General features: G+C 38.7%; 2 protein-coding genes across 3 annotated transcripts; one reads left to right on the forward strand and one right to left on the reverse strand.

Moving 5' to 3' along the window:
* Positions 1-2096: 2096 nt before the first annotated feature.
* LAMP1 (lysosomal associated membrane protein 1) lies at positions 2097-28504 on the forward strand. The gene is made up of 9 exons (XM_001374095.5): positions 2097-2990; positions 12248-12366; positions 13389-13611; positions 13740-13895; positions 23060-23274; positions 24802-24924; positions 26653-26719; positions 26847-27017; positions 27453-28504. The coding sequence occupies exons 1-9, from the start codon at positions 2936-2938 to the stop codon at positions 27590-27592; spliced, it is 1269 nt and encodes a 422-aa protein (XP_001374132.1). The 5' UTR covers positions 2097-2935; the 3' UTR covers positions 27593-28504.
* Positions 28505-37351: 8847 nt separating this feature from the next.
* On the reverse strand, positions 37352-104340 carry GRTP1 (growth hormone regulated TBC protein 1). 2 transcript variants are annotated; one of them, XM_056807436.1, is made up of 8 exons: positions 104262-104340; positions 100672-100823; positions 78159-78317; positions 72652-72776; positions 65720-65816; positions 51801-51973; positions 51493-51678; positions 37352-37764 (listed from the first exon to the last, which is right to left on the reverse strand). In XM_056807436.1, the coding sequence occupies exons 3-8, from the start codon at positions 78262-78264 to the stop codon at positions 37675-37677; spliced, it is 777 nt and encodes a 258-aa protein (XP_056663414.1). In that variant the 5' UTR covers positions 78265-78317; positions 100672-100823; positions 104262-104340; the 3' UTR covers positions 37352-37674. The 2 variants fall into 2 exon arrangements, with proteins under 2 accessions (XP_056663414.1, XP_007501309.1); XM_007501247.3 differs by lacking the exon at positions 104262-104340 and adding an exon at positions 102390-103300.
* Between the last annotated feature and the right edge of the window lie 39839 nt (positions 104341-144179).

Raw genomic sequence — 144179 nt, forward strand, 5'->3', positions numbered from 1 at the left:
TTTACCCTTACCGTTTTCCTTCAAAGCTCAGCTCAAGTACCACTTCCTACATGCTTGGATGGCTTGATTACCTGTTACTAGTATTTCAATTACTCTACATTATTTTTATGTGTGCATTAACTTACATGTGTATTTATTGTTTTCCCCTGTCAACATGGAATCTAGAAACCCCAAACTTGTAACCTAGTAAGATCTGCTGAACCCTAAGTTTTAGGACTAGCTTATAAATTGAAGACCCCAAAGCTTTTACTTGTTCCCTGGTTCCCTTGAGAATCCACCCTAAAGGGAATCTCAGGCTAGCACTTTCAGACTGAATGAATAATGGACCCCAAGCCTAGTGACTCTTTAGCACAATAGGCATCAGGTCAGTCTCATAAGATGAAGGTCTCAAATTTGATCCTTGAAAGGAGGGTGTGATACAGAGGGAGAGGCTTCTGGAGACAAGATCTTACTAGGCTACAAGTTTGGAGTTTCTAGATTCCCCCAAAAGGATATAAACTATTTGAAGATAGGCACTTTTATTTTTGCCTCAATATCCACAATACATGACACATAGTAAACATTTATTGAATGAATATGAAGGCTGATAGTCCTTGACCTTAAAAATTTACATCCTAATAGGACAGACAACATAGAGATGACATGTTTAGGTCAGGGATTAAAAAATCAACTTTATAAATTCAAATTTCATTGAATAATTTGTGGTTTTAATTGCTTAAGATAGGAAGGATCAATTAACCTGTCAAGAGTCACACACCTAGAGGTGAGACTTGAACATAAGTCTTCCTGGATCTGAAATAAACTGCATATGCAGGGAATATGGTTTACTTAATCCTTCCAATTCTCTCTCCCTATATCTCTCTTACAAGGCAAGACTGAATACAATAAGTAATGAGTAAATACTGTGAGGAAGACCACAATCTTTCTAGTGATCTAAGTTTAAAACCTCAGTATAATCAATAGTGAAGAAGCCAGTTTCACTGGATCCAAGATTATGTGGCTAAACATAATTTATAAGACTAGAAAGGTGGGAGAGTGAGGTGAAAGGTGAGAGAATAAACTTCAATGGTACTCTATTCCTTCTAGGTTCAAATATAAACTCATTTTGCATTTAAAGCTCTTCAGAAGCTAGTATCAAATAATCTCTCCTTTGTTTTATGTTATTCCCTTTTTACAAACATGATGGTTCAGCTATACTAGCCTCGTTACTGTTCTTCATGGATGACACTCCATCTTCTCTGTCTCTGCCCTTGCACATATGCTGCCTTCATATTCTTGCTCCTCACCTTTGACTCTTGGAATCCTTATTTCTTTCAAGGTTTAGTTCAAGTTCCTCCTTGTACAGGGAATCTTTCCTGATGTCTACCCTCCACAGATTACCCTTTCTCTTTTGAATATACTTGTATGTATGTAACTGTCTCTGGTATATATATAGAAATTTGTTTTGTTTTGTTTTTTGTTTTCTAAGGCAGAAGAGCAGTAAGGGCTAGGCAGTAGGGGTAAGTGTCTTTCGTCCAGAGTCATACAGCTAGGAAGTGTCTGAAATCACATTTGAACACAAGGCCTCCTGACTACAGGCCTGGAAACTCTTCACTGAGACACCTAGTTGTTTTGCAGGGGCTAAATGTTTTTACCCTAGACTCCAGTTCACAACTAGCCACATTGGCCTCCTTGTAGTTCGTCATATTAAGGTTTCCCTAGCTGGTGACTTCTGAATTGTCTAAAAAACTACAAAATAAACAGGTGCCTCTTCAACCCTTAAAACCCTAGCGTTGGTGAGCCTCTCCGCAAGCAGGGTCAGCTCTGCGATCCCTAAACCACTGAGGTAGGGTAATGATCCCACCAGTAAGTAATTGGACCCTGTTTCAGTAGCAAGATTACATAAGGAAGGGCAGCCTTTAGTAAATTAGTCATCTTCTATTTAACTAGCTTATTAGTGAAAATAGTGCTATCCTATCAAAGTTTCCACTTCCCGGTCCACCTCCTTTTTCCCCATTAGAACTGTCCCTTTCTTCAACTCTTCCCCTTTTCCTTCTTCCTTCACTTACTTTCCCTTTTACTGCTCTGACTCTCCGCCCCCAAACAGAAGCTGAGACTTCTGTGACCAGACTGCCTCCCGGAAGATTAAGCTGGTGGACGTCCTCCGCCGACGAACGCCGAGGCTCGCAGGAAAAGATGCCCTCCCTTCCAGCTTCCCAATTCTAGAGCCACGAAGTCAACTGAGATCACCCCCGTGCCGGGAATGCAAAGCTCCGCAGGCCCCAAGATACACCCATCCCGGAATTCAGCCTAGCCCTTCCCCACCTTCACCCCAGGGGAAAGAAGGGAACCGGAACGGAACAAAAATATATTGTAACGCAGGAAGCCTCGGGCAGGAATAACGGCGATAGGGTTGGAGCTCCAAGCTTTAAAGTACACGCGAACCTGGTCTCGGCCACAGATCACGTTATCTCGCGAGAGTTCTCCACCCCACCCCCACTTCCTCGCCTTCTCCGCAGGGGCTCACGTGACAACGTGGGGGGATGGGGGGGCGGTCTCGCTGCGGCGGTCACATGATCGGCAAAGCTGTCCACCGGGGTCTCCTTGAGCTGCGGTTGCCTGAGCGGCAGGGGTTTCTTTCGCTGGCTGGGACGTCGGTTGCCCCGCTCCACCCCTAACCTTCCCCCCCCAACACCTTCCTTCCTCCCTTGTTTCTTCCTCCATCCACTACTTCCCTTCTACCCTCCCGCCACTGCGCCCCTCCTTGGCGGTTAGCAGGTCGGGGTGCCCCTCGCCACCACCACCACAGCCGCCGTCGTTTTTGTCGCCACCAACCGCCGCCCGGCTCATTTCCCGAGCGCGTCCCGCGCCCCAGTCTGCTCAGCGCGCGCCCCCCACCCTCACCCTAGGTCCGTCAGTCCGCCCGTCCGTCAGTCAGTCCCTCCTTCCTGCTCCCATGGCTGAACCCGGCGGCGCCCGGACGCCCCAGCGGCTGCTCCTGCTGCTTCTCGGTAAGATGGAGGCGGCGGGGAGGGGCACGGGCCTCTACGAGAGAGAGGACCGGCGCCGGTCGGGGGTGGGGGGGCGCGGTATAGAGATGGAGGCCCCTGCACCCGGCCTGTCTTCTCCCTCTGGCCTGCAGGCCGGCGGTGGCCTTGTCAGGGTCTGCGGGAGCTGGAGGTGGGGTGCAACTTCAGCCACAAGAAGGTTGGGGAGGGGGGGGTCACCGAGGAAAGGGCCTTAAAGCGTAGACGGATGTTTCTGTGACTGGAGTCTCCCCCAACGGCGATAGATAACCAGGCCTCGGAAGCTTGAGGAGAGGGGTACAGACTGGAGCCTTAGGGTTCGCCTCTGCAAACCACCCACGAAGAACGTTTTAAGTTGAGGGTTAAAACTAATGCGAAACTTTTTAAAGTCCTTGGCTCGTATTTTGTCTATGGATTGGTCACTGGTTTTAAGGTAGTTGAATTTGCTGACTTGGTCAGCCGGACCAAGAGAAAACGAAAATGTGTGGGCCTGTGCTTACTGACTGTAAGAAGTTCAGCTCTTGCCTAAGAAATCAGCCTTGCTTGTTGTGACTCAAGTTAATGCTGTGGCTTTCCCCACGGAGAGGCCCTGGAAGTGATTCCCAGGGCCTCTTGGAATTGGCCCCTTGATTTCGCAACACCACCTCCTCCCTTTCCCTTTCTTCTGTTCTTAAAATTCGAATGAATTCAAATTAATCTTGACTTGAGAGTTTTTGAGATTTCCTATCTAGCCTTGAGATACAATGGGTTCTGAAAATCAAAATTAGGAGTTCTATATGGTAACCTGCGTGGTGTGCTCTTTTGCTTCTCTGCTAGAGGCAGCTTCCCATAATGGCTTTGCAATCCTGAGGCCCTGGCTTCTGATCTTCTGACACTAGCTGTCCTTTGGTCAAGTCACTTAAGTCTTTTTGATCCTGAGTTCCTTCCTCTGTAAAATTGGGATAGTACTTTTCACTGCTTGCTTCTGTGGACTGTGGAGAAAAAGCACTATATAAATAAATGAGTTGTCTTATTGACTTAGATGTGATAGCTTTAAACAATTTGTGCAAGCTCCCCTAAACCTTAATAAAAATCTTTAGAACTTGTTGGGAAACACTGAGTAGAGAATGGAATCAGGTAATTATATTTATAATTTAACTAAATCAGGAATACATATAAAACATACTTTAAACAAAACATGAAGAGACTGTGCCATAAACACCTGTTAACGTATCTGTGTGTGGTGGTCTTTTTTATCCACTTTGACATTACTTTAAGTTCTCAGATGTAAGAACAAATCAGTGATTAGAATGTGTTTGGTTGTTTTTTTGCAGGGTGGAATGTATGTATATGTGTGCATGTTAACACATAAGAAATATACCTTAAACTATCTCCTATTTGGATCAGAAATCACCACCAAGTATACGCATGTTAATCCTGTTACCTGTTGAGTAAAATAACTTAATTTTGAATCTTAGAGCTATGGAGATGATGACCTTGTTCCAGTAGTAAACTTGAAACCTTTTCATGTGACCAGTGAACCTTGCCATCCTGTGTAATTAGTTACAAGTGGAGTTGTTTGAACAAGTCAGCTATTTTGTTATATTACAAATACAGAACCTGCTGTATTTTATTAGAAATGCTTACAAGCATTATAACTCATTCTTATTTATTTTCAAAACTAACTACAAGAAGATGGGAGAAAAGGCTTTTTCTTGCTCATATAGTAATGACTTATTTCCTTGGCTGAATTCAGAAGTAAGATTATTAGTTCAGTGTATTAATACCTAGAACCCATACAGCCTCTTGAAAGGTAGAGGACTAGGTTAGAGCACAGATCAGCAAATATGCGTTTTCCAAGTTATTTATGAAACGTTTATCTGGTATGTCTCAAAAAAGGATAGCATATTTATTTCCAAATACAGACCATAAATTAAAATAATATAGGTTGAATTGCTGTTTGCTTCATTACACTTTCAGCAAGAAGGATGAAAAAATCTTATTTTCACACCCATTTTTTAAATTTAATTTTTAAAAATAAAATTAATTTGATTTAAATGAAATGCAGCCTAGCAGAAAGCAAAGCTTATTTAGGCTATGTTAAAAGTAAAAAAAAAAATATTCTTCCCCTGACTACAGTAATCACTTCTAATCTAAGACCATTCTTTGGATGAATTACACCAATTGTGGCCCTTTCTTAAATGAAAGAGAACGCCTACTCTTCTATCTTAGGTTTACCATGCCTTCATTGGTTTTTCAGTTTTTGCATTTTTCCTTTTGTGCATTTGCTTATTATGCATTCACAGTATGCATTGCATTGTACCTGATGCTTGGATAAGCTTAAAAATTATATAAGCACTTATTTTCAGTTGGAAGACTTTAGCCAATTTAAATAATTTAAAAAAGAATTTTCATTTTCTTTTTTAAAAAAGAATTTTCTTTAAAATGATTGGATTTTTTCTCCCTTTGTCTTGAGGGAAATCAAATGGGCTGGACCATCTTGCTAGGGTACGTTTTTATTTAAATTTAAATCAAAAAGCAAGGAGAGTTGAATCCATTTTTCTGTTAAAAATACAATCTTAGAAGTTTGAGCTGAAGTGCCTATGATCTTCAGAATTGTGTAGGTGTGGATTTCATTTTTATACTGTACCCAAAGGAAATATTTTTGTGAAGGTTAGGAGCACAATCACTAACAATAGATTTATTTAAATATATTTCTCAGACTTGTTCTTCCTCAAATCCATTCACAAAACAAGCAATTACATAATTTCAGATATTTTACTTATTTGCAATGGGTGGTTTTGGGAAAGCCACCCAAAACCAAAATAGGTGATTGCAGCTAATTCAGCATATTTAAAATTGAAGTATTAAGTTAACTTAATATCTAACTTCTCTTCCTGTTGATTCATAGATTCATTTTCCTGCCTTTTGGTTTCTAAACAGTTTCTTAGTTTATCATAAAAGATACACTTAACAGGAAAAGGAGTGAGTGGTTGAGAGATTGATTATATCCTGAGAGGAAAAGATCCAGCAGGCCTATGAAAAAATAACAAGCTTATAGAAAGGCCAAAGTTAAATTGGATAGATGTTTCAAGGAGTATTCCTCAAGAGACAATTTTACAGTTGGGAAGAAATAACTACACCAAAATTATGTATTCATTATGGTTTAAAGGAGGAGAGTAACTTTTCTAAATCTAATAAAGCTATTAAATTTTGTTAGAAGAATATTACTGGGGGCCACTGGGTGGATTAGTGGATTAATAATCAGACTAGAGACAGGAGCTCCTAGGTTCAAATGTGGCCTCATACTTCCTAGCTATGTTACCCTGGGCAAGTCACTTAACCCCCGTTGCCTAGCCCTTGCCACTCTTCTGCCTTAGAACCAATACACAGTATTGATTCCACGACAGAAGGTATGAGTTTTAAAAAAGAATATTACCAGTGGCAGGTAGATAGCACAATAGAGTGCCAGACCTTGAGTCAAGAGGAGCTGGGTTCAAATTTGGACTCAGACACTTAGTAATGTGACCTTGGGCAAATCCTAATCTCATTGGCACTCTTCTATCTTAAAATCGATAGTAAGCCAGAAGGTAGGGATTTTGTTCCTTGAGTGACATTTTTAAAATTGCCTTAGCAAGCTTTCTGAAATAATTCATAATCTTTTAGAGATTTTATTGTGGGAAAGAGATTTGTATCACTTAAGTTAAGGATAAATGCTTGTATAAAGTATTGGCAGTATTGACGAGAAATATACATAGTGTGATATGAATTTGTTTATTTTTTAGAAAGATTATATGTACATGGTTAATAGATGTGATAACCTTTCTTCCATGCTAACCTCACAAATCTGTGAGGTTAAATGTGTATACACAAGCATTCTAACAACATTTAGATATCCCAGAGTTTGGGAATTGAGTGTTTCTTTCAGGAGCTGTAAAGGATGAGATAGAGCTCATCCCAGTCCCCATCTCTCATTTTACAGTTGAGAAAACATATTTGTAGAGATTTAAGTGATTTATCTAAGGTGACACTGGAAGGGTACTTTTAGAACATTGACCAAAACCCAGGTCTTCTGCTTCCCTTGTTCTTTATTGATTTTTATAGCAACATTTCTGCCAGGTAACTTTTCCCATCTCTCTTGGTTTCAGGCATTCTAATTGTGATTGTATTCTAAGCAAGAAGTTCTTGTTTCGAATCAAATTATAATAGGAAGAACAGCCTATCCTAGTTTAAATAAAGAGGATTAAGTATTATTGCACAATGGGACTTTTGCAATCACAGACAACTAGATAAGAAATCCTTCCTTTTGGGTCTGTTCTAGAATGACCTTTTAATGTTCCTTCTCTGATGTTTTGTCAATATGTAGTAATTGATGAAAATAGAATGGTTATTTCATCTTGGGACTAACATTTAGTATTTGGAGATTCTGGAAGGAAATGGGCTATCTGGAATCTATATAAAGGTATCCAGATTTAAGAGAGCATATCTGACCTACAAAACAAGGAATGCTGAGGGCATGTTCTGGTTTTGTCTCAATATATTACCTCAATATCCCCTGCCTAAAGTACAACAGTATGTAGTAAGTACTCAATTGATTTTTCTCTGCATATAGAGGATCCCTCAAGCCACTGTCACTCAGAGCATGCTTTAAATTTAGGTACTCTTCTGCTAAGATTGGTTACAGTAATTTTAGGGGGAGAAGGAAGGAACTAAGCATTTATATAGTACCTACTATGTGCCAGACACTGTTAAATGCTTTTATACAAATATTTCATTTGATTCTCTTAGCAAGCTTGTAGGTAGGTGCTGTTTTTATTCTCATTTTATAATTTAGGAAACTGAGGTAAACAAACTGGTTAAGTGACTTTGCTCATGATTATAAAATTAGTAAGCATTTTAGGCTGGATTTTAATTCGTGGCTTCACCAACTGTCTCCATATTCTAGAGCCCAGAGAGACCTTAAATATAATCTTATCCCATAGCTTATTTGAGCTGTGGTTCTAGAAAAATCGGATTTTCAAGGAATTGTCATTAGCACTCAAGCTTATTTAATTTGGGAACAACCAACCCCTCTGAACTCTTGAGATCACTATTTAAGCACCATTATTATAGTATATGTATTGTGACACAAAGACCACCTCATACTGAGACAAAGAAATCAGTACTATGTTTATCAGGCAGGGAAATGTGGAATGCAATACAATAATACATTTAAATTCCAGCTTCACTCCCTTTGTTGTTGTTTTTTTTAAACCCTTACCTTCTGTCTGGAGTCAATATTGGTTCCAAGCCAGAAGAGTGGTCAGGGCTAGGCAATGGGGGTTAAGTGACTTGCCCAGGGTCACACAGCTGGGACGTGTCTGAGGCCAGATTTGAACCCAGGACCTCCGTCTCTATGCCGTCTCTCAATCCACTGAGCTACCTAGCTGCCCCCAAACTCCCTTTTAAAGACTGAAATTAGAACTCTTTAACCAGTCTAAAAGTAAAGCTATCTAAGAGAATTCTCATGCATTTGGACTTTTGGCCCCAGGCCACTCACTGTTGAACTTCAGAGTAAATAAAGCTTATCAGGCATTTATTAAGCACCTCCTGCATGCCAAGTACCCTCCTAGGTGCTGGGATACAAAAACAAGAGTGAAAAAGTTGCTGCTCTCAGAAAGACCTCAGAATTTATCTTAGGGTAACAACTTGAAGGAAAGAATGTGCTTACCAAGCAGTTGGGATACAAAGAGAAAAGCAGAGACAGTTTCAGTTCTCAAGAATTTCAATTCTAAATGGGGAAGACAACAGACATAGGTTTCAAGTCAGATGCCAAACAGCCATAGCTCAGTGCATATACATCTCTAATGTCATTGCCAATCATAAAATCATTATTTCTGATATTGAACCTTTTGATAGTTTCAAGGTTTTTAATGAGACTTTTCTGAGTCTTCAGTAGCTGTTAAATGCATCACCTGTGCTTTGGGCATGGGGCTGGGAGGCTGCCACTTCCAGGGCTCTTGGGCTGTAGCTTGTGGGACCCTTCTCTACAGTGGTTGCTTCCTTCAGTGATGACAACCATGGTCTGTAGTGTAGGACATGTGATTTCTACAACAGTCCTTTTCTGAAGCCCCTTTGCATGTCTCCATCCAGGTGATTTGAGGGGATGTGTTTGACTTGGTTAGTACATCTGGGTTTTCACCACAGCCAGGGACACTTGGGTGGAGATGGAAGTGCTTTCAAAAGAGAGATAGGTAAGTTTGAAGAGAAGTTCAATGGGAGGAGGCTTCATTTAGAAGGTGGCTTTTGAACTGCCTTAAACGAGGGAATCCAAAGAGTGGGGGGTGGGGGGGGGTACATTGCAGGTGCAGCTGAGAGAACTTAGAAAAGGAAGTGGATTTCCTGGTTGGTAGTCCAGCAAAGGAGACCAGGCATGTTGAGAAGGAGAAACGAGAGCAGTGTCATGAAAATACCTGGAAAGGAGAGGAGTAGCATAGAGGTGGATAAAGTTTTCTGTGTCAGATGCTGTGGAGAAGTTGATAAGGAAGAGGATTGAGGAAAAGGCCATTTAGGGTTATCAGTTGAAATCATTAATGAAATGGCTAGAGGGGGCAGATTGAAATGATGATGAGGTCAGAAGACAGGAAGGGTGAGAGATGCTTAAGAATGAAATGAAGAAGACCCAACAGGAAAAAATTCCAGTGAGGAAGAAAAATGGATTTTTTTTTTTTAAGACTGATTTGGATGCACATAAAACTTACCAGGAACAGAAGATAACCAGAAGAGAAGGTGTATTTGAACCTCTGAAAAATAGTTTGAGGAATGGTTAAACCTCAAAGGAGCTGAGATGTTTAAAAATGGGATAACTTAAACAGAAAGAACTTGTTTCTGTTCTTTCTTTAAAAGAGAATGAACTTTACCCTAGAAATGACAAAAGAAACTTGTAACAAATCACTTTGTTAATTACTCTTGATGAATTATTACTCTTGATAACTGAGCATTGCCTAGATAAACTATTTTTTCATTTTTGAAAGGACTGGCAGATATGATTTTGCAACATTCAGTGACATTTGGATCATGGAAAATAGGAGCCAACATGAGATTAGAGAAAGGCAAATATTGTTTATGTTTTCAAAAAAGGGAGGAATACAGAGCTTACAAACTATGGACCAATGAGCAAGACTTCACTTATCACCTGAAAGAGAAGTGGTAATTACAAAAAGGGAGCATGGCTTCCTTAAGAAAAGTCACACTTGGGGGCAGCTGGGTAGCTCAGTGGATGGAGAGCCAGGCCTAGAGATGGGAGGTCCTAGGTTCAAATTTGGCCTCAGACACTTCCCAGCTGTGTGACCCTGGGCAAGTCACTTGACCCCCATTGCCTAGCCCTTACCACTCTTCTGCCTTGAAGCCAATACCCAGTATTGACTCCAAGACAGAAGGTAAGGGTTTAAAAAAAAAAAAGTCACACTTGCCAACACAGAGACCCCATTTCTGTTTTTGACAAGATTACTGAAACTAGTAGATATAGGGATTGCTACGGATATAGTTTATATATGGATTTTAGTAAAACTTTCTTAAAGAATGTTTTATTTTATTTTTTCCTCAATTGCATGTAAAGATAATTTTTAACATTTTTAAAAATATTTTTGAGTTCCAAATTTCCTCCCTCCTCCTCTTCCTCCTTCTTTGATGAGTATAGCACTTCGATATAGATTATACACATGTGAGATTCATGCAAAACATTTTCTACATTAGCAATGCTGCAAAAGAGAACATAGACTCCAAAAAAAAGAAAAATAAAGGAAGTTTAAAAGTATGTTTCAATCTACATTTAAATTTCAAGAGTTCTTTTTCTAAAGGTGGGTAGCATTTTTCCTGTATCGCTGCATTGCTCAGAATAGCAAAGTCATTCATAATTCATTTGGACCATACCATGTTACTATATTGATTTTAATAAAACTTTTGATAAAGTGTTGTGTACTATTGTGGAGAACACATGGGTTACATAATCATAGATAGATTAAAAACTGATTGGTATTCTTGTTAAGTCATTTCAATACTTTCTGACTCCATTTGGGATTTTCTTGGCAAAGATATTGAAGTGGTTTGCCCATTTCCTTCTCCAACTCATTTTATAGATGAGGAAGTGAGGCAAACAAGGTAAAGTAGCTTGCCCAGAGGCTCACAGCTAGTAAGTGCCTAAGTCCAGATTTGAATTTAGGAAGATGAGTCTTCCTGATTTCAAGCCCAGTGGGCTACCTCTTTGCCCATCTGATTGGCATTCTAGACTTAGAAAAACAGTAAATTATTCAATGTTATCATGGCAGGAGGTCTTCCCAGGATCTGGGATTGGAAAGAAAGTAGTTTAACCATTTTATTAATGGTTGAGAGAAAGGCTGTGATGTGATGCTCCTCAAATTTTTTTAAACTACAAAAACTGGAGGGATGGCTAAGAGGCTTGATGACAGAATATCTTGACAGGATAGAAGCTGGGCCTTAATCTAATAAGTGAAAGATGAAATTCAGCAGGGATAAATGTCAAGTTGTGTACATTAGTAGTTATTTAAAATCCACCAGTTTAAAAGTCCGCCAATAAAAACTGAGAGAGGTGTGGGTTGGCAGCAGTTCTGAAAAGGATCTGATGTTTTAGTGAACTGCAAGCTTAATATGAGCCAGCCAGGGTGATTTTGCAATCTTGGGCTACAGTAAGAGGGACATAACTTCCAAGAATAGGGAGGTGATCATCTTATTGTACTGAGCCCTTGTCTGACTTCATCTGGAGTACTGTGTTCAGTTCTCAATATCATAATTTTTTAAAAAAATACTGATAAATTAGTGTCCAAAGGGAAGGCAGGTAGCATGGTGAAAACCCTGACTGAGTTTATGATAAGAGGATCAGTAGAAAGAACTGGGCCCATATTTGAGAAAATTTGGGAAGGACGTTATAACTGTGTTCTAGTATCTAAAAATCCCTCCTGCTCTTTCTATTCCTTTCATTTTTTTGTGTTCCAGTATTTCAGGAGCTGTCAAGTGAGGGAGGGATTAAACTAGTTTTATTTGCCCCTAAGGTCAGAACTCAGATTAGAGGTAAAAGAAAGGTTATCTTTTATGTATAAACTGGATCAGGTGACAGCTAACATTTCTTCCAGCTCTCAAATTCTATGATTTGTGATTGTCTGGAAAAAAAAGAAACAGCAAAAAACTAGGGTTTGAAATGACCTGTTTTCAAAAAGGTAATTTTTATTTAATTATCAGTTCTTGATTTCCTCCCCCATTGTCAACAGGACTCATACATGTTGCATCTTCAATATTTGTGGTGAAAAATGGCACTGGAACTGCCTGCATAATGGCTAACTTCTCTGCTACCTTTTCAATGAACTACACCACTAAGAGTGGTCTTGAGGTAAGTAATCACTCAAGAAACATTGAATTTCATCTTGTGTTTTTAACCTTCGCTAGAGCCAGGTTTTACATTCAGTTCTCTCTTGTCTTATCAGCTCTTATTGACACTATTATTCTTACTCTTAAAGCAATTTTTCCTTGACTAAAATTATTATTTTTTTTTTAACCCTTACCTTCTATCTTGGAATCAATACTGTGCTTTAATTCCAAGGCAGAAGAAGAGTGGTAAGGACTAGGCAATGGGGTTTAAGGGACTTGCCCAGGGTCACACAGCTAGGAAGGGTCTGAGGTCAGATTTGAACCCAGGTACTCCTGTCTCTGGACCTGACTCTCAATCCACAGAGCTACCTCCTTGACTAAAATTAAAGTGTTCTCGAATGTGAAATTTTAAAAAATATTTTCTTCCTTGCCCTGGGGAAGAGTTTAATTGGGATGTAGCTCTCTATTTGAAAGAGGTTCTTCTTTAGGCTGATGCTTTGATGAGTGTCTGCTCTGCACTTTCTGGGTATTCTCATTTCAGTGAAAAAAGTTAGTTGTAAAAAAATAAATTGGCACCTGATCTACATTTTAAATCTTATTCACTATTCTCTAAATATCAGTAATTGAAAATGACACAGATTGTTATTGGCAGGTAACATTGGGATTTTTTAATGTTTTTATTTATTTGGTAAAATGGTATTCCTTTTAATATGTCAAGGCCTATGATTTAAAACTTAAAATGGTTAACCATTTTATATCATGTTTTTGCTACGTGTTTCATTTTGAATATTTTTGACTTGGAATCTTTCAAAAAGAGATACTGTGGCCAACAAAGAGCCAGCCTTAGAAATCGGAGAAACCTGGGTTCAAGTCTCCCACTCTGACTTATCCCTCTGTGTGTTGGGCAAGTGCTGGATCTTATACTGGTGTAGAAGGCAGTTCCCTTAGGAGTGAGCTCTTCCCAACAAATCACAGGTACAGATGATACCTGTGTATCACTTAAACTTTATTTTAAACAGTTTCGATGTGATTGTCTTTTTGTAGAGTACAACTTTTCGTCTTCCACAAAATGCATCGGTAATGAACAGCAGCAGTTGTGGTAAAGAGAATACTTCAAATCCCATCCTAGAGATTGGTTTTGGAGGAGGACATACTTTGACTATGAATTTCTCCAGCACTACACAGAGTTACCAAGTTGAACTCTTAAGTTTCTCCTATAACTTGTCAGATGCAACTTTGTTCCCTAATGCAAGTAAAGGATCCGAAGGTAAAGATAAATATATTTGACCAGCTAATGGAGAAAATTTTGGGAGGGAACTGTTAGGAACTTTTTCAGCATTTTTATATATATGTATATATACACATACATATGCACATTTTTTTGTCATTATACAGAATCGAGTGTGAAATCCAAAACTGATATTCAGGCAGACATACATAAAAAATACAGATGTGTGAGCAGTAACCGGATAACTATGAGTAATGTAACAATTGTCCTTAGTGATGTCACCATTCAGGCATACCTTTCAAATAATACTTTCAGCAAGGAAGGTAAGTGCTTTTAATTACTCAAAACTACTGGTATAATTTATTTTATTTGCAATGACTAAACATTACTATGGCTATATTGCCCTATGTCTGGGTAAAATAATTAATGGATAAACATCCATATTACCAGAGAGTAAGTTGGCGGACTGCACTGTTTAAGAAGACCAATCTGATAGACCACCCTTTACTTTCAGCTAAATTGGCCATTCAAATTGGGGTGGGTGCATGTTGATTAAAAGAGGTAAAATACTGAGGAATTTGCATCATCTCCTTGGTTTCTATTTGGGCCATTCTAAATTTGTGTATTGGGTAACATTTTGTACCTCTTGTTCCAAGCTGTTAATTTCCTTCCCAGATCTTTCATAGCTCTTACTTTTTTGTGTTTTTTTTCCTTTAGCCCTCTCATTTGATTTATTTTTAATCATTTTTAACTCTTGCTTCATCTCTTTTAGGAACTAGTGAATTTGTTGGCTTAAGCTGTGTATTTCGTTGAGGCTTTGCTTATAGATTCTCTTCTTTGGGGCTTGTATTTTCAGTATCTGTGTCACCATTAATAGATCTTAATTGTGGGATTCTTTTTTTCTCTGTATTCCTCCAACCTCCTTCCTAACTTAAGTATTTATGTTAGGGCTGGACTCTGACCTTCTGGGGGGAAGGTCTGAACTGGTTCTATTACTGCTTTCTTGGGATATTGAGTGTAATATTATTCCAGGAAATCAGGTTAGGAACCTGCAGTTTTCCCAAGGTGATCTAATAATCCAGGACAAAATCTGATCCTTATCCTCCTGGTCTGAGCTCTGCAAGTTTCTTACCTGGAATGGGTTGTGAGCAACAGTCTTTGGAGTTTCAGTAGACTGCTATTGGACTCAGTACTCTCAGGCAGCTAGAAAGTTCTGCAGGTTCAGAGTGACAGAATTTCAGGTTCTCCCCACCTTACCACCATCACTGCTGATTCTATATCATGTCTACAGGAAGTATGTAATGACAGGAAGTGGCTCTCAGGATATGTAGTTCTTTTTTAGGGTAACAGATTTTCAATTATACACTTTGCTCCCAGGGTTATAGACTAGCTCCTTGCTCAGAGCACAGCCTACTGCCTGATACTATTAGTCCTCATCCTAGAATGCCACCCTAAAGGCACAAGTCCCTTCCTCAGTGTGCCCTGAATCTCCGGTCCAGAACTCAGTAGTGTGCAGTAGGATTAACTGCCACTTGGCACTATTCCTACATAAGTTTATTCCCCTCTATTCTGAATTTGGGACTTCTTCTTGCTTGGTACACAGTCTTCCTGCTAGATTCCATCCCTGACATCAGTCAGTGGCTCTCCCAAAGTTCACTTCTATCAAAAAATGACCCACTGTGATTCTTCTTTTTTCTTGGCTTTCCCAATCAGAATTACGTCTACTGCATTTTGTAGATCTGTTTGGCTATGTATCTTCTAGCCCATCTTGGTTTCCGTTACTTTGTGAAAGCAAGCAGGGCCTGTTTAGCCATCTAGTCTAACCCATCCCTGAAAAAAAAATCTAAAGCATATCTGTTAAGTTTATTTGAAGATCTTCTCTTGGGGGTAAGAGGTGGAACTACTGATATCTTAAGGCAACTCTTTCCTCTTTTGGGTCATGCTTAAGGGTTAGTTTATTTTTATATCAAACATAAACTTAGGTTTTTTTTTTAACTTTTATCCATTACTCATTAGAGGCAAAACAGAACAAATCTAATCTTATCTTTCATATGTGACAGCCTCTTAAGCACCTTTGAAGACAACTGTTGGGTTTTTTGCATCTCTCTCTCTCCTCCCCATCCTTCTTTCCAGTCTAAATATCTCTAGTTTCTTTAAGTGATTCTGATAAGGCATGAACTTCAAGCCATTCTTCTTTGAGATTGCCCTATCTTGAAGCTTATCAGTGTCCATTCCACAATGTAGTTCTGTAGGGAACAGAACTATATGCAAGACTCTTGACATGACCTGACTAGGGTATAGTACTGTGTCTATTACCCTATATTCTTGTTAGCTATGCTTTATTGTAGCCTAGTAGCACACCTAACTTAAAGCTTAGTCAACTTAAATCTCTAGGCTCTGTGAGTTGAGCTACCCAATCAGTTAAGAATCCATCTAATTATAACACCTAGTCCATATCTCCATGTTTGCTACATAAATAGCATGAGGTTTGATCAAACTGTATTTTTTATTATCTGTGTTGGCATTGTTCATGTCCTTTTTAGGCTATAGAACATAATTTCCTTAGAATCATACCATGAGAGTTTCAGGGGACCTTAAAGGTAATCTAGTCCAATCCTCTGATTTTGCAGAGTTGGAAACTTCACTCTTGAAAGTGAACAGAGTGGGGCAGCTAAAGTGGCTCAGTGGATAAAGTGCCAGGTTTGGAGGTGGGAGATACTGGGTTCAAATCTGGCTCAGTCACTTCTTGGCTGTGTGATCCTGGTCAAATCACTTAACCCCAATTGCCTAATCCTTACTACTCTTCTGTCTTGGAACCAAGACTTAGTATCAATTCTAAGATGTAAGATAAAGGTTTAAAAAAAAAAGAATGGATTTGGCTAAAGGATAATCCTTTACAAGATATAAAATTACAAAGCCCAGATGCAAACCCAAATCCTTTTATTCTAGAATCCAGTATGTTTCTACTTTACCAGGCTGTCTCCTAATGAGGGCAAGGTCTGTGTTTGTCTTTCCCCCCAGATCTTGGAACCAGTACCCAGTATATAGTAGGTGCTTAATAACTTTCTGAACATAAGAATAAAATATTTTTTGAAATCTAGGTCAAATAAACCCACAACATTTCTCTTATTACTAATTTAGGAACCCTTTCAAAAGGAAATAAAATTAGTTAGCAATTTCTGTTTATGAAGATACTCTGTGCTGGCTGTTTGTGATCACTTATTTCCTTTTTGAGATTTTTATTAGCTGTTCCTTTGAAAATGAATTCTAGAGTATTAGAAATTAAGGCAAACATTTTGGCTTAGAGTTTGCCAATATTGAGCTCTTCTCCCCTAAACCCAGCACCCCACTCCCAAAAGTGAGACATTTGCTTTTTTCTAGTTCTGCTTTCAGTTTTCAAACAGTGGCTTGGTCACAGCTGGCAGTTCTTAGAGTACCCCAGGATACTGTTTGTCTGGGTGAGGTGATTTAATTCTCCATTGAGAGCAGCCAAGTTTTCTCTTATCTCTACATTTAAATGGGGTACAAGCTTCCTAGGAGCCATTTTTGTTCTGTTATTTTCAGACTAAATCGTTTTCTCCTTGGCAGCATAAGAAATGAGAGACTTTGCTTTGCCTCTATTCAGAGGCACCAACCATCATGCTCTTTCTTATCATTTCATTGTTCCTTCTTTACTCACAGGTGGGGAAACTGGTCATTTAAATTGTTCTTGTTTTCTACATACTTTGCTCTCCAACACTTCATATAAGTCTTCTCAGATTTTACAGTACAGTAATATCCCATTATGCATTCAAGTGCTACAGTGGACAGAACCAACTGATGGTCATCCTCTTTCCCATTTTTGATCACTGTTTTAATATTTTTGCATATTTTTTTCTCTTGGGAATATCTGTACAGTAGTGCTATCACCAGGGTCAAAGGAAATGCATAATGTTTTTCTATTTCTTAACTGGTATTAAGTAATTTCAGCTGCTACTGCTTTATAATATAGCTTGATTTCTGAAATGCTGTTTCAATACCATTGATTCCTATCTTTTTTCCAATATTTCCCTTAATATTTTGTATCTTTTGTTCCTCCAAATGCATTTTATTATTCATCTTGCTCTGTAAAATACCCCTTTGGTAGCTTCTATAACAGTTGATTTTTTAAAAGCCTTTACCTTCTGTCTTGGAATCAGTACTGTGTATTGGTTCTAAGGCAGAAGAGTGGTAAGGGCTAGGCAGTGGGGGTTAAGTGACTTGCCCAGGGTCACACAGCTAGGAAGTGTCTGAGGCCATGTTTGAACGCAGGACCTCCTGTCTCTGAGCCTGGCTCTCAATCCATTGAGCTACCTAACTGCCCACAACAGTTGATTTCTTAGTCATTTTAAAAACAAAAGTCAGCCCCCAATCTATTAGGGTTCAAAAACTTCATTTTTGTTAAGTTAGTTTTTGGATACATTTTCCCAGAGACAATCATGGTAAACTAATAAGATTGCTTCATGTCAGTGGAATTTTATTTTTGGCTTTTCACAAAATATATTTTTTATGTCCTTGTTAATTTATAAGCTCAGTGATGATATAGTTAGTTGTATTCAGAGCTGGTTGACTATTCAAAGAATACAGATTAATGGGACAGAGTCAACCTGGAGAGAGATGTCTAGTATTTTGTAGCAATATGGTGACCCAGTTTTGTTTTAATATTCTTATTGATTTGGGTGAAGTGATGAGCCCTACTTTCAAATTTTTGTGGATTACAAAGACTGCAATCAAGTTAACTAAATTCTATCATCTGCCTCACAAGATTTCTGTGGAGAAAGTACGATCAACTTTAAATTATTAAACAAGATTCACAAAGATCTTTTGTGGACTAGAATGGATGGTGTACTGAAACCAACAAATTGAAATATAATAGGCTTAAATGTAAAGTCTTGTTCTTGTTTGAAAAAGCAGCTACAAAAAAAAACAACCAGTGGGGGAGGGGGGTCTAAGATATTTAGTAAACATGAGTCCTGACTGCCAAGAAAACCATTGTAAGATCAAGCTTTGTTTATAAATACCTAGTGTCCAAAGCAAGTGAAGAAGTTATTTCAGTGTATACTGTGCTGGTCAGACCACATCTGGAATATTGTGGTCAGTTCTGTGAGTGCATTTTTAAGTAGTTATCAATAAAACTATGATGTTCCCAGAGGAGGACTACTAAGATAAGGGCTCCAAAGCTTTGGTCAGGAATAGATTCATCGTTAGTATTGACAGACTGACTAGCTAACAAAAACTTACTTAAATATTCTTAACCTTAACAATGATTCAAGTCTGAATTTTTGGTCATGGGAACCAAAAGGATCAAGACTTCTCCTTTTAGAGAAATGAAAATTATAAACAAATTTTGAAATAGATGGATTTTTTCCCTTCTCAGAATCTGTCTTACAGTTCATAGAACTAGATGGGATCTTGAAGGTTATATAGTGTAGCCTCCTTCATTTTACCTATGAAGAAGCTGAGGCCCAGAAAGGAAGTGACATGCACAAGATGAAACAACTAGTAAGTGGCAGAACTGAAATTTGAAATCTTTTGATTTCTATGCCCTTTCCTACAACTTTCATTTTAGATTGATCCTGTCCCTTTCCTAACTCCCCCTAAGGCTTCATGCTCAAAAATGGCCTGTATCCTTTCCTTCCTTTTCGTTCTGAATTCCATTTGAGCAGCTTGTGGATGAGAAAAACTGGAATCCAGGGAACTATATTCTCTCATCTGATAGATTACTATGGCTACTATAAGGAAAAATTAATCTAAAAAAGAAACAACACAAACCAAATCTCAGGAATATGATAACTTATAGCCTCCTTAGTCTTTGTCTTACAGAAGCATTTGCGTTTTTAAAGAGTTAATATTTGCCAATCCAAGGTTCAGTTCCAAGGTAGAAGAGTGGTATGGTCTACACAATTGGGGTTATATGACTTGCCCAGGGTCCCACTGCTAGGAAGTGTCTGTGAGGCCAGATTTGAACCCAGGACTTCTCATCTCTGGTTTAAGATACTACTCTACAAAGTGAAATGCCTAGTGTTGAGGTCTAACCGTGTTGTTCTCCATCCTTTCCATGTCACCCTCACTCCCCCAGTAAAGTCATTTAGCATCTTGTTACCTCTAAGATCAAATATAAACTTCTTCATTTGGATTTTAAAGCCTGTTCCAATCTGGCCGTGTCCTGCCTTGCTGGTCTTTATACTGTCCAGCTTCGGTGGTCTTCTTGTTCCCAGACTTTCTGTACATTTGCTCTTGTCCCCATAGCTGAAATTTCTTTGTTCTCATCTCTGCTTCCTGGTTTCTTTCCTGACTCAAGTCAAGCCCCACCTTCTTCAGGATACCTTCCTCTGTGGTCTCCTACTTCCCATTTTCCCTGGATAGATCCTGGATGAACCTATTTACTTTTACTGTCTCTCTCCATTAGAATGCAAGTTCCTTAAGCAGGGACTGAGTTTTTCCATTTCTTTGCATTCTAGTGCTCAGCACTGAGCAGGCCTATAGAGGTCTGTAGTGAGGGCCTAGCGTTGGAACCAGTACAGTTTTGATTTTATGACAAAAGGTAGGAGGTTTTTAAAACTTAAAAAACAAACTACTTGGTGATTAAATCCAATATGACTCCCACATCAATAACTAACCAATTATTTCCTCTCAGGAAATAGTTTAATTTTTGTGACTATCATTTTGTGCAAACCATGTTTAAAGCCTTTTTTTGATCCAGAAGAAAATATTTATATGACACACTGACATGAAGCTTCTCAATACTTTTTAAATTTTTGACCTTTTATACTTTAAAACCTGAACCGTCATTTCTGACATTTACTGACATCTCCCTATACATTCTTTTTATTTATTTACATTTTCCCTTTCCTTGCACTAGAGAAGACATCATTTGACAGATGTTGATACATACATGTATATGTAAAAGCATGTCATGCATATGCCTGTATATCAGTTCTTCCCCTTGAGGTAGACATTCAAAGTTAATTCTTCAAACAGTATTGCTGTTGCTGTACACAATGTTATCTTGGTTCCGCTCATGTTATTCTTCATACTTTCACATAGGTCTTGTTTTGACATGTTTTTAAAAATTAACCTGTTCATCATCTCTCACCACAAAGTAGTATTCCATCCCAGTCAATATGCCGCACCTTGTTCAGTCATCCCCCAATTGATAGGCATCCCTTCAGTTTCCAATTTTTTGCCACTACAAAGAGAGCTGCTATAAATATTTTAGAAAATATAGGTTCTTTTTCCTTAATTGCCTTGCCTCCTTCATGTGTATTCATCTTGCCAGTTACTTCTCTTGAAAACATTAGTGAATAAATTAGTTTTTTTTTATGTTTAATGACACAACAAAAAATGAGTCACTAAATATCCCATGAAATCAATTCTGACGACTCCTCCAAAGAAAGCCCAAGAAACCACACTTTCAGTTAGTGGCAACTTTTCTTTCTTCTTTTGTTTATCACAAAAATAGCAGTATTGAGTTGTTCTGATCTTCCAGTGGCATCAGTTCTGTGATCACTCTACACAGATCGTACAATTAAGAGTTATAAAGAATAGGCTGACTCAATGACCAATAAAGAATGCTGACCCTGAAATCAGAAAAAACTGAGTTCAGATCCATCCTGATACATTTTCTAACTGTGTTGACTTTGAGCAACATACTTCTGCCTGCCTTAGTTTTCTCAACTGTAAAATGGGGATAGTAATGTAGTCACTTCTTTCTCAGGTGGTTGTATCAAATGAGATAATATTTGTAAAATGTATAAAACTTAAGGTAGGCACTTAATAACCCTGGTAGCTCTAGTCCTTCCTTCTGGTTTCTACTTATGTTTTTATTTCTATTGTACTGCTGTGTAGATCTGTTTTACTAATGTTATCTAGACTCTTATTTGTAGGATAAGACTGTGTCCAAAAAAAGAAGGTCTCAAAATTACTATTCAAATCCATTGCCTCTCTTTTAGAAGATGGGAAGCATGTTTCTTCTCCAGTCTTCTGAAATTCCCAAGTCTTTCAAAATTGTCTTTACACTATTGTTATTGCCATATAAATTATTCTCTTAATTTTGCTCATTTTGCATCAGTTGATCCAAATCTTGCCATGTTTCTCTGAAACCATCCCCTTCATCATTTCTTACAGTAAAATAATCTTCCATCACGGGGGCAGTTGGGTAGCTCAGTGAATTGAGAGCCTGGCCTAGAGACGGGAGATCCTGGGTTCAAATCTGGCCTTAGACACTTCCCAGCTGTGTGACCCTGGGCAAGTCACTTAACCCCCACTGCCAACCCTTACCACTCTTCTGCCTTGGAACCAATACATAGTATTGATTTCCAGATGGAAGGTAAGGGTTAAAAAAAAAATCTTCCATCACTTATATAGACCAACCATAATTTGTTCAGTCATTCCTCAATTGATGGGTACCCCCTCAGTTTCCAAATCTTTGCCATTACAAAAAGAGCTGCTATATATTTTTGTAAATATGGATCCTCCTCTTTCTTGGATCTCTTTTGAAGTATAGATCTATAGTATGACTGGGGAAAACGGCACACAAGAGTTTAATCGCTTATCTGTCTCCCCGTTGACTTTAGTCATCTTTGCCAGTTCACAAAATGTGTGATGAGACAGAGCTACTGACTGGTTTCCTCCTTATTAACATGCTCTGCACTAAATTCTCATGCCCAATTGAAAGAAAAAGTTGGGAGGATAAAGTGAATAAAGACATTTGGTTAATAGCTGCAATTTGCAACTCAGTAATAACTTGAACAATTTAAAGCAGTCATAAGATGGTGTTTTCTTTGGATAATTCTGAAAATTTATTGACTAGATTTTATTTTTAAAGAACATTATGATCATGTTAAATTAATAGTGCTATGCGAGTTGAATATGTTGTATTTTAGATAGGTTAAAATATGAATATTATTCTATCTAGAAAAGCCAAGTATCTACCATTCTGGTTCCTTATTAGCCAAGATTTTAATTCTCCTTAGTGTCAAGTTGTTTCCCCTAGTTTTTTCAAGTCAAGCCACCTTTTGTGAACTATTCAGATCTTTAAGGACAAATGTTGCCATTTCTAATAGCAGTGTTTAAGCAGAAAAGCAATTTTTTCTTCATGTTCAAATAGGATGTTTTAAAATTTTATATAAGAGAATATAGTGCTACTAAAACAGAATAAAAGGATATGGGTTTAAACTATAGCAAAATGAAGCTTATTTGTATGAAAGAACTCTTGGGTTTGTAGTATTTAATACTACCAAATGTTGGTTAACAAGGAAAACTGGAATTTTGCTCTTAAGAGCTCTTTAAAATTTTTTTGTGTGAAGATGGTTTTTTAGATGTGTGCTTGTCTTTATCTCTTGTGGTCTCTTCTAAAGAGATCAAAGTTTATCCTTATTTAAAATCTCTAGGTTTTATGAAAGCTAACAGCTATAAGAACCAAGAACTTTCATTCCTTCCCTTCATCACATTCAAACCTTTCCTCCAGAAACTCGTTGCAGTCAAGATACACCTTCCCCATCACCAGTGCCTACTACACACCCAACAACCATACCTGTACCAACACCAACACCTACCAGACCTCCTACTCCAGCAGAAATTCCACCTATTTTTAAGTATAATGTATCTGACGCAAATGGAACCTGTCTACTTGCCAGCATGGGTTTACAGCTGAACATCACCTATGCTAAAAAAGACAATTCGGTATGTTGTGCTTTTTTAAAATGTTTCATATATGACATCTTTAACATGGTTGGGTTTTGTTGTTGTGTGTTGTTTTGCATAAAGAAGGCTGGATTTTATAAAATTTTAGTAATTCTTTCCTAGGTTTCAAGTCTATAAGGTTTATTGTTTTTTCTAATCTTACTGCTTTTTTAGGCCACCTTTATTTTCAAACATACACATGAGAAGCAATCCTTTTTGACAAAAACTTAAAAGGAGGGGGAAAGGATAGCCAAACCAATAACAGTATGTGCAATATTCTAGAGCTATAGGTTTGTCCTTTCTGTCCCGTTACACACACGCACGCACACACACTCACTCACTCCACTTCCCTTCCTGTGCAAAGAAAGAAGTGTTTTCTGGATTCTTTTCCCGAGTTACAAGCTTTGTTTTCATTGAATGTCAATACCTTACTTCAGCATAGTATTGAATACTTAAGTGAAAAATTGAGTTTGCCCAGACATTGGTCATCAAGAACTTATTTAAATGACTCATCTTTTTGCTTCTCTAGTCAAGTAAATTGTGTGTGTCTTAATTTTTCATTCTGGATTATGATGGTCTAGAACTGAGCATGGTTTAGGAGATATCAACTATGACATTGTTTAGTCAGACCTCCTGATGCTTCATTCTTCCATATCATTAAGCAACATTTTTGCAATAATCAACACAGCAGTAGAGGGTGATTCTGTGGGGGAGAACCCAGAGATCTACATATTTATGTGCTTTTAACATTTTTAATAGGTTCACTTTCTAATGCATTCTTCTTGCTGTTTTTTTTTTTTAAGAGAGAATCTTATACTGTCCTTGTTAACAGCATAAGATTATTTTGATTTTTAGAGAGTAAAATGGAGTGTCAAATATAGTACAATGATACTCAAATATAAATAAACAGTAAAAATGAGAAAGGGGAATTGGGAGCACATAATCTGTCAGGAACAAGGAATGGGAGAGGAAATAGTTATGGTTTTATATTGTATTAATATTAATTACACATGTTAAATATACGTGTTTGTAATATCCATATGTGGTTAACATTTGTTGAACTAAATTATGATTGCTAAGTAGGGCCAATGCACAAGAGCACTTGAACAGCATTTCAGAAGCACAGCCAAAACAGTTTGGCAAAACCTCAGTATATGATCATTTATTTGATCCATCAATCTGTATCCATCAGTCTGTCATTATAGATCAGAGTTGAAATGATGGTTTTCAGAGTTGTTCAACTTCCAACCAAATTAACTAATGCCTAAAAACCAGAGTAAAAGTATGTTTTTCAACTTCATGCCATGCCTACCCCTGTGTACTGTTGTGACTTTGCTCAGAGTCTTCCATTAATTTAAAAAAAGTAATTTCTATAGCATTAACTGCATTTGTTACTAGAGGAAGGCAAGAAGGAAAAGTTGTTTTTTTGTTTTGTTTTGTTTTTGGAAATAAATAGTTTGAGAAGAATTGTTGAGAAATTTTTCTACAAATGGTCTATGGAATAATATCTAACTTTTTTCCTATTAGAGTGCTAGAATAATATGGAATATCAACCCAAACAAGACTGTTGCAGGTGGGAGCTGTAGTCCTCAAGTAGCAATCCTGGAGCTGCAAACTGAAAATTCTACACTTGCCTTCAGTTTTGGAATGGTAATAATATTCACTTGGGGGAGGGGGAAAATAGGGGGCCTTCAAAGATGATAACTATACTGGCTTCAATTTAGTCGATCTTAATGTGTTTTACGTCTTAACCAAAAAGCAAGAATCACTTTGATAGGTGACTGCATATGAAGTGTCACAAAGTCCCCAAATGGCTCAGAGGAAAAGAGAAGAACTGACAGGTTTGGCCTTGGCTTCAAAAGGTACAATTTAAGAGGAGAAAGTCAGTCTTTCAGCATTGTCATGTTGGAATTAAGCGAGGACCGTGACCCCTGAAATTCATAAACCTATTGCTACAAAGCAGCAGTGTCAGACTCAGACTCTACATAAGGATTCCTGGTGGCTGCCCTTTCTAGATAATTTTTCTAGTCACTGGCAGAAAAGTAAAATAATTTAAGATTTTTAAGGATCTTATATGGTGCACAGTCTCCTGGAGGCCTGCAGTTTCAAAACTCTTTATAACTAATACAAAAGCTGTTTTCATGTCTAAAATGGTAAATATTAATAGATATGATCAACATAAACACAAGCTCTTTGGGATCCTCAGTACTTTTAAGAGAAAGTAAGAGAACAAAGAGTTTGATAATCCCTGGCACAGACCGTCATTCCTATTTCTTTGAGCCCCATCTTTTCAGGCTCTCACCACCACTTACCTGAATATTGAAATAGTCTTTTCATTTATACGTCTGCTTCTCTCTGAAACCTCGTTGTCCACACTCCTGTGTAAGGAACTTCAGTTGTTCCCTATTGATTTCAGGCTAAAACACAAAACCCTCTGTTCCAGTCTTGGCTCTTGAGCCTGATTTTTGCATTGTTCCTCTCTGTGTTCTGCATGTTCCAGCTAAACTGGCTCTTGTGCTGTTCTATGTATGCATCTCTGTGCCTTTGCAAACATTGTCCCTTATGCCTGAAATGAAATTAGCCCCTGCCCACCTCGATGTGAGTCTTCCTGGTTCCTTTCAAAGCAGTTCCTTACACACGGTCTTTTATATCCCCAATTAACCAATAGATCATTCTTTCCCCAATAAAATGTGAGTTCCTAAGGGGCTAGGAATTGTTTTCTTTGTATCTTTTAACTTCTTGAATTGAGTTGACGGTATGGATTATTTTCCTCTAATAAGTTTAAGAATCATTTAGAAATGAGAAAGGGTAAGAACAGGCATTCTGACATAAAGCTGCCAGATAGGGGTTCACTTCCCACCTTTCACATGTACTGGCTTTGTGACCTTAAACCAGTTGCTTACTCAAGGCAAGTTTAAAGCAAGTTGTGGTAGCTAAGTGGCCCACTGGATAGAGAGCCAGGCCTGGAGATTGGTGGTTCTGGGGTCAAATATGCCCTCCAACTTTCTTAGTGCTGACCTGGACTAGTCACTTAATCCCATTGGGCTTAGTCCTTTCCTTTCTTCTGCCTTGGAACTGAACTGAAACTTCGTCTTTATTCTAAGACAGAAGGTAAGGGCTTTAACACACACACACACACACACACACACACACACACACACACACACACACACACACACACACACACACACGATGCAGAGAGGGTGTTTCTTTGAGTGGGAAGCAAGTTGTCACTAAAGCAGATGAAACCCCAGATGGTGGGGCAATGAATCTTTTCATTCCCTTATATGTGTTTCTTTTCTCTTGATCAAAATTATTATTCTATGATCAAACTTGGTAATGCGTATAATATTTAAAGTCATCTTTTTTTTTTTTAAGAATGCAACTACCAGCAAATTTTTCTTACGAGAGATTCGCTTCCATAAATTTTTTCCTGATGCTAAAGGTAAGAGTTTTGCCCTTTTTTACATTTGATCATAAGCAACTTAGGCTTTTCTTGGTATTTATCAGGATTATATTTGACTTTTTAAGAACTCTATCTATCTATTTGTGTGTGTATATGATAATTACAGACCCCGCTTTTGGAGCTGTCAATAGTTCATTGAAGGAGCTGCAAGCCACTGTAGGGAATTCTTACAAGTGTAATGCAGAAGAAAATGTTCACGTCACAGATGGGTTTTCAGTCAACATTTTCAGAGTTCGGGTCCAGGCTTTCAAGGTGGAAGGAGACAAATTTGGATCAGGTAAGTAAAACCTGTTTAAAATATTTACAGGTCTTTAGGCATCTCCTGGAAAGCTTTTAAGTTACCTTACCAGGATAAGAGCCCTCCTGATTTTATCTCTTCTTTATTGATTCCTTCCTTTCCCAAATCTGAAATCTATTTGGGGGGCGTGTATGGTGTGTTATTCTTTCTATGATAACATGCTCTAGAAAAGCATAGAGAGTTTTGAGTAGCTCCTAAGTTACTAAATAGTTATAAACAGTGTAATCACCTTAAGAAATATGACTTTAGTGTTGGGAGGAAATAAAGTGGAAAAAATTTATTTAGTCTACTTTTGTTTTGCTAGGTTTGTAGAGTGCTGTCCTGTAAGAGCTAGCTTTTCTTTTTTTTTTAAAGTGATCTTTTGGGGGGGGAATCTAATTTAATTCTCTGGTGTCTGTTTGCTTTTTATCCTAGTGGAGGAATGTCTTCTGGATGAGAACAACATGCTGATCCCCATCGCCGTTGGTGGAGCCCTGGCTGGACTGGTCCTCATTGTTTTGATCGCTTATCTTATTGGAAGAAAGAGAAGTCATGCTGGATATCAGACAATTTAATGATTGCACTAATTATCCACCACTATAGATCAAAAGTAGTTGCAAGAAGCCTATGGTTCATTTCCCTGAGCTTAAATTGGTATTGAAAGGGAGGCACACTTTCTTGCAAACTGTCGTCCCCTCTCTTCTTCCCCCAAAGTCTGCTTTATCAAATGTGAAGTCCATCTTGCAACATTTACTATGCACAAAAGAGTATCTTCTGAAATGATGGTGTTAATTTTGCTAACTTGGTTAAATATTTTGCTAACTGGTTAAAGATTAATATTTACCAAAGTAGATGTGTAAGCTAAGGTTAAGAGCGCTTTTCTAAATTGGCATTGACTCCATTATCATTTAACTTTTTAAGACTGGTGTTCATTTATTTCATTCTTTACTTCCGATTTAAGCCTCATAAAGGGAAAAACTTCAGTCTTACTACTTATAACTGCCCTGTGATGTAAGTTAGCAAATTGTTATGCTTGATACACTTAATTCAAATAACAACTAAGAAATCAAAACCTTAAAGTACTACAGAAGGCAGGGCTCTGAAACTCTTTAAATTAAGCTTTAAAAACCAGAAAATGCCTGGCTTGTGCAGAGGGTGAAAAATGCAATATTCAGACCTTATAGAAATTCAATTGGACAAAATATTTCTTTGGTATTTTTAATGCTCTGCCACTTAAAAGAGATGGTACTTTTTTAAAAAATAAAATGGGTGTTATTTTTATTTACATTTTTTGTAAAGTGAATTTCAGTCTTCTGTTTGAAGTTCCAGGGTGATCCTATTTCTGCACACGTGTACAATATAGATTTCACTCTGCTGATTTATCTGCTTAAAGCTTGGTTGGGGTTGTACACTTTAAGGATCAGTTCATATGTATGCATTGCCTGTAACAATGCTAATAAAAAATTCTTTTTCTTTGTTTGTCTGGACCTTGTACTCCTATCACCTGACCTAAAGCACCTATTACTTGTTCCCTAAATAGGTGGGTCAGTGGGATGATGTTTGCCCTGTGTTTTTTTAGTTACTAGGCTGATTAATTAATTAGCTCAGTGTTTGGGAAGATTGCTTTGACACGCAAATGAATTACGGCTGACATTGAGGCTGTGGGATGACAGCGGGCCCTACTTTCCAAGCTCCATCTTAGTCCGTACTTGATATCAGTTCTTAACACTGTGGCTTCAGGACCCCTGCCCCAAAAGGTTTTGTATGCATATACCGTGTAGGAGATTCAAGTGTTTTAGTAACAGGGTGAAAGTCTTTTAACCTTGCGTTTGCCAGCCTTCACTTTGTTTTGTGTTTTAAAACCTTTACCTTCTAGCTTAGAATTAGTACTAACAAAGTCAGTGGGTGGGTAAGGGCTTCGCTTTGGGGGTTAAGTGACTTGTCCAAGGTCACACAACTCGAAAGTGTCAGACCAGCTTTGAAGCCAGCACTTGCCTTGTCCTATCCCCTGAGCCATTTAACCTGGAACCCTCCCTCCTTATAAACATGGTCAGGTGTCTCTCAGACTTGGAAAATCTCCGGACTGCCAGCCCTTCAGCCCCTTGTACAGATATCCGGATCATCTCCCCCTCTCCCAGCATTCCCCAGCTTCTCTCCAAGGATCTGGCTCCGGCCTTTCTTAAGCCTTTCACACTGCCGGGTGTACGCGGGACCCTCTGTTTTTCTGGCTCGTTTGTTAGCCCGCCTTCCATGCCTCGCACCCTGACCTTGTGACCCTCGAGCTGTTCGGGCACACACACAGCTGGTACATCAGTTTGCTCGAGTCTGCCCTTTCCTGGGGGACTCGTGGCGACTACCCAGAGTGACCTGGGGTCGGTGATAGCGCGTCTGAGGTCGTCTCTGCAGAGCCGCTGTGTTTGTTTCCTCGGGTTCCGTATCCTTCCCCGAAGCCAGCGCCTTTAAGGCTCTAGTTCGCGCTCAGGACCCCCTGCCTAGCTACCGAAGCCCGCAGACTCCCCTCCGGGCCCATCCGTCTGCTGGCCGCCTCACCATTGCTTTTGCACAGCCTGGACCCAGTCAGGGACGGGCTTTCTTCTCTGCTTCCCTACTTTTAAGCGTCTTCCGCGTCCAGTGAGCTCGGTTTCCTGGTTCCCCTTGTTCCTGCTTTCCAGCTTCGGATCCCGGCCTGTGGAACAGTTTTGCCATGAAGAGTCGGAGTTCCTCGGGGAGGGATCGCCTTCCCTTTGTACCTTCCCGCGGCCGCGGCTCCTCCAAGTCCTTCATGTGGCCAGGAAGGCTGATAGCATCCCGCTCTTCTGAGGCTGGGGACCAGGAGAGACTACATTTCCCACAATCCCCCTCGCCCTTTTCCTGTCCTGCGTGGGGTTAATTTGGCATTCAGTTTCGGTTTTGAGGACTGCTCGCCGGGCTCTGCCGGGGAGGTTAATGAATAGCACTAAAATCATGCTAACCTCTACACTCTTCTGGTTCATCCTGGGCGCCGTGTTCTCGAATAGTCCAGACTGCCCTGGCCAGGAATCCGAAGCCTGGGGTCCCACAGAAAGGACGGTCAAAGGCACTCCAGATCACAGGGCAGGGACGGGGCCTCGGGTTCACCTCTGCAAGGAGCTCAATTTAGGCTCACTCTCTGGGGGAAATGAACCCTGAGGGCACGATGAGCCACCTTGAAATGAGGCAGGTTCCTCCTGGCTGGAGCTAAGCCAACGCTGTGGGGTCACTTTCGGGTTTGGGATTTTTAATTTTTTGATTAAAATTTTTTACCACTTTTTATTATTAAATTTTTATTTTTATGATCTCGCAACACACTTCCATATTGGTGTCCCTGCTGTAAGAGCAAACTCACAGAACCAAAACCCGCGAATAAACCCTAAATGCACCGAAGGACTTGAGCAGGTCTTTCTCTGGAGCTGGAGAACTCCCCAGGATGTCTTTCAGGATTATCCCAGATCACTGCGTCGCTGAGAGAAGCCCCAGTTTTCACAGATAATCTTCGTCTGCAATTGTTATTGTGTACGAGGTCCTCCTGCTTTTATCTCACTCTGCGTCAGATCCTGAGATCTTTCCAGCTTTTTCTGAAATCATCCTGCATGTCATTTCTTGTAGCGCCAGAGTATTCCATGTAGGACCACTTTTTAGGCTGATGTAGCCGGGCTCTTTTTCTCCAGGTGGGTTGGACTAAAGCAGTGATGCCAAACCTTTCAGAGAGAGTGCTGGACCCCACCCCCACTCAATCCCCCAGACTGTGCAGTGCCCCTCCCCCCACCAAATGCCCCATGTTTTCTGCCCCACCCAGGGGGAGGTGGGAAAAGATGTCATTAAGCATGGTGGAAAGGAGGGAAGCAGCTCAGCCAAGGCCTTTTTAGTGCGTGCCCACAGAGAGTGTTCTGTATGCCATCTTTGGCATCCGTACCATAGGTTCACCATCACTGGACTAGAGGATCTCTGAAGTTCCTTCCAATCCTGCCACACTTCTGTTTTAAGGCACCCTCGAGCTAAGATTTTAAGTCCTTCATGCCTTCATGACTCCTGAGTTTTCCAAACAGGTTTTCACTTCGCTCTCCCAAGTTATACTTCTCCCCCTCTCCCCTACCCCCAGTTTGTCTACACTCTCCCCTCAACCTTTACACTTCAGTGCTTTCTTTTGTGTTTGGAATGCAGTTCCCCACTCCTGGCTGTCAAAACACTTTATTTTCCTTCAAAACAAATTATGTTTCCTGGTTGAAGATGAGTCAGTAGATGAGTGACCGTGAGGAAAGGGAAGCACAAAAGTAGGCATCTAGCAGTGAAAGCTGAAAGAGACCTAGAAGAGCAGAAAGATTTTTTTTGTAAAAATATACATTAGCCTATTTGTAGGCAATTCAACCAACATTTTAGATGACTAGCATGTGCATGCTTGGTGCTAAGTACGCACTACAGATAGAAAAAAATCTGTCCCTGGCATCAAGGAACTTGAGAATCTATTGGGAAAGAAACCAATGGATAGTGATTGAAAAAGAGAGGAAAGAACTGTTGAGCGGGGCAAGATCCTAAGGGAAAAGAGATAGAATTGAAAGACAAGTAGTGGGGTTGGCTTTGGACACTTCTTCCTTAAACTGGGGCAAATAGAGCACATGCTAGATCATTCTTAAAATTTTTTCAAGTAAATTTTTAATTTAAAAAAATTTTATAATTATATTTTATTTTCCTAATTATATATAATAACAATTTTCAACATACATTTTCTGAAATTATAAGATCCAGATTATCTACCTTCTCCCCCTGACTCCCTCCCAGGGATGTTTAGCAATTTGACCTGGATTATATATGTATTATCATGCAAAACACTTTCATATTGGCCATTGCTATAAGAGAATACTCCTATCAAACCAAAACCCCCAAATAAAAATAGATAGCTTAATGTGAAAAATGGAAGGTTTTGATCTGCATTCTGATTCCAACAGTTATCTAGAGATGAAGAGCGTTCTTTGTCATAAATCCTTCAGAATTGTCCTAGATATTGTATTACTGAGAGTAGTTAAGTCTATTAACATTGATCATGCCACAATATTGCTGTTAGTGTGTATTCTCCTGGTTCTGCTTATTTCACTCTGCATCAGTTCATACAGATCTTTCCAGCTTTTTCTGAAATCACCCAGCTCACTATTTCCTATAGTACAACAGTATTCCATCACTGTCCTATACTAGTTTGTTCAGCTGTTCCCCAATGGATGGACATCCTCTTGATTTTCAATTCTTTGTCACCACAAAAAGAGCTGCTATAAATATTTTTGTACAAGTAGGTCCTCCCCCCCCTTTTTTTTTATCATCTCTCTGATAAAATAACAATCCAATATTGTTATTTTAGAATCAAAAGATTCAGGCACAATTCCAAATTGCCACCAAAATGATTAGATCACTTCACAACTCCACCAGCAATGCATTAGTATCCCAATTTTGCTACATCCCCTTCAACATTTATCACTTTCCTTAACTATCATATTGGATAGATACAAGGTGGTACCTCAGTTGTTTTAATTTGCATTTCTCTAATCAAGAGGGATTTAGAACATTTTTCATATGATTACTAATAGCTTTGACTTTATCTAAAAATTGCTTGTTCTTATTTTTTGATAATTTATTTGTCAATTAGGAAATGACTTGTATTCTTATAAATTGACTTAGTTATCTTTATGTTTGAGAAATTAGACTTTCATAAGAGAAATTTCCTATAAAACCTTTCCCCCCAGTTTGTTGTTTTCTTTCTAATCTGGGTTACATTGGTTGTGTTTGCACAAAATCTTTTAAATTTAATATAGGCAAAATTATTCATTTTACCTCTTGAAATGTTCTCTATTTCTTATTTGTTCTTAAATTCTCTTCTGCATAGATCTGACAGGTAAACAATTCTCTATTCACCTAATTTAACTTTGGCATCATTCTTTATGTCTAACTCACATACCCATTTTTACCTTAACTTAGAATTGGGTGAGAAATATTGGTTTATATCTAGTTTCTGCCATCTGTTTTTGTTTTCTCTGCAGTTTTTATCAAATAGTGAGCTTTTATCCCAAAAGCCAGAATCTTTGAGTTTACCAATATTATATTGCCACTCATTTACCCCTGAATATTGTGTATCCAATCTGTTCCATTGATCTTAGACAATACTAGAGTGTTTTGATGATTACTGCTTTATAGTACAATTTGAGATTTGATGCTGGTAGGCCACCTTCCTTCACATTTTTTTCCATTAATTATCTTATTCTTGATCTATTGTTCTTCCAGATGAATTTTATTCTTATTTTTTTTCTAGTTTGATTAGTATAGCCCTGAATGGGTAAATTAATTTAGGTAGATTTGATAATTTTTAATATATTAGGCTTGGCCTATCCATGAGCAAATATTTTTCCAATTGTTTAGTTCTGACTTTATTTGTGCGAGAAGCGTTTTGTAATTGAATTCATATAATTCCTGTGTTTGTAGGTTCCCAGGTATTTCATATTTTCTAGAATTATTTTGTATAGAATTTCTCTATCTCTTGCTGCTGAACTTTGTTGGTAATATATAGAAATGATGATGATTTATGTGGGTTTATTTTGTATCCTGCAACGTTGCTAATGTTATTAATTATTTCAGCTAATTTTTTAGTTGATTCTCTAGAATTTTCTTAAGTATACCATCATATCATCTGCAGTGTTTAGTTTCCTCATTGTCTACTTTCATTCCTTCAATTTCTTGTTCTAATTGCTAAAGCTAGCATATCTAGTAAAATATTAAATAAGAATGGTGATAATGGGCATCTCTGCTTCATTCCTGAGCTTATTGGGAAGGCTTCTAACTTATCCCCATTGTAGATGTACTTGCTGATGGTTTTAGATAAGACACTGCTCAACATTCTTAAGGAATGACCCATTTATTACTGTACTTTCTAGTGTTTTCAATAGGAATGGGTGTTGTATTTTATCAAAGGCTTTTTTCTGCATCTATTGAAATAATCACGTGATTTCTGTTACTTTGGTTATTGATATGGCCAGTTATGCTGGTAGTTTCCCTAATATTTAACCAGCCCTGCATTCCTGGTATAAATCCCAACTGGTCATAGTAAATGATCCTTGTGATATATTGTTATTGCCTCCTTGTTAGTATTTTATTTAAAAATTTTGCATCTATATTAATAAAATTTGCCTATAATTTTCTTTCTCTGTTTTTGTTCTTCCTGGTTTTAGTATTAGCACCATATATTGTATGATAAAAAAGAATTTGGTAGAACTCCTCCTTTGCTCGTTTTCCCAAATAAGTTTATATAGTACTGGGATTAATTGTTCTTTAAATGTTTGATAGAATTCACTTGTAAATCCCTCTGTCTCTAGGGATTTTTTCTTAGGCAGTTCACTGATGGCTCGTTCAATTTCTTTTTTCTGAGATGGGATTATTTAAGTATTTGATTTCCCTTTTTTGTTAATCTGGGCAATTTATATTTTTGTAAATATTGATCCATTTTGCTTAAATTGTCAGATTTATTGGCATATTATTTGGGCAAAATAGCTCCTGATAATTGCTTTAATTTCTTCTTCATTGGTGAATTCACCCTTTTCATTTTTGATACTGGCAATTGATTTTCTTCTTTCCTTTTTAAATCAAATTAACCAATGCTCTATCTATTTTATTTCTTTTTTTTATGAAACCAACTACCACTCTTATTTATTAGTTTAAAGGTTTTCTTATTTTCAATTTTATCAATTTATTCTTTGATTTTTAGGATTTCCAATTTAGTATTTAATTGGAGATTTTTAATTTGTTCTCTTCCTAGTTTTTTTAGTTAAAGGCCCAATTTGTTTATCCATTTTATTGATGTATGTGTTTAGAGAAATACATTTCCCCCTAAATATTGCTTTGGCTATATTCCATAAATTTTGATATGTTGTCTCCTTATTGGCATTCTCTTTAATGAAATTGATTGTTTTTACTCATCATTTTTTGACTTATCTTTTTTTAGAATTACTTTCCAATTAATTTTTGTTTTGTCTTTCCATGGACCTTTGTTGATTATATGCTGTGTATACATATATATATATATATAAATATATAAAATATTATTGATTATATTTTGATTACATCTGAAAAGGGTGCATTGATTATTTCTGCTTTTCTGCATTTGGTTGTAATAGCTTTTATCCCCTAATAATATATAGCAACTTTTCATGTAAGTGCCATGTACTACTGAAAAGAAGGTACATTCCTGTCTAATCTATTAAGTCTAATTATTCTAAAATTTCACTCATTTCCTTCACTTCTTTATTTTTGGTTCAATTTCTTCTCTTTTAATTTTATGAACAAGACTAATAAAATAGTGAGGTCTGGAATAGGAAATTGTGTGAGTTTATATTTTATTGGTAAAATAGGGAGTGTTCTAATATATTGAGGGACAAGAATATGGAACTGAGAATTTCTGGAGAAAAGTTTCAGGCAACTACATAGCTATGACAATCAATCATGGAAGAATTTTTAAAATACTATGTAAAAGAGAGGGCTAATCTGAGATCAGGCCACATGAATGTGTGATGGACACCTTTGGGTGCCTTTTCCTACATAGCATTCATCAACTTAGCAGGTTCTAAGAAGGCAGATGGGAGAATTATTCCATGTTTGAAGACTGGTCAGTGTGAACACTAAAACAGGAGACAAGGGATATGACAGGTTAACAACAGTGATGTGGTCATGCCTGATAGAGGAATGTAGGCTTACAAAAGCAGGGAAGGATGGAAGTGACACAAGTCTCTTGGTGTGAGAATAAAGAACAGGTTAGAAGTGAGGCAGAATCAACACAACCAGTGTGATTTGGGAGATACTGGTTTACATTTTGCAACCAGAACTGGAAAGGGGTGGCCAAGGAAGCTTTGATATCAGGAGGAAGACAGGTTGCAGTGAATGCAAGAAAATGAGAGGAAGGGGCAGCTAGGTCAGTGGATTGAGAAAACAGGCCTAAAGATAGGATGTCCTGGGTTCAAATTTGGATTCAGACATGTAGTGGGGTGACCCTGGGGAAGTCACTTTCAACTGCCATTGTCTAGCGCATACCATATTGATTTTAAGACAGAAGGTAAGGGTGGAAAGAAAGGAAGGGAGGGAGGGAGAGAGAGAATAAAAACTAGTTTGTTGTTCATGGAGCAATCATTCCAGAGAACGTAATGGAAGCTGTAGAGTGGGATATTAAGAGGGTTGAGTTAAGGAGAAGAGGAATAAGGAATACCTCAGAGACATTGTAGGTTCCTTTCCAGACCTCCACAATTAAGTGAATATCACAATAAAGCAAGCCATATGAATTTTTTGGTTTCCCAGTGCATATAAGTTACATTTATCCTAGTGTAGTCTGTTAAGTATACAATACTATATCTAAAAATGCCAAAGTACATACTTTCATTAAAAAATACTTTATTGCTTTTTTAAAAAGGCCTGGAAGACTTAAGCAATTATGGTTAGAGAGGGGAATTCTAAGAGTTCAAGACTATGGAGGTAGAAGAGTTTGTGTAATGGGAAGATCCAGCTCTGAACGCTAAACTCTAGGTCTCTAGGAGCGGTGGCAGTTTGGGATAGAAGGTCAGGGAGTTTAGAGGCACATCAGTGGGAACACTGCAGTCCCCAAATAAGAGGGCACAGGTTGAGGTAGCTTAAGGAACACTGAGTCAAGTAATGGACTTGAGGTAAAGGGTGATGTTAGGAGATGCCACCAATAAGGATGTAGACTAACTATCCTCGGAGGAGTGGAGGTTACTGAATGGTGGCAGCTGATGTTGCAAGGAGAGAGAGGAGAGCAAAGGTATGCTGAAGGTTGTTGGCCAAGTGCATTGGTCTGAGTGAAGCAGCCAGTCTTGGAAAGAGGGGTCAACGATGCTTCACTCCTCAGCTAGAGCACCCTTGGCCCCTTGGGGGCACCCATCCTACTAGCGGGTTAACTTTTATCTTTTAAGAGCTAGGGTGAAGTAGAGGATCTGAGCAACTAACCAAACTGTTCACCCATACGTGTAGTTCATGGTTTATTCCTCAAAGTTCATCACCACAGCTGTCTACCCACCATCAAAAAAGGATGGCAAGGCTACTAGAGGGCAGGTAGGGTGGCTCTGTGGTTAGAGAGCCAGTCCTGGAGATGGGAGATGTTGGGTTCAAATTTGGTTTCAGATACTTCCTAGCTCTATGATCCTGGGCAAGTCACTTAACCTCCATTGCCTAGCTCTTAATTTGGAACCTGAGACCTTCTGGGATCTGGCTCTCCATCCACTGAGCCACTTTTGCCCTCCTGGATCAAAATCTGGTTGTGCTCAGTCAAAGAAAGAACTATATGGGTTGACATACTTTATTTAGGTATAAATACTTATACAACATGTACAGATAATTTAATTTTACATTATTGTTATTAATGCCCCAGATAAAAATATTTCTCTTCTGAAATCAACGTGTAGCTCACATTCAAAGTGAAAACAATGACATGATTTTGAATCACTTTAAAAAAATCAGATTATCAAAATTCAGTGAGACAGTGTAAAAGTTTATACCCACACACAGGAGAAAAGCAGTGAAAACTTGGTCACGTCCACTGTGGAAGAGACAGTTCTCTCAGCCAGCGCCAGTGCAGGAGGAATGTGGAGTGGAGGAGATGGTTGGTTTATCCCTGAGCAAGTAGCTTAGCTCTACAGCTCTTTCGAAGCTTGGTGATGGTAGCCATTGACAAACTTCCAGGTTCCGTAAATATTTTCTGGAACAGAGAAAATTAGGAAATGGTTTGTAGGTTCTTAACTTACCAGCATTACTGAGCGAAGGATTATGGAAAGGGAAGACTGAAAGACGACGAGAAGGCTTGGGTGGGTTGACATCAGTCGCACTGATAGTGGGAATACGTATACTGCACCAGCAAGATCATACAACTCCTTCTCCGTTCTCATGCCTGTTTGCTAAGTTGAAATAAATGAACAATCAAAATAGACTAAGTGGTTCCAATGAACAGGACTTTCAATGGTTTTTAAATATAATGAAAACCTGGGCATGAGACCATGTACTTATAACTCATTTAATGAAGACAAAACCTTTTTTCTTGCTTCCCTACACATTTCTCCTTTGCTTCCATTAGTAGAATTCCTCCCCCAAATAGAAAATCAGCTTCTTGAGGGAAGAGATTATTTCATTTAAAAACAAAAATTTTATTTAATAATTAAAATTTTAAAATGAATAACATGGAAATGGATTTGAGTTATTATTTATATATATATATATATATATATATATATATGTATGTATGTATAACCCAGTGGAATTGCTTGTCAATGCTGGGAGCAGAGAGGAATGAAGGGAGGGGAAAAATGAACCATGGAAAAGTTTTAAAAATAAAAAACAAACAATTTTCTATCTCTCACCCACCCTATACTCCCAGAGCACATAGAAGTGCTTAAGTGTTTATTGGAGGAATTAATGAACTCTTCAGATCTAATGCATTAGTAGTAGCACAAAAATAGATATAATTAAATCTTACAAAAAGTATCCTCTTCATTCAAAATACTTTAGTTGTAAAACCATTAATATTGATAATTGTACTATATGTTGTTGACTTGATATTGTAGGAAGATGGCAACATGTTGGACCTAGAGGAGCAGGGATCCACCACAAACATCCCCCATTAAACCTCCAAATATAATCTAGAAGGAATGAAAAAGAGAACAAAAGAGAAATAGCCCCATTTCAATATCTTGCCCAGAATCCCACAAAAAGAGGGTGCAGTTAGATGGCTCAGTGGATGGTGATAGGAGGTATGGGTTCAAATCTGACCTCAGAAATTTCCCAACTGTGTGACCCTGGGCAAGTCACTTAACCCCCATTGCCTTCTCCCTCAGAACTAATAGACAGTATTGATTCTAAGAAAGAAGTTAGGGGCTTAAAAAAAAAAATAGTCCTGCAGAGTGCTCATGTAGTCAGATCTACAACAAGAGACGGGGCCAGGGCTAAAGCCAGGAAGCCTTTGTGTCTACAGCAAGAAGGCAGCAATAAAAAAGCAAAATATCTGGGGTCTTGCTGGAGACTCACTATTGGAGTAATCAGAAATGTTGATTGGAGCCTTTCAGGGTCACAGCAAAAGATGGAGCCATTCTAGATTCAGGATGATGCAAAAAGGAGATGGAGAAGGGGCCAAAGCAAAAAAGCCAAGTAAAGTAAGTTGGAGACTGAACCTCAAACCCAGGAATTCTCGCAGAAGGTTGGTCCCAGTGAAAGAGAAAACATAGTTAATGGAAAGGACTTAGATGGATTGGAAATGGAAAAAACCCAACAAGGAACCTCCCAGGGCCAGTGAAGCACAATCCTTGCAATTGTAAAAAAAAGAAATTTATTGAGGGTAGGAAATGCTAAATAAGGTCCTAATCTACCCAGCTCTAACTCTTACCACCAATCTACACCTCTCTCCCCTTGCAGGGATGCCCTTCTGGTCTTCTCAAGCCCCTTTTATTTACTCCCTGATCTTATCTAAACCCCCAAAAGCTATCTGACTGCCTATATACCACATATTGTCTTTAAAAGGCTGAGGATGCAGGAGTCACAGAGGCACTGAGTCCTTACCTAAAGCCTGGATTGGCTTCCATGGGAGCCCCAAAGTCCTAGGTGACAAAACCCTTGGGTTTACCTTAACTAAATTGTTTCTGACAGGCTGATCCTTGTACTTCAGGAAAAGGTAGGTCTCCTCCAAGGCAGCTCTCCAACCCAGGAATTCCTAATCCTTCCACAAGATTAGTCTTTTCCCAGGGAATGCCAGAGCAAAGATCCTCCTTACCAGCTTAGGAGAGACCCTTAAACCCAGTAAACTCTCAAAATCCTCCTCCCCTTCCAGAATCTTCTCCCAGGATTTATGTCTACATTCTCCTCCTTTCCTCTTAAAGACATTCCATGCATTTTTCTCTGTCCCTTATCACTTATCCTTACACCAGGCTTAGCGAAGTACCACAGAGCAGGGCTTGCCCACAACAGGCAAGAGTAGAGCAATAAAGCATTTCTAAAGCACTTTCTAGGAGGAAGAACAGGCTATGTCTATAGTGGTGCAGAGAAGAGACAGCCAGGAAATGGTGTACAAGACTGGTTCCTAGCCAGATAAGAGTTGTGGGGACTTAGAGACTGAGTATAGAGTTGTGTTCTGTGGAAAATAAATTGGTGGCCAGAGTGTATGTAGGTGGTATGATTGGGAAGATGGCTGGGAAGTCTATGGGAGGGAGTAGATATAATAGCATAATGCCTCCATCTACAGAGGAAGAAGATATGAGCAAACAAAAGAAAATGATTCCACAATGAAGAAATATTATGAATTGAGAGAAGCCTGAGAAATAAAATGGGAGGAAGGGAGAGAGGAGCTCCAAATAAGCCCAAAGAGAGCCTCAGAGAAAACAATATTCTAATAGTCCCTGGGACCATTAGAGACTCTGGTAGAAATGAAGTTAGAGTTAGAGATAAAAAATGTAATGTTAAATGAAATAAGCAGGCAAGAAAAAATGGCAAATAGAATGAATAGCTTAGAAAAGAAAGTGGTCATTTTTACCCAAGAATTGGTCTCCCTATAAACTAGAATGACCTAAACAGAAAGTAGTATTTTTTCTTCTTTCAAATTTCAAATTCAAATTCTTTCAAATCTTATTTATTTTTTTAAATTAAAATTTTTCTAATAGAATTAGAATATTTTTCTAATCAAATTTCTAATCAAATAAATCTAAATAAAATTGATTTAGAATATTTTTCCATGGTTCCATGATTCATGTTCTCTCCTTCCCTTCTTCTCTCCCCACTCCTGAAGTTGACGAGCAATTCCACTGTGTTATACATGTATTACTGCTCAAAACCCATTTCCATATTAATCATATACCCACAGAACCACGTGATAAGTCATATGTATTTCTTCTGTGAGAAAGCAGTCATTTTGTGAGAAAACAAAACCCCTAAAAATTGGGGGAAAAAAATAGAAATGGCATACTATCAAAAACAGCCAACCTGGCAATAATCTAAGAATCTCAAAATCATGATGCTTCCCCTTCCTCAAAAAGGCCAAAATTCCATATTTCAAGAAATAATAATCGTTATTAGCACTAGCCTTCACACAGTATTTTAAAGATGACGGAGCACTTTATTGCTGATTCTCCTCACAGCAAACTTGTAAGGTAGGTGTTATTACTAGATCCCCATTTTAGAGATGGGGAACGAAGGGTTAGAAGTTGAGTGACTTGTCAAAAGAAAAATCACATGGCTACTGAGTGTCTTGGTCCAGATTCAAACTCAAGCCCAGCACTCTAACCACCCTATCCCCTAGCTTGCCCCACCAAGGAAAAGATGCCAGAGGACAAGATGCAAACAGAAACAATGCACTAGCCATCTCCTGAAAGAAATCCAAAAATGAAAGGAAAAGCGGACAATTGACATTTCTCTTTTAGGGCATGAAAAGTTAAAGCAATGCTGAAATTGAAAGAGCTGACAGAAAGTGGGGTGCTGTGCTGTGTACTCCGTGGCACCAGCAAACCCCTATCTATAAAAACACAGAAGGGGCATTGTTTTTCACCAAACCTGTTCTTCAGATTTTTAAAACTACAAGCTGTGCATAACAAGAACCACATCCTGCTCGTGCCAGAGTGATGAAAAAGATTAGATGCAAAAGTAAATCAGAAGGGGGAAAGTATAGATATGGGAGAAGGAGGGGTGGTTGGAGGAAACAGAATGACAGACAGGTGATAGTTGGGGGATTAGATAGAAAGATCTAGGTAGCTATTGTGAGTTTTCTATGGGCCAGGCATTTATGCTATGCAGGAGTTGCAAAATGGCACCATTTCAGAGATGAATGGGACTTCCATGGCTACCTGCTCCAATCCACATCCCAAAAGACTATCTTGCTAACATTGCACATCTGACAAGTGGTCATCCAGCCTTTCCTTTTTAAAAAAAAATTTCATTATTATTTTTTTTTATCCCTTACCTTCTGTCTTAGAATTGACATTGAGTATCCATTCCAAGACAGAAGAGTGGTGAGGACTAGGCAGTGGGGTTTAAGTGACTTTCCCAGGGTCACACAGCTAGGTAGTGTCTGAGAGCAGATTTGAACCCTGGACCTCCCCTCTCTAGGTCTAGTTCTCTATCCACTGAGCCACCCAGCTACTCCCATCCAGTCCATAATTGAAGACTTTCAATGAGGGACAGCTCATTTCTTCCTAAGGAATCCCATTCTACTTGTAGATGGCTCATAATTACTATGCTATTATTTCAAAAAATAAAACCTGAATTTGCTTCTTTGTAACTTTTCCCTACCACTCCTAATTCTGTCCTTTGAGAACAAGCAAGACAAATATAAAACCCTCTTCCCCATGGCAGTCCTTCAAATTTGTGAAGATTGCGCTTACGTCCTGCCTCCTCCTGACTCCATCTTCACTCATAAACCCAGACTAAAACTAAAACCAAATAAACTCAGTTGAACCTCATATAAAATTAACACGAGGCTCTTCATCATTTTAGATGACCTACTTTGGACTCTTTAGCTCCTCTGGTATCCATCTTAAAATATGGTTCCCAGAACTGAACACAGTCATTGTAGTCACACAACCCTAATGGGTATGACCACCCCCTTATTCCTGGATCCTGCGTCTGCTTCTCTTGACAATCCAAATGGGTCAAATGACGTGAACTTATCAAGAACAGCTCGGTGCTCCTTATTTATCCTGAGTATCAACTTACTGTTAGCCATTTTGTTCTGCTCTTTCCAGGCTAAAGATCATTATCATCAGCAGAGAAAACCGAATAAAATAAGGATTGAACAACCTTTCCTTCTCTCTAGCCCCAAGGACATCAGGGTCCTACTATAGCAAGAATTTTCTTTCCTCCTTCACAGCTGAAGTGTCACCTTCTGAATGAAGCCTTTTCTAGTCCTTTTTTTAAAAAACCCTTACCTATAATACTATGTATTGGTTCCAAGGCAGAAGAGCGGTAAGGATTAGGCAATGGGGGTCAATGAACCTGCCCAGGGACACACAGCAAGGAAATGTCTGAGGTCATATTTGAACCCAGGATCTCCCATCTCTAGGCTTGGTTCTCAATCCACTGAGCCACACAGCTGCCCCCCTCTAGTCCTTAATCTTAGTGCCTCCTCTCTGAGACTATTCTCAACTGATCATATATAAAATTATAATTTATAATTTACAATTAAAATAATAAAATTACAAATAAATGTAATTACACATTTATTTGTTTGAAATAGCAAAAATCCATCTTCTTCCCTACCCCTCCCAATTGAGAACAAAAGAAAACTCTTAACAAACATGTATAATCAATCAAAAATGTCCACATTGGCCATATTAAAACAACAACAACAACAACAATCTGTTATATGAGGTACTCAGTCTTTCACCTCTCTATCAGGAAGTAGATAAACTTTACCATTCATTCTCTGGAGTCATGGTTGGTTGTTATGCTGGTAAGAATTTCTAATTCTTTCAAAATTGTTTGCTTTTACAATAGTATTGTCATTGTATAAATTGTCCTCACAGTCTTCCCAGGTTTCTCTGATGCCATCTCATTTATCCTTTCAGCACAATAACATTCCATCACATTTCTATACCATAACTTATTCATTTATTCTTCAATTAATGGACAGCCCCTCAGATTCCCCTTCCTTGCTACTTCAAAAAAGAGTTATCCATTTTTGGGGTACATTCTTACAATTTGTTTTGCTTAGGACTAATCCCTCCCTTAATCAACCCTTCCTCTAATTCACCTCCTTTCTTCCCTTTCTATTCCATTTCCCTCATTGAATGAAAAATAGTTCTATATCCAACTGTGTGTGTGAATTCTTACTTCCTTTAAGCAGTTCAAATGAGAGTCTGAAATGTCAGCTGCTCCTCCCACCACTTCCTCATTGTTGATATAGATGTCCACCTGAGCACCTTGATTATGAAAGATAATTTTCCCTAAGTTTCCTTTCCCTTCTTCCTCTTTCTATTCTTTTCTTAAGATTATCAAGACAAAATAAAAACATCTTTCATAAGATTATCAAAATAAAATGCCTAGGTCATCTCCATTTAGATTCCCTCTAATGATCCTAATTACAGGATTTAGCAGGTTCACATGTTTGTATTACTCCTCCATATTAGAATGAAAGAAATTGATCCTTAGTCCTTTATCATTATTCATGTTCAGCTTTTCAATGATTCTCTTAATTCCTGTGTTTGAACTTCAGAGTTTCTACGTAGCTCTGGTCTTTTCATCAGGAATGCTTGGAAGTCTTCTGTTTCACTGAAGGTTCATTCCACCCCTCACCTCCAGCATTATACTGTTTTACTGGCTTAGTTATTCTTGGTTGAAAGGCTACATACTGTATTCCAAGTTTTCCAGTTCTTCATAGTAGTTGTGGCTACTAAATCTTGTGTTTTCCTGATTGTGTGTCCATGATATTTGAATTCTTTCTTTCTGGCTGCTTGCAGTAATTTTTCTTTGATTTAGAAATTCTAGATTTTGGTTATGATGTTCTTGGGAGATGTTCATTCAATTTCATTTCATTTTCTCTCAGAAGGTGACCAGTGGATTCTTTCATTTTTTACTTTGCCCTCCTATTCTGAGAAATCTCCCCAGTTTTCTTTAAGGTTTCTTGAACTATGATGTTTAGGCTCTATTTTTGTAGTCTATCAATTCTTAATTTGTTCCTCTTTATCTGTTTTCCAGATCAATTGTTTTTGCAGTGAGATACTTTACATATTTTATTTTTTCATTCTCTTGACTTTGTTTTGATATTTTTTGTTGCTTCATGGAATCATTGATTTATATTTGGTTCATTATAATTTTCATGGAATTTGTTGCTTGGGTCTTTTGCCAAGCTGTTGTTCCCTTTCCAATTCTTTATTTCATAGCTCTCATTTGTTTTTCGTTTTTTTTCCTTAAAGCATTTATAAAATTTTAAAACTTTTTAAATCCTTGCTTGATCACTTCCAGGAATTCTAGTTGAGTTTGTGCTTAAGTTGTGTTTTCTTCTGAGGCTTTGCTTGTATATGTTTTGGAGTTGTTTTCTTCTGGTTTATGTTTTGAATTTCTCACCATCATAATAGCTGTTTATGATGAGTTAAAATTTTTTTTTCTTTATGTCAGCCAAACTAGTCTGCTGTACTTTTTAAAAGTTGAATTTTATTTTATTTTCAATTGCATGTAGAAACAATTTTTGGCAATTGTTTTCTGATGTTTTCTCCCTTCCTCCTTCCAGTAAATAGTCAGACACAGATTATATCAGTATTTTGTGCTGCATTCCTAAGAGGGAATATCTACTCTGGTCCTGTTGTGACTTTCTTAGTGTATTGAATATAGTATTATTCTAGGATCTTTGTAACAAGCTGGGGACCTGCAAGCTTTCAGTGCTCCCAAAGTGGTCTAATTGAGGGCAAAATCTGACTGCTGTCCCCCTGATCTGAGCTCTGCAAGTTCCTGACCTGGATTTCAAATCTTAGTGACAGCAGACAACAGCTGGACTCACAGCTCCTATCAACCAGCTGGAAATCTCTGTTGGTTTGGAGAGACAGAATTATATATTTCTCTTTGACCTGGAATTTCTGCTTTGACTATTCTTTTGCAGGCTAGACAAGGCTAGCTACTAGAATTGATACTCCACTCTGCTGCTGGGGTCTGAGGCACACAGTGGCCGATTATTTCTGAACTTCCTCTTTTCTAGTGATCTTTCCCAGGATGTCCTTCTCTGTCCCTCTCAGCCCCCTGCCCAAGAGTTTCATGGAAGAGAGCTCAGCTGTACTGCTTCCTATCCCAAATATATATATTGCCTAGATGTAGTTGCTTGTCTATTTTGTGCCACATTAGACAGTGAGCTCGAAAGCAGAGGTCGTATTTTGCTTTTCTTTGTATCTCTAGCAATGGGGCAATAATGAGCTCTTAATAAATTCTTGCTGACTAACATTGTAATGGTCCATTAACCACTCTGAGGAGCAATCTCAGCCCTTCTTTGATCCCCTTCTTTTATACAGTTTAAAGCAACAATATCTTTCTCAGTCATCATTCTTTACTGGCCACAGTTCATTCTAAGTTCTCTCTTCACACTACTCTTATAGGAATAATAAAATGTATTGAAGTCCTTAATTATAATTTATAGATGGAAAAATATTGCATATGACTCCATATAATTATAAGTCTAGGCAACACTAGTGTCAGAGGCTTCCTCCTGACATGAAGGACTCTTATAAACTTTGGAACTATCTATTTCTCTGCCTGTTGCCCTGACAACAGTGGAACCTGCAAACTTCTGTCTCTGGCAATCCACCAAGGGGAGCCTCCAGCTTCTCTTACAAGCACCCAGGTTAACAAAGCTTCCAACACAGAATAATTACCATCAGTGAAGCACACAGAAAAGACTTTTACTCAACCCCATCGACAAGAGTCAACTGGACCTATCCTCCTATGGGCCACTATCCTTCCAGAAACCTGTACAGTCTCCATGATGTATGGTTCTGTCCCTGGCAGGAGCCCCAATTCCAAAAGACCAGACTTTGCTCTTACATAGTCATTCTGTCTTCCAAAGTCCTTTTGTCTGTTCCTCTCCAAATTCCCAGGTGGGTCTTTGCCAACACCTCTCTTCCGGTTCCCTTGTAGCTCCTGGTAAGTCACATAGGTCTGATAAGGTTCACTTAGTGCCCCTGCTGCCTTCAGTGAAATTTTCTTCTAGCAAATAGTATTTATTCTTTTGTTTTCTCTTTAGGCAACTAGCTCTTGATTATCTGATTCATGGAATGAAGATCACATTCTGAAATCTCTTTCATGCTTCCATGTGAGATTTCCCCTAGCCTTTTGAAATTTTCTGGCTTTTCTTTTCTATTCTTATCTCTTTTTCCCCCTTAGCCTTCAGGTTCTACAGCCCCCTCTTCATACACATGGTTTCTTTAAGTAGCTGAGAGAACTCTTCTTTCCCATTCTGGGTATAATAATTCACTCATGGTACATCTGTCCCACTTGCTTCCTCTAGACATTGGGCTCTGCACCTCCTTTTTGTATCAGCATCTCTGAATAAGACTTAGGGCTTAAAAGAGTAGTTTTATTTTCTGTTTTCCTCCAACACAGATAGGTTATTCAAATGTCCCCAGGACTTCTTCCTGAAAGATTTCCAAAAGGGAAGGGGAAATGGAGGACTCTGTTTGCATCAATGTTCATTAAGGAGATTGGTCTGTAGTTTTCTTTCTCTGATTTTCATCTGCCTGACTTTGGAATTAGTACCTTATTTGTGTCATAAAAAGAATTTGGTAGAACTCCTTCTTTTCTTATTTTGTCAAATAATTTATACAGTATTGGGATTAGTTGTTCTTTAAATGTTTGATAGAATTCACTTGTGAATCCATCTGGCCCTGGGGATTTTTTCTTGGGAAATTTCTTTTGGATCTTATGTTTGTTAAAAGAGAATTCTGTTAAGGATGAAAAATTGTGACTTTATCATATCTACACTATCTATGATTTAAATTTTAACCAGTAACTGCTGGCAAACTAATGAAATTATAAATATGTTCTTAAAATGAACCAATATTTAAACAATTTAGGCATGTATGTATTTTTCTTTAACTTTGGCATTGAATCTTCCAGTTCTCTCTCTCTCTGTCTCTCTCTCTCCCCCCTTACCTTGAGTCTTAGAATCAATACTGTATATTGCTCCCAAGACAGAAGAGTGGTAAGGGGTAGGCAATGGGGGTCAAGTGACTTGCCCAGGGTCACACAACAAGGAAGTGGCTGAGGTCACATTTGAACCTAGGACCTCCCATCTTTAGGCCTGGCTCTCAATCCACTGAGCCACCCAGCTGCCTCCTGTGCTATATTTCTTGCACTAATTCCCTCCTCTAATTCCTCATTATGGCATGCAGATGACCCTGGGTTCCAAAGGCTACACAATCAGAGCCCAAGCTCTAGCAGAGCCTAACGTAGGCTGGCAAAACTTTGAGCAGGGGTCCACAGATGGCCTGATGTCTGTAGCTTAAAAACTAGCTTACCTAAATTCAAATTATCTACCAAGTTATAGTGGGATAGTGAGTTGCTTTAATGGTAAGGGTAAGAGTACAACGAAATTATGCACCTTTGTAGTAAGTGCTTATTTATTCACTCAGAGGAAGAAGGATTTCTAGACTCTTGCTTATTTCATTTTGCATCAGTTCATATAAAGTCTTCCCAAGTTTCTCTGTATTCTCCATATTCATTATTCCACTACATCCATGTACCTCAAATTATTTTATCATTTTCCAACTGATAGCAATCTAATTTGTTTCTAGTCACTTGCTATTACCAAAAAAGCTACAATAAACATTTTTGTGTATTTAGGACCTTTCTTTGTATCTTTAGCCTCCTTGAGGAATAAGCTAAGCAGTAAGATCTCTTGGTCAGAGGGTAGAAATATTTTAGTCCCTTTCTTAGTATAATTCCATATTGCTTTCCAGAATGACTGAACGAATTCACAGCTTTATCAATAAGATATTAGCGTGCCCATCTTTTCATAGCCTTTCCAACATTAACTAACTTCATCTCTTACTAGACTTTTTTCTTAAATTCTCATGTCTAATATTCTTCAGAGAAACCTAATGGTTTTGAACAATATTAATTCCTACTACATTTTGCATTAGAGGCCAAAATTAAAGACAAAAACTAACGGTAGTTGGTACAGAAGAGAAAGTGCCAGGCTTGGAGCCAGGAAGACACAGCTTCCTGAGTTTAAATCTGGCCTCAGACACTTACTGGCTGTGTGACCGTAGGCAGGTCACTTAACCCTGTTTGCCTCAGTTTCTTTATCTGTAAAATGAGATGGAAAAAGAAATAAGAAACTACTCTAGTATCACTGCCAAGAAAACCTCAAATAAGGTCATGAAGAATGGGATGTGACTGAGAAGTGACTGAACAGCACAAGGGGGACAATCCTACTAAAACTAAAGCCACGGGGAAAGCTGAATGTATTTGCTACCAGGGAGACACAGAGTCCCTCCCTCCTGTTAAGTTTTCCTTGCCTAGCAGGATGAAAGCCAGCTCTTAAGGCAACTAAAAAGACTGGTGGCATACAGTACTGCCTCGTCACTCTGCCGGCAGAAATGGCAGGAACTGAAACTTCCATTGGGTCTCCACCATTTTCTCATCCCCCCAATGCAAACTGGTGTATATTTGTCATCTTAGTTTTCTCTTTTGTGAAGTTACAAAGTTTGTGTCAGCCATCTGGAAGCCAAAATTAACCCGAGAACACTTACATAAGCCCCCTAGAGGACTTGGAACCTGTACTAACTTACTCTAAATAGCCCTTTAATAGACCTTGCAGCTGACAGCGTGCTAAGGTTTGCATCTTACTTTAACAACCACTCGGGTCTCCACACCCTACAGGAGGAGTAGCTGTATTCTCTTTTGCTCATCCCATCAGCATTGGGATATATCTTTTAAATAGCAATAGCATTTCTGTAAGATTGCCTCTTGCACTTGTGTAGGAGTTCCAAGACCCAAGAAATCCTGCATCCTTGAACTAGCATAGTATTTCTCTCTCTTAAACACATCTTTAAGAAGCCACTAAGACTTTTTCTTTTCTTCAAGAAGGAATCCAATCTTCCCTTAGACAGAAGTGTCCTGAATAGGGTTGGATTACTCCAAAGAATCAGGCCAGGAAGATTTCCATGACACCCGGTCCCTAGACAGAATTTCCAGTCCCAGTTTCAACTGCTCCACTCTTTCTCCCAGCTCCCTCCCTCCCTTTGATCTTATTGATTTGGTTTCTTAAACTGACTGTACTGCATCTATAATGGTATACTTAGCAATCCTATGAACTCTCAATTTTCCATAAGAAACAGGGCAAAATTAAATCCACTGAAGTCTAGTCAGCAATTTCAATTAGCATCCCTTTTGGACTCCCCAAGACTTTTGAGAGATACAATAAAATAAATAGGCTTTCATTTTAGCTTTCTCTCCATAGTATCCCTTCCCCTCCCACCACCTCCATCCTTTACATTAGGGAGCTCTCATACTTTTTCATGAAGCAGGTATGAAGAAAACTGTAAAATCCACCCTTGGGATGGATCCAAGATGGCGGAGCAGAGGAGGCACTCAGCCTGGGCTCTCCCAGAATTCCCCTCTAAACAAGGTTAAAATAATGCCTCAAATCGAATTCTAGAGCAACAGGACCCACAAAAGGTCAGGGCTGGTCAGAGAGAGAGAGCTAGGCCATGAGAGCAGAGTCTGGGCTGGAGCAGATGGCAGGCACCAGCAAAAATAGGACTAGAAAGGAGAGACAGAAGCAGCAACAATTGCAGAAGCTCTCCAGCCAGCATCAGTAAGGCGACAAGGTAACTGGTCAAAAAGAGGTTGCAGGGCCTCTTTTGCTAGCCCTCAATGCAGGACCAGACTATGCTTGGGCACTTCCGGGTCATAGTTCAAACACTGGAGGGAAAAGAAGCCCAGAGGGCCCTTCCTGGGTCAAGATCAGCGTGCAGACCAGGAGAGGAGTGACTATGCCTCTCCCTAGATCACACCACCTTGAAAGCAATGCCATCTTCCAACCCCCAAGTACTAGCTCTGAAAACAGCAGTGCAGAAAAATCCTGAAGCCTGAGACCATGTTCCCCCAGGTTGTGGTTTTAAAAGATCACTCTATTACAAATAGGAATAATATGGAAATAGGTTTTGAGTAATAATATATGTATAACCCAGTGGAATTGCTTGTCAGCTCTGGAAAGGGGGAAGGAAGAGGGGAGGGAGAGAACAGGAATCATGTAACAATGGAAAAACACCGTAAAAATAAATAAATAAAATGACATGTAGAAACAAAAATAAAGTCAAAAAATAAATAAAAATAAAAAGAACCCCCCCAAATATTAATTAATCCTTTAATTTAAAATAACAAATATACCTGGTCAAACCAAATTCTTGTATTGCCCCTATAAAATAATTTTTTTTGTCTCATTTGTCTCTATGCAATCTTTGAGAAAGTGGGTAGCCTATTTCATCATGGGTCCTACAAAATTATGGCTGGTAATTGAGTTACTCAGAGTTGCTGTTTGTCTTTATAATGCAATCATATGATATAATATAATTATATGATAACATAATATGATAATTTTCATATACGTCACCAGTTTTATCTAAAGCCCTCAAAGCCATGCTGATGAGCAGTAAATTAGCCAAGCAGCAGAATGAGGAGAAGCAAAGTTCTACATATCTCATCATTTAGACAGTGGGTGGTCCCTGAATTTATAAAACATTGATCAACACAAGTGTAGAGTAATTTACAATATCATTTTTAGCAGCTGAGGGGGCAGCAAACTTTTAAATATATAAAAACCATTCTTTCACTTGTGAGCCAAATAAAAACAGGCTGGTGGGCTGCATTTGACCTGTGAACTGTAGGCAAACCCATTTCTGGTCTATTGCAAAGGATATCTACCTTTTCCTTTTAGGTCAAGCAGGAAACAAACAAACAAACAAAAGCTTACCTGCATGAATGTATGACATTCTGTGACAAATGTCCCTTTTGTGACCTGCTTAAATTGTTCACATATATCTGGGAAATTAGTGGCTTCCAAAATAGAGGCTTGGTGTTGCTTAATTAATGTTAAGGCCACACGAAAGATAATTTTTGAACCCTCATAGAATAAACAATCCCAAATTCGGAGTACCGTCTGTAGAAAAACAAAATTGGAAAAGCATACTACTTACTTGCATGCCAAAAGATTTATGTACACATTTGAAGGTTTAAAAAGTGCGAAGGGAATGTCATAGAGAAATGTACTTAAGTCCTTACCTCCACTGGGAGTATATCAATAAATAAACAGATAAACCAACGGGAGACTACTAAGGTCCACATGACATTATGGCGATCCATTAAATTTGCCACAGCTGGAATCTTCATCTTCACAAGCTCACCAAGAACTTCCTGATCTGTTTTCAGACCCATCATTGCAGGACTATAGTAATCTTTTATGGAGAGAATATAAGGATAGAAAAATAATAACAACATGTCATTAAATCTCATATATTCTTTTTTTTAAAAAACCTTTACCTTCCATCTTAGAATCAATACTATGCTTTAGTTCCAAGACAGAAGAATGGTAAGGGGGAGGGGGGGGAAGTGACTTGCCCAGGGTCACACAACTAGGAAATATCTGACATATTCTTTTTTTAAAAGCCATCCACTTTATCATAAAAATCACAGGATTAGAGAGTTGAAAGGCAACTTACAAAACCAGTTCATACAACTCCCTCTCCTTCACAGATGAGAAAGCTAAAGCTTGGAAAAATTAAAGTACCTTGACCATGGCAGAGCTGGGATTAAAACCCAGACTTGGTGTCCAGTGCCCTTTGGGATCACCATGGCTGCCATTTTCCTCTGCTAACTTTAATGCATCCCCCTTGTTCATTTAATTAAAAAAAAAAACTAGCACCCTGAGGCACACAATCAAAATGAAGAAGATAAAATTAAAGGAAGAAATGTATGAAGGACTCTTATTTCACTCTCCACAAAAATCTAACTCGCTCATGGGCTTGAAGCCAAATAACAACTTTAATAAATACTTCTTGAAACGACCACTGTGGGGAGCACGGGCGCTTCAAAAGAAAGCATGCTCTCAGCCATTCACCCACTGCCCTGTCCTGTTTATCCCATACCTACTAGCTGCAGCTGCTGTTTCCTTTCTTCTTAATAGAAGGGCTGGAAACAGGCATGAATTTTCTGAACAATGGGCAATTCATTCTAGCTGTAAATTTGGGGGAATCAGCAACTTGCTTTCACCAGAGCAAGCAGGCAATTTACTAGGGCAGTTTTCAGAGGGAGCTTCCGGGGGAGCCTCCAAAACACTGCAACCCAACTTAAAATCCAGGAGGTAGAGATACTAAGGAAATGACTTTGGTGACTGGTCTGAAGCATTAGTACTTTGCTTGTGTTCCTATCTAAGGTGGTCACTGGTTACATGGGCTACCCTGAAAGGTGATCTCTCCCTACTAGAGGAGAAAACAAAAGTGTTTTAGAATATCTCTATCTTTTCGTTTGATAGAGAAGATGGAGAGTTTCTAGAGAGGATGAAAGAAATGTTAGAAAGAACACAGGAAATCAAAAGATTACAAAGAATTGAATCCAGGACCTCTCATCTCTGGGCTTGGCTCTCTTAGCCACCGATCTTTCCCCTCCCATATATTATTTTTTTTTAAACTCCTACCAAGTGGTAAGTGAGTAGAAGAACATGACAGAAGAGTAGAAAGCTCCAGTACTAGAGAAACAGATTATAGGTCCTTCCCAAAGAGGATGAATTTAGACCTGAAGAAATAGCATTCTATTTTCCAAAGACAAGAAAGAAAAGATTCCCAGCAAGGAAGCTCTGGCTGTTGAGAATCGATTATTAAATTCTTGAGTGTCTGCAATCACACCTTGGAAATAAGCAAAAACTACAAATGAGGGTTTGACACCTCATTCGGTTGATTGTTTCGACTTAAGAAAGTGATGGAGAAAATGTTAATAACATAGACTAAACTCAAAGGCTGGTCCTATGCAAATTCCAGAGAGTAACCAAGAAGACACCGCCATTTTACAGATGAGGAAACTAAACATTTTGAGTGGGGACGCAGGCAAGTATGTTAGAGGTGGGACTTGAGCCCATCAAACCAACTGATCTGATGTCCAGTTTGCTTTCTATCTCAGCACACTAGATCGTTTTAAAATGATATATTCTCAACTGAGCCCTCATCAAGGCAAGACAATTCTTTTGTACCTCTCTAAAGGATTTACTACTCCACCTACCACTGGGTCTTTCCAAAACCTTTTTGACCCTTCTTGAACCATCCCACGGCTTCCCTCTCAGGTGAGAACCTTGCCTTATATTTCAGTGAAAAAACTGAGGCTATTAGCCAAGAACTCTCTCATCCTCTCCTCTTCTCACATCACTCCGATGTTTTCTGCTGCTGTCTCTTGTCTTGAATGAAAAAGTGGACCAGTTCCTTGTCAAGGCTAGTCCTATTTGCACAAGCAATCCCATTCCCCTCCAACTTTTCCAGCAGTGTTCCTTCTACTACCTTTACTATCTTAACTCTTCTTTTTTTAAAAAATATTATTAATTTATATCTCTCTATTTCCCCCCTCTCCCTCCCCCATTAGACTGTAAGTTCCTTGGTGGCAGGGGCTGTTTTTTTGCCTTTTTCAGTATCCCCATTGCTTAGCACAGTGTCCAGCACAAAGTAAATACCTCATAAAAGTTTATGACTCAACTGGAACAAGGAATTGGCTTGAGAGAAGGTATGAGATAACCGTAGGCTCCAAGCCAATTCTCAGGAAAGAACTAGAAAGTTCAAGAGGCCCCTTGGCTGGGATTCTCCAGGATGAAGAATAGGCAATAGGCTCTGAGACTTTATTTTTCATGTACTATATTAAATCTTATATCAGAGCCCTGAGTAGAAAGACCTCAATTATTATATATATTGTGTATAATTTAATATAAATTATTTTAATAGTATATATAATTATAATATAATTAAATATATTTTATGTAATTTATATTTTATATTTATTTTTATATTTATATACAATTTATAACTATACTAATATAATGTATACTATATAAAATATAATTATGTTTAAATAAGATTACTATATTTTTGTTTTATTTAATTTTAACCAATTTTGTATAATTATTTAATATTAATCATATTTAATAATTTCATATTAATTATATTATACACAATACATAATTATATATTCATATATATTAGGGACAATTACTGCATATTTCTGCATCTGGGATCTGGGTCAGAGATTTTTAACCAGTCATCTGCTTTTTGCATTTTCCTTTTCCTTAGAAATTTCAAAGAATGGGGGCAGCTGGGTGGCTCAGTGGATTGAGAGCCAGGACTAGAGCCGGGAGGTCCTAGGTTCAAATCTGTCCTCAGACACTTCCCAGCTGTGTGACCCTGGGCAAGTCACTTGACCCCCATTGCCTAACCCTTAACACTCTTCTGCCTTGGAGCCAATGCACAATATAGACTCCAAGATGAAAGGTGAGGGTTTAAAAAAAAAATTCCACAGAATGCATTTCCTTTGGACAGAATTCAGTTAATAAACAACAAGGACAAGGATTCTTTTCCTGTGGAAGGGTTTGGCATCACAAGGGAATGGGGAGGGGTGGATAGTTTGATGGACCACCTCTCAGTTAGGAATTCACCAATTAGATGGCATGGGCTATTCAAGGGACAGGCTAAATAATGAGCACGTAAAATTCCATTTATTGAGTTGCCCAACCCAAGATTGGAGTGCCTGGTCATTCAAATAGGCCACTGACCTATGTGCCACTTTATCCATTACGATGTTGGCCTGACCAATAAACTGACATAATCACAAAAACTTATTTCCTTACCCAAAAATCAGTCAAGATAATTTTAATCATAACAAGGTTATGGTGAAGAGAAAGGAAGTGGCTCTTCACTGATGCTCTGGCTTTAGCAAGGGCCTTTTCCTAGACATTCCTAGGCAAGCTAGCCAAGGACTATGGAGAAGGGACAGCAACTGGCTCCTTTAATTCTTCAAAATGTCCCAATGGCAAAATCCCAAGTTCTGGGTATACAAAGAAAAGCAAAAGACAAAAAACAAAACAAAAAATTAATCTCTGCCATCCAGGAGCTTAGAGGACTACATGCAAACAACTGCATAATAACAAGAGATAAATAAGATGAAATGGAGGTAATATCCAAGGGAGGGAAGGCACCCCTTAAAAAGAGATCAGGAATGGGGAAGTCCTGGTTTCAAATTTGACCTCAGATACTTTCCAGCTGTGTGATTCTGAGCAAGTCACTTAACTCCCATTGCCTAGCCTTCACCACTCTTCTTCCTTGGAACCTAATACTTAGTATTGATTCCAAGATGGAAGGTAATCTTTTAAAAACTGATTCCAAATAATCAAATTATTTATTAATATTAATTTAAATATTTTTCTATGTTCTATATAATATACTCTAAATATTTATCATATATTCAAACAACTATTAAAAGTAAATATTAATATAATTCTAAAGCATTGCCTTGATGAAAATAATTTAACTAATTAAAATATTTTTAAAAAATAAAATGAAGATTTGTAGAAAACCAAGAGATGGAGGTAAGAAGGGAGAGCAACCTAGGAATGGAGAACGGCCATCAGGGAGATGTAGGTGTCTTGTGTAAGAATTGCAAGGAGGATAGTGTCTCTGGATCACAGAATAAGGAGAAAAGAATGGAAAGATAGGAAGGAGCATGTCCTAGAAATGCACCTGCTGTCCTTTTGTCAGGTGTACATCAAAATTGCATTAAAGAGACCAAGAGAATGAATGAAGGTCAGCTCTGGAAGAGAGAGGAACTCAATTTCAAAAGTCATATCTTTCTCTGGGAAAGAATTCTCATTTAGGGACAGCTCCTGATGGTTGGAAGTCCTTTTCTCCCATTCATAGGGGGCTCTAGAAGTTGCCCTTATTCATGATGAATCTGTAGAGTTGGTACTTTGACTCCTCCCCTTGACCCCCAGGTGGACACTGCTATTGGGGATGATAATAGGATAATGATCATATAAAGTACAAATCTAATTAACTAGCACCACATCAAATCTTAATTCTATTTGTCCTCTGGCTATAGATAGCACATTTTCAATGATCTATACTAGATTTTTTCTTTTTCTCTTTCTCCTTCCTTCCTTCCTTCCTTCCTTCCTTCCTTCCTTCCTTCCTTCCTTCCTTCCTTCCTTCCTTCCTTCCTTCCTTCCTTTCTCTCTTTCTCCCCCTTTACCTTCCATCTTAAAATCAATACTGTGTATTGGTTCCAAGGCAGAAGTGCGGTAAATGCTAGGCAATGGGAATTCAGTGAGTCACCCAGCTGGAAAGTGTCTGGGGCCATATTTGATCCCAGAACCTCCCATCTCTAGGCCTGGCTCTCAATCCACTAAGCCACATAGCTCCCCCCACGTACTGGATTTTCTATAGAAAAGGCTACCACCCACTTGGTTCCCTGACCTTTTTCCTGTACCTGCACCAGGTCAAATTTTCCTACCTTTTTTTTGGCCTCATCAAACCATGACTTGATTTCTCTGTCTTCAGCACATCCTTTTAGGGGATGGATCAGCTGATGCTATTGACTGTTTGTCTATTTGGGAAGAGATTCTGAAGCCTGTGGCAAATTCCATCATGAAATATGACGGCGGAAAAGGGCTAAGCCAGGCAGGCTCCCCTGCCTCTGTTTTCACGGTATAACACCGCCTTGCCGTTGGGGATGGGGATGGCAACGGTCTTAGCAGCACTTCTTCCCCTTTTTTGCTGGAGTCATGACTACAGACTTGAACCCTACGAGCAAGGTCTCTGACACCAAAAACAGCGCAGGACGGAACTGGCTTCCCGCGGGGCGGCACAATACCCGGATTCGCTGAAAGAATGGACAGACTAATCCTGCCCTGACCTTGCTCTCAGTTACAGAGAGCCTAAGAAGAGCTTCCAAAGATAAAGGCTCTCCATCAGAAGCTGCTCTGCGCTTCCTCGCCAGGCTCCGGGGATGGGAGCTCAGATTTGGCCTCAGACACTTCCCAGCTGTGTGACCCTGGCCAAGTCACTCCACCTCCACGGCCCGGCCCTCACCGCTCTTCTGCCTTGCAGCTGATGCTCAGTATGGATTCCAAGAGGGAAGGGAAGAGTTTGAAAAAGTCGCCTCTCCCAAATCTGAAGTCGTCCTGCCAAGAAATGACAAGCCGGGTTTGGACATCCCATGAAGTGTTACCCGGAAACGTTTTTTCCTGCTCTCACAAAACATCAACAACAAAAGCATGAAAACAGCCTGGCACCAAGCAGGTGTTAATTTCATCCACTTGCTGACTCCCCCTCCCCCATTCATGAAGGCCGCTATGTCATTCACATGTCTGGGGATAATCTAATTAACAGCCATTTCTTCCGGTTCCGCCTTCACTCTGGAAACAGACAGAATTCTTTGACATTCCCTCCCTCTTACAGAGAAGACGTTCAAAGCTCACAGCCCAAGCCACGCTTGTGACTTATTAATGAAGCCTCTGACAAAACAGAACCTCCTGACACACGGAAATGAGCTCCTAGAAAGCAGGTGCTGCTTTTGCAGCCCCAACATACCAAAGGGAGGAGGCAGAGCCTTTTTTTTTTCCTTTTCTTGGTTTTAGTCATTTTTAGCCTTGTCTGATTCAAGACCCCACTTGGGATGCTCTTGGCACAACTTCTGCCCCAGTTTGCCACTTCCTTCTCCGGCTCATTTTACAGAGGAAAAAAGGGTCAAGTGCCTTGTCCCGGGTCACACAGCTAGGCTGTATCTGAGACCAGATTTGAACCTAGTACCTCCCATCTCTACACCTGGCTCTCCATCCACTGAGCCACTCAGCCGCCTCCAAAGGCACATCTCTTTTAACTGATTTATATTGATTTATTGATTGATTGAACTGATTTATATTAATCATGTGTAGCCTTAAGAGGAATCAAGACTTCAGTATAGGGGTAGCTCCAGATTTGGAGTCAGAAGAACCTGGGTTCAAATCTTATCTCGGATGTTGCCTTACTAGGTGACCCTGGGCAAGTCACTTAACCTTAATTGCCTAGCCCTTGCCACGCTTCTGTCTTACAATTGATACTAAGACAGAAGCTAAGGGTTTAAAAAAACAACACGCTTCAAGCAGAACCCATATTTGAATTTTTACAATTATCTTTTAAAACGAACTACAACTAGTTTTCTTTACAATTTTGATTTGCTCTTTTCATGCTATTCCCTAAAATCAGAATCGTTTCCCTAAGCCAGAACTAAATATTATTGTTCTCCGTACACAGTGAAGGCTTCCTAACTGTTGCCTGATGGGTTTTTATTTAGGCCACACTGTTCCCTTTTGATGCCCATGTAGAAAGCACAATTTATCAAGTACATGCATCTAAATGGAAGTGCTGATTGTGTTAAGTTTAATTATGAATCATCAATGACCGAGTGTACAACCCAGGGAACTTGCTTGTCAGCTCTGGGAGGGGGGCAAGAAGAAGGGAGAGAAAGAAAATGAGTCATGCAAACATGGAAAATTAAATAAATAAATAAATAAATAAATAAATAAAAATTAAAACATTTAATCATCGGTGCTCCTGGCGCTCCACAAGACTGTGCACTAAGAACCCCAAAATCAGAGGAGGATAGAATCTGCTACATGAGTTCAAGATTAAAACAATCTATGAACAAGGAGAGATCTCAGTCAACTAGTTGTTCAGTAAGAATTCACTGTGAAGTAAATAAAGGATGATAAATGGACATTTACATGATAGTTACATGTTCTAGATAATAATCTAAGTTATAACAATATAACATTGATTCAATTAATTATGTATCAAACATAATGATTTTAATCTTTTATATTAGTTATTTATTATGTCAAATTTGTTTATTAGACATAGTCATTATAAATAAATGATATATAATAAATAATATACTTTTATTTATTACAGATAGATTATGTTATTTTATTTATGCCATCATTTCTTTATTATCCATATTATTTATTACAAATAATAAAATAAATGATAGATATAAAAGAAACTCTCCAAGCTTTTGTTGAATGCATAGGTGCCAGGCTCGATAGCAAGACAGACTGCCTCACCTTTCAGAGTTGACAGTTGAACAGAGAAACCATTAAAGGATATATGGCAATCTCGAGGCAAGTTCTAAACAGTGCTGGACAGATAAGTAACGTAGGAACTGAAAGAATGGGGAAATGACCACAGATAGCCCTGGCCCCATAAAGATGCATTGAAAAAATGATGATTTAAAACAAACTTTAAAGTTTTGGGAGAGGGATTGCTGGGTGGCTCAGTGGATAGAGCTGGAGGGAGGAGGACCTGGATTCAAATCTAGCTTTCAATCCTTTCTAATCTGTTTGCCTGGCCGTTGCCCTACTGTCTGAAGAGTCGTGATGGCACAGAAAGTAAGGGCTTAAAAAACAAAACAAAGCAAAAGGATCTGAGAGGATTTGGTGAGACCGTGGAATTTCCATCCTCTCTTCCTGTCCACTTACGGTTCCCATCTTTTTCTGCTGCTTCTATTTCTTCATTATTAAATAACATTAACTGCTCTATTCCTATCATTCAGCTATAATTCCTATCACAATGACTCTGCTGTCTCAGATCTGGGACTAAAAAAGAAAAAAAAGCTTCGATATGCTCTTATTTGATTCAATGTAAAAAGTATTAGTAGGTACCTACAGTGTACGCGGCAGACAAAAATGAAAGAATTACCCTGTTCTCATTCTTTTATTCTATAGTAGGGATACAACATTCACACAAATAAATAACTAAATGGTCATTTGAGGAGGGAGAGAACACAAAGCATCCATTACTTAGAATTACCTTGTATTGTATATATTTGTACATATTTTATAGTTATAGATAATCAAAACCTGTGTGCCTCAGTTTCCTCATCTGTCAAATGAGTTGGAGAAGGAAATGGGAAACCACTCCAGTTTCTTTGCCAAGAAAATCCAAAATGGTGTCATCAAGTTGGACATAACTGAAAATGACCAAGCCAGTATAAAAGACATACGAGGAGAATACAAAGTAATTTTATGGGTGGAAGGACAGGACTAGCAACTGGGCATCAGGATGGGTGCCACGTAAGAGGGGGCACCTGAGCTGTGTTTCAAAGGCAATTAGAGATTCTAAGAAAGAGGGATACCTGGGGAAGAGTCTGTGCATGCTCTGTAGAGGATGAATTGGGAAGCATCAAGCCTGGAAGCGAGGGGGATCTATATAACACAGGAGAGAGGTGATAGAAGTTTTGATTAAGGTAGAAGAGATGAGAATAAAGAAGAGAGAACTGCAGACTAAGTTACTTTGTGGGATCAGCTTCATCACTTTACCAAATAACCAAGTCAAGTCAACAAGCATTTTTTTTAAAACCCTGACTTTCTGTCTTAGTATTAACTCTAAGACACAAGAGCAGCAAAGGCTAAGCAATGGGGGTTAAGTGACTTGCTCAGAGTCACACAGCCAGGAAGTGTCTGAGGCCAGATTTGAACCCAGGTCCTCTGGACTCTAGGACTGACTCCTAGTCCATTGAACTCTATGTGGTGGAGATAAATATTGAAGCAAAAAGAAAGGGAGTCTTTGCTCTCATGGACTTCAGACTTATTCCTTTCGAAAGTAAGAAGACAACACAGAAAATGAATTGGGGGAGGAAGGAACCCATACAGGGTATGGTGGCAAAGACCAGAGAATGAAAGATGGCTATTCTAGTCTGTCTTTCTTTCCTTTCTAACTTTCTTCCTTTTCTCTCTCTCTTTTCCTTTTGTCCTCTCTTCCTTCTATTTTTCCATCCTTCCTTCCTTCCTTCCTTCCTTCCTTCCTTCCTTTCTTCCTTCCTTCCTTCCTTCCTTCCTTTTCTCTCTCTCTCTCTCTGTTTCTCTCTCTCTCTCCCTCTTCCTCTCTCTCTCTCTCTCTCCCTCTCCGTCTCTCCCTCTCTCTCTCTCTCTCTCTCTCCCTCTCTCTCTCTCTCTCCCTCTTCCTCTCTCTCTCTCCCTCTCTCTCTCTCTCTCCCTCTTCCTCTCTCTCTCTCTCTCTCTTCCTCTCTCTCTCTCTCTCCCTCTCCATCTCTCTCTCTCCCCTTCTCTCCCTCTCTCTCTCTCCCTCTCCCCCTCTCTCCCTCTCTCTCTCTCTCTCTCTCCCTTTCAGTTTTTATTATCATGCAAAACACTTCCATACTGGTCATTGTCATAAGAGCACACTCATACAGAACCAAAACCCCAGAATAAAACCAAAAACACAGTGATGTGAAAGATGACTCCAACAGTTCTTTCTCTGGAACAGGATAATGTTCCTGGGCTTTCTTAAAATTGGAAGTTCTCAGGGCAGCTGGGGTGGCTCAGTAGATAGAGCCAGACCCAGAGATGGGAGAAGCTGGGTTCAAATGTGACCTCAAACTCTTCCTAGCTGTGTGTCCCTAGACAAGTCACTTAACCCCAGTGGCCAATGCCTGTCCAGTTTTCTGCCTTGGAACCGATATTGAGTATTGATTCTAAGACAGAAGGTAAGAGTTGAAAAAAAAGAATTGTATAATGTTTAGTCTGGAGAAGAGGAGACTGAAGGGGAGCATGACAGCTGTCTGAAGAGCCAACATGATTATGAACTAGCTTTGTTTGGCCCCAGAGGGTGGAACCAAGAGCAACAGGAAAAGCTGCAAAGAAGCAGATTTAGGTTTGATAATGAGGAAAGATTTCCCAACAGTCATTAGCACACTGGACTGTACCGCCTTGGAAGATAAAAGGTGTCCCCCTCCACCGGTGATCTTCTAGCCCGGATAGCCACTTGCCCAAAGTTACAGACGAAATACTTTTCTGAGTTCAGCCTTCGAGGACATTTCCAACCTCAAATTCGATGATTCTGAGTTATTCTCCTTTTAGTTCACATAGTTAATAGTATAGAAACCGATGCATAAAGACATTCCAAGATCCACAAAAAGGAAAAAAGCTTTAATGTGCTTAATCTGCTGAAAGATTCCCCCCATCAAAGTGGTGATTTATTCAGCTACTAATCATATTAATGAATTCACCCTTGTACTCAGCAAATTCTGAGGCTGAGTGAGCTTGAAAGGATGAAACATCGTGAGGTTTCCTGCATTAAGTAAATTGATGCTGCATGAATGAGGATGAATAAGCCATATTGCTAGTTGAATTGCAATTAATGTAAGATTATAATGACTTCTAAAAGTTCATCTTTATGAAAAAGAGTGCTGATAAACCCGATGCTATTACGGCTGCAGAGAAATAACTCAGGAAAAAAGAAAATGGTGTCCATTTAGAAGAGCTGAAAAGTCATCATGCTCCTCTCCAAAAAAAAAACCAAACTGTGTAGCATCAGGCAGACCCAGGAGAGAATATAAAATATCTAATTTTAAACTTGTAACAATTTGCTTTCAGCCTAGGATGCATATAATCCCTTTCAAAGCAATCAGCTTACGTCTCCCCTTGGTGCCAGATAATAAGGTCTCTCCACTCCAGAAGAAAAGATTCTTTTCCAACACCTCCTGCATTTTCCTCCCCCACAGGCTCAGGGAAGAGAAGGAGCTGGTTTCTGTTCTAGGACCCACGTAGTAAAAAAATAAAAACTCCCACCATTTATGACAGCACCAATTTTGTGCTTGCCCATCCCCATTCACGGGTCCATGAGCTGTGGAAGGTAAGGGCTAAGGAGGAGGTGGGAAACTGAGAGCATGCCCACCCAGGAATGTCAGAGAGAACATCTGTGACTGGGAGCTGTGCCCCCCACCGAAGGGTCCCCGCAGTGGAGAATGCCCCTGCCCCATCCTCCCAAGCCTGGCTTAAATGTTGTCCCTGCACAATGAAGGAAGAATCGAGTTTAACCAGATTTTCAGGTTATTCATCACTGTAGGGGACATCCAGACAATCACAGACAGTGGCTCCCTGGGCTCAGTGTCCCAGAATCTGCTGTGTTGCGTGCTTCCTGCCTCAAAATCCCTACCCTGCTTGTGTGCTAATAAAACAAACGCATCATCTTGGACCTGAAAATGTGGCCGAGGCAGCACTGTTCTCCCTGAATCCTTTTCAGGGAAGTCTGAGGGAACGGAGCCTTGGCTTGATCAGAATGATTAATTAAAAGCACTTACAGAGTTTAAAGAACTATTTTTATTATTCTCTCATTATCAAATATCCATAAGGGTCCTATGTAGAGCCCCAGATGAAAATTAAGTTAAGCATCTTCTAGTTCTGTTGCTTCCTGAGAAGTGGTCAAGAAGTAGTCAAGAAGAAAAGGACCAAGAAAGGAAACAGCTCAGCTCAGCCTTCTCTCCATCATGGTCAAGGTTTAGAGATTTTTTTTAAAAATTTAAACAAAAGAAAAAAATATATAACATAGAAATTCCTAGCTGTGTGACCCTGGAAAAATCACTTAATTCTAATCTTAACTGCTCTTTTGCCTTGGAACCAATACACAGTATTGATTCTAAGATGGAAGGTCAAGAAAGTTTTTCCCAGTTGCCCAGCCCTTGCTTCAGAATCAATTGATTCTAAGATAGAAGGTAAAGGTTTTAAGAAAAGAAGTTAAAGATCTGAGTTACATTTTAGAATGATTACTATATTAGAACTCTGGAGATTAGTGAATGAGAATAGAAAGAATTATACATATTTCTCAGCTATGCAGTGTACCTTTACAAAAACTATGAATTAGGACAGAAAAACTCAAAGACAAAAAAGCATAAATATCACATTTAATAAATAGGCCACTGAATAAAGCATTAAAATGAATTCTAATCTAAATGACTAAATTCCAAAGAATTGGTATGTGAAGGAACAATTAACAGAGACTCTAGACAATTTCATTAAAGATAATGACCCTATTGAGATAATATACCAAAATTTAGTAAGGCAAACACATGGACTTTATTTTATTTTATTTTTTAAACCCTTACCTTCCATCTTAGAATCAATACTGTACATTGCTTCTAAGGCAGAAGAGTAGTAAGGGCTAGGCATAGGGGTTAAGTGACTTTCCCAGGGTCACACAGCTAGGAAGTATCTGAGGCCAGATTTGAACCCTAGACCTCCGGTCTCTAGGTCTGGCTCTCAATTCACTGAACTACCCAGCTGCCCCCTGCCCCCAACGTGGACTTTAAAGGAAAATTTAATCTCTAAATACTTTTATCAACAAAAGAGAAAAAGAACATATTAATGAACTAGATATGTAACTAAAAAAAAACCCAAAATCAAGACGTTAAAAATTAAAGACATTAAAAACATCAGAATTGAATGCCTGACAATTGAAATAAAAATGAACAAAACTGAAAGTAAAGAGCCAATATATTAATAAATAATACTGGAAGGTGCTTTTTGTTTTTTATTTATATTCTTTCTTGGAAGGTGCTTTTTAAAGAAAAAATTAATTAATTTGATTTTTTAAAAAGAGGAGAGGCAGCTAGGTGGCACAGTGGATAGAGACCCAAGGCCAGAGTCAGAAGGACCTGGCTTCAAATACTTACTAGCTGTGTGACCCTGGATAAGGCATTATTGCCAAGCCCTTACTGCTCTTCTGCCTTGGAACCAATGCTCAGTATTGACTCTAAGACAGAAGGTTTAAAAAAAAATGTCTGGAATTTCTAATTGACTCCGGGAGAAGGAGAAGAAATGGGAGGGAAAGAAAACTAATCCTGTAAACATGAAAAAAAATATTTTAAAAATTAAAATAAAAAATAGATTCGGAATTCTTCCAGCAAAAAAAATATATATATAAAATAATTTTAAAAATGTTAATGTCTTTTTTGGCAGTCTAAGAATATATGAACAAGCAAACATCTCTCATTCTCTTTAATGGTTAGAATATAGCTTAACAAGAGAACCACTACATCCCCTGAAGTTTCATAATAATGGGCAGATTGAATAACAGATGATCCAAGTGTACGGTCTTAGTCTACCACTGGGATCTGAAAGGAGGAGAGAATAAACTGTATCAAGTACCCAAAAAAAGCTCATCTGCTCTATCTGAAAACAATCTGATTCAATATTTTTCTCACTTCTAACTGAATTGCAATAAGATTATAAACTTTAACTCCCAAACCACTGAACTCTCTTTTAGTTAAATGGTGACTCATTGGCTCTGCTAAAAAAAAGGGGAAAAAAATCTGACTGATGTCTGGCAGATAAGCCAACACAGGAAAAAGAGCTTTCAACATACCAGGCAATATTCTTCCCACAAGAGCATCCAACAACCAAAAGGACTGCTCTTCGCTCTTTGTGATGAGGAGGAGATATCCCGCCAGGAAATTCATTCCCTAAAATGGAAAGAACAATGAAGAGAAATTCAGAATGGACTTTCAAGTATTCTCTAAGTCCCCACCAAAGACACATTTCCAGTTTATCTTGCTTGATTGAATAAATAAATAATGCTCCAGAGATGGAAATAATAATAATTATAATAAAAATAAAGTAGGAATGGAAGCTCTTAGCATTTTATACTGATTATGAGTTACAATCAGGGATAAAGTCTTTTTTGATTTGTGTAGAAACTTTTAATATAATCAAAATTATTCATTTTATATTTTGTAGTGTTCTCTGTCTCCTGCTTGGTCTTAAATTCCTTCCTTTCCCTCTTTATATTTAAGTCATTTATCCACTCTGAGTTCATCTTGGTGTAGGGTGCAAGATGTGCATCTAAGCCTAATTTCTCCCATAGTGTCTTCCAATTCTCCCAGCAGTTTTTGTCAAATAGTAGGTTCTTGTCCCAGAAGCTAGGATCTTTGGGTTTATCGAACACTATCTTGCTACTGTCATTTCCCCCCAACTCTATTCCATTGATCCAACCTTCTATCTCTAAGCCAGTACCATATAGTTGTTTTTTTTTAACCCTTACCTTCTTCCTTGGAATCAGTATTGGTTCCAAGGCAGAAGAGTGGTAAGGGCTAGGCAATGGGGGTTAAATGACTTGCCCAAGGTCACACAGCTGGGAAGTGTCTTGAGGCCAGATTTGATCCTACAACCTCCCGTCTTTAGGCCTGGCTCTCAATCTACTGAGCTACCCAGCTGCCCCAAGTACCACATAGTTTGGATGGTCACTGTCAAGTCTTTTTTGGAAAGAACTGGGAAATGGAGGAAAGAAGGAAAAGAAAAGATATTTAATAAAACTGTTTTGGGGGCCTGGAGTCAGGAGGACCCAAGTTTAAATCTTGGATACTTTCTGGTTGTATGACCCAGGGCAAGTCACTTAATCTCAGTTGCCTAGTCCTTATCTCTCTCTTTTTTTTAAATTTATTTTTATCATTATTTTATGTTAATAATAAATTTCCACATAAGTTTTCTTTAGTCACATGATTCATTTTGTCTTTTCCCTTCTTCCCTCCTGCCTCCTTATCTCTCTTTGGCCTTGTACCAATACTAAGACAGAAGGTAAGGGTTTAAAAAGGAAAAAAATAATAGTTTTCTAACTCAATAAAGGGAAGAAATCACATAATTTACAACACATTTCCCCAAACCTTAATCTAATATACACGCTATCTCAAAAGTCTTTAATCTTTTGGGATACCTGCATCATCAAAGACATAAAGGTTATTGCAGAGCAAAAAATATCCTAGATGATTAAAATCCAAATATAAATAAAGAGCAGACAGAGGAAAAAGTATATTAAGAAAAGTAGCTTATGGAAATAGGTCTTGATCAATGACACATTTAAACACAGTGGAATTGTGCATCGGATTCAGGGAAGGGGAAAGGAGTGGAAGGAGGAGAGAGAAAGGAAAGAACATAAATCATGTAACCATGGAAAAATATTCTAAATGAATTAATTAAATTAAAGTTTTCAATTAGAAAAAAAAGCAGCTAAAATGATTGACAGAAAATTACAGGAGAATTTGGGGATCAAATACTCTAAATACAGAATCAGGATTTGTTGAAGAAAAAAATAAGGCTTGGCAATAAAAGATAAGGTTTCAGTCTAATCAGGTCTAGGAGGAACAATAGTTTTGGCTTCCTACATTCAATACTTATATGTAAATAAAAGAATGCATAAAAATATAATCCTGTGAATTATTTAGATGCAGCGATAACCAGTATCTATTACTGCTGCTTGATGCTGGCCTTTTCAAAAGGCCATCTCTCATTTCATTCCTCTCTCCTTCCTCCTTTTCCCCCTGAATTAATCTGTGATGACAGACAACTAAATGGATCTTTGGTTCCCCAGACTGTGTCCAGACTGTGTTCAGACTGGAGTCTCAAAGTTAATTAAAATCAACCCCATTCAGCTCTAAATTATTTAGCAAGTTTCTGGAGCCATGTTGCAGGACTGCATTTTAGATGGAAACCCACAAGCCCTTTTAGCTCTCCGCCACTGTCCCTTTGCAAAAATCTTTGATCCATTCTGGCTTTCTCTGATGCACGAAGCCCTCAAAAATCTCAAAAGCTGCTTTTCAGTCCTCATGACAGCAGATAGCTTGATGCCTGCAACCATGGTGACGGGAGCCTGTTGGATGATTTCACAGAGTGGGCACAAAAGATGGCTCTTCTGAAAACATTCCAGAAGGCAAGTGTTTCAGTGGCCAGCGAGGCACACAAGCTTGGAAAGCTGGATTGGCTCACACCTTAAAGCTCTCCTGATTTTTTTCTAGCATGGTGTTTTGATCTTTGCTCTCTAGACAGCAAATTCACTAAAAAAGGATTTTTGTAGAGAAAAAAGCAGACAGTAAAAACCACTGAACATAAAGATAGATGGTTTCTGACTCAAACAACTCCATTAGGTGTAGGAAGTAGGTGTTTTCCAGACAGAAACCACTTTCCAAGTAAAAGGACATTCCTCCCCCCCAATAATCCATGCACATTTGTACTGAAAACCAAGAACAAGATGAAATTTTAAAGTGCTTTATAAATGTTAGCTTTGCTAGTAATAATAACAAAACCATGTGGGATGAGGACATCATCCTTGCTGTTCCTTCTGCAGCTTGTCCTGAACATACTTTTACGTTCCAATATTCTCTTTTAGTTACAAAAAAGCAGCTGTTTTATACACCTATTTGACAATTTGGATCATATTAGCTAGTATTTTGGTTTCTCGGTCATTTTCAGTGACATCTGACCCTATTTGGAGTTTTCTTGGCAAAGATGCTGGAGTGATTTGCCATTTCCTTCTCCACCTCATTTTACAGGTGGGGAAATTGAGGAAGACAGCAATTGAATGACTTTTCCAGGAAGACATTTAAGGGTATGAGACAGGATTTCAGCATTTATTCCTAACTCCAAGACCAGAACATAAAAGAATAGTAAAGATTAGAGACTTTCATTCAATTATAGGAAACTAGTCATTTTATCTACCCATGTAATAATCTGACAAATAATAGAAACATAAAAGAATAATAGCAAGAATTTCCTGCCTGGAGAGGGGAGAGAGAAGGGAGGGAAGGAGAGAATTTGAATCACAAAATGTCAGATAACAATTGTTAAACTGTTTTTATATGTAATTTAAAAAATTAAAAAGTTAAAAAGAATAATAGCAAGATAGACATCCTTTTATAATATCATTATGTAAAAATATCAATGAGAAGAATGAGATGTTATTACAAATCATTTTTTCATCTTCTCTGCTCCAGCATTATATAGAAGATAGGTGAACACTTTAATTCTTTAAATTAATTTAATGCTTTAATTCAGTTACAAAAAGGTCACTTCACGTTAAACGTGAAAAAAATAATAACTAATAATGTTTTAGAGTTTATGAAGCATTTTACATGCTTGCAAGGGAGGGTGGACCTCCAGTGAGACCAGAAAAATCATGAACGTCTTCAGAGGTTAAAAATGAAGAGACATCAAAAGGTAAGTGAAAAGCCTTCAGGTAGAAAGTTGAAAGGCTGGGAGAAATGTGTAACTCAATTTTATATTGAGGAAATGTATGAAAACCTTCTAAGCTCAAATAAAAATGATATCCCTCAGTTCTAAAAGCTCTTTCCAGACTTTTCTCTGTTTGAAATATGAAAATGTATAAATTGTGGGAAATGGATTGAGGGAGATAAATCCAACTTAACTCTTGCCTTCCTGCCCCTAGAAGTGGTGGCACTATTCAATGATCCTTCTCCATTGATTCACCATTGAGAAAGGAGGAATAAATTGATCTCAGGTGAACACTTTAAGAGAGTACCAAATAGTGATTTATTTTGGAATGTTAATCTCAAATTTTAAACATTTTAACATATAATTTTATTCTTAATATTTTAATATAGTTATTTTATTTTAGCATATAATAAACTTTTTCCTTGTCCAAAATTTATATAAATATAACTTTTTTGGTAACTGTTACCTTCTGTTTTAGTATCAGTTTAAAAAAAAAAGCACTATCTCCCATCTTAGAATCAATGCTAAGTATTGATTCCAAGGCAGAAGGGCAGTAAAGGCAAGACACTGGAGTTCAGTGACTCTCCCAGAGTCACAGTGCTAGGAAGCATCTGAGGCCACATTTGGACCAAGGACCTCCTGTCTCCAGGTTCGGCTCTCTTCCAATGAGTCACCTAGCTTCCCCCTTTGCATTCATTCTATCCTGCAACTTTGCTAAAGTTGTTCATGATTTCCACTAGCTTTTTAGTTGATTCTCTGGGATTCATTAAGTAGATCATTATATCATCTGCAAAGAGTGATAATTTAGTCTCCTCATTGCCTATTTTAATCCCTTCAATTCCCTTTTCTTCTCTAATTGTTATTGCTAGCATTTCTAGTGCAATATTAAATAATAGAGGTAATAATGGGCATCCTTGCTTCACTCCTGATCTTATTAGGAATGCTTCTAACATCCCCATTGCAGATGATACTTGCTATTGGTTTTAGATATATGCTGTTTATTATTTTTAGGAAAGCCCCATCTATTCCTATACTTTCTAGTGTTTTCAGTGGGAATGGGTGCTATATTTTGTCAACGTTTTTTCCTGCATCTATTGAGATAATCATGTGATTTCTGTTGGTTTGGTTGTTGATATGGTCAATTATATGGATGGTTTTCCTAATATTAAACCATCCTTGCATTCCTCTTTTGTATTCAATCTAAAACAGAAGAGTGACAAGGGCTAGATCATTGGGGTTAAGTGACTTATCTAGAGTCACACAGCTAGAAAGTGTTTGGGGTCAAATTTGAACCCAGGTCCTCCTAACTCCAGGCCTGACATTGTATCCACTGTGCTACCCAGCTGTCCCATCAGTGTAACTTTCAAATGATTGGAGAGAGAGAGATCTATGTGGCTGTGGTAGACAAAAGTCTTATTTGGACATTTCTTTCTCTGGGCTAAAAATGCTTGTCATTTAGAATAATTAAAAAAAAATTTAAACTCTTATCTTCCATCTTATAATCAATACTGAGTATTGGTTCCAAGACTGAAGAGCAGTAAGGGCTAAGCAACTGGGGTTAAGTGATTTGCCCAGGCTTGCAGAGCTGTTGGGAAGAGCAGTCACCTAGATGTCCCTAGAATAATGTTTTTTTTTTTAATTAAAAAAAATTTTTTAATCATTTCTGGCAGACTTGTGCCTAAAACTCAGAGAACAATAATAATATAAACACTTCCAGGCAACAGAAAACATTTATACTTTTGTCCCTAGCCACTCATCTTCATAAGATTCCCAAAGGAGAATGGGAAGGAAATTACTGAACTGAAACTAATCCGCAACATGGACTGGCTCATGGAAGAAGGGACTTTTGAAAAAGGAAGGATGCTGCCATAGACTGGTGAAATTCTAGCTCACTACAGTTCCCAGCAAAACAATGTGTCCTGAAGGAATAAAGAACTGGAGGAATTCCACGTGAACTGGAATGACCTCCCAGACCTCATGCATAGTGAAAGGAGCAGAACCAGGAGAACATTGTACACAGAGATGGATACACTGTGACACAATTAAATGTAACAGACTTTTCTACTAGCAGCAATGCAATGACCCAGGACAATTTGGAGGGAACTGTGGGAGCCAAAATACAGAAGAAAAACAACTGCTTGATCACATGGTTCGATGGGGATATGACTGTGGATGTAGACTCTAAATTATCACCCAGTGCAAATATCAATATATGGAAATAGGTCTTGATCAATGACACATGTAAAACCCAGTAGAATTGCTTGTTGGCTATGGGAGGGGATTGGGGGGAGAACATGAATCATGTAACCATGGGAAAATATTCTAAATTAATTAATTAAATAAAATTTTTCAATTAAAAAAATGCATCCTGCTGATCCAGCTGGTTTGACCAGGGATAATGGGCTCTAAGAAGAACATGGATAATTGCCCCAGTGGAGAGTGATGAGGAGCTGACATGTCCACTGAGTGACCTGCTTGACCCAACCTTCCAGACCACACACAGAACCTCTAGGAAAAGCAACTAAGCTGCAGGTCCGGCAGAGACTCTGTCCTGCAAGAAGTCAGCCCTGCAGAGTGCCAGCCCAGCTAACAACAGAATGAGTTGGAGCAAACTCCACATGGGTCTCTTCCACTTGTCTCCATTACCCTTATGCCTTCAGTGCCTGCTCTTTTTGCTCTTGGATGTGTGTGTGTGTGTGTGTGTGTGTGTGTGTGTGTGTGTGTGTGTGTGTGTGTGTGTATTTTGGTAGGAGAGTGTGTCCCCCATTTGGGGGTAAATGTTTTCTAAATATTGTCTTTGCTATATGATTTAAGCAAATGATGTCTTTGCTAAAGAACTGTTTATTGGCTCACTAAGGCAAAGTACACCAGAGTAAGGGCTAGGGAGCTGGTATTCAGGGCAGCCATCCAAAGGGTATTTCCTGTGGTATTATATATCCACAGCCTAGATGTCTTGGAGTAGTAACAGCCACCTTTCTAGGGACCCAAAACACATCTCATTCGAGCCTTTAACAATTCTGTGAGGTAAATGCAATCAATTCTCCTCCTTTTACAGATGAAGAAACTGAGGTCTAAAAAAGTGAAATGACTTCCTCAGTCATACATCTAGTAAGTGTCAGTCAAAGTTCCTAAGTATGTCTCACCTAATTCCAAGCCCCGGAGTAAATTCCTTCTATGTCAAGAATAGTGAATTTGCATCTCTATAAGGAACATAGCTCTGAATGTTCAATATACTCATAGCTTTCCCTTTTCCAATCCGATAAGAAAATGATTTAGAGTAGCTCAGGCTGTTCTTACCTGGCAGTATCCTACATTTTGGTTGTGATGTCCATACGCTACCAAGACATTGTACAGGGTATGTTGTAAGCAGGGATCGGCGGTCCGTCTGAATTTTACGTTGTCTGGAAATGTCCTGTTCATGTCTGTGGGTGTTTAAGAGAAGAATAAGAGGAAAATGTGAATTGGCAGACAGATAAAAATATGCACACAGAATGATGGTGTGTCTAGACCTACAGGGAAGGCTCAGGACTCTGTCCTGTAATGTTCTTGTGTTTCGTTAGGATTTAATTAACCCATAACCTCTTCTTGAGGAAGGGAGATATTTATACCCCTGAAAGGATTCAAAATGGAGCAACAATTCCTTCACGACTGGATTCGTAAAGAGCTTAACTTCCTTCTGTGACATTGGCTTATATGAACCAGTTCTTACAAATCAGCAAAGAAATGAACACATTTCATGCGTTCTGCTGAGGCTAGTGATGGGGTGGAAGATTGGGCTGCCAAAGGACCATGAGGGAAGCCAGAAATGTGGGCTCCATTATCTGCTGCAATTCCGACCTACAAAGTCTGGGGTCTTGGCAGGGAAGTCACGAAGTAGGACAGGAATGGGATTCCCAGTCCTCGAATCTGAAGGTGTCCCGGACTGAAGGGTCATAAGGACACATATGAGAAAATGAAGTGGTCAAGAGTGCGGTAGAACTTTGTCTCATCCCCTCCCCATCTCCCTCTATGACTAAGCGACTTCCTCCTCCTCACCATACCTCACTCTCTTCCCACTAACCTAAATGTGCTTCTCCTTTTCAAGTGATTCTCATGATTAAAGATGAAAGTGCACTCATTTAAAGAGGAGGTTTAACTCTAAAGGCTATGAATGATGACAGTCTAAAACCTTTTTGTGTGCAATCTAGGAAGAAATTGTAATTTTGCCAGTTCAGAAAAAGGGGAGATTATTGAGACTTCTTTCAGAAATATAGAAATAGATGAACAAATTTAAGTGAAATGGAATGCAAACCTTCCTCTCCACTTTGCAAGGGTGGAATTAAGGGTTGGGGACTATATTTAGGGAATATTTTACATATTGTCAGGCACATCTGATTTATATATGGTTAGTTGGCTGCATTTATTTCCCTTTTGTTTTTATTCTTTGTTATAATAAGGGACGGGTCTTTGGGTGGGAGGGGAGAGAATATATGGAAATCAAGATAAAGAAAGTATATCAATAAAAATATTTTTAAAACCAAATTAAATAAAGTGTTAACCTGACCTTACATTGTGTAACCTTTACTGAAACCTCTTTTTGAACAAAAAAATCTCTTTCCCCCACTCTCTCCCTACTGATGGTCCCCTGCTTCCTCCATCACTCTAGTCTCTCTCATATTCCAGTAGCTCTCAGCAATGACTCTCATGACCACATCATCTTTCCCTCTGATTCACTCTACATTGACAATAATTCTGTAAAGTTTTGACATTTTAATGGCTTTTTTAGAACTAACTATTGCCTTGTGACTGGCCTGACATTACTAAAATAAGCAGCAACATTTTAAAATTGATTCTGAAATGCTAATTTTGTAAAGGAGCAATGAGAATACCAATTCAACATCAACATTATGTTCTCCCCTCTCCAAATTTTGGGGTGGAAACTCATTTAGAACAATGAATGTTTGCTACTCCACTATTTATGGTTATTCCACTATTTTGGGCTGCTCAGTGGTACAGTGGATAGAGCACCGGGCCAGGAGTTAGGAAGACAGTTCAGCCCTTAGACATTTGCTGTGTGGCCAGGAACAAGTCACTTCATCTTGTTTGCCTCAGTTTCCTTTTCTGTAAAATGAGCTGGAGAAGGAAAAAGTGAACCATCCAGGATTGTTGCCAAGAAAATCCCAAATGGGGTCACAAAGAGTCAAACTCAACTGAATGACAAAATATATGGTAATCATAATGGACACTGGCAATTTTATATGAAAATCATAACTTTAGGTCATAGCTCTGGAGCTAGACAGGAACTAGAGGCCATAAAATCCAACTCTTTTCATTTTTAAAAATTTATTTAAAAAAATTTTAAATCAGTCTTCCATTTTTTTAACATCATCCTACTATTCTCTCCCTTTGCATCCCCAGAATCAACCCTATTAAATAAATGGTATTTTTTTAAAGAGGAAAAAATAATCAGTACAATTAATTAAGGCATTGAAAAAGTCTGAAAAATTTAGCCAATGTGTAACACCTGTGACACACACACAGAGACACACACCCTCTCCATGAAGAGAAAGGTTGGTAAGGGGTCTCCCCAACCCTTTAATTAATTGATTATATATTACTTACATTCTCATCCTCATGTTTTAAGAAATACATGTCTGTAAAGCCATAGCATGGAAGAACAGAAGAGCAATTGGTTTAAAGTTATAGGATCTGGGTTCAGATCCCAATTCTCCCATTTATTACCAGCATGAATATGGCCAAGTGATTTCATATCCTTATCTATAAAATGAGGAGTTGAATCAGATGATTTCTGAGGTTTCCAAATCTAATATCTTATGATCTTTACATAAATAGAATTCAATACAAAAATCTCTTTATGGCATGAAGTCCTTCTCTATACCATGGCTTGTAATTATACCACACTTACTCTGGGTTTTTATTTAATTTAATGTTCATTTAATGGCAATATGACCCAAGAGATAGAGGACCACATGGGTTTAAAACAACAACAATATCCCATTCTGTTTTTCCAGACTGATCATTCTCCCTCAAACCTTGCTTATTCTTCCAAATTCAGAATGAGCAGTTTTAGCCATGATGAGGGATTCACAGCCAAGCTCTGGTTATCTAGGGAGTCAGCTGCCACTTGTGCTCAGAGACCTTTGACTGTACATTTGTTCTGGCCTGACCTCAGTGGACCAAGAATTCTGAAACCTGGAGACAATCATCTACCAGAATGCCTGGTCTGTGCCAGCCTGCTGGCCCTCAGGGGGCCATTCTCCGAACTTTGAGCTCCAAGGGCTGCAGAAAGGAGTCATGACACAATCACAGGACCAGGAGCTACTGCAATAAAGGACATGCTGGACCAAAGTCTCATACCCAAGGAACATGCAACTTTGGAATAATTACGGGTTCATTTGATCTCCAATAAAACATTAAGTCTACATTTTAATTTTTCTAAAAAATGTTAAGATCGAAGAGGCAGAACTATCTCAAAAGTACATAGACATAGTAAAAGATGAGATTTTTAAAAACATTCTCTCAACCAGAAAGGTACATTCTTTTTTTTTTTTTAATGATAGCTGCCATTTATTCTTTTTTAAATGACAACCACCATTTATTCTTTTTTTTCCTGATAGCCACCATTTCTTCTTTTTTTTTTAAACCCTGTTTTCTGAATTGGTAACAACTCTAAGACAGAAGGGCAAAAGCACGACAAAGAGGACTAAATGACTTGCCCAAGATCACAAAGCTAGAAAGGATTTGAGACGAGATTTGAAGCCAGGTCCTCCCAACTCTGGGCATAGCACTATATCCACTGAGCCACCTCGCTGCCCTAGAAAACTAGATTCTATGCTAACTCATTCTCTTTCCACCTTTGACAATTGATTGTACAAAAAGGAATAAAATAGGAGGTCTGTTGGTAGTAGGGATATTTTGAAAACTTTATAAATAAAATACAACTAAATGAATGATTAAGATAAACTTTCTATTAATACAGAGAATGTAATTTTCATCCAGTGAATAAAAACATATCCTGGTGGTTTTTTTGGAGGGGAGGGGATGAGTTATTGGCCAGTTATTTCTTTTTTTTCTTTACTTCATTTATTTTTTTTTGCACTTGAAATTATTTATGTTTAATTTTGTAATATATTAAATTAAAATTAAATGTAATAAATTTATGAAATTATCTAATAATTTAATTTTGCACTAGTTACATGATTCTTATTGTTTCCCTCTCCTACTGGTTAGTTACTTCTAAAATATCACTATTTATGATTTCAGTTCAGCCTTTTCAACTCTCATATCCAGTTATTTTAATTGGGTAATAGCCTTGAAAGATACTGATTCTTCCACATAAAATGAGAAAATCAAATGCTAAGAATCATCTTCCATTGATATTTTAATAGCAACAATCCTAAAATAATATGAAGATGAATAGATAACAGATCAAGACAAAGAACAAAGACACCAACAAAAACGTAGGAAAATCAGCCTTTTTTGAAACTTACTCTAGAACAGTGATTGTGAATTTATGGCGTGGGTGCCAAAGATGGCACACAGAGCTCTCTCTGCCCCCTGCTCCCCCAGTTGGTTACTAGAAAGACAGAGACTCAGATGGAGCTGCTCCCCTCCCCCTCTCCACTGGGCCTGAGGACATTTTTTCACATCCCCACCCCTCCACCCAGCAGCCAATTGAGAGTATACAGGGGTTAGGTGAGAGGCACAGGCAGCAGAGCTGGAGGGGAGCAGAGCTCTTGGGCCACTTACCTCTTCCCTCTCTACACTCATTAAGGATATTCCTCACTTCATTCACTCCTCTGTCCAGTAGCCCAATGGGAGCACTACCCTCCCCTGTGTGGGGTAAGGGGTAGGGGGCTGGGTAGGATGTGCCCAGCACTTACAGGGGAGGGGCACATGACACCTGGTCTCTTGGGGGAGGGCATGACACTCAGTCTGGGGGTGGGGATGGGACCCAGCACTCTGTCTCTAACAGGTTCACCACCACTACTCTAGACTGATACCAAAAAGGAGGTTGCAAAACTTGAAACTCAGGTGTAGATGTGGGTATATCCCCCCCAACTTCCTTCTCTAAATGTCCAACCCTGCTTTTTCATTCTTGTTTCTCTGAACTCATGATTTCCCTGGTATGAGCAGGGGAACTCTGAGTATAGAAACTCCCTTTGCCAAGGTAGCCTTTCTGCTACTTATTGTCTTAAAAAGTTGCCTGAGGGCACTGAGGGATTACAAAACTTGTCCAGGGTCACACAAATAGTATGTATCCAAGGGAGAATTTGAACTTAAGTCTTCTTATAACAAATTTAATAATAACAAATAAAAACAACAAAGTTTGAGACATTTTAATTTATCACATTATAAGATTTTATGTATATTATAATACAAATTTAATAAAAACAAACACTTAAAATATTTAATGGGATTATTTATTATTTTATTGGATACTACCTGAATATTTATCTCCTAGGGAAGGACTTCTTCCTATACAAATCCTTACCCATTCTGCCATTTTGAATCTAAGAGTGACCTAGAGCCCTGAGAAATTAAAGACCTTGCCTAGAGCCACAGATCTTCCTGAGTCTACTGACTTCTATTCATTTCTCCCTCATGAACCACCACTGCCATTTTCTTAAGTGAGCTGCATTTTCAAATTAAGAACAAATGGCTGATCTTCAATATCATCATTTCATTAGCTAGGACTAAGTCTAATTAAACAAAAATCAAACTGGGAGCAGAGTTTGCTGTCCCAGAGGGTATTTCCCCGTCTGCCTGCCATTGGTCAGGGGTAGGAATGATGAGGATGTCACCTGTCTTGATTGCTTCCACCAGGTTGTCATTTCTTTCTCCTTCAAGTAGTTTCCGATAGTATCCTGGGTTCTGGTCCATCTGGGCCTGGGCTCCGCTTGTGGCCATCCAGACGAAAGCTCGGTGTTCATTGGGAACCCCTTTCCTGATGTAGCGTTTTACTGAAACAAGAAAAAATAATGTACTATATATATATATCTAAATTTTTGGAAAAAAGTTTTGGGAAAAAAAGTTTTGGAAGGAAAGGTCAATAGTTAAATAGAAATCCAGAGAAAATAGAACCTTGGACCAAATGGTAGTATAACTCAAATGTTTCTGGCGCTTGGCACACAAGTTTAAAGAAAATGAAAATTTGATACACTTTTGCCCAAAAATTGTATACAAAAAGTATATACTTTTAGACACAAAACATGCAGAATCAATAAGCAATACACATTTTATATCATGGTCAAATTATCTGAGTAATCAATAATTAATCAATGTGCACTACTGTATATTACATATATAATTATAAATAATGATACTAGACACCATTTAAAGAAAGCAAAAGCAGTCCTTATTCTTACATTCTAATGGGGAAGATAATTTTAATTATTTTTAATTTTTAAAATTAAAATCTTCTGTCTTAGAATCAATACTATGTATTGGTTCCAAGGCAGTAAGTTTTTGTTCTTTAGACACTATTTAGTCATTTTCAGTCCTGTTGGCTCTTTATGATCCCTTTTGGAGTTTTATTGGCAAAGATACTAGAGTGGCTTGCTGTTTGCTTCTCCAGATCATTTACAGATGAAAAAACGGAGACAAAGAGGGTGAAGTGACTCGCCCAGGGTCACACACCTAGGAAGTTTCTGAGGCTAGATTTGAATTCAGGTCTTCATGATTCCAGGCCTGACACTGTACCATATAGCTGCTTAACAATGTTCTAGGTCAGTTCAGTGTTATTACTTGTCTTGTTATTTATTTTTCAAAATTTTACTTAATTCTTTTTTAAACCCTTACCTTGCGCCTTAGAATCAATACTGTGTATTGGTTCCAAGACAGGAGAGTGGTAAGGGCTAGGAAATGGGGGTTAAGTGACTTGCCCAGGGTCACAAAGCTAGGGAGTGTCTGAGGCCAGATTTTAACCCAGGACTTCCCGTCTCTGGGTCTGGTTCTCGATCCACTGAGCCACCCAGCTGCCCCCACTTTTTTTTTTAATTTTTTTTTCATGGTTACATGATTCATGTTTTCTCCCTCCCTCCTCCCAGAGTTGACAAGTAATTCCACTGGGTTATACATTCATAGGTGTGTGTATATATATATATTTACATATATATAGTTACTTGAAGCCATTTCCATATTATTCAGTATTATTTGTCTCGTCATTATTTTTAATAAAAAGTCAAAAAACCACAAGACATCCATCAACTATCAAACACTTATTAGGCATCTACTCTTTGCCAGGTACTGTGCTAGATAGTGGAGATACAAATACAAGGGCAGCTGGGTAACTCAGTGGATAGAGATCCAGGCTTAGAGAAGGGAGGTCTTGGTTTTAACACTTCCCAGCTGTATGACCTTGGACAAGTCACTTAACCCCCATTGCCTAGCCCTTATTGCTCTTCTGTCTTAGAACTAATACACAGAACCGATTCTAAGCTAGAAGGTAATATATCTAAAAAAAATTTTTTTAGGATGTCATTTTAAATTTAAAAATAAACAAAAATATGAAATCAAACTTTGCCCCTGAGGGACTCGTAAGAAATATGGACAAAAAGAAGCATTTTTAAATGTGTAAAAGGTGATGGGGGAGAGGGGAAAGATACGAGGAGCTGGGGAAATCAGAAAAGGTTTCCTGTAGAAGTAGGCATTTGGACCAAGTCTAAAGGAAGCTGGGAGACAGGATCCAACCCTTGAGATGCCATAGCTCAAAGCAGGGGGCTCTTTGTTCTCTCCTCTGCCCCATACTATTTTCAGCCAGCCGTATCTGTCTCTTCAGCCTCAGCTCGAGGGTCACCGAGTCTATGCTGATAAGAGCCACCGCTCAGGGCTGTGCTGCGTCTCCTGGGCCTCAGCATTCTAACCCGCTGCATTCCCCCTGACTGTAGTATGCTGCTCTGCAGAGGTCTCTTAGTTTAAAAATATATATATTTACTTATTAATTTAGAATATTTTTCCATGGTTATGATTCATGTTCTTTCCCTCCCTTCCTCCTTTCCCCCTCCTGGAGCCAATGAGCAATTGCACTGGGTTTTACATGTGTCACTGATCAAGACCTATTTCCCTATTTTTAATATTTACAATAGAGTGATCTTTTAATGCCAAAACCCCAATCCTATCCCCATCAAACAACGTGATCGATCACATGTTTTTCTTCTGAATTTCTACTCCCACAGTTCTTCCTTTGGATGTGGATAGAATCTTTCTCTTAAGTTCCTCCTAATTGTCCTGCATTGTTGCTAGTAGAGAAGTCCATTACATTCGGTTGTGCCACAATGTATCCATCTCTGTGTACAATGTTCTCCTGGTTCTACTCCTTTCGCTTGCAGAGGTCTCTTGTCTTTGCCACTTCCATGAAAGGGAGGTTCCTGTTTTCTACCTTTTAATGCTTTCTGGAGCCCTCAGAGCAAAGCTGCCATGAGAGCAGCCATGGAACATGTTATTGAATTGATTTAAAGTAAAGCCATTGAAATGGAATCATATGTGCAGTTGGCAGCCTGGAGGTTGTGACTTTCCTTTCCTTTCCTTTCCAAACATTACCTGTTTAAAAACATTAACAAGTCTTACAATCAGTACTAAGTTTCAGTTGTAAGACAAAAGAGCAGTTTGGGTTAGGCAAAGGGGGTTAAGTGTCTTGCCCAAGGTCACCCAGCTAGGAAATGTCTGAGGCCACATTTGCACCAGGTCCTGTCTGCAGAACTGGCTCTCTATCCCCTGAGCCACCTGGCTGTACCAGTGAAGTGATTTTTTAAGGATAAATGGTTAATTAGTGACAAAGGCAAAATCTGAATGGAATTTCTGTCTCCAAATCCAGTCATTTTTCCTGGATACCACACTGCATCTGTTATGAACACACACTCAAACCACTAACAGACACATAAATATTTAAAGAAGGGAAGTCAAAGAAAAAGGAAATACAAGCATTCGCCACAGTCCCGTTTTCTAGAAATGAAGACACTGGTTTAAAAAAAATAAGAGGAAGGGATACTTTTGTCTCCTTCCACGGATAAAAATACAAAACTCATTGCAAAGCACTAAATAAACGGAGGCCAGACTGCTCTATAATTGGGGTTCTCTGTGGATCCAAAGCCCCCATTGTATGTGGAATCAAAAGTATGATTCTTTATAGTTTAGAGAGCTTAAAACCCTCCTCCACTGACCTAAACTAAAATGTAATTTCATTTATTTACCCATTTATTTATTAAATTAAATCATATATAAATCATATTATCTTATATATAATATAATTTATTTTATCATTTTATTTGTTAAACATATAAGTTATATATAAAATTTAAATTATTAATCCATTTATTTACTTAATTAAATAATATATAATGTAATTCTACTTATCAATATATTAAATTAAATAATATATAAATTATGTTTATGTTATATAATATGTCTAATAAATATATGCTTATTAAATTAAATACACATAAAATTTATTTATCAAAATAAATAAAAATACAATATAACATCTCTTCCATGCTCTGAGATAACAGTGGTGCTGAGAGGTACACCTTCCCACCTGAATATCATAATACTAACATAAGAACAAAAAATGGGGAGGAGAGAACATCAGCAAAAGCCAAGCAAGATTTCCAAAGAGTTTGAATTATATGTACTGTTCCACATATGTAGAAGAAATGGGACATGGTGCCTCCTCCTCTCTCTTCTTTGAAGCCAACATTGGTAATCAAAATCCTACATCCAGTTGCATTTTTTGCAAAAATTGCAATTATTTTGTTGTTGTTCTTTTCATTTAGAAGCAGTCAGATGGCTCAATGGAAAGAGCAATGGGCCTGGAGTCAGGAGGAACTGTATTCAAATTCAGCCTCTGACACTTAGTCGCCACTAAACCCATTTGTCTTAGTTTCCTACATGGATAACAATACTTAACTTGCAGGACTGTTGTGAGGAGTCAATGAGGTAATATTTATTTTTTAAAAACACTTAAAACCACTGCCTGGCACTCAGTAGATGCTGTATCTAAATGCTCTTTCTTTTCCCCACATTTACACTCTTTCCTGGGAACAAAAAAAGCATCTAAGTATCCAGTACCAGCAGAGAGGGGACCTTCCCACCAGACTTCAAGCCCCGATATGAGCCAGTGCTGTATGCTCAGTTCATAAAATATTCTGAAAAGAGATGGATTAACCTAAACTATTCCTATATCAGTATAGTAGCAGATTGTAATCTGGGGGAAAAAATTAAATTTCTAAAAAGAAAGGCTAAATTCCTTCTAATCCCTCAAGGAATGTTTCTGTCTGAATAAAATTGTTCTGCCCCTCCTGTTCCCCCCCCCCCCCAATTCTGAGAAGTTCTCTCTCTCCTGTATTCTATTCTCCATCCACCAAGTTACCAGCACGCTTGAGAGCACTGCTCCCCTCCAAGGTCCTCGGGTACTGCCCACGGCACCTCCAGCGCAGACTCTACTTCTCTCCCCATGGTCTCTCTCATACCCCTATTCATGGTTCCATTAAACAACCCAATGATACCTTTCCTTTCAACATTATAGTATAGTCAATAACGACCTACCTTTACCATACTTTCTCTTGTTTTGTTTTACTATTCTTACTATTCTAAATTTTTTTTTTACTCAAACATTTTACTCTTCTTAACCTGATAACCCCTTTGACTCAGCATCATCATCAGCTCCTTCTCTTCTAAGCCCATAGTCCCTATAAATAACTAACTAAATAATATTAAAATAAATAATAAAATAAATAAACCCCACAGTACCTGACAGAGACCATTCCGCCTCCCTTGACTTGTGTGCCCACCTCAGTTTCAGCTTTGCCTTAGACAAGGATATTTATTGGTCCTTTAGGGACTGAGTCCTTGGCTAGTGCTCTACAATCCCCTTTTTACAAAGGCAGAGGAAGACTTCAGATACAGAAGAGTACGTATGTCAGATTCCTTTGCTGTGTCAGTTGGGTTTGCTAAACTGATTTTTTTCTTCTTTCTTTTTTAATCTTTGTAAATAAGGAGATAGTCAGAAAAGGAAGGGAAAGTGAAAACCTGAGATATATTTTTTAAAGAAGAGAAGCTCTGGGATAATATAGGTATAACTCAGTGGAATTGCTTGTCAACTCCTGGAGGAGAGAAGGGAGGAAGACAACAAGAATCACGTAACCATGGAAAAAATTTTAAAAAGATGAGAAGCTCTGTGGGGTGTATGTAGTGGAGAAAGAGCTAGTCTCTGAGTCAGGAAAGTCTAGATTTTAACCCCATCTCTGACACACAGTGGCTGAGTGGCCCAAGGTAAACCACTTACTCCCTTAGTGTCTCAGGTGGCTTCCTCAAATTATGAGTGGCCAAGCAGCTACTGGTCTTATTGGTAGAGGGAGTTTCTTTACCAGGAGGTTCTTGGTAAAGATTGGTAAAGGAAAAAAGAAATAAAAATGAGATTTTAAAATCTTAAACATTTTAACTTCTTTTTAAAATGTATTATATCATTATATCAAATTATAAAATGATATATTAATATTAAGTTATAAAATATAATATGATATATAATAAAACTATAAAATAATAAAATAAGCTATTACAATTAATTTAACCTCAGCATTTAGCTTTTCATACATTATAGAGGAGGTATCTCTTCATGTCTCAAAAGCCAGCTCCTGTGCTGCCCATACCTTGCTTGCTGCTGTCCTAAAAAGGGTCACACATATTCATTCAAGTCTTCTGCCCATTCCGACATTTCCTCCCCACCCCACCCCACCCCACTTTGGCATTTCTATCCATCCCTCCCTTTCTAGTTTAAATGTTTCCATAATTCCTTTATTTAAAACAACAGCAACAAATAGAAAATATTTACTTGACCCTGTTCAACTCTCATCCACTTATTTTTATCTTCTATCAGGAATAAGCTTCTTCCTATTCCTGCTATATCTCATTACTTAAAACTTTCCCCAGTCCCCTGCAATGTGGCTTTCAGTCTCTTAAAACATTTCCCTCAAAAAGCCACTGATATCTTCCTTGTCAAAAGCGATTAATTTTTTTAACTCCTCATTCTTTATAACTATATTGTTTTCTTGAAATCTTTTCTTGGGCTTCCATAATTCAATACTTTGCGTCCTTCTCTTACTTCTTTGTTTTCCTTTCTCTGTCCTTCCTGGTCAGACTCCTCGGTGTGTCTACCTACACTGGAATGTCCTACCACTGAAAATGAAGGTAAATTGTTTTCTTCCTCACCAAATCCTTTATCCATTATGACAAAATGACAAAATGGGCTACTCTCTGACTGGTTCCCTAAATCATAGCTTTGTCATTATTTTTAATTTTTTCTCTCTCTTGTCTCCCTTCATTAGGACCTACTGCATCTCTCAGCTTTATATTCTCTTTCCCATTTCCACAGCATCTTTTCTAGGATTGGTCCTCCATACTTCACATCTGGATCATTACATGAGCCAGATGAGAAGTCTTTAGGCTTCTAATTCTTTCCCATTCCAATTGACTATAGGTACAGTTGCCAAAATGATCTTCCTTAAGGTACTATTTTTATTCAATACTTTTCTGCTCATGAGGTAGTAAAGGGCAGGGTCTAGAGAGACATCTCTGGAATTAGGAAGACCCAGATTCAAGGGGTTCCTTTGTTATAGAGACATGCTGTAGTTCTGAACTAAGTTCCGCACATTAATGAAATCATAGGCTCCTGTCGAAAGAAAAATAATTTACTCAAGCTAAATGGTAGAACAGATAGAATAAAGGTGAGGAAGATTCCAGTTGTGTGATTCTAGGTAAATTACCTAACCTCTGTTTCCCTCTGCTTCTTCATTCATAAAATAAGGATAATGATTTTTGCTGTGGTTCGATCATTTCCATCACCTATGACTCTGTAAACCCATTTGGGGTTTTCTTGGCAAAGATACTTAGAATCATTTTCTATTTCCTTCTCCAGCTTTATTTTACAGATGAGGAAACTGAGGCAAATAGGATTAAGTGATTTACCCAGTTACACAGCCAATAAGTATCTAAAAATGAATTTGAATTCGGGTCTTCCTAACTCTAGGCATGGAGTCCTATCCACTGTGCCATCTAGGTACTGGGATACTAATAGCACTTATATTCCAGGGTTGTTCTGAGGATCAAAAGAAGTAATAATTGCAAAATTCTTAGCAAAGTGCATAGCAACATGGTAATTGGTATAGAAAAGTTAGCTATTACCACCAAGAATCTGCAGAGGTTTCCCTTTATTGTCTATCTGTCAAATCCCAATTCTTCTAAGGCTAATATTCAAGGTTCTCCATCAATTAGCAACCCAGCATGCATTTGACCATAATCTCTAGTGCTTGTCCACCTGTTCTCTCCACCTAAACCATTTAGTTTGCCATTTGTCCAGGTCATGGATAATCAAAACAGATCTTTGTCTGAGAGTCTAATTTTTGTCTTGAGAGTCTGAGAGTCAATAAATTTCACATCTATCCATCCATTCATTCAAAAGAATACTATTTTTGTTTCTGGAAAGGGTGTGACACAATTGAATTCCCCGTGATTCCATCATCAATCCTGTGGCTCTTTTTTTTTTTTAACCTAGAGTCCATGAAGTTGTTTTTAAAAATATATGTTTTGACAGCTGTTTTTCAATAAAATTAGTTTCCTTTGTAACTTAATGTATTTCATTTTATGCATTTAAAAATATCTTTCTGGGGGCAAAGCCAAGATGGCAGAGTAGAAACACAACAGCTGAGCTCCCAAATTCCCCTCCAAACAACTTCAAAATAACACCTCAAATTGAATTAAATGGAAAAACCAACAAAAAATGAGTGAGATATTTTCTCAGACTAAGACAACTTGGAAATTAGAAGGATAGGTCTGTGACACCAGGGTTGGGACAGGCACACCACCTTGGCAGCACCAAAAATGTTCAAACCCCTAGAACTAGCTTTTAGAGCCAGTAGTGAAAAACTTCAGCTTCAGGCAGTGCTCCCCACACTCTGCCCTTTCTTATCTTAGGAACAGAGTCCAACTTTACCATAAAGTTATAAGTCAAGAAATAGACAAAAATGAGCAAACAACAGCAAAAAAAAAAAAGAAAGAACCTGACCATATAAAGCTACTAAGAATGATAAGGAAGATTAAGACATAAACTCAGAAGAAAATAATGATACCAAAATAGCTACAAGTAAAGCCTCAACAGGGGGAAGAAATATGAACTGTACATGACTAAAAAAATTCCTGGAAGATCTAAAAATTTGTTTTCAAAATCAAATTAGTATGGTGGAGGAAAAAATTGGAAAAGGAAATGAGAGGGGCAGCTAGTGGATAGAAAGCAGGCCTGGAGATGGGAGGTCCTGGGTTCAAAATTGGCCCTTCCTGCTGTTCTTCCTTAGAATCACAGTACTGGTTCTAAGATGGGAGTTGAGTTAAAAAAAAAAGAAATGTGAGAGATGCAAGAAGACTATGAAATGACAACTGACAAAAGAATCACAAAAAATACTAAGGGAAATGACACTTTAAAAAGCAGAACTAGTCAAATGGAAAAGCGGTATAAAAGCTCACTAAAGAAAGTAATTTCTTAAAAATTAGAATTGGACAAGTGAAAGCTAATGATTCTATCAGACCTCAAGAAACAATAAAACAAAGTCAAAAGAATAGAGGGGAGAAAGTCATAAGAAAATGTTAAATATCTCATTGGAAAAGCAACAGACTTGGAAAATTGACTGAAAAGGATAGGACCAGACCATGAAAAGTTTTAAAAGCCAAACAGAGGATTTTCTAATTGATACTGGAAACAATAAGGATTCCCTGGAGTTTATTGAATGAGGGCCAGGGGGCACAAGAATCCTGCATTTAAGGAAAATAACTTTGATAGCTGATTGATAGAATTGTCTAGAGTTAAAAGAGAATTGAGGCAAGGAGTCCAATGAACTATCTATAGTCCAAACATGAAAAGATGAAGATCTTACCAGATGAAGACCTTGTCTCCTGGCCCTCAGTCAGTAAACTCCAGGGAATCCTTATTGTTTCCAGTACCAATTATAAAACCTTCTATTTGGCTCTTAAAATCTTTCATGATCTGGTCCTATCCTTTTCAATCTATTTTCCAAGTTTGCTCCGTTTTTAACAAAATACAAAAGGAACAAAAAAAGGAAAGTTTTTGTTCTGTTTTTTATTTTGTTGTCTTTTGTTTTTCTAAATGGCAAATCTAAACCTCGTAGAATGTGAGGTACTACAGAACATTTCACACATATAAAAATAGGAGGATTGTTTTAAAATGGAACCAAATAATTTTAAAGTGAAATGATCCCCTAACCTCTCATACTCATTTTTTTCTTTTCTTAAAAAAAAAAGAAAGACCTTCTGTCTTAATTATATTGTTAGAAGAGAGGCACAGGCTAGACATTTAGGATTAAGTGACTTGCCCAAGATCACATAGCTAGAAAGTGTCTGAGGCCAAATTTTAACCCAGATCCTTCTGACTCCAGACCTGGTGCTGTATCCACTATGCTACCTCATTGTCCTGCTCAATTTCTTTTCTCCCCAAACTTGGACACAATAAAGAATTTTTTTAGTGTTCTTGAATAGTGTCTGAAATCTCTCCAGTCAAACTTGAAAGCTAACATGGGCTGGACTTTACAGGGAGACATTTCTTGAATGGTTTCAATCAGAAGTATCATACACTTGACTAAAAGTAAAACTGCCACTTCCAGACCCTTTTTCTTACCTCCACTCAGAAACCTCCCCAACTTTTGACAGCTCCTCCATTCAAATATATCCAAAAACAAATAATGGTGCCAGTTATCTAATAGTTCCCAGGATATTTTCTCTCTTTTCAGGAGGAGTTCATTGCCTGGTTCATAGTCTTTCACCCAATCAATTCCTATTCTTATATTTTAATATTTTGTTGTTCAGTCACGTATGACTCTTGGACTCTTGAGCCCATGGACTTCAGCTAGCCTCATGGTTTTTGTGGCAATGATACTGGAATGGTTTGCCATTTTCTTCTCCAATAGATCTGGCAGATCCTTTTGTCAGGCAATCAAAGGTTAAGTGACTTACTTAGTTGCCCAACTAGGAAGTGTCTGAGGCTGACTCTTAACTCAGGTCTTTCTGACTCCAGACCCAGCCCTCTATCCACTGAGTCTCCTATATTTCAAGGATATATACTTTAATATAACTTCTAGTTTCTCAGGGTCCTCAACTTTCATGACCTCATTCTACTTCATTCTACATAGGGACAATCACATTGTTGATTTCATTAACCATCATTCATTATTCAATATAACCCACAAGTATTGTACTTCTTGAATGAATATCAAATTTTCTTTTCTGGGCCACACACATTTTATCATTCCATCTCTAGTCCTCCTGAACTTAATTCTGTCTCTTCAGTCTTCCTCCTACGACCTACAAATCCACCATCATTCTGTACTCTCTTAGGCTTCCATTTCTACTCTGGCTTCCCTTTTCTCCCTTGTTAATCTTAACCCTATATGTAAACATTTATATCACATATCCCCTCTTAAATTCCTTTGTCCTATTGCCATTCATGCCCTATTAAATCCTAATCCTGGACTCCTTCCACTATGTACATTCTCTGATATTAGATATTAGAGGAAATCACGAAAAAATACTGACAAGTCTACAAATTTTGGTTATCTAATTTTAAATGGGCTCTCACCACCATAAGACAATCTTCTTTTCTTCCCTAATTAATTCATAATTATAATTATTTCAAAATTTCTTATTTGAAACCTCCTAGATACTCTCTATATCCAGCCTCTCAGCCAAGATCCTTGCCTCATTTTTATTGAGAAAGGAGAGGTTCATTTACCATGAACCTCCACAGCACCCACCTACCACTCTCTACATCTCAAATATAAATAGCCAGTGCCTTTCTCTTCTCCTTTGTTCCAATCTCTACTTAAGAAGGAGCATTTCGCTTCAGCAAAGTCAACCTTTATACTTCTTTCCTAGCTGTAATCTCCTCTCAGCCTCTTCCTATGTACTGGTTCATTCCCTGGTGCCTACAAAAACACTTAGGTATGTCCCATCCTAAAAATAATATAAGGGAGCAGCTGGGTGGCTCAGTGGATTGAGAGCCAGGCCTAGAGATGGGAGGTCCTAGGTTCAAATCTGACCTCAGATACTTCCTAGCTGTGGGACCCTGGGCAAGTCACTTGACCCCTATTGCCTACTAGCCCTTACCACTCTTCTGCCTTGGAACCAATACACAGTACTGATTCTAAGGCAGAAGGTAAGGGTTGAAAAAATAATAATATCAAATAATATTAAAAACCCATAATTAGACCCTACCATCCCCTATATCATTCTATATCTCGGCCAAATTTCCAGAAAAGTTTATATATATTTATTGTTTTCATCTCTTACCCCTCTATCCCATGCAACTTGGTTTCTGATCTCATCACTCAACTGAAACTACTCTTTCCAAAATGACCACTGATCTCTTAATTGCTAAATCTTAGCCTTTATTCTTCTCAAGTTTTCTGTATCATTTGACGCTGGACAACCCCAATTCTTCTACACTCCCTCTTCTCTCAGTTTCTGTGACACTGTTCTCACTTCTATTTCCATTTACCAGATCATAATCCATTTTCAGCCGCCTATTTTAAGTATACCATATGGCTGTCCTGGACTCTCTCCTTCTTTCTCATTACATTCTCTCTCTCTCAGTGACCTCTTCTGCTCTTGAGGATCTGGTTATCATCTATGTATGTAGCTCCCAGATCTATATATTCAGTTATACTTTTGCCTAGGCAGCTAGGTGGCATAGGAGATAAAATCCTGGAACTAGAATCAGGAAGATCCAGGTTCAGCTCCAGCCTCAGACACTTACTAGCTATGTCACTCTGGAGAACTCATTTAACCCTGTTTGTCTCAGTTTCCTCTTCTGTAAAATGAACTGGAGAAGGAAATAGTAACCCACTGCAGTATCTCTGCCAAGAAAACCCCAAATGGGGCCACACAGAGTTGGACATGATTGAAAGGACTAAACAACATTCTTATTTGAGCTCATCCTTCATCACTAACTGCTAGTTCAACATTTCAAATTGGATGTCCCATAGACACTTTGAAAGAAAAGAGATGGAGCAAAATACTCTCTGAGCAAAGTCTGATTTTACTTGGGGGGCAAGACAAACAAGTTAGAAGTCTGCAGATCCCCTGGCTGAATCTGAGACCCCAATCTTTGACAGGTTTTTAAAAAAGACAAAAAAAGGAAGTTATAGAATGGGGGTGGGGGAGAAGACTTATAGGAGTCATTCTTGATATATAAAGGAAATCCCCCAAATCCCCAAGAGCTTTCCAATTGCCTTCTTACAACCTTAGACCCAACATGTCCAAGGCGTCTCTCATCATATTAAAGGTTTATGGCAACTCTGAGCCACGGTCACCATTTTTCCAATAGAATGTATTCACATGGTGCCACTGTCACATTTTGGTAATTCTCACAATATTTCAACCTTTATTATTATTATTATTACTATTATATCTTGTTATACTCATATGGTGAAATGGGGTGTATGGGGTGCTCAGGGAGGGGTAATATCTCTGGTATGGAGGGCTTGTCATGCCCTTCTAGGGCAGCTCTCCAGCCACTGACCCTCACCTGATACCCAGCTCTCACTTGTGGCTCCCAGTAGCTGCTAGCATTCGGCAGCAGCCACACCCCAGGCAACGGCTTCGACAGGCCAGCTAAACCTTGTGAGGGTAGCCATCGGGTCGACGTCGACCCCTGGTGAACCAGGGCTTTGCTCACCCAGCATGTGAAGACTGCTTCAGCGGAACAGGCAGAAGAAACCAACAAGAAGGTTCAACGGCTGAGATGGCGATGCAGCAAGGCACTGGAGTGCTTAGGGTGTGATATAGCACAAAAGACAACACGGCCATCCAATGCAGCTGAGGAAGTCTCCAGGTGTAACAACTTTTCGTGCAATGGACCCAGGCTTCCAACGCCAAGAGAGTGGGACTGTCTCTGTGCATTGACTTTTCCACTTAAATCTTCATGCACAGGTGTCTTTGTGCACAAAAATGCACAAGGACAATCGTCATCCTCGGTTTGAGAGACAACCAACATAGTGATATGTGATCAGAGACTGATACACTGGCACAATTGAATGCAATGGACTTTGCCACTAACAACAATGCAGTGATCCAGGACAATCCAGAGGAACTTATGAGAAAAAACATTATCCACATCTAGAGAAAGAACTGTGGGAGTAGACAAGCAGAAGAAAAACAACTGTTTGATCACATGGTTTGATGGGGATATGACTGGGGATGTAGACTCTAAACGATCACCCTAGTGCAAATATCAATGGTATGGAAATGGGTCTTGATCAATGACACATGTAAAACCTAGTGGAATTGCTTGTTGGCTATGGGGGGGAGGGGGGGAAAGAACATGAATCGTGTAACCATGGAAAAATACTCTTAAATTAATTAATTAAATAAACTTCAAATTTATAGTGATGTGTGATCAATGATCTTTGATTCTTCTATTGTAATTGTCACAGGGTGCCACACATCAGGCCAACAAGACTGTCAACTTCATCAATAAATATTGTATGTGTTCTGAGTGCTTCACCTACCATCTGTTCTCCACCCTTCTCTTCTCCCCATTCCCTGAAACACAATAATATTGAAATTAGGCCAATTAATAGCCCTACAATGGCCTCTAAGTGTTCAAATGAAAGGAAGAGTCACTCAAGACTCAAATTTCAAAACTCCCACAGCTACCCCTAACTTTAGTCACCACCATCTTCTCATTTTACAGGTGAAGGCCCAAAGAAATGAAGCTTTGGCTTGCCCAGGCTCACATAGGTAGGAAGAGACAGAGCTAAGATTTTAACCCATATTAGGCTCTGAATCCAACCCCCTTCCTACCAGGCAAATTTGTATGCGTCTTTCTTGGCAAGAATATTATTTAATATTAATAATATTGAAATAGATCTTGATCAATGACACATGTAAAATCCAGTGGAGCTGCTCATTGGCTACAGGAGGCAGGTGGGAGGAGGGGAGGGAAAGAACATGAATCATGGAACCATGGAAAAACACTTTTAATTAAATAAAAAATTTCAAATTAAAAAAATATTATTTAAAAGATTTGTATGGAATAATAATAAATCTTTGGGTTCCCAAATTTCAGTTGGGGGATTGATCCTGAGGAAAATTAATATTGGATTCTATTATTTATAACCAATACTTTTCTATGAATCCATCCATTTTCTCAGAGCCCACTTCTGAAGATCAGGCATAATTCTAAAGGACATAATTAAGTAAGGCTATTCCCACTGTCCGTTTATCCCCCCCAAAAGAAGACAGTTTGAGCTAAGCCCCCCTACCCCCTAGGGGATGATTCTTGGGTCCTAGCTTCTGAATGAAAGTTTGAGGAGACCAAGCCAGTGAAAACCTAATCAAGATGGCTTGTGTTTTTCCAGCCAAGATTGCTAGAAGCAACTGGTTCCAAGGAGCAACCAGCATTCTTTGAGTGTTAGAAAGGGATGTGATCAATCACCTCTGAAAGGTAATTGATCCAGACCCCTTTCCCAGCTGCAGACTGACCCTGAGGATTGGTGCTGACCCCTAATGATGAAGTAAAAGGGCAGAGCTCAGGGGGCGCAGTGGATAGAGCACCCAGTCTGAAGTCAAGACTAACTCATTTCCCTGAGTTCAAGACACGAGCTATGTGACCCCAGACAAGTCACTTAACCCTGTTTGTCTCGGTTCATCTGTAAATGAGCTGGAGAAGGAAATGACAAACCAAACCAATGTCTTTGCCAAGAAAATCTCCCAAAGTAAGACCACAAAGCATCTGACATGACTGAAACGACTGCCCAAAGAGAACTATGAACCTACCTTGTCATTGAAATAGCCACCAACCTGATCACCTTACATTTTGTTGGGGGGGGGGGGTTGAGGGGGGGTCCAAATGATATACTATCAAGCCAATCAGAAGGAAGATACGCCTAGGTTTGAAAGGCGATTTGGCCCTGGCTCTCCTGGCACAAATGGAGGAGAGCCATAAGACTCTCCTGCTGCCAGGCTGCATGCCCCTGCTAATCAAGGATATCTTGCTGGAAGGATTGCCTCAGTCAGGTCCTTTGTTAAATTCATTTGTGGTGTACCAAATTTCCCTAAAAACCACATAAACCAAAAATCTGTGTTATTGGGTTAATGTCAAATACCCACTTTCAAATAAGAGAGGGTCTCATAAAAAAAGAAGTAATCTTGGTGGAGAGGCTTAAAAGGAAAAAAGCTTAACCCCCAAACCATTTTCTAAATGGCATAATCAGGAGTTTATTCCATATTGACTCTGGTATATGGACTAGGCATTTTTAATAGTCAGTTTTTTGGCGGTTAGCATTTTTTAAAGCACTGAAGTATTTTAAATAAAGGCACGTACAATTTTAAAGACATAATACTATTATACATTTGTAGTCATTTTTAATGATACCTGGACCATTAGAAATTTAGATAAAAGAAACTAAAAACTTTCTCTAAAAGAAAAAAACTTTTCTATCAGATGGTGAATGGGAAATGCCTAGAAATCAAGTGTCAGATCTGAGAAGGGAAAACAATTCTTCCTTTCAGGCAAAATTTATTTTGCTAACTTTCCATTTGTTTTGGCATTCTTTAACTTGTTTCAAATGTTTGGTGCATGGGCTAACATTAGGCACAAGTATGAAGAACTGAATCATATACTGCTTGGCTTTCTATTAAAAACTAATTCTAATTAGTCCCATAGAAAGGATTTTCTGTGAGCAAAAAGGAAGTGAAAAAGTGAAATTTTCTAATAAATATATAAACACAGAGGAAAGGGAGGTTGAAGAAACTTGAGCCAACCTAATTTTTTATTAAGTTATTTCAGAACAAAAGGGACACTGTGTAGCTGACATTCAGATTATGTTCAAGCCTTAGTATACAACATTGTTATTTTGAGGATATTGACCTGCTTTGAAAAGAAGCTAAATGGTAAAACAAAAATAATTTAACTTTATTTTCTTTTGACAGTGTTATATGCAACCATTGAAAAAAGCTATAACTACCTTATAATCCGTGAACTTTTTTGAAGTCCAAAAATAACAATCCACTAAAACTTCCTGGGTACTATTTATATGGCTTAAAAGAATTTTGTTTTATTTTCTACTCCTTATGTTAACCATTAATTATCCCATAACAGCCATAGGGTAGATATAAAAATGCCTAATTTTCCCCATTCCACAGATGTTAGGCTAAGAAACAGAAATGAGGAAACTGTTAAGACTCTCTCCTTCTGAAATTACTTTATATTTCATAATCTGCATGCACATTGCATCCCTCAGTAAAATGTAAGCTCTCTGAAGGCAAGGGTTATTTCCTCTTTTTATCTTTGTATCCTTGGCTGACAGCACAGCATCTAATACAAAGTATAGGTTTAATAATTGTCGAACTAATGTATTGAGCTTCCTAGTGATCATAAGAAAGAAAAGAGGAAGCAGCTTGTATTAAGCAGCTATTAATCAGATACAGTTTTAGGCACTATGCTAAATGCTAAATCACAATGTCTGGAATGGATTTATGAGCCTAAGGAACAAAAAAAATTATCTGGTTCATATTAGACTGGTTTATTGATGCCATAACTAAAGTAACATCAAGAGTGTGAAATTTTAAGTGAATTTTAGTTTCATTTTTAAGATTTAGTCAAGTCAGTATTGGTTGATACTCTCCCACACCACGAGGCTAAAAGTTACTCCTGTAACTACGGCAACTTCTAACAATAATATTCTTCATCTACTTTCTGGAAAAAGCACGCTTCAAGGTCAAGATTTTGTCTTTTAACTTTTTACTCGGGTAGTCTCTGGTCATTTGAGTCCAAATTCTATTATTTTAATTTGTATCTCCCATCTTTGTAACTTCATCCACCATCCACTTAACTCCAATTCAGGTTCCTTTATATGGATAACTAGTGGGGCAGGGATAGAGCGCCAGCGTTAAATCATCTATCGATCAGGATTATCTTACTTTTGCCAAGATACATCTCATGATGTATCATGAGACCAACTAGAAGGCAGACACACTTGGGTTTAAAAGATCCTGTCAACCCTCACTCGGGGAGAATTGATTATTGATTGGTTATTGATTATCAAGAGGCCATAGACCCAATTTATTCATTATTGCTAGCCTAACTAGTAAGTTGATCATACTCGAAACTTGTCTCTCAGTTAACATTAATTTTCAAGCATAACATAAGAAAGCCTTGCTGAATTCTCACTACTCATTCTTTTTGCTTTAAATACCCAGGATATATATATGTATACTGAGGCATACTTCCCATAGACCATCGGGACTAATATGATATAAAGTAGAGCGTTAACATGACTGGGCTAAAATATATACATTAATTCCCGTCATTTTATATATAGAGATGGAAATGTTTTCATGTTTCAGCCCATGTTTAAATACATAACTACATAAGTATTGGAATACACACCTATATGCATGCATGTACAAATGTCTGAGAGGAAGCCTACTAACATAAGACAGAATGTTGCCCGTGGAGTCAGGAAGACTTGGATTTAGGTCCCACCTCTGACAAATACTGGCCAATCCTAGTGTAAGATTTAAAAATTAATATCCAATACTCCAAATAATATTTTATATGATTTATTAATAATCACTTGAAGTAGAGGAAAGTGATAGCCTGAGCAAAGAGCAGTTTTATTCAGTCTCTGAGCCAGAGAGAGAGAGAGAGAAAGAGAGAGAGAGAGAGAGAAGGGGGGGAGGGAGAGAGAGGAGTTACAGAAACTTATATTTAAAACGTAAGGATGCACCATGGAGATGAAAGAAAAGGGATGCTGGGAAATGTAGTTCAAGGGTACAACATTCTAATTACACACTAAGTAAGTGGCTTAATTTCTCAGCATCCCAGGCAACACTCTAAAATTGTCACAAATATGTTGCTATTCTGCAAACAATAAGCTTTGAGAACAGGATGATAATGAATGGGCTGACGAACTATCTAGTAAAATACTAGATAGGATCAACTATCTAGTAGGATATAGAGAATATCTATAGAGAATACTACAGGTACTATAGTAGGATATCTAGTCTCACTGAGGATATTGGCTAATACTAAAACTGTGGAAAAAGAAAGAGTGCCCCATGCAATTCAACACTTACGTTGCACTTTGAATATAATGCTGATTATGTCTTAGTCTACAGCAATTTTCACAAGCCTTTCCAAATTTATTCCTTCATGTGAGCCTCAATGCTACTGTGGGACAGACAGGATGCGTATTATCACCTCCATTTTTATAGAGGAAGAATTTGAGCCTCCCAGAGGTTAAATGACTTGTTCAAAGTTGTTCGGGTAGAGTTGAGACTAGGACCCAATTTTCTGACTCGACCCAGCACTCTATTCAAGGGTTCCACAAATCCATAATTAACACATGTCTTCCAAAGAATGAATAATATCTTTCACTCTATATTACTGTTTTCTAAAGAGATGTAGTTGTGATTAATAAATTCCATTCATTTAAAAATTAGTAGCAAATTCACAGTAGTTTTTTGTCATTATATATTTTCTCATCCAAAGATATTATTTAATATACATATGTATAAACCAGTGGAATTGCTTATCAACTCCAGGAAGGGGGAAGTATGAGAGAGGTAGAAAACATGAATCATGTAACCATGGGAAAACTTAAAAAAAAAAAAGATACTATTTATATGTATAACCCAGTGGAATTGCTTGTCAGCTCTGGGAGGGGAGGAGGGAGTGAACATGAACCATATAATCATGGGAAAATATTTTTTTAAATTATATTAAATTGAAAAAAATATATCATAACTAATCATGAGAAGGTGTGAAAGTTTTTTGATGTTTAAAAAAGGGGCATACATATTCAAAAAACTTGGGGATCCCTCTAGGATGCCATCTGCCTAATTCTACAACCAGTATGCATTCTTCATAACTTACTACATATTGTAGCATAGAAATTTAAGATCATTTCTGGAATTTTTTGGTAGCGAGTCTCTTATTTAAATTTATAATGTAGATCTATTTCTGCAGATGAGAATTAAATAATTTAATTTTCCATCCAGATTCTTATTCTTCCCCAAATGCTGTATAAGTTTTTTAGATGATCAAAAATGATCACAGGGTAGCATGATGTACCAACACAAAGGATGGAAAGAACAGTTGCCAGATTGCCAATACAATCAACTTTCAATTATCTACATCAAAAGGATTGAGTAGTAGCATAGATAAATTAAAGGATGAGAAAATCTCTAGGATTTCTTGTTTTCATACTTTTAAGAATGCTAAGTTGAATTTATATTGGAACATATGACTTTTTGGAAATTCACAAAGAATCTCAGCAAAAAACAAATTCACTATACTGTGAAGAAATTAACAGAAACTGGGAGGTTATTTAGGTTTCTCTATCTTTTCTTTCTTATAGAAATCTCATAAAATCCATATCAGAGTGAGAGGTGAGGCTAAAGCCAGCCAAGGATAGGGAAGTCCTTACTGTATTTGATGGCATTGTTTTATTTTTTCATCTTTCTTGATCACTGGACATTAATGAGTGTTTTCCCTTAAAATACTACCTACCTTTAATGATTTCAGAGAAATATGGGAAGACTTATAAGAACTGATGAAGTGTGAAGTGAGAAGAATCAGAACTTATACAATAACAATATTATAAAGACAATCAATTTAAAAAGATTTGAGAATTCTGACCAATAGAGTGACCAACCAATGATTCCAGAGGACTTGTGACCCAATAGATTACAGACTTTCTGATAGAGAGGTGATGGACTAAGAATGCAGAAGGAAGTATATTTTTTTCTTAACATGGTTAGTGTGGTAATATGTTTTGCTTGAATATATGTTTGTAACAGTTTTGTTTTTCTTGTCTTTCCAATTTGGGGAGAGAAGGGGGGGGAGAGAGAAGGAAACAGAGAAAAAGGGGAAAGAAGGAAAGAGAGAGAAAAAGAGTACATCTTTGAAAAATTTTAATTAAAAATTATTTCCCCTTTAAAAATCAAGTTGAATGAAAGGAAAGGCAAGAAAGGTTTCACTGTAACACCAAATGATTTTTCTGCTTATGTTAATAGAACTTAGAAGTTACATTTGTGGATAATATTGTGGATTGGGGACAGAAAGAGCTGGGAAGGAGAAATTAAGTCTATCCTTATTTAAACCTAAAATCATGATGATGGGGAAAATAATGATGACAGGAAAATTGCAAAGGATTTTTTAAAAGCACAGATGAATCTCCAGAGGGGAAAAGAACATGAAGAAGGAAGAGCCAAAAATAGTGAGAAGTTAAAGAGTAGGACAAGGAGAACTATGTGAATGTATAAGAATTTCAAGTGTGTGCATATTAAAATTCAGTACTATCATTTTTAAAAATGATCTACTTGATTACTAATTTCTAGAATGAATACTTATTATGCAATTCCACGCAGACTTTTCCCTTAGGATGACACAAAGCTGATTATACTGAAGTTGACCTAGAAAGCCAAAGGTAGAAAATTCATGGGGTTTATGCATTCTTAATTAGTCCAAGCATAACAATTTTGTTCTTGATAATTAATTTCTTTCAATCTGCTGATGCTATCCATCTTCTACAACTGTTACATGAGGAAAAAAGAAACCCTAATCTCCAAAAGCAAGGTAAAAACAAAAAGACATCAAGAAAGGAGAAAAGATAGAGGGATATACATCTTAAAATGAACAAGAAATGAAATGCAATAAAAGAAAAGACTTCAGAATCAGGAGGCCTGTAGCTGTCACTTATTAGTTGGGTCACTTTGAGTTAGTTAAGGTAACCTAGAGGTCATGTGAACCTAGAGTGAGAAAAACCTAGGTCCAAATCCTGCCCTTGACATTTGTTAATTATGTGTCCTTGGAAAAAGTCATTAAAGTTCTTTCATGCACAAGCCGAGTGACCTTGGGAAAGTCATTTAAGTTCTTTCAGCCTTGGTTATCCCATATATAAAATGGAAATAATAAAATCTACAGTATGTCCCTCAAAGGGTTGCTGTGAGATCCAAATGAGATAATGTATATAAATTACTTTGCAAACTTTAAATTACTACATAAATACCTCATAATTTTTAAGACATTTTGCCATCAGATTCTTTGAAGGCAATGCTCCCCTATGATTATAATAATAGCTGACATTTATTTATTGCTTTGAGGTTCCAAATTTTCATTCGATCCTCACAACAGCCCTTAGGAGGGGAAAGAGAAATTTTGTCCATCAGTGTACCCATTTGACAGTTGAGAAAAATGAGGCTCATAGACCTGTTTACATCACAAGCATTGGAGGTAAAGTCTGACCCTAATTCTCTGCTATTCAATTCAGGGCTCTTATACTATACCGTGGATGCTCTTCAGTGGTAGTGCTTACCACAGCACCTGGCACATGGTTGTTGCTGTTGCCTAGCTGGAGGCAGCCAGGTGGCTCAGTGGATGGAGTACCAGATTGGGAGTCAGGAAGACCTGGGTTCAAATAGGGTCTCAGACATGGACTAGTTATATGGCTCTTGGCAAGTCATTTAACATTGCAGAAGAGAAAGGCAAACCCTCCAATATCTTTGCCCCCCAAAACCATACAGGGTCACAAAGATTTGGACATGACTGAATGATTGGCATGGAGGTCTTTTTAATATATATTATTTTAATACCACATTATTATGTATTATAATAAATATGATAAAAATAATAAAGGTTTCTTTTTTTAAACCTCACCTTTTATCTTAGAATCAATACTATTATCTCTGCTATCTGTACTAAGACAGAAGAGCAGTAAGAGCTAGACAAATGGAATTAAGTGACTAGCCAACTGTCACACAGCTACAAAGAATCTGAAACCAGACTTGAACCCAAGTCCTTCCAATTCCAAGCCTGGTGCTCTACCCACTGACTCACCTAGCAGCCCCTTAATAGATGTTTCTTGATTGATTGATTCTAAAGGTTCTCTTTCCCCCTTCATTTCTCTGCCCTTCTTTGGTTGGAAAGAATGCTGCAAAAATGCACAAAACTCTTGGCAGGCTTCCCCAGCAACAAGATGCTATATATTTGCTACGAGAGTGCCACTGAATTTCCTCAGGGAAAGATGAAAGTGTGTCCCCTCTCCTTCGACTCTTACTACTTGGATAATTCAAGTTCTCAGGCTGGACTGTTCTCTCGGGGTATCCAAGTTCAATGGCACAGCCCCAAAAATATAAAAAGTTCAGCACGTATCAACTTCACTGAGGTTGCTAGACAACGAAGCTTGTCAATTTTTAAAATAGCATTTGATGAAATATGAATGAACTAATGCTGATGTACACCGATTTGAAACTTACCTTTTATACTTTTCTGGACATTATTTTTCCCCTTCAAAAGCTTTGACCACTTGATTGCTCTTGTAGTGAGTATCCTCAAATAGGTAGAAAAAAAGTCTTCATAAGAGGCATAATCAAAGTCTTCAGGCCTTTCAAATCCGTACGGATCGATTCTGATGTTAGAAGAGGAAACAATTACAATTAATTTTATAGATATTTTGTATTTCTTCCTCTGTAGATGTGTTGTTTCACATTCGCCTCCATCTCTATAAAAGGTTGAGAGTATTTTTGTCTTCAGTTCAGAAGTGCCCAGAACATACTTTATGAATGCTTGTGGAATTGACTAATAATAATTTTAAACATAAAGATAACAGCTGCTAACTTCATTCTGCTTAGCTCAAAATTGTACTCTCACAGCAGGAAGTTAAAAGCTAACATAAGGTTTGAATGTGTGCATATACACCAGTTTGAGAAGGATACATGCCCTTATGCTTGGATATTTTGAATAAATCGAATGAAACTTAGAATAACCTGTTTCTATTTAATAGGAAAGATTGTTATCATTAATTCAACTCTGTCAGGCACAAAGTCAGAAGCTTTTTTTAATATTTAGCTGAAACTAACCCTGTTTTTACATGCCCTAGCAAGGAATGTGGGCAAAAGAGGACAGAGATTGTTAAGATATGCCAATACTTATTATTTAACTATTCTTGACCAAGGAAAAACAGTAAGAAGGAAAGCAGCACTAAGAATTTGGTAGCAGAGATGGGACCAAAATAGAGGTCTCCCCTGTACAAGATGGGGCAGTGGAAAAAGCACCAGGATCCAGATTTGCTTTCAAACCTGGCCTTAAACACCAGCTGTGTGACCCTGGGCAAGTCACTTAACATTTCTCTAGCTCAGTTTCCTCTTCTGTAAAATGGAACGATTAACTACCTACTTCCTTGGGGTTGTGAGGATAAAATGAGATATTTATAAAAGCGATTTGCAAACCTTAAATCATTTTATAAATGGTAACTTCAATAAGTCACATCTACAGTATTCCTTCCAATTCTGTCTTTTGGACTGCCTTGCTATGTGATCTCAGACATCGGTTTTCTCAGCTGTAAAATGAAGAATGACCACATTCCTGCTCCAAAAGGCTATAATCAATCCGGAAAGGAACCATTAATGGTCAAATACTCTGTGAGGAGGCTTTGAATAGATGGCTTCTCTTCCACTTCTCAAGAGAGACCATGGTGACCAGAATGGGTTGAGCTGCCCCAGTCCCACGGGAGATCATCAGCCCGCTGGGGACAAGTAGCACGCGTGGGTCCTAAGAAGGAATCCCTAAGGCTCCTGGAAAGAGATTGCCCTTTTGCCAACTGGAAGGAAGGCTTGCGGATACTATCCCAAATGAAGTGGTTATAAATATAACGATCACAACTCTGCCAAGCAGTTGTGGCTTACTATACACACGCGCGCGCGCGTACACAGAGACAGACACACAGACACATGCTACGGTGGGGAGGGAGAGTGGCTCACTAAAAATTTGCTTTGGAAAAGAATACTCCCAAAGGAGCGCACGCCTCCCAATGAGGGCCAGCTCGCTGTGCCAGGGCAGCTCGCTTCTTCCGTGCTCCGAGCAGCCCACAACGCAACCTTGCCACCTGCCAGGACTGGGTGGCTGTTCGTGCCCTCCCTCTCCATGGCCGATCCGAGGGGCCGGAGCGGGGAAGCCCCACACCCACCGCAGATACCTGGGGATCCGCTCCCTGGCTGCCTCCTCCTCCTCGCGCCCCTTTTCCAAAGAAGGCTGCCGGGACTGGGGCGAGGGCTCCATCCTGCTGGGGTTCCGTCTGGAGAAAGTGGGGGGGGTTGCCCCTCGGCGCGTTCTGAATTACCGCAGGGACGGGGAGGGGGCGCGAAGGAGCTGGAGTTGGGGGCGCAGCCGCGGGGGCTGGGAGGAGAGGAAAGCACCAGCTAGGACCTTAGAGGAGGTTCTTTGGGAGGAGAGACTTTCTGCTCTTCCCTCGCTAGCTTGCTAGCTCACTCCAGGCTTGGCAGCACCGCGCGGCGCGCTAAATCCAGTCGGAGTGGGAAGCGTTCTCACTCAGGGAAGAGGCCTCCGCAGCCCCGGCTGGAGCCTGGTCCCATAAGGAAGCGGGAGACTAGTGGAAGGAAGGTGGTGCAGGGTCCAAAGTTCATCGCCTGGGACTCCAGGAGCTAATTGTCTCCTTTCTGGCTTGCCAGTCAACTGGAGGAGATAGAGCAATCAGGAGAAGGAAGAGGTCGCGGGGCCGAGGGAACCCCATGGACCAGGGGAGCGCCCATCACTTAGGACAGCCGGAAGGCTCTCGGACGTATTTGCAAGCTTGCTGCTCCCTTCGGCCTCGGGCTCTTTGGCCCTCACCAAAAGACCCTAAGGCATCCAGGCGCAAAGGTGCAGGACTAGGCACCGAGGCAGCACCTGGCCCTGACTGACTTAAGGCAAAACTGTGGTCCTGCAGCAGAGAACTTCACGAGCCAAAGTTGAGCTAGGGCCCTGGGACCGCAGAACACAAATCTCCCTTCGCACGTTCCCAACCGGCTCCCTCCAGCTTCCCACAAGCTTCTAGCTCTCTTCCCCGGCGGCGTCCGCGTCTTTTTCCTCTGCTTTGACCCAAGCTGTCAGTCATGCACCGAGGGCGGAGCCTGTCTCCCCACCCCTCTGTCTCCTCCTTGGCTACCAGGGGAGCTGTATTTGGAGTGGCCTGGAACTGAGGGGACTCCGTGGTGGTGAGGGCCACCAACGTGTCCTGGGGGACCTGAGGAAAATCACTGCTGACCGCTAGTAGGGGCTGGGTGGGTAAGGGGCACTTAGAGGCGCCGCCGGCCTCCGGGTTCTCTGAGGCTTGTCGGGCCCTCTATCCCTGCTCTAATTTAGCAGCTGCAGTGGTTCCGGGCTGGGAGCGTGCTCCTTGGACCTGCAGGCATTTCAAAATTTAAGGTGTGGTTGTGAACTCTCCACTGGGGGGGGGGGGGGGGGGGAGGAAGCTAGGGGGAGAGACCCAAGAGAGAAAGAATAAGGTGGAAGTGAGGTGGGGAAGGAAGGTCACCAAAATCAAAACTTGGAGGAAAAAAAAACAACCAGAGATGATCTAAACGCCTGGAAGAAATGATCAACCTCGGCGATCCAGTCGGACAACTCAAATACCAGCCGATTGGCAACTCCGGTGGGGGGAGGGGAAGCGCAGAATGCAAAAAAGCTAGTCCATAGTGTGCAGGAGGCGAAGGAAGGGAGCTCTCGGGGAATCCTGCAATTCCCTGGCTACCAGTGGAGTTCATTTATCCGTGGTACACTGAGTTTTTTAAGGAAAAGAAAATCTAACCCTTCCTCCCTGCCCCATTCTTTAAAATCACAGTACCTTGTAAGTAAAATTCACATTTTTTGCAGTAAAGATAAAAGCGGATCAGAAAGCCCACAGTTTAGACTTTTGCTTTAAATTATATCTGCAGAAGGGGCAACACTACTCTTAATTTTTCTTTCTCCCTTTTAACCTCCCTTCAGACGCGTAAACAAGTCCAACAAGAATCCTTCTGCACCCTAAAATTGATTAATCCTGTATCCCTCCCTCCACTGACGGACCCACCTAAAAGTGGTTTGCTTCCTTTCCTCCTTCCTAGTTGCAGCCACGAAAACACCCCCGGGGGTTCTTAGCTAATTGCTTGAAACAGACTGAGAAACTGAACGAATGGAGGCAAAGCCGTAATCTTCTTCCTACTCCTCCTGCCTCCACACCCTTAATCAAATCCCGACTTTCCAGTGAGCAAGCCTTTGGAAAATATAATTGCTGCCAGAGAAACAGCCGGTAAAATAGACAAGCAATTGTTACTGAAAAGATTAGCAGATGGAATTTCTTAAAAGAAATAAATTCTTGATCCTGGCCTCGTCTGGGTACCCGAGGAGGCCACCTTGTTGCTTAATCCCAGATGACCTAAGGAGACTTCTCTCCGAGCTAAAAACGGAGATAACTAGGAAGACTTGTTCATCTTTTCCCCTCCTTTGGGTTACTTCTTTGCAACTTTGCTGCCATCTTTTTAGATATTATAATTTTATAATCCCGAGAACCAGAGACAGAAACCTAGGTACTTGCTGTCCTTTGGGGAATAAATCACAGATAAAACTGCCTTTGCTTTAAGATCTTAAAAAGGCAAATAATTAAGCCATTGTTATTATTAAGCTTCTCTGGCTTAGTCTTGTTTACAAATGACCTTAGCAACTTCCTCTCCTACTAGTCAGAGTTCCCCTGTCTTTTGTAGAGCGATTGACCCAGATAAGTATCTTTAGTAATGCAAATATGTAGAGCAGAATGATTAGTGGCCCAGATCTCCAAGATCTGCCACCCCCACGCACTTTGGTTGAAGGTTTCCAGTCTTATCCTATGGCAGGATGGAACTCTCAGGACGAAATTTCCCATGAAAATCACTGTTAAAGAAAGAATATTATTTAGACATTTTATTTTGAACCTAAAATGAGTACAAATCTGGATACAAATCCGTGCTGAGCCAATTTGAGCAGTTTATTTAAACTCTGAAATTTTTTCACACCTGTAAAATGGGAATAAAAATACTTGTGTATACTTGGAAACCTACATGTTGTTTCTACCAATAGAATATAAGTTCCCTGCTGTCTGTGTAGCCTTCCTATGTAGTATAGTCCCTGGCACATAGTAGCAGCTTAATAAATGGTTCTTGACATAATTTATAGTGTATATGAAAGGGAAGTGCTTTGTACATAAAAAAGTGCTAGAAAATGTATCTCCAATTTACCTTGTGTGTATCTTGTTTGTATATAAATTGCTTGCAAGTTGTCTCCCCCACTAGCCCGAGTTTCTTTTTTCTTTCTTTTTTTTCCAACCCTTATCATCTGTCTTAGTATTAATACTATGTATTTATTCCAAGTAAGAAGAGTGGTAAAGGCTAGGCAATAAGGGTTAAGTGACCTGCCTAGGGTCACACAGCTAGGAAGTAAGTGTCTGAGGTGTCAACATGGAATCCCAAACTTGTTACCTAGTGAGATCTGATGAACCCCAAGTTTCAGGACTGGTTTGTAGATTGGAGACCCAAAGCTTGTTCTTGTTCCCTGTTCCCATGGGAACCTACCCTGAAGGGAATCCCAAGCCAGCAGTTTCAGACTGAGTGGGAAACCCTCTGGGAAATGACCAGCCTGGTGGGGTGAAATAAGCATATGATAAGGATCCTCTTTGTTTTAGGTAGTCTCCCCTATTGTATCAGACCCTTTCCCAAGAAGATCCACACCGGAGCAGGAACCATCCTTTAGTATCCATTGGAAGCAGCCCCTTCTCTTACACCCTAGCCTCTAGCCCTGATTCCTTTCCCAAGTTTTATTGTATTGGTCAGTGTAGTTTGAACACTCCCATTTTCCTTGTAGCTATAGTGATGTCAATCATTTTTCCCTGTCCCTGGACTCCCCAAATGGTATGTAGGTTCCCCAAATTCTTTTGTTCCTCGGAGTCCATCCTGAATCGATGGCACTCCCAGGGGTCAGTGACCAGGGCGTCCAGACTGTGCAGTCTCGGGGAGCAGCTCTGTTGTTGCAATTTATTAGCGTTAACCCCCTTTTCCTTGATTAAAGAGTGGTTTTGACTATTTAATAGTTCTGCGCTTTTTCTATTTGACAGAGGCCAAATTTGAACCTAGAACCTCCCATCTCTAGGCCTGGCTCTCAATCTACTGAGCCACCCAGTTGCCCCCAAGCCTGTGAGTTTCTTGAGAGGAGGGAGAGGTTTTTGGCTTTTCTTGGTATTCCCAGCTGAGTTCTGCATGTCTGGTACATAGTAGGCACTTAATAAATGTCTGTTGACTAACAAAGTACTACAAAAAGGGAACTATTATTTAAAACATTGTGGGTGGAGTGGCTGAGGAACCCATTTACCATGAAGGATTTGTTTTTATGGGAAAAGACACTGAGGCCCAAGCAAACTTTGAGGAGACAGCCAGTTTGTAAGCTGAAGGACGCTTTTTTCCTCTCCGGAACTCTAACAAAGTTTGAAGACTATGGCCTGGCCGTTGGACCCCCAGAAACTCAGGCCAACTAGCATCAGGGAAATCCCTTTGTTCCCTTTCACCCTCGGACTCCCCACCGGAAACATGGAGAGTCCCAGGGACTGGAGATGGACAAAGAGACTCACCTCATCCATCAGTCCTCCAAATCAGGAGAACCACCCCCATGCCTTCAGGCAAACCTCCTCCCACCCCCTAGCTCCAGAGTCACTTCCTCACTGGTGTAAAGAGTATAAAATCCCAGAATTGATGGCCTTTGAGGGGCAGCTTTCCCTGGGTGCTGTCCGCCCAAGGAGCAGCTTTCCACCCATGCTGTTCCACCTAGGAGGCAGGCTTCCTTCTATGCTGCCTCCTGATCAAATTCAACATTACTTTTCAAATTAACAAATTTCTCCTTTTTATTTTTAAGCCAAGTTTTCGAGTCTTGCATTCTTGCAAAAGGTACCCTTCCAGACCCAGGGTTCACCTGGGAACCCCACAACAAATACTAAAAAGGTCAGCACCTATTTTACCATAGCAACAGTTCCTGGGTGCCACTCATGCATTCACTCTTCCTTTGCTGGGTGTGTAATCATGAAAGCTTGAAGACTAGGTTCAATTGAGCAACCCGGTCTTCTTTCTTAGGCTAAGTTTCTTTGTGTTGAGTTGTTTTTGGGTCATGTCCAACTCTGTCACCCCATTCTAGGTTTTCTGAGCAAAGATACTGGAGCGGGTTGCCATTTCTTTCTCCAGCTCATTTTACAGAGGAGGAAACTAAGGCAAACAGGATTAAGTAACTTGAACAGGGTCACACACCTATTAAATGTCTACGGTCAGATTTGAACTCGGGAAGATGAGTCTTCCTGATACCAGGCCCAGTACTGTGTGAAAACAACACGTCTGTCCAGATAACTTTGGATTTTAAAGCAAAGGATCTTACTTCTGGACTTCTGAACCTGATCTCTCTGAGGGTGATGGCTGGAGTCCTCCCTGCCTTCCTGGAGATGTGGTACTGGGGCTGTGTATCTGCTCTAACGGTCCGCAGGGCGACTCCTGGCATCCAGAAGACCCACCTCTCATCTGGACTTAGCTTGGAGTCTGCCCCATCAGGGGGACTCAGAAAAGGGACTCCCCAGCAGCATAAATGGGCCTAAGGAAAGGAAGTAGGTGTTTTTTCCTTTAAACCAGAGAGAGACAGAAACAGACACAGAGAGAAGGGGAAAAAAGAGGGATGGAATGGAAGAGAAAAAAGGAGAGAGGGAGAGACAGGGAAGGAGGGAGTGGGAGAGACAAAGAGGGAGAGAGTGGAAGAGAGTAAAGGAGGGAGAGGGAGAGACAGGGAAGGAGGGAGAGACAGAGACAGAGACAGAAAGGGAGGGAGAGAGAGACAGAGAGGAGAGTGACAGAGACAGAGAGAAGGTGGCTAGGAAAGTTTTGGGGTGCCCATGGTGTGACTGCAAAGCTGGCTAGGGGAGCACCAGTGCTTACACACAGACCTCTACACACAAGGTCAGGCTCAGGGTTGCCCTGGAGAGTGCTGACTCACCTGAGATCTGGCTGGAAGAGGAGGCTTGGGAAGGGAACAGCTGGCCACATGTGGTTCGTGGCTTTTCCTTCTCTGGACCTCTTTTTATTATTTAATAAATAATTATAAATTAAGATACAGTCTTCAGAAAACTTTAATCTTAACAGCTCTATCCACTGAGCCACTTAATTGCCCTGTCTTTGTCTAATAGTCCTCCTAAGACCCAAATTGTGTGACTTCAGAGTTGTTTTAGAAGTAGATGATGGAGATTTTATTCAAACATTTGAACTTCCTATGAAACATTTTGACCTCTGAATATTAAGAACATTGATGCACATTAAATGTTAACACCAATAATATTAATATAAATAATATTAAAATACCAGGACTAATAACATTGAAATATTAATAATACTTAATATGCCTTTTAGTAATATTTAAATATTTTATTAAGGACATTAAATTTCACTATTAATAATAAAATATTGATGTTGATATAAATAATATTTAACTTATTAATATTAAAAGTGGTTAAAGGATTATTTTCTCTTCTAAAAATTATTAGAAACTAGTGTGAATTTTAGATTTACTCCACCCTGCTTAGTCTAACAAAACAGGAATGTCTACACCCCTACTTAAGGATTAAGTGTTGAGAAGGATGGCCTATGACAGACATGTACTAGCAAATGAAAGATCAGAAACAACTGACAGACTCCCTGGGCTGTCCTAAGTCATGCTTAAGCTACCATTGGTACATGTGAGATGCAGGAAGTGATATAAAAACAGTCTATATATTTTGCGTCACTTCCCCTCTCCAGTGTCTTTTCGTGGAGAGGTGGCTCTGGCTCTTGTGGCAGAGAGGTGGCTGGTGGCAGTGTGCTGAGCATCTTGGCATCTTGATGTGGCTGCAGCTATTGTCTGGGTTTATTGGTGAGTGTCCTTGATACAATACTGGGAGAAGCTTAGTAGCCTAGTTCAGGTGAGGCATTTCCACTGAGCTCTCTTGGAGTTTAGGCTGATTCCTTTTCCTTTAGTTTTCCTAAAAATGCCATCCTCCTAGGAGGCCCCTCATCTTGGTAGAGGCCTCTGGCTGGAAGGTCTCTGAACTCCCCTTGGCTCAGGCTAGGCCGGAGAAATCCTATAATTTTTTCCCTCTCTCTTCTTCTTAATTCCTTCCCTCTATATTAATTAAACCACCATAAAATTTCCAAACTGACTTGAGTATTTTATTTGGGATTTGAATTAAATCCCTGGTGACCAGTTAAATTGTAATGGGTGGGGGGGGAGTAGCTGGGTGGCTCAATGGATTGAAAGTGAGGCCTAGAGACAGGAGGTCCTGGATTCAAATGTGGCCTCAGACACTTCCCAGCTGTGTGACCCTGGGCAAGTCACTTAACCCATATTGCCTAGACCTTATTGCTCTTCTGCCTTGAAGCCAATACCCAGTCTTGATTCTAAGACAGAAGGTAAGGATTAAGAAAAAATAGAGTATGACCTCTGCCAAGTCACTTTAATCACTTTAAACTTCAATTTCCTCATTAGTAACAAGAGAGTAATAATATCTGTGGTCCTTAACTTATAGGGTTGTCATAGAATCTCTGTTAGACTAAAGCCTAGTAGTTGTAAGAGACTTTAGGAATTACCTAGTTTATCTCATTCATTTTTAAAAAATCAATCAATCAGGGACAATTAGGTTGCACAATGGATAGAGTGCCAGACCTGGAGAGGGGAGGTCCTGGGTTCAAAGATGGTGTCAGACAATTCCTAGCTTTGTGGCTCTGGGCAAGTCACTTAACCCTGATTGCCTAGCTGTGTCTGTGTGACTGATCAAAAGACCTCCTATCCACCACGTGGTCCCTTGATTGGAACCAGTTACCAAAGGTCTATGAATGTTCCGCCTCTATCCGTGACGCTTCTGTACACGTCGTAATGACTCTCCCAGAAGCAAGAGAATCATACAAAGTCAGATCTAAGCAATTGGAAAAATATTCATTGCTCATGGGTAGGCAAAGCTAAAATAATAATAATAAAAAAAGGTAACTGTCAGTCCCTTTTACATTTTTTTTTAGCAAATCAGCAGAGGTGTTTTAAACACATTGTCTATGCTCCTAATCCAGAACAAACCCCTCATCTCTTTCACTTACTTCCCCTAGTGTCAAACAGGAAAAAAAAAAAGACTTAAAACATTCAATATGACACAACTTGATGTAGTCTTACATGCAAAGGTAAAAAACACAATTGTCGTCAAATGCAAAGTTATGAAGATTCCACAAAAAATATTTTGCAATGTTTGCCAAAAGTTACTGTTTGCTTAACCTAACAAGTGTCTCACTTAATGCTCAAAAATGGCCTTTCTGAACTCATAGGCCAAAAAGGAAAATAAAAGATAGGGGACAGCGAGGTGACTCAGTGGATTGAGAACCAGGACTGGAGACAGAAGGTCTTAGTTTCAAATATGGCTTTAGACACTTCCTAGCTGTTTTGGCAAAGTCACTTAACCTCCATTGCCTAGCCCTCACCTCTCTTCTGTCTTGGAACCAATATACAGTATTAATTTTAAAATGGAAGGTAAAAAAAAGGTGGAAGGTTAAAAAAAAAGGTAGAAGAAAGATGGAAGGTAAAAAAGAAGGTAGAAGGAAAAAAGATGGAAGGTAAAAAGGTAGAAGAAAAAAGATGGAAGGTAAAAAGGTAGAAGAAAAATATGAAAGATAAAAGAAAAAAGATGGAAGGTAAAAAGGTAAAAGAAAAAAGATGGAAAGTAAAAAAGGTAAAAGAAAAAAGATGGAAGGTAAAAAGACAAAATAATGTTTGCTTTCAAAGGAAACCCAAAAGGATTTAGGACCTGAGGTCACTTCTTCACTTTCAGGCAAGGCACCAGATGATGCTTGATGTTTGCCTGGAGTCTGGGATGCTTCACCTTCTCCCTATTTTCTTTCTCTCCTTTTGGTTTGGACCCAGACACAGAAAGTAATACAAAAGAAAAACACAAGTGATTTTTCCTAGCTCAGGAAATCTGAGTCCCTACAGAAATCCCAGGGTATGTGAGATTCTATATAGAGAGATTAGAGACCTGGCCTTGCTTGGAAATCATCTCTTTTTTTGTCTTTAAAACCCTTCACAATCTGGCCTCAACCAACATTTCCAGATTTGTTATATGTTCCTTCACTTTGATCATCCTGTGGTTCAGCCAATTTGATCTGCTTGTTCTTTCTCAACCAAGATACTCCATCTCTGTTCTCATTGCCTTTTTGTTGGCCATATCTCATGCCTTCAATGTATATTCCCTCTCATTTACACTTTGTAGAATTCTTCTCTTGCTTCAAAATGCAGGTGAAACAGTAGAGGAATTGTTTCCTGATCTCAGTTGTCTCCTGATCGGTGTCCTTTGGTATTTTGCTATCTTGTGCTTACATCTAGTTATTCTCTTTGTATTTATTCTTTTACACTCATATGTGCACTTGTTGTCTTCCAAGGTGGACTGTAAGCTCCTTGAGCATAGGAATTGCTTTATTCTTTGGGTATGTTTAATATCTAGGACGTGGTCTGGCACATAACCGATATTGAATAAGTAATGATGTATTGATCAGAAGCTCACCTTCTACCTGAATCTTTTCCTGATTCCTCTCAAAAGCCTGCTAGTGCTTTCCCCTAAAAATGTCAAGGTTATCTTTTTTGCATATTTTTGTCCTTCAGTCCTTTCAGTTGTATCTGACTCTTTGTGACCTCATTTGAGGCTTTCTTGGCAAAGATACTGGAGTGGTTTGTCATTTCTTTCTCCAGATCATTTTATAGATGGGACAATCAAGGTTAAGTGACTTGCCCAGGGTCACAGTATATGTATATACACACATATAAATATATGCATGCCCAGATTATGTATACTTTGCATGTATTTGCATGTGCATGTGTGCATTTATTCATATCATATACATAATAAGTACATGCTAAAGCTAGGAGCATACCATAAACAGTACATTCCTTGAGGGGAAAGATTTTTACCTTTGTCTTTGTATCCTTATAAGCCTGGCACAGTGGCTGGCATAAAATAGATGTTTAATAAATGACTGCTAATGAATAGATTTGAGCTTGACCCTTTATCACTGTCCATCCTTTTCAAATTACATATTTGGCTTTCTTTGTTGCTTATAAACATGTCCAGGTCTCCTCAATCCTTAAAAAAAAGAAACAAACAAACAAAAAAACCCTTTCCTTGACCCCACCATGAATTCAAAAGATTTCCCTTTATCTCTCCTCTCTTTCTTAGCCATACTTGTAGGGGAGAAAAAGTAATCTGTATTTGTTGCTTTGATTTCTTCAGCTCCTACATTCCTTTAAAAAACTGACACTTTTTTTGACACAATAAATACTTTCCAACAACAAACACACTTTCAAAGTAAATTACTATTAAAAGAAGAACAAAATAAAACAAAACCAACTTGGATATATTGTCACTCTATGGAATACTTTTGCTTACTTATTTTTATCTGTCATGAGGTAGAGTTCAGATTGAAAGGGTTAGATGAGGAAAAATGACTGATGAAAGGAATAAAGGCATCATATAAAATTCATCTTTTTTCTCCTGTTTCCTCAGGGAACATATATATATATATATATATATATATATATATATATATTACATTTCTTGTTTAAATATTTTTCCATGTTGACATGATTCATATGATTAACAAAACAGAATGGTTAACAGATTAACAATACAGATTCTGCAATTTATAGTGGTCATCAAAACAATATGGTACTGGCTAAGAGATAGAATGGAGGATCAGTGGAATAGACTTGGGGTGAATGACCTCAGCAAAACAGTCTATGAGAAGCCCAAAGATCCCAGCTTTTGGGACAAAAATCCACTATTTGATGAAAATTGCTGGGAAAATTGGAAGACAGTATGGGAGAGATCAACATCTCACACCCTACACCAAGATAAACACAGAATGGGTGAATGACCTGAATATAAAGGAGGAAACTATAAGCAAGTCAGGTGAACACAGAATAGCATACTTGTCAGATCTTTGGGAAAGGAAAGATTTTAAAACCAAGCAAGAGCTAGGAAAAAAAATCACAAAATCTAAAATCAATAATTTTGATTACATCAAATTAAAAAGTTTCTATACAAACAAAACCAATGCAACCAAAATGAGAAGGGAAGCAACAAATTGGGAAACAATCTTCATAACAAAAACATCTGACAAAGGTCTAATTACTCAAAGTTATAAAGAACTAAATTAATTGTACAAAAAAATCAAGTCATTCTCCAATTAATAAATGGGCAAGGGACATGAATAGGCAATTTTCAGATAAAGAAATCAAAACTATTAATAAGCATATGAAAAAGTGTTCTAAATCTCTAATAATCAGAGAGATGCACATCAAAACAACTCTGAGATATCACCTCACATCTAGCAGATTGGCTAACATGACAGCAAAGGAAAGTAATGAATGCTGGAGGGGATGTGGCAAAGTTGGGACATTAATGCATTGCTGGTGGAGTTGTGAAATGATCCAACCATTCTGGAGGGCAATTTGGAACTATGCCCAAAGGGTGATAAAAGTCTGCCTGCCCTTTGATCCAGCTATAGCACTGCTGGGTTTGTACCCCAAAGAGATAATAAGGGAAAAGACTTGTTCAAGAATATTCATAACTGCTCTCTTTGTGGTGGCAAAAAATTGAAAAATGAGGGGATGCCCTTCCATTGGGGAATGACTGAACAAATTGTGTTATCTGTTGGTGATGGAATTCTATTGTGCTCAAAGGAATAATAAAGTGGAGGAATTCCATGGGAATTGGAATGACCTCCAGGAATTGATGCAGAGTGAGAGGAGCAGAACCAGGAGAACATTGTACACAAAGACCGATACATTGTGGTACAATCAAATGTAATGGACTTCTCTAACAGCAGCAATGCAGTGATCCAGGACAATTCTGAGGGATCTATGAGAAAGAACACTATCCACATTGAAAGAAAGAACTGTGGAAGGAGAAACACAGAAGAAAAACAACTCTTGATCACATGGGTTGATGGGGATATGATTGGGGATGTAGACTCTAAATAATCACCCTGGAGCAATTATCAATAATATAGAAATAGGACTTGATCAATGACATTTTTATATTTATAAATATATATAAGTATAAAATGTATATACAAATACACATATTTATAGATGCATTTTTATATATAAAATTTATATGTATGTATATATACATATGTATGTATATATATATATATATAAACAGTGAGGTAGCATAGTGGATGGACTGTCATGTCTGAAGTAGGGAGATCTTGGGCTCAAATTTGGCCTCGGATACTTCCTAGCTGGATGAGTCACTTAACCCCCTTGCCTACCTCTGGTCACTTTTTTTTTCTTAGAATTGATACAAAGACAGAAGGTAAGGGGATGTATATGTAGGTAGATAGATAGACAGACAGACAGATAGATAGATATGTGTATGTATATAAACATGCATATATAAAAATTATATCTTCCTTCAAACCTTTTGATCCCTCAAATATTCCTGCTGTGTCGAAGCCATTAACATTCTTGTAGTCAAGCAGATTTGCAACCTCAGAATCATCCTTGACTCCTTCCTCCACCTCTCCCCTCCCTCATCTATTACCACTTGTTTAATTTATTTAATTATACCTTCAAAGCACTTTTTGCATCCATTTCCTTCTCTCCACTCACATGGCCACCTCCCTAGGTCAGGTCTTCATTACATCCTGCTTATTTTATTGCAACAGTCTCCTAATTGGTCTCTCTGCTTAGTTTTTGTCTCTCCTTTTTCCAATTGATACTATTCATGGCTGCCAAAATTCCTATGGCACAGGTCTGGCTATGTTGTTACAACCCTACTCAAGAAGTAGTAGTGGCACTAGCAGCAATGTCCAGACAATTCTTAGGGATCTATGAGAAAGGACACTATCCACATCCAGAGAAAGAACAGTGGGAGCAGAAACACAGAAGAAAAACAACTCTTGATCACATGGGTCATTGGGGTTATGATCGGGGATGTAGATTCTAAATGATAAGCCAGTGCAAATATTAATAATATGGAAATAGATCTGGATCAATGACACATGTAAAACCCAGTGGAGTTGCTCATTGGCTATGGGAGGGGAGTGAGAGGAAGAAAGGGAAAGAACATGAATCATGTAACCATGGAAAAATATTCTAAATTAATTCATTAAATAAAAAATTTCAGATAAAAAATAAAAATAATAAAAGAAGTAGTAGTGACTTCCTAATGATTTTAGGATAAAATGCAAACTCCTCAGTTTAACATTTTAACATTTAAACTCTTTTCAATAAGGTTCCAGCCAACATTTCTAGACTTTTATGACACACACTAATTTCTAGCCACATATTCAACCCCATATGTTACTTTTCATTTCCCATCCCCAAGCATTTGCACAGATTGTCCCCCTGTCTAGAATGCATTCTAGGAGTAAAAACCAGTTGACATCAATTGGTTAAATGGGATTGGAGTGCTAATCACTGTTAGTCATCAGTAGGAGGATAAACCAGAATCTGGGCTTGAGTAGATGGAATTTGAGAAAATCACCCCAATGCTTTGGGAGTATTTCTAGAACCCTGTTTTGCCATCTATGTAATGAAGGTGTTGGATTAAATGAATTTTAGCCTCCCTTTCATTTCTAACTTTATGGACCTCTGTTCCTGCATCTGGATAGGATTACATATCAGAATGGAATGCATCGTGAAGAATGGCAGATTGCTGAGGTATGATGGCAGGGAGATCTAGAAATGAGACAGAGGAGCATCAAATGTGTCTATTCCATTTGATGGTCTCAGTATTTTAGACAGCACGGTGGTGGTGGTAGCATGAAAAAAGATAAATTCAGCATTGCTCTCAAGAGTGTGGACATAGATATAGCATCCTCTACAGGGAGCCAGATTTCTGATTTTGAGAAAATAGAAGGCACAGGACAAGAAGACACCTAAAAAAAAAATGCCAGTTCCAGAGAGCTCCAGGGGAGGGAAGAGTGGGATAGGGATGCAGGAGAGGGAGGGCTGACTTGTATGGGCATGAAGCACTGGGAATGGTAGAAGTGCAAAGGAGTTCACACCTGTGACTGAATCACAGGGATTCTAAATGAGAGAGGGTTTGCTGGCTTCCAAGGAGCAGAGGTAGCCGTGCTCCAGTCCTCAGCCCAGAATTTATTTAATGCTCATTTTCTGGTAAAAAAAACACACAAACTAGTGAAAGGGACAGGGTGGAGGTTAGGAAGGAAGAGTACACTAGCAACTGTGGTTGCCCTGGTACTAAGGAGTGGGAGAGGATTGAGGAGAAGGCATATGACAAACTGATGAATACTGTATGGGGAGCAGAAAAAGGTTGCTGGCATTATAATTTTTGTGGTTGTAATGACTATCACATTCTGATTTTTTTGGTGAGGTGGTAAGTAGAGGTAGGAGAAGAGTCTTTGGATTTGGATCATATCTCTGATCTTCAACTCTTCCCTACTTCCTGATTTCTTCCCTAATGCTTCCAAATACACACACATTTCCCCTGTCCTTAAAAAAGCCTTCACTAGACTCCACTATTCCCTCAAGCTATCATCCTCTCTTCATTTCTCAGAAAAAAAAACAAACCTAGAAAATTTGTCAATTTTTTTCAGTCAGCAAAAACCCTCCCTTTTCCTCTCCCCACCAAAGAACTGAAAAAAAAAACGGAAAAAAAGCTCTTATTACAAATATATGTAGTCAAGCAAAACAAATTCTACAGTGGCCATGTAAAAGAAAAGGGTCTTATTCTGTACTTTGAATCCTTTACATTTCTTTGGGGAGGTAATATGTTTTATCATTGGTTCTCTTGGTCATTGTGTGAATCAGGATTTATAAGTCTTTCAATATTGGGTGTCTTTACAATAATGATATCTTTTAAAATTATATTTAATTTTTTTATCAGCAAAAATCCATCTTGTCATCCTCTCCATTCTCCCAACCCACCAAAAAAACAACAACAAACAAACCCCAAAACAACTTGGTACAAATAGATAGAGTCAAGGAAAACAAATTTCCCATTGGTCATATTCCAAGTAAAATTTGTCTCATTCTGCACTTCTCTATCAGGAAGTGGAAATTAAGTTCATCATTAGTCCTTTGGAATTGTGTTCGGTCACTGTGTTGATCAGTTACTAAGGCTTTCAAAATTGGCTGTCCCTCCCTTCACTCCTCCTCAGGATATTCCTCTTCCCATCTCTTTTCATTCTTCTCGGAAGAGCGTCAAGATATTACAGAACCTTTGGTGGAACTATGAAGTGATCCAAACATTTTGGAGAGTTATCTGGAATAGTGCCCAGAGAGTTATAAAACATAGACCCAGCAATACCACCGTTGGGTCTGTTTCCCAAGGTGATAATGGAGAAAAGGAAATGAACCTATATGTTCTAAAGTATTTTTAGTAGCTCTCTTTGTGGTGGCAAAGAACTGGAATTGAGGGGATGCCCATCAGTTGGGGGATGGCTCAACACGCTGTGGCATATGATTGTGGTGGAATGCTACTGCCCTATAAGAAATGATGAGCAGGTTGATTTTTTAAAATGTGGAAAGAACTACATGAAATTATGAAAAGCAAAATGAATAGACTCGAGAGAACAATATATAACAGCTATGGAATTAATGCATAAAGAATAACTGGTAAATGTCCACTTCCAGAGAAAGAACTAATAAATAGAAACACAAAAAATGGATCATATATACACATATATTTTTGACAAGTGAATTTTAATGTAACCAACTAATGAATAAATTAATAAAAAAGAAACATTACAGGACCATTTCTTGACCATTTTTAATTATATTCCTCCTATGATCAATAATAATAATAGAATTCAGCAGAGATACCTGTATCTTCTCATAATTGAATATAAGCACTTTATCCTTACTTAGTCCCTTATCATTGTTCATTCATGTTTACCTTTTTATGTTTCTTTTAATTCTTATAGTTGAATTTCAAAGTTTCTACAGGATCCTTTCTGGCCTTTTCATCAAGAATGCATGGAAGGGGGCAGCTGGGTAGCTCAGTGGATTGAGAACCAGGCCTAGAGATGGGAGGTCCTAGGTTCAAATCCGGCCTCAGCCACTTCCTAGCTGTGTGACCCTGGGCAAGTCACTTAACCCCCATTGCCTAGCCCTTACCACTCTTCTCCTTGGAGCCAATACACAGTATTGACTCCAAGACAGAAGGTAAGGGTTTAAAAAAAAAAAAGAATGCATGGAAATCCTCTTTAATGAAATGTTTTTCCCCTTTAGGATTATGCTCAGTTTTGCTTAATGAATTTTCCTGTCTGTAAACCTGTATCATTTATCTTCTGGAATATCATATTCCATGTACTTTATGCCTTTATAATCACTGTTAACTCATGTACAATCTTGACTGAGACTTCTTAGTTCTTGAACTCTCTTTGACTGCTTGAAATATTCATCTATGTTGTTCTTGGGATGTTGTTTTTTTCCCATTCATTCACTACTTTTCAAGAAATGACCAATTTTTTTTTCTGTTTCTATACTGCCTTCTGATTATAAGAGGTCTGAGTAATTTTCTTTAATGATTTCTTGAAATATGATTTCTAAGTTAAATTCTTTTGGTCATAACTTTCAGGTAGTTAAATGATCTTTAAATTATCTTCAATCTGTTTTCCAGGTCAATTGTTTTTGCTAGGAGATTTTTCCCCCCAGTGTTTTAACTTTATTTAATATTTGTTTTTTATGGAATCATTTTTGGTCCATTCTAATATTCAGGGAATTTTTTGCTTGGGTGAGGTTTTGTACCATTTGTTTCAAACAATTAATTCCTTTTCCAATTCTTTCTGCCATGACTTTCATTTCACTTCTATCCCCTTCCAAAGGGCCTCATTTACCTTGTAAACATTTTTAAACTCTTAAAAATTTTTTTGCTTCAGCTCTTCTAGGAATTGTAGTTGAATTTGTACCCAAGTTGTATTTTTCTTTAAAGTTTTGTTTGTAGCTATTTTTGAGTCATTTTCTTCTTCTCTTGGTCTGTGTCTTGAGCATCTCTATCACCATAATCACTTTTAATGATGTTTGTTCATTCTTCTAGCCTGCTTCCTGACTTCATACCCGTTAGGGCTGGGCTCTGAGCATTTCTGGAGGGACTGGTCTTGCTGCTGCTTTCTTTAGGTATTGAATATTACATTATTTCAAGGAGTAGCTCAGGTTTGGGAACTGTGAACTTTGGAAGTTCCTAAAGTTGTCTGTTACAGGTAAAGTTTTCTCTCTGATGGACTGAGTTCTGCAAATTTCTGAGCTGGGCTTTGAGTCTGAACAATAAGCCAATGAGTTTGTTCTGTTTAGAGTTTCAGTAGACTGTAGGGCCTATGGGTGGCTAAGTGGTACAGTAGATCAAATGCCAGTCCTGGAGCCAGGAAGACTCATGGTACTGAGTTCAAATCTGGCTTCATCCATTTACTAGTCCTGTGAGTCAGTCGCTTAATCCTGTTTGCCTTGGTTTCCTCATCTGTAAAATGAGCTGGAGAAGGAAATAGCAAAACCACTCCAGTATCTTTGCCAAGAAAATCCCCAAATGGGGAAAAGTCAGATGTGACTAAAAATGACTGAACAATAAGACTCTTGTTATATTAGCCAGCAAAAAAGCTCTGTTAGTCAAGAGTGACAGAACTAATGACCTGAAATTCCCATCTGGGTTATTCTGAGACTTAGATCTGCTTTTGAGGTCTGTGTCACACTGGTGCTGCTTGCTTTTACACTTGCTCTTTGCTAGGCATACATTCTGCTTTTTACCTTCCAACACCACACTTAGGCTCAGGTCTCCTCTTCAGTCTATCATGGATCTGTGACATGAAACTGGGTAATGAACAAATAGGGCAGCCAGTTGGCACGTGTTCCTTCACTCTAGCTAAGTTCATGCCTTTTTAGGCTGGATCTGGGATCTCTCCTTGCCCTGAGCAGGAATGCTTTATGTCTGTGTTCCTGGGCACACTCCATGAGGGGCAGACTTTTCGGCTTCTTTATGTCCACCTAGGCTAGGCCAGAAAACAATATATATTTTTTTAATTTTAGTTTTAAAATATTTTCCCATGTTTACATGATTCATTTCTTTTCCCTACCCTCCTCCATGCTCCCCTTCCAGAGCCAACGAGCAACCTCTCTGAACTGTAAAAATGTTATCATTTGATACCTATTTCCATATTATTCATTTTTGCTCTAGAGCCATTTTAAAGAGCCTGAACCCCAAATCACATCCCCATATATACATGTGAGAAGTGATGTCATATGTTTTGCCTTTGCATTTCTACTCCCATAGTTCTTTCTCTCAATGTGGATAGCATTCTTTCCCATAAATCCTTCAGGTATGTCCTGGCTTGTTGCATTGCTACTAGTAGCAACGTCTATTACATTGAATTGTTTCACAATGTTTTACTTTCTGAGTACAATATTTGCCTGGTTCTGCTCATTTCACTCTGCATCAGTTCATTGAGGTTCTCCCAGTTCACATAGAAATCCTCATTCCTTATAGCACACCATCACCATCAGCTACCACAATTTGTTCAGTCATTCCCCAATCTAGGGACAAGGTTTCGTTTTCCAATTTTTTGCCCCCACAAAGAGGGTGGCTATGAATATTTTTGTACAAGTCTTTTTCCTTATTATCTTTTTGGGGTACAAACCCAGCAATGGTAGTGCTGGATCAAAGGATATGCATTCTTTTAAAGCCCTCTGGGCATAATTCCAAATTGCCTAGAAAACATCTTAAGGTAATTTCTTTCTTGACTTTTCCCAATCACAATTCCATCTGGTGTATTTTGTTGATCTGTTTGGAGGAGTTACCAATAATAATCTCTCTTTCCCTCCCTCCCTCCCTGCCATCTTCCCCCCCCCTTTCTTTTTTCCCCCTTACCTTATTAGTGTCAATTCTAAAACAGAAGAATGGCAAGGTTTAGGCAATTGGGTTAAGTGACTTGCCCAGGGTTGCACAGCTCAGAAGTGTCAGGCTAGATTTGCACCCAATTCCTCCCAACTTCAGGCTTGATGCTCTAACCACAACACTCCAGAGCTGCCTCTCAATGATCTCTTAATTGCCAAGTCTATTGTTTTTTTTTTTTAGTTTTTAAAAAAGCTTTACTTGCGTATTTTGTTTTGACATTACACATATTTATAGATCACTCCTACTTTCTCAGAGATCTCTTGTGACAATATAAAACTAATAATACAGTGACCTTATCTGAAAGTGCATGCAACATTTCAGCTCTGTAACATCCACCCACCACTTTATTTTAAAAAACCAACAAATCTATTTTCTCTTCCTTCTATCCTCACCACATTGAAAAAAGAAAAACAAAATTATTGTAGGAAATATACATAATTAAGCAAAAACAAATTCCTTCAATGACCATCAAGAAAAATATAAATATTTTAACTCTGCACTCTGAATTCATCACATCTCTATAATGGATGCATGCTTCATCATCAGACTTTTGAAGCATGGATAGGTGGTGTATTGATGGGAATACTTAAAGTTTTCAAAATCACTTGTTTTTAGAGTGTTACTGCTATTGCATAAATTCTACTCCTGCTTCTGCTTGTTTCATTCTTAATCGTTTTATAAAAGTCTTCAGAATTGTTCAAAATTTTGATGTTACAAAGAATTCTTCTGGCTCTGCTTACTACTGCCTGCATTAGTTCATATGTCTTTCCATGGCTTTTTGAAAATATCAACCATTCCTTGATTTTTGGACATCCCCTTAGTTTCTAATTTGTTTTTTTTTTTGCCACCAGAAAAAAACTGCTGGAAATATTATGCATATGAAAGACAATTTTCTCTACCTTCTATCCTCATTCTATTGAAAAAAAAAGAAAAGTAAAATAGTATTCTTGTAAGAAATATCTCTTTTGGATATGGGTTTGGTAGTGGTATATCTGGATTCTAGGGCACATATAATTTAGTAACTGTTTACATATAATTCCAAATTGCTTTCCAGAATGGTTGCACCCATTCACAGGGCCACCAATAAGTGCATCACTGTGCCCATTTTTCCATAGCTCTCTAACATTTATCACTTTCCTTTTTGGTCACCTTCTCTAACGTGGAATTTAAGAATTGCTTTAATTTACATTTCTCCAATTAGTAATGCTTTGAATTATTTTTTTCCTGTTGATTTCATCTCATACCTCATCCTTCTTATTTCCTTGCTATACTTAACACTAGGGTGGTGAGGTAGCACAGTGGATAGAGCAACTGTAGGGTCCAGAAGACTCTTCTTCCTAAGTTCAAGTCTTGCCTCAGAAACTTACTAGTTGTGTGACCCTGGACAAACCACTTGATCCTGTTTGCCTCAGTTTCTCATCTGTAAAGTGAGCTAGAGAAGGAAATGGCAAACCACTCCAGTGTCTCTGCCAAGAAAACTCCAAATGGGGTCATGAAGAGTCAGACATGACTGAAAAACTACTAAATGACAAAAAGCATTTAATATTTGATCATCCTCTACTCTTAAATATGCTCTCCTCTCTATGAATTCATGATACTACTCTTTACTGGTTCTCCTACCTGACTGATCCTACCCAATTTCCTTTGCTGGTTTATTCATATCATACCCACCCAGTTGTAGATATTCTCCAAGATTCTGTCCTGAGTCCTCTTCTTTACTCTTTCTTTCCTTCCTCTCTTGGTGGCCTTCTCTGTTCCCATAGGTTGAGCTTATATAAATGATTCACAGATCTATGGATCTAGTCTCTCTCTCTTTTAGGCTTCAGTACTCCAACACTGAATATTTATTGGATATTTTGAATAGAATTTCCTAGAGCCATCCCAAATTCATTATGTCAAAATTAGAACTCATATTCTTCCAAGTTTTTCTATTTCTGTCAAAAGCACCACTATGTCTTCATGCTCTCGGGCTTATCTCTGTCTTCTTTGAGACTTCTCACACACTCCCCATTCCATATATCCAAGCCATTGACAAACTCCATTTCTGTCACCAGAATACATTTCTCCTGTGATCCCTTTTCCCTCTACTTACACAGCCAATACCGTAGGTTAGGTCTTCATTGCCCTTTAGACTAGACTATTGCAATAGGCTTCCAATTCATCTCCCTCCTTCAAGTCTATTCCCACTCTAATCAATCCTCCACACAGCTGTCAAAGTTCACAGCTAATCATGTCATTCCTGACTCAACAGACTTTTATCATTTAGTTATTTTCAATCCCATCTAACTCTATGACCCCATTTGGGATTTTTCTTGGCAGGAATGCTGAATGTTTTGCCATTTTTTCCCTCCAGCTCATTTTACAGATGAGGGAGCTGAGGCCAAAGGATTCAACTGACTCGCTAGGGTCAAACAGCTATTAGGTGTATGAAGTCAGATTTGAACTCAGGAAGAGAAGTCTTCTTGACTCCAGACCTGACACTCTATCTTGAGCACCTAGCTGCCTCTAGGTGTCCCCTATTACTTTTAAAATCCTCATTAAGCTTTTAAAATCTCTTCCCAACTTATCTCCAAGCCATCTACCTGTCCAGCCTTCTTGGGCATTATGCTCACGTTCTTCTGTCCAGCCAAACTGTCTTTCTGTCTTTTATTCACACACTTACACTCTACTCCACCTCCCATTTCCATCCACTTTGCACTGTCTCTCCCCCATGCTTGGTATCCATTCCCTCCTCCCTTCTGCCTTATTGATTCCCTGCTTTCTTCTAGTTCCACCTCAAACACCACCTTCCACATGTAGTCTTTTCTGATCCTCAAAACTTCTAGTGCCCTCCTCCCCACGTACTTTTATTTTAACTACCTTGCATTACTTTATATTTATGGTATATTTATCTTGACATTTATTACATATTATACTTATTAACATATAATGATATTATTTGTATTTTATATACTTATATTTATTCCATATATGAGGCTCCCCGAACCCGTGAGAAGCCTCAAGGTAGGAAGATAGAAAAAGGATAGAAGTTTTGGATACCCCGAGGGGCGTGGTGGAGCCAAGTTATAGATATGAGTTGGCAGAAATGAGTCAGAAACCAGGCCTTATTGATTATAATAGGGTCACAGCAGAACCCCGATCTTAGGATGTCGAAGAGGCATGATCCATCCTGAGGTCCACAATTAATACCACACAGATCGGAGACATGATAGAGAAAAGAGAGTGCCTGGCCGAAGGTCAGGTCCCAGGCGAGAGAGATAGAGAAGGATTAAAGATGGAGCTTGGCCTCAAGGACAGGCATCAGTGAGAGCTGAGATCCAAGAGAGGAAGAGAGGGTGGAGCTTGCTGTGGCCCTGTATTTAATCTCTTTGATATGCAAATATACACAATACATAGGGATGATTATCATTGGTCAATGACAAGGTATAGGTGTGGTTTCTCTTAGCCAGGTGAACACAAAAAAACCTGTTTTCCCGCCTAACCTGGGGAAAGCTGAGGTCAAGGGTCAGAGGCTTTACCAGCCATGCTCAAGACTGAGCATGCTCTCTTCTAAGCCACTCTGTACATACTAACTGTTTCCCTTGCCCATAGCTAGGGGTGGACTGCTACATCATATAATGATTTATATTTACCCATATTTATAATATGTAATTTATATATATTTATGACATAAATATATAATATTTAAATATTTATATATAATTTTTATATATAACACGAATCTATGCAATTAATATATTTATGTATAATTCATATTTATACACAAATGTATAATTTATATATTATATGTATATATTTATGATACAAATATATAAATATATTTATGGCAAATATATAATGTATAATTATAATCAATAATATAATATATATTATTTATCTTATTCCATATATATCTATCTGACTTTCTAAATAAAAAATAAGGTTCTGGAGAGTAGGGGTTGTTTCCTTTGTGTATTTTTATTTCCTACAACTCACACAATGCCTGGAAATTTGTAGGTGCTTGATAATGCTTGTTGATGGATTGAAGGAATATTGAAGCCTTGATAGATAATTCCCTAGTCTCAAATTATAGTCTGATAGGCAGGAACAGAGGGCAGCTAGGTGGCATGGTGGTTAAAGCACTGGCCCTGGAGTCAAGAGGACCTGAGTTCAAATCTAGCCTCAGATACTAGCTGTATGACTCTGAGCAAGTCACTTAACCTTGTTTGCTCAGTTTCCTTATCTGTAAAATGAGCTGGAGAAGAACATGACAAGCTACTCCAATATCTTTGCCCAAAAAGGAGGTCATGAAGAGTCAGTTGTTACTAAATTGACAAGAACAATAGTCATTCCCCAAATGATAAATAGTCAAAAGATATGAATAGATAGTTTTTGGATGAAGAAATCAAAACTATATAGAACTGTATGAAAAAATGTTCTAAATGATTATTGATTAGAGAAAAGTAAATCAAAACAACTCTGAGATAACATCTCACACCTGCCAAAGGCTCAAATGATAATAGGGCAAAATGACAAATGTTGGAAGGGATAAAGAAAAATGGAGACTAATAAATTGTTGATGGAATTGTGAACTGATCCAACCATTTTAAAGAGCTATCTGTAATTATACTTGAAGAAGCTATGTATATTTTTGTAATAGTGCAATAGCAATATTAGATTTATTTCCTAAGGCAATCAAGGAAAAGAAAAAGAAACTATTCTCAAATATTTATAGCAGCTCTTTTTATCTTTTATATATCTTATTCATATTTACATATTTTATATTGTTATAGCAGGAAATTGAAGGGGTGTTCACCAATTAGGGAATGACTGAACAAGTTGTGGTAAAAAAGTGTAATGGAATACTACTGTACCATCAGAAATGATGAGCAGTATGGCCACCCAAAACCCTGAAAAGACTTGTATGAAGTGATTTAAAGTGAAGTAAGCAGGATCAGGGGAAACACTGTACACAGTGACAACAATCATGTATGGTATTCAACTGTTATTTACAAGGCTAGGACCCAGAAGGACAACTCCAAGGGACTCAGGGTGAAAAAGGACGTCTACCATCATGGGAGGATCAGATTGAAACATATCATTCTTCACTTGAGTTCCTCCAGGGATTTTTCTCTAGTGTAAGCGATATATGTCCTGTTTTACAGCATAATGAATAGGGAAATGTTCTGTATTTTCTGTATGTATTTCTATTTGTATGTATTATAAATTATTAATATATAAATATAATATATTTATAATGAAATACAAAACACAATGTTAAATATAATGTAATAAATGGATAAATATATAACATTAATAACATATCTTATAATAAATAATATGATATAGTATATTGATTATATATAATATATTCAATATGCAATATATAATCATATTTTATAACCTATAATTATTTAATACATTATTCCAAAATATACTTGCTATATTAATATTTTATAATAATTATTATTTACTTAGATATTTTATTATAGTAAATGTATATCCTACATCTTATTACCTATCTTCCTGGGGAGGGGAGAAAGGTGAGAAAAACCTGGATTACAAAATGTCAGGAAAACAAATATTAAAAAATGTATAGACATGTAATCAATAAAAAATAACAATTTTAAATAAAAAAGTCAGAACAGACAAGTTTCCTGTTCCCTCACCACTCCCAAATCATGATTGATTTCAATGTTTGCCCGTTGCAATGAATGATCAAGATCTGGTTTATCATTAAGAATAAAACAAACTTCTTGTCGGAGACCAGGCAGAAGGCAGTCACTGTAGATCCTGCACCAATGTTTGTTGAATGACTGAATCAAATGCATTAATTACTTGTCGATAAAGGAAGTTGTCTCTGTGTTGACCCCTTATTTATCATTGCTTAACTCAAAGCGGCCAGAGACTATCAATCTGATATGAACTCCAGGTTAACTGGTTTGCCCTAAGAAAACGATCTTCCGTCTTTATCGTCCCCTAAATGATAAAACCGTCCCTGGGGACAGACAGCGTTTGGCAGGATTCCAGCACTCCTTTGGCCTGTTGAAGCCAGCAATTCCCTCATATATCAATGAATCCATTGGTGGTACGTCCTCTTGTGGGCTTTTCTAGAAAATCGAACGTTTTTCCTGGGCTCGGTGGAGCTGGGGAGTGGGAGAGTGGAAAAAAGATCAGCTTTGCTGTTTACTGTGTACAGCCTTCGGCAGGATCACGTCACTTTCCCGGGTCCCAGCTTCATTATCTTTAGGGCGAAGGAGTTCAGAGGATCAGAGACAAACAGCTGAAAGGGACTTCAAAAGATACCCAGCCCAGTCAACTTCCTCCTTCCCTCGTTAAGGAACTAGTGAAGTTGCGGGACTTACCCAAGGTCCCACCGAGCCGGTCAGAGGCAAGCTCATTGCAGAGCCAATGCTCTGACCATGGTGCCATGCTGCCGTCAAACTCCCTGATGTTTGAGGATTCCTTCCCGTCCTAAATCCTATGACTGTCCATTTACGAAAAGACAGAAAATATTTTAGCGTTACTCTCAGCAATGCAGTGATCTGGGACGATTCTGAAGGACTTCCGGCATGGGGAAGGCTCTCCACCTCCAGAGACCGACGGATGCCGAGGAAAGCATGCTCTCTTTCATATCAGGATATTTACGGTTTTATTTGGGGGTTTTGATTTTATATGAGTGTGCTTTTACAACAACGCCAATATGGAAGTGTGTTTTGTATGATAATTCACGCATGGCCCAGGGGGGAAAAAAACTTTAAAAAACTTGAACACATACAAAAATATGTATTTAGGGCCTAGAGAATCTAAAATTTGAAAAATTTTAAAGCTATAAAATTTTAAATTATTTATTAAATATTAAAAATAAAATTCAAAGCGAGGAAATAATTTTAATTAATAATAAAAACTTTAATATTTATGTAACAGGGTTTTAGGGGAAATAAATGGTTTATGGCATCAGGAAGACAAGAGAGTTCAAATCTGACCTCAGATGCTTGCCAGCAATGTGCCTATGGGCAAGACACTTCTCCCTGTTGCCCTCAGTTTCTTCATCTGTAAAGTGAGCTGGAGGAGGAAAGGTCAAACCATTCTAGTATCTCTGCTCCTCCCCCTCAAAATAAAAACAAATGGAGTCACAAAGAATTGGACACAACTGAAATGACTAAACAGAAACAGGGTTTAATGAGCATGCCCCAAACATCGAAGATGGAAGCCCCCATATGGGATTTTGCTCTGGGAGAGAATATGGAGACCTCCTGTGACTTTGAATGAATTATTAACAGCTACTTTTTGAGTCTGAGCACTTGACCATTTCTGAATCTAATTGTATTATCATCTAATCCATGTGGTTGCATCGTCTCCTGAGAGAAGTGCTGTACACACTAAGATTTTCATTGCTGTTCAGTTGCAGTCAAGCTTGACTCTTTGTGGCCCCATGTGGGGTTTTCTTGGCAAAGATCCTAGAGTGGTTTTCCATTTCCTTCTCCAGCTCATTTTCCAGATGAGGAAACTGAGGCTAAGTGGGTTAAATGGCTCACCCAGAGACACAAGCCAGATTTGAAGTTGGGAAGATGAGTCTTCCTGACTCCAGGCTAGCAATCTATCCATGTACTTCCTACCTACCTGCCCCATTTTATTCCTCAGTTTTTTGAGATGCTGAGAATATGGACACAAAATTATCATTATCTATTGTGCTGCTTAACTGCCCCTGCACAATAAGATGCCTAGATGTAATTCATGCCATGCAGTAGACACACATTGCCGAAACAAGCAAACATAAAGAATATGGAGAAACTAAATAACAAATAAGCAAATATTCTTGACATTATTTGCCAGCTAAATAGCTTGCTAAAGTGGTAGAAAGGAATTATGGAATTTCATTTTTTGAAAAATTAAAACCCTTACCTTCTGTCTTAGAATCAATGCCATGTACTGGTTCCAAGGCAGAAGAGTGGGAAGGGCTAGCCAATGGGGTTAAGTGACTTGCCCAGGGTCACACATTGTCTGAAATCAAATTTGAACCCATGACATTTCATCTTTAGACCTGGCTCTCAATCCACTGAGCCACCTAACTGCCCCCAGAAATTGCATTTTTTGATAACAAGGGATGGGGGATAACAAGGGATGTCAGAAAAGGTGAAAAATGCTTATAGGGAAAAGAATGTTCCTGCCTCAGAGCAGAGATGGAAAGGGATAACTAATCTTCTGGAAAAATATGGAGCCATCCCAGCTTTTAGCAGAGAGATAGTGGAGTATAGGTGAGGAATGAAGTGTACATTTTCACAATTGGACCATAGATTTTATTTACTCATCACAGGGAGGGTTCTGTTGGTGATGGTGGTGGGAACCACTGGGAATGAGTGGCTGAATGAATGAGAAGCACGTTGGCTCTTCTTATGTGCCCAACACTGCACAAGTAAGGGCTGTGGACACACAAACAAACATGAGGCAATCCCAAATAAATAAAAGAAAAAAAGAAAGTTGGGGCCACTCAGCTGTGTAGGTCCTTTAGCACCATCGTTAGTTATGCTTCTGGGTCAGGCTTCCAGCTTTGGACTCCTTTGTGTGCAGACTCCCTCCTAATCCTCAGGACTTAGAGAGTATTATTGGGCTTTCTCCCTAAAACATTCAGCTCACCCAGAGCTGCCAACTACGGCTAGTCAGGATGACCAGAGAACTCCTGAATCAAAGAAAACATACTGTGTACACAAGCATCTCTTCCTCTATAAATAGAACTCTCCTGGCCGATGAGAAACGCAGGTCAGCTTTCCCCAGAGATCCCATTAAGACTGCAATTAAACTTCTATGATGGGTTGAAGTCGTCCCCTAGCAACCATTAATGTACATATATACATATTACAATTCCCTCAACATAAATGTGTAGAGGGGATTGCTACACGATAGAAAAACAGACCTTGCACACATGGAAAAGGAAACAGTAAATATCAGAAAAGACCAATTTCCACAGTTCTCTAAAGAAGAAAGGACAGCTGGGCAGCTCAGTGGATAGAGCACTCTGCCTGGAATCCAGAAGACTCATCTTCCTAAGTTCAAATCTGGTTTCAGACATTTCCTAGCAATGTGACTCTGAGCAAGTCACTGAACCATGTTTGCCTCAGTTTCCTTATCTGTAAAATGAGCTAGAGAAGGAAATGGCAAACCACTTCAGTACTTTTGCCAAGAAAACCTCAAATAGGATCATAAAGAGTTGGACCCAACTGAACAAACACAATTAAAGAAGAAAAACAGGTTCAGGAGGGGCACCAAGTCCAAAGTTTCATAGCTCATAGATTCCCCAAAGCATATGCACCTAAGAATTGTGGTTATAAAATAAGGAGACATATTTCAGGGTGCTTTGTGAGGAAGCTTTCTTGCTGCTAGCCCAGGAGGATTTAGGAGAGAGAGGAACTCAGGGGGGCACAAGAAGGTGTCAGGAGATTGCTAGGACTGGAACAGAGCAGAGGGAAAAAAAGGTTGGATGAGAAGAATATCTTTGTGTTCAGCATTGGTGGAATGTCGGCAGCCCTTTCTCTTGGGCTACCCTGAGTCACCGATCTGGCAAGGTCTCACAGGTCCCCTTATCCTACTTGCCTTGAAATTTCATCCTAGGCAAAGCCCCCAGTGTTTAGCTCCCTTCCAGTTCTGACTCAAACCCAAGACTTAATAATAATAGCTAGCATTATGTAAGGCTTGGAGGTTTGAGATGCTCTGAATCCTCACAACAGCTCACGGAGGTGGATAATATTATTACTCCCATTTTAGAATTAAGGAAACTAGGGCAGTGACAAGTTAAGTGACTTCTCCAGGGTCATATAGTTAATAAGTATCTCAGGTTAGATTTGAACTTGGATCTGCCAGACTCCAAGTCCAGTGGCATCTTCCATGTCATCTAGCTGTCACCTAAATTCATCCCTAGAGCCAAGCAAAGTCTTGGATATCCTTGCCAGAAAGAATCGCAAGTGTCCAGAATTTATCTAATTTCAAATAATTCCTATAGAGTAGGCTCAACTTGGAATTAAACTTGACTTGCCTGGGCTACACTTAATTGGTATGAATGTGTTATTCTGGAAATGACCTCAGGAGAAGGAGAAATATCCTTTGTTCACCGATGTGTAAATTTACCCTTTTATTCAGAATCTATAATTCACAAGTTATTGAGGCACTTGTAGGGTTAGCAGATAAGCAGGGTAAGATAGAGGATTAGAATTTTTCCAGTTCATGCTCCAATTCAGATACTTACTAGCTGTGTAACAAAGGGCATTTTGGAACTTCAATTCCCTCATCTATAAAATGAAAGATAATAATATTTGCATATAATTTTGCTTACAAAGCTCCCAACCAATTCTATGGTTCCCTTAATATCTCGTAAAAAGATCACAATGGTATAAATATTATTTGTTTTTCTTTATTTTTAAAAAATCAGCTTAACCAATGGTTTATCTATTTTATTGTTTTGTTGTTTGTTTAAAAAAAAACAACTCCTTTATTAGACCAATGGTTTTCTTACTTTCAATTTTATTAATCTCTCCTTTGATCTTTAGGATTTCCAATTTGGTGTTTAATTGGGCTTTTAAAATTTGTTCTTTTTCTAATTTTTTTAATTGCATGCCCAATACAATTTATTCACACACGTTTTGTGTGACCATATCAACAGAAGTAAGGGGGGAATGACTCATTCCCCTCCATAAATTCATAAAAATGAATTTTGTAAAAAGTCTTATATTCAAAGAATGAAATTTGGGCACATAGAAAGACTCATATTCTGTTGAAAGAGTATGAGGCATCAGGTTTCCTTTAAGTTTTCTTTCAAAAAGACTCCCACGATGCTGTTCATCCAAGCACTACATTTAAATTCCTTTGGTTTTGGGTCCTTTTTTCTTACTTAGAAGATCTCTGAGTATTAGGCACATTATCTGAGGAAAAAAAGTTTAGTTTTCTTCCCTTACAGATTTGATGTTCTCATACTGAGAAGTGAAGAGATTTTTGAATTCTGGTATATCTGTAGCAAGTTTTATTAGATGAATGCAAAGGTGAGGTCCAGAATTATCAAATAACTAACAAATCTATAGTGGAAACCCAAATACCTATGGTATTCAGAGTATTCTTCTAAGTATTAAGGACATACAAAGTTTAGATAAAACATAGGGCAGATGACTTGAATATGTGGTATTATAAAATAAGTGTTTAACTACTCCTTTGGGGTCACTTCTCCAACTTACACATGCATTCAGATTTATGTTCCCTAGATGGTAATTATCTCCTTGAATTCTACTGATAACCCTGTGAGAAGTTACTTCTATTATTATAGCTCCTGAGTCCCCACCAATGTGCTTCCCATTAGTAATCAGTCAGCAGACTCAAATGTTTTTTTAGCAATGGAATTTACTCAAAGAACATAGTAAGAACAGTGGTTATAAAATTCTCTCTCCTTTTTTATCACCCTCCCCCCCAAAACACCTGGGATATTTTCTTTTATAAAGTATAATAGTAGAAAGTCACACATTTAGGGAACCCAGGAGATCAAGGCAATTCCCAATTCTGGAAATGGAAATCTTTTATATCTTTGTGGAATTCTTACAAAATTTACTACAGGAAGGCCAATGGCACTACAGGAAATTCTGCTGCTAGTCTAGGTTGGTTGTATGGAAGATCATTACCAATCATGTGGATCAGAGAAGGCTTCCTGAAGTAGGTAGCATGTGAGTTGGGCTTTAAAAGATCAGTAGAAATTTGATAGGTGAATATGGGCAGGGAAGGCACCCAAGGCATAGGAAACAGCCTAAACAAAGGCATAGAGATTAATGAGAGATAAGTTTTTATTTTTGGAGCAGTGTGCACCATATTGGTTTGAGTTTTGAGTGAATGAAGTGGAATCACATCAGCCAAGACTGGAAATGTAGAATGTCAGTTAGTGAAGGGTCTGAAATGCTCAGAGAAAGAATTTGAATTTTACTTGAGAGATGATAGGAAGCCACTGTGGATTTTTGAGCAGAGGAATGACATGACCATAAATGAACTCAAGAAAGATGAGTTTGGATTTGATAGAGGTGGGAGAGAGGAGAAACAAAACCATCCCAATTGTCCAGGCTAGTTGTCTTCCATTGGACACTGCAACTTCCATTGGAAACCCAAGTGGTGGCTTTCACCCTGATTCCACCTAAGGCATCACAGTTCCATGCTTAGCCTCCCCTTCCAGTGGGCAGCTCAGCATGCAACTGTCCCCAGCTTTTCTCTTAGGTCTAGGGTGCCCAGGCATTTCTGGATGTTTCTACTTGATCCTAGGGGTGAGGGTTTGATATCCCAGATAAAAATCAAAGAATAGCCTGATTCTAGGTAGATAAAATCTCTCCTCCTAGCCCCTGTTTGTCTAATTAAAAGCCTGGAAAGACTTAAAAACAGAGGCTCAAGAGAGAGCGAGGCTCAACTAGGTGACATAGTGAATAGAGAGCCAAGCCTGGAGACAACAAATACTGGCCTCAGCTATTTCTTAGTTGTGTGACACTGGCTAGTCACTTAACCCTAATTGCCTAGTTCTTACCACACTTCTGCCTTAGAACTGATATTTAGATTGATTCTAAGAAAGAGGTAAGGAGTTTGTTTTGTTTTGTTTTTTTAAGAGTGAGAGATTGAGCATCCACATAGAGAGAGGCAAAACACTTCCCCTCCCTTTAAAAATTCCATCAGAAAAACAAATAAATGAATCTCAAATAAAATAAAATAAAAATTCTCATCAGAACTTATTTTCTTTTCTACCTTCAACTTGATGTTTTATATTAGCTGAGAATTTTCCTTGCCTCCATTTTAGTCTAGCCCTTGGCATTTAATTGGATACACAGAAAGAAAAAGAAAGGATATGTGCAGCTTTTGAGGGACTCTTACAATGAGGATAACATTAGATTATATTTACTCATTGGGGATTGTGACAAGGGAATCACTTTAAAAGACTGATATATATTAATTTAAGGTCGCCAAGGAATTCAGCTATGTAATTCCTAAATGAAAAACTCAAGTCAGCCGTCAGCCTTTTTTGGAGTTTAATTACAATAGGAGCAAGAAAGGAATTAGAGATAGAGAGAGAGATAAAGGGAGAGAAGGGAATAGGGCTTAAATACCCCTTCTGTTTAGGCTGGGCCAAAAGGCCCAAGCCCTTAGATAGCTGGGGCAAAGAAGAAATCAGTCCCTATCACTCACGTGACCAAAATGGAGAAACAGTCTCAGAGGCCCCCACCTTCAGCTTCCTTCAGCGCAAGCTTCTCCGAGTCCACCGCAATCACCCCGACCAAACTCCTCAACAACCCCCCAGTCTCCAGACCCTCCTATCTTTAAGGAAACCATCCAAGTTCCTCCTCTCAGTTCTCCCATCTACCAATCACTGTTCATCAATTTCCCTGTGCCAATGGAGGCTCTAGCTTAACCCAGGACCGCCCAGAGGTTTCTGGCTTTTGCACATGTCTGTTGAAGGTCATATTTTCAAATGATTAAATCTTTGATCTAGGCTGCAGCCCTTACTCAATCCTGTTAGGACTGAATAGGGTGGAGATTGATTCCAAGTATCTCCATTGTATCAATTCTAAAATCAATCATGATTCAAAGAAATTCCTGTTCTATGCTTAAGCATAGGTCAAAGTCCTTTCCATTGTTCAGCAAAAGGTTTCTGTCCTAAAGTAATCTGAAGAAGGGAAGAGAAGGAACCTCCCATGCCAATGGGGTTCCCATTCCAATAGACTATCAATAAGAAATTTTCCAAGTATGAAATATCCCAATGGTGAAATTTCCAACATTTATAAGTCTAAGGAAATTTGAGGTTTACAGGATATAGACTTTAAATGATCACCCTAGTGCAAATATCAATAATATGGAAACAATTCCTGATCAATGACCCATGTAAAACCCAGTGGAATTGCATATTGGCTATGAGAGGGAGGTGGGAGTAGGGGAGGGAAAGAACATGATTCATGGAACCATGGGAAAATATTCTAAAATAATTAAATAAAATTTTCCAAAACTTAAAAAAAAAGATTATATTCAGTCATGTTAGAAAAGTCAGCCAAAGCAACTTGGCCTAGTTCTGATTCTGAGAAACACTGGATGTGTGACTCTGGGAAAGCCATTTAATTTTTCAGGGCTCTATTTGATTAAGAATATCTGTCACAGAGAAGAAGCTAACTTGAACTGATGGAAGGAATTTCCTCTTTTAGAAGATCATTATAACAATTTGATAATGGGTTCAGTGTCTATCCTTTATTCCAAATGATTGTCTCTTGGTCATCAGTATAATCAATTAGTCAGCAGGATGACACAGAATATGAGAAGAGATTTTTTCCCTTCAAGTTTATGATTCTGTGGTCTTTTGCTAATGGATTACACTAACATAGCCTCATTAGTTGTTTTAGTTATGTCCAACTCTTAATTTGGGTTTTTTTGTTCAAAGATACTGGAGTGATTTGCCATTCCCCTTGCCAGCTCATTTTACATATAGGGAAACTGAGGCAATCAGGGTTAAGTGACTTGCCCAATATCATACTGTTATGTGTCTAAGGTCAGATTTGAATTCAGGAAGATAACTCTTCCTGACTCCAAGCCTGGCATTCTCTCCACAGTGGCACCTAGCTGCCCCTTATTCCACTTCATGATAGGTCTAATTATTAGAAAGGTTTTCCTTAATTCAATCAGAATTCAGAAAAAAGTCAAATCTCTCTACCCCATGGGAGTGCTCCAAGTGACACAGCTAAAAATAGCTATGACCGTTTCCATTCTGGGTAGAGCCCTAAGGAAGTTAAACAAACCCAGGTGGGTTTTTATCTCCTGTCTTGGTGGCAAACAAACAAGGACTGGCCTGGGTCAACATAAAAAGCAAATTCTAGAGTCAGCTGGGTCAGGAAGGGATCCAAAGCTTTGGAATGATCTTCTGGACTGCAGCATGAAAGCCTTGAGCTACAAGGGAGATGGCGCAGGTGCATATCTAACAGGGCGGTGTAATAAGCCTGGGATGCTCTGCATGGCTGCCACCAAACTGACCACAGAGCCTTGCATGGGGTCTGCCTGATCTTGCCTGAAATATGGAAATGTGCTTCCATGAAGCACATATGTATGCTTCATTGGGTGTTCCAGGAAGGACTTGATTTCAATAGGGATAAGATGTTGAAGTGATAATACTATAAAATAGGAAATTACTAGATTTTTGAAGTTTTGTGGGTGGGGATGGAGAGAACCCAGAAAAAAGGGAAATGTGGGTCTGGCATCTGCCTGGTCTCCTTTGCCATAAAACCCCAAGTGAGCCCCAGGGATTGAGGAGCTGAGAGGAGTAATGAGAGTTCTAAGATAAAAGGATCCCCTCCTTTGGCACCCTTCTTTGCAAAGCTCAGGTATTCCTGACTATTTCTGACTGTGACTATTTCTATCCATTATGCCATGCTGACTCTTCATCTCCTATGGCACTGTCTCCTTTTGTTTAACCCTTTTCTGTGTATATTTTTTAAAAAATCCTTTCCTTCTTAGCAGCAACTCTAAAATAGAAGGGTAAGGGCTATAGGAAATGGGGGTTAAGTGACTTGCTCGGGAAATGTCTGAGCTCCGATTTGAACCCAGCTCCTTCTGATTCCAGCCTGGCACTCCATCCACTGTGCCACCTACCTGCTCCTCCTATATCTTTCCCCCAAATTAATTATAATGCTTCTTGAAGGAATGGCTTTTGTAGTCATCTTTTTTATTCTCCAAAGCACAGTAGACAGAACTGAAAATATGGTAGATGATGTTGTGGAAGAAATAAGACCATACTCTGATTAGCAGGTGGGTTGCTCAAAGTTTATTTCTCAGAGCCATATAGCTGGGTAATTTGGGTACCACTGCAAAGCATCAATGGGCCCTCATTATATTTCTACAATCTATCGGTCCAAAGGGCTCTGTCACTAAAAGGGAGCAGCCTGCCTTTAATAGTTAGATCAAAAGAATGGAGGAGAGGGATCTCAAAGATTTAGTACTCGTATTAGGTTGCACAGTCTTAGGAAACTGAGGAGAAGAAAGATTTGGGGTGAGCTTATATAATGCAGCCATGCAATTGAGATGACATCTATGAGATTAGGAAAATAGGGGGAAAAAGGCTATTCATTTCTGGAGATGGGGACCTATCTCTTAAAAGTAATTATGTATGTGAATCCAATTAAGAGACAAGTCAGTGAGCTTGAGAATTCGAGAAAAACAGGAGATAATCTTTTCTTCAGAATAAAACTGATCAAGCACATCCTTTTTTTTAAAAAATTCAAGTTCATTTAATTAATTAATTAAGAATATTTTTTTCATGGTTACATGATTCATGTTCTTTCCCTCCCCTCCTCCCACCCCACCTCTCCTAGCCAATGAGCAATTCCACTGGGTTTTACATGTGTCATTGATCAGAACCTATTTCCATATTATTAATATTTGCACTAGAGTGATCGTTTAGAGTCTACGTCCCCAGTCATATCCCCCATCAAACCATGAAGCACATCCTTTTTGTGTTTCTATCATAAAATATATCTTTGGGCATTGAGTTAGAATATGGTTAGCATGTAGAATATAAAGTAGTAAAATCAGTGGGAAAGTAGGTAAGGCATATCTTAGGTATAGATAAAGATGTCTTTTTCTACCACAGTCTTTAATAATTGCCAACTCATCAATGTATGCACTTAAAAACACATGTAAGGCTGGGAATGTGTGCTTAAGCAAAACATGTCACATTTATGAAGTATAAATAAGAAATGACAAAAGTAAAATTCCCAGCATTCAAGTCATTTGGGCAGAGAAGAGTCTTATTCTCCATCAGATCTATTTGGAAAAAACAATAAGATAACTATAAATACCAAGAAGGCGAGAATGCATGCAAATACTCTTAAAAAGTGTTCTTCTCTAATGCACTGTTGATGGAGTTGTGAACTGCCCTAACCATGCTGGAGAGCAATTTGGAACTGTGCCCCCAGGGCTAGAAGACTGTGAATGATCTTTGATTCAGTAATACAGCATCCCAAAGAGACCTAAGAAAAAGGAAAAGGACCTATATATACAAAAATATTTATAACAGCTCTTTTTGCAGTGGCAAAAAATTAGAAATTGAGGAATGATTAAACTAGTTATGGTCTATGATTGTGATGGAATACTGTTGTGCTAGAAGAAATAATGAAGAGAATGAATGCCTTCAGAAAAACCTGGGAAGACTTATGTGAACTGATGCAAAGTGAAATGAGCAGAACAAGAAAACAATATATGAAGATCCACTGTGAGTGGTTTAGCAATTCTTAGTAATATAATGACCCAAAACAATTCCAAAGGACTTATGATGAAAATTGCTTGTCCACCTCCAAAGAAAGAACAGATATACTTTTTTTTAAATGTTCTTTATTATTCTTAGTTGTTGGGTTTTTTTGTCTGTGTTTTCGTTGGCAACATAGGTAATATGGAAATGTTTTGCATGACTACATGTATAATTTATATCAAATAGTTTTCCTTTTTTGAGGGGGAGGGGAAAAGGGGGAGAGAATTTGGAACTCAAAATTTTAAAAAACAAATGTTCAAATTTTTTGCTTACAGGGAATTGGTTTAAAAAATTAAACATAATAAAAATGTATTCTGTGTACATTTTTTTTCTGGAGAGCTGGTTGTTGAACATTTACCAGTTCACCACTGCTTCCAGGCTAAAAAAGCAAACTCTCCTGTCTGGTATTATAAAGCCCTTTACAAATTGATTTTTTTTACCCCTTTCTTTTTCAGGCTTATTACCCGTGACTCCTTTTTATACCAGCCAAACTAGCCTGCTTGTTCTTCATCATATTATATACATTTCTTCTCCCATCACCTTTATTTATTTTTTGTGTACTTTTATGAGCATATCTTGTTTGTGCTGATAGAATGTAAGCTCCGTGGGGGTGAGTTTTCATTTCTGTCTTTGGATTCCCAGAGCCTAGCAAGTCAACTTGTGACAGAGCAGGGGCAGAGAGGTGGTACTGCGCCAGACCTGGAGACCGAATGTCTTGGGTTTAAATCTAGTCCCAGACACTTCCACCTACCTGTGTGACCCTGGGCAAGTCCCTTAAGTCCAGGTGCCTACCCCTTATCACTCTTCTGCCTTGAAACTGGTACTTTGTATCAATTCTAAGACGATAAGTTAAAAAAAATAGATGCAAACGTAGCTAATTTTTGGAGCCATGATACTAATTGGCGGAGAGTCATAGAATAATCACTATCTGCTGGATGGTGAGAAGAGATTAAGGAGAAAAACTAAAAAGATATGGGGGGGGGGGCCGAATTAATTCATTACTTAATTAATGCATGTTGCCATCTGCTGGAGGCTGGGGAGAACTACAGGGGAAAAGTAGCTGAGAAGGCAGGCAAATTAGCGTTGCCACGGAGAGCAGCAAATGAGCGCCATCTCCCGGGAGCTGAGGAGAGATGCAAGGCACGACGGGAGGCGTCAATGGTGAAGACCACTCTTGTGTTCCGTTGCTGGGCTCCTACCTTGGACAGTTCTGCTGTAAATGACTAAGAATGAGCAGATCTCTGGGGAAATGGTTGTATATTAGAGAACAGTCTATTTCCTTTTGGGTTTAGAAACACATCTTTTTTTTTTTTGGTTCCTTTAAACTCTAAATAAACCTGTTCACATTTTGAGCCTTGTGAGACTCTGTGCTTGTAAAGGGAACTCATGACTACATTTCTGGGAGTGATGTCAGTTCCTAGATTATCGGCGGGGGTCGATGTTCCAGAAAACAAACAAGAAAAGAATACATGGGCTTTTTGGGTCCAAAAGCAACTGTCATAATGGTTATAATTGTAAAATTGCTTCATAAGAGGATGCTTTATTCCAACTAGAGTTTAATTTCTCAAATTAAATTTAAAACATGTAGTAATAGCCTAATAATACAAAACGATGTATAGACAATGAGTTGGGAATATATAGATGATGAAGAAAATATGGGAACTGATGTTTTGGAGTTTTCACTTTAATGGGAGGGAATAAGACATTTGAATGGATAAATATAATTCAAAGTAAAGTGTAAAACTGGACAAGATAAAAGCAGTACCATGAGAGTTCACAAGAAATAAGAATAATTCCTCAGGCACAGAAATCTTCCCTTCTGCTTCCTTCCAATAATGTCTCCAGTGCTAAGTGATTGATTCTACACATTTAAGTTTGTATTTGTTGCTTTTCCTCTGTTTAAGAAATCTTTCCTTTAGAAATGTGATCTCATTTTATCCTCATAATAGCCCTCAGAGGTAGGTGCTATTATTATCCCCACTTTACAGATGAGGAAACTGAGAGAGGTAGAGGTAAAATGACTTGCTTGGGATCGTACAACTGGTAGGTGTCTGTGGCAGGATTTGAATGCAGGTCTTCCTGACTGCTGGTCCCACACTCTATTCTCTGTACAACCTGGTTTTCTTTTAGCTCGAAATCTTTGATATTATGGTGATTAGACATGTTTCTTAAAAGTATTAATAGGGGTAGTTAGGTGGCTCTGTGGATAGAAAACAGACCTGGATTCAGGAGGTCCTGGGTTCAAATGTGACCTGAGATACTTCCTAGCTTTGTGACCCTGGGCAAATCACTTAATCTCACTGCCTAGCCTTTGCTCTTCTCTGTCAGAGTTGTTACTAAGACAGAAAGTAAGAGTTTTTTAAAAAGTATGGATAGATATGTCATCATTTTCTATGATATTGGTTTATAAATTATATTTATACTGCTAATTAGGAAATTGAACCTGTAGCACAATGGACCCAACATTAAAATATCTCTGATAATCCCCTCTCAGATTATGTTCCTTGTTGAAAGGGGTGTTCCCTCCATATGAAGATTATAAGAAAATATAACAGATCCTCAGAGGACCCAATAAATGGATTTTGGATTAGTGGGTCACCAGAAATAACCAAAAGACACTCATAAATATAAATAAACTGGAGAGAGTACTTTTATTTAGGTTTCCAAATGGGATTCTGCTCTCTTAGACCCTGGCTCCTCACCCCCCTGTGATGTTTTAGGAATTCCTTTTAGTTCTCTGCTTCTAGGCTGTGAAATAGCACAGAAACAAATCTCAAGTTAAAACCTGCAAAGAGAATGTTTCTATGGTGAACACAAAGGAAATTGGCAAGAAAAACTAAATTCCTACTTTGCATTGCAAAGTGGCTTTTAATAGGTTATTTTGCTTGGCTGAATGAGCATGCACACAGGCTTACTTGTCTTAAGGGTGAATTCACCTGGGATATGAAGGCTAGGTGTTGTTGTTCAGTCACTTTCAGTTGTGTCAGACTCTTCATGACCCCATTTTTGGATTTTCTTGGTAAAGATATTGGAGTGGTTTGCCATTTCCTTCTCCAGATCATTTTAGAGATGAGGAAACTGAGGCAGACAGGATTAAGTGACTGGCCCAGGGTCACACAGCTAGTGTCTGAGATTGGAATTGAACTGAGGTCTTCTTGATTCCACTGAAATCCAATCTACTAGTGAGGAAATAAAGTTCATAAATCTCACAGAATGAATATCAAAGCCCATCATTATTGTGAAAATAATGACTTATACTGCTAATATGTTCTATAGTGCTCTAAAGAATATGAACTACTTTCCTCTCACAAACCCTGTGAGGCAGAAGATATACATTATTACCCTAAATTCTTTTTTTAACTCTTACTTTCTGTCCTATGAACAACTCTAAGAGAGAAAAGCAAAGACTAGGCAAATGGGGTTAAGTAACTTTCCCAGAATGACACAGCTAGGATTTGTCTGTGGCCACATTTGTTTCAGATCCTTCCAGCTCCAGACTTGATGCTCTATCCACTGAGCCACCTAGCTGTCCCCTATCCTAATTTCTTTCCTTCCTTCCTTCCTTCCTTCCTTCCTTCCTTCCTTCCTTCCTTCCTTCCTTCCTTCCTTCCTTCCTTCCTTCCTTCCTTCCTTCCTTCCTTCCTTCCTTCCTTCCTTCCTTCCTTCCTTCCTTCCTTCCTTCCTTCCTTCTTCTTTCTTTCTTTCTTTCTTTCTTTCTTTCTTTTCTTTCTTTCTTTCTTTCTTTCTTTCTTTCTTCTCTTCCTTCCTTCCTTCCTTCCTTCCTTCCTTCCTTCCTTCCTTCCTTTCCTTCCTTCCTTCCTTTCTTTCTTTCTTTCTTTCTTTCTTTCTTTCTTTCTTTCTTTCTTTCTTTCTTTCTTTCTTTCTTTCTTTCTTCTTTCTTTCTTTCTTTCTTTCTTTTTTCTTCTTTCTTTCTTCTTTTCTTTCTTTCTTTCTTTCTTCTTCTTTCTTCTTTCTTTCTTCCTTCCTTCCTTCCTCTTCCTTCCTTCCTTCCTTCCTTCCTTTCTTTCTTTTCTTTCTTTCCCCCCATGTATTTTCAGTGTTCTCCTCTGTGTTTATTTTGCTTCATATAAGAAAGACCAAGTTAACTTAGGTGAAATAAATCACATTAGGCCCTGGGAATAGCGTGATGAATCACAACATCCCGTGCCACTTCCATTGTCATCATTGCTCTCACTACCAGTAATCGCCCTGCAGAAGGGACTTTCTACTGTTTTGAAAAAAAAAAATGTCCTGACCCAGCTAATTTCACAGCAACACGTGGCCTAGTGTTTAGCTGCCTGAGAAGAATAACACTGGTCACATTCAAGTATGAGTCAGCGAGTATTTTTAGCAGTGAGAGTTAACAGATTTTTTTCTCACTCCTTCCAGTACCTGGTATGTGGACATCCCCTTATACACAACAGGCTAGTTCCATGGCCAAAGTGATCTTTTCCTGGTTTATTTGTTTTTTATTTCAACACAGGTTTCCTTTTAGCAAATATCTTCTGTCATTTCTTTGGAATAGATGAGTTACAAAAGTCCAAGAACATTCCTACGTCCAGAAAATAGCCACAATGCACCTGTCCAGGCACAGATGTTATGATTTATCATAGTGGCTATTTATGCAACAAATAAAACTGGCTTTTTATTCGGAGGGAGTTTTGGATCCCTTCCAAAGCCCGGCTTGGACCCCCCAGGACTTGGACCCCCCAGAACTGAGAAGTGCCACCAATGGAAGAACATTAGTGATAGAGAAACAGGGTTCTTGTTGGTTTTCAGTCATCCAGAATGACCTGAAGAAGGCAGATCCGGCGATCCAAACAGCTGCTGAAAAGTCACTGGCCTTTAGAATGTCAGAATTTGTAGCTTAGGCAATAAATAATTAAAGGAGAACTTGGGAGGCTGCAAGTGTACCAGAGTTATTTTTAGAGGCTCTCTGGCATTTATCAACAACAGCCCCGCAGGCACCCTAGGCATGGACAGAGACAGCCAGGCTCTGTGTGCCAGGGGCACACGGGGAGTTATAGCTGCTTATAGCAAACAGTTGCTTGTCTAAAAAAAAAAAGATTAACTGATTAGTTTCATTGCGTCTTTCTCTCCTGGCAATTCAAACTGACTCCATCCTTCAAAGCACAGCCCAAGTTCCAACCTTCCCCCATTCCTGCAACCCCCAACAGCTCTTTGTGGGCAATGCCTTCTTTCTTTGGTGTCGCCCAGGAGCTCACACGGTGCCAGGCAGATAATGGGTATTTTATAAGATCTCGGGAAGCAGAGGAATCTGTGAGCAACAAAAATGATTTGGGATTAGGTGTTTCTATTGTAATGGGAGTTACATCCCTTTGGTGAAATTTTTAAGGACTTGGATGCTTTGGGATGATGAAGAATCTTTCAGTTAGTATCTTACCTGCAATGAGTGTGAGTGGGGATGGACTAGCCTTGAAGTTACTCATTCCTTGACTCTTATGAGGCAGTAGCTTTTTTCTTTCATTAGATTTCCTGTGACTGGGTGAAGGAGGATGGTGCTCTTTCCTCCACAGCCTATGGTACTAAGTTGAACCTGAGTCTTAGAGTCCTTGCCTTCCTTTTTTCTTTTTTAATTTTAAGGGCAGCTGGGTGGCACAGTGGAAAGAGTATGAGCCCTAGGGTCAAGAAGACTCATCTTTCTGAGTTCAAATCTGGCCTCAGTCACTTACTAGCTGTATGATGCTGGGCAAGTCACTTAACCATATTTGCCTCAGTTTCCTCATCTGTAAAATGAGCTGGAGAAGGAA

This window comes from Monodelphis domestica, chromosome 8 (assembly GCF_027887165.1).
Source record: "Monodelphis domestica isolate mMonDom1 chromosome 8, mMonDom1.pri, whole genome shotgun sequence".
Taxonomy (NCBI): Eukaryota; Metazoa; Chordata; class Mammalia; order Didelphimorphia; family Didelphidae; genus Monodelphis; species Monodelphis domestica.

What these genes read in the sequence shown, in the direction of transcription:
- GRTP1 (XM_007501247.3), bottom strand. Translation starts at nt 102,472, where the DNA reads ATGGAGCCCTCGCCCCAGTCCCGGCAGCCTTCTTTGGAAAAGGGGCGC. An exon ending in AAAATGTAGGATACTGCCAG is followed by an intron (nt 65,817 to 72,651) that starts GTAAGAACAGCC and finishes TTTCCATTTTAG; the next exon opens with GGAATGAATTTCCTGGCGGG. An exon ending in AATGTCATACATTCATGCAG is followed by an intron (nt 37,765 to 51,492) that starts GTAAGCTTTTGT and finishes TCTCTGTTCCAG; the next exon opens with AAAATATTTACGGAACCTGG.
- LAMP1 (XM_001374095.5), top strand. Translation starts at nt 2,936, where the DNA reads ATGGCTGAACCCGGCGGCGCCCGGACGCCCCAGCGGCTGCTCCTGCTG. An exon ending in TGCAAGTAAAGGATCCGAAG is followed by an intron (nt 13,612 to 13,739) that starts GTAAAGATAAAT and finishes GTCATTATACAG; the next exon opens with AATCGAGTGTGAAATCCAAA. An exon ending in TTGCCTTCAGTTTTGGAATG is followed by an intron (nt 24,925 to 26,652) that starts GTAATAATATTC and finishes TTTTTTTTTAAG; the next exon opens with AATGCAACTACCAGCAAATT.